This window comes from Sapajus apella, unplaced genomic scaffold, assembly GCF_009761245.1.
Source record: "Sapajus apella isolate SASKATOON/1434 unplaced genomic scaffold, GSC_monkey_1.0 scaffold44, whole genome shotgun sequence".
In the NCBI taxonomy this organism is placed as follows: Eukaryota; Metazoa; Chordata; class Mammalia; order Primates; family Cebidae; genus Sapajus; species Sapajus apella.
The window spans coordinates 2,641,547-2,783,117 of NW_022436984.1; the positions used below are offsets into that span (position 1 = coordinate 2,641,547).

General features: G+C 48.6%; 2 protein-coding genes and 1 long non-coding RNA gene across 8 annotated transcripts; 1 reads left to right on the forward strand and 2 right to left on the reverse strand.

Annotated features, from left to right (window-relative positions):
* The first annotated feature begins 2,519 nt into the window (after window positions 1-2,519).
* Window positions 2,520-78,530, forward strand: TOGARAM2 (TOG array regulator of axonemal microtubules 2). 5 transcript variants are annotated; one of them, XM_032239187.1, is made up of 20 exons: window positions 2,520-2,895; window positions 26,306-26,432; window positions 29,943-30,053; window positions 30,971-31,258; window positions 32,346-32,557; window positions 33,282-33,463; window positions 37,123-37,169; window positions 40,062-40,228; window positions 42,811-42,961; window positions 43,750-43,914; window positions 47,836-47,986; window positions 48,725-48,830; window positions 49,750-49,985; window positions 52,725-52,883; window positions 57,660-57,777; window positions 58,195-58,289; window positions 60,100-60,292; window positions 61,195-61,411; window positions 71,146-71,232; window positions 78,048-78,530. In XM_032239187.1, the coding sequence occupies exons 2-20, from the start codon at window positions 26,405-26,407 to the stop codon at window positions 78,383-78,385; spliced, it is 3,051 nt and encodes a 1,016-aa protein (XP_032095078.1). In that variant the 5' UTR covers window positions 2,520-2,895; window positions 26,306-26,404; the 3' UTR covers window positions 78,386-78,530. The 5 variants fall into 5 exon arrangements, with proteins under 5 accessions (XP_032095078.1, XP_032095082.1, XP_032095080.1 ...); XM_032239191.1 differs by lacking the exons at window positions 2,520-2,895; window positions 78,048-78,530 and adding exons at window positions 13,474-13,775; window positions 69,537-69,655; XM_032239189.1 differs by lacking the exon at window positions 2,520-2,895 and adding an exon at window positions 13,477-13,775 and having other exon boundaries at window positions 40,179-40,228.
* LOC116524104 lies at window positions 9,852-12,783 on the reverse strand. The gene is made up of 2 exons (XR_004257178.1): window positions 12,318-12,783; window positions 9,852-10,300 (listed from the first exon to the last, which is right to left on the reverse strand). It is a non-coding gene; the product is annotated as an uncharacterized LOC116524104 (long non-coding RNA).
* Window positions 78,531-87,986: 9,456 nt separating the features above from the next.
* Window positions 87,987-102,233, reverse strand: PCARE (photoreceptor cilium actin regulator). 2 transcript variants are annotated; one of them, XM_032239193.1, is made up of 3 exons: window positions 98,950-102,231; window positions 91,792-91,793; window positions 87,987-91,482 (listed from the first exon to the last, which is right to left on the reverse strand). In XM_032239193.1, the coding sequence occupies exons 1-3, from the start codon at window positions 101,875-101,877 to the stop codon at window positions 91,374-91,376; spliced, it is 3,039 nt and encodes a 1,012-aa protein (XP_032095084.1). In that variant the 5' UTR covers window positions 101,878-102,231; the 3' UTR covers window positions 87,987-91,373. The 2 variants fall into 2 exon arrangements, with proteins under 2 accessions (XP_032095084.1, XP_032095083.1); XM_032239192.1 differs by lacking the exons at window positions 87,987-91,482; window positions 91,792-91,793 and having other exon boundaries at window positions 97,795-102,233.
* Between the last annotated feature and the right edge of the window lie 39,338 nt (window positions 102,234-141,571).

A 141,571-nucleotide genomic window follows, 5' to 3' on the forward strand; every position in this document is an offset into this window, starting at 1 on the left:
ACAGGAGCATGCCACCACATCTGGCTAATTTTTGTGTTTTTAGTAGAGACAGGGTTTTGCCATGTTGGCCAGGCTGGTCTCAAACTCCTGACTTCGGGTGATCTGCCCACCTTGGCCTCTCAAAGTGTCGTGATTACCACTCTGGGCCAGTAAGACGGTCTTTAATGTGTCTGGGGATAAGCACCCTCAGGTGTTCAGTAAAAAAATATGAGCAATGTTACAAAACTAGCTTCAATAGAGTCAATAGAGCAATAGATAAAAAACCACACCTTCTTCCACTTATTCCCATTATCTTCATCTCTTTTCCAGCTAGGTCCTCTCTTTTTAATAGTTTAATTATTATTATTATTTTTATAACAGCAAATTCTACATTTGGCCACCTTGGTCTCTAGACCTCATGGGTATGTTCTGCTCTCATATTCTGTCTCTCCCCTCCTCCCTCCCTCTCTCCCTCACTCCCTGCCCTTCCTCCCTCCCCCAACAGAGGCTGCCCATTTCCTCAGTGTTTCTGTTGGTTGCAATGAGGCCATCTTGGTCCTTTATACCTTTGTCCTTTTCCTCCCACCCATATGCACCCTAGGAAAATTGTGCATGACTTTGGGAGGCTGAGGTGGGCGGATTGCCTGAGTCCTGGAGATTGAGACCAGCCTGGCAACACGGCAAAACCTCGTCTCTACTGAAAATACAGAAAATAATAGCTGAGTGTGGTGGTGCATGCCTGTGGTCCCAGCTGCTCAGGAGGCTGAGGTGGGAGGACCACTGAGCCCAGGAGGCTGAGGTGGGAGGACCACTGAGCCCAGGAGGCTGAGGTGGGAGGACCACTGAGCCCAGGAGGCTGAGGTGGGAGGACCACTGAGCCCAGGAGGTGGAGGTTGCAGTGACTGGAGATCACGTCACTGCACTCCAGCCAGGGCGACAGAGTGAGACTCTGTCTTAAAAGAAAAAGAAAAATGTGCATGTTGAACTGAATATGGTTTGGGTGAAATACTCCCCTGTGTTACCTTTAAAAGGTCCTGAAAGAGCCATTGCCTCTGCTGTGATCGTGGTCAATATTTCGGAAGCTGGCTCTCTCTGCATCTAGGATGAAAGAGGCCATTGGTGCTGGCAGGCAGTGAGTGCTGGGAAGATCAGCATGAGAGGAAGGCAGGGTATTTGCTCTTCAGTCTCACCAGAAGAATCTGCCATCCATTATTCACAGAGAGAAGGACAAAGGGCCACATGTGTTTTAGGATGGAGTGCCGTGATCCGCTGTGCAGGGGTTTCAGGAGGATGCTAGCTGGGCTTCAGGAGTGTTGCAAGGTTTGCACTGCCGGCCATCTCTGCAGGATTGAAATTTGCCATGGAGATTTTCATCCCTGGTTTTAGTCTCATTGAAATGTGAGATTATTGGGGTCTGAGAGGTAAAGGGCATTGCCTGGCAGAAGGTGGCGCAGCAGTCGTGAGTGCTACAGTGGAGTCGGAGGCAGGGGGTTTGGTCCCAGGTGGGCACCTTTCCCAAATGCAGAAGTTGGAAGCTACCCTGGCAGGGCATGTGAGGATGCCAGAAGACAAGAGGCCCAATGGGACTTGGGTCATTCGCGCCAGTGGGTCATTAACTTTTGTGCCCATGACATCTTGGAGTACAAGAAGAAAAACAAAAATGCCCAAACAAAAGTCTGTTTGGCACCAGACAGACCTCTGCTGGGATCTAGACTCCAGCCTCCTGACAAGGTCTCTGACCAGGCCTTTGACCTTGGAATGAGAGAGAAGTTTCAGAAAGTCACTTTGGAATGAGAGATAGCTCTTATGAGTAACAATGTAACTGCCCTGGCACACAGTAGATGCCTCATGAACGGTATGAACGTTTCTTTTCTTTTTCTCTTCGCTTCCTTAAATTTGGATTGTCTTCTATGTAATTCTTACAAAAGTCCCAGGACATAGGCAGGAACAATTTTTTTTCGCTCATTTTTGAGATAGGAAAATGGGGTTCAGAGAAGTTTAATGATTTGCATGAGGCCCCAGGGACAGAGCTGCGTCTGGATTCCAGCAGTCTTGACAAGAGAGTAGAGCTGCTGCAGAATTAGATAAACTGGGTTTTAATCCTTTTGTGACCACTGCTAGTTGAGCGGCCTCTCTGAGCCTCAGTTTCTTCATCTATAAAGTGGGGATAATAAGAGTACCTACCCAAAGGGTTGTTTTGAAGACAAATGAGCTAATATGTAAAGTGCTTGGACTGGCAAATAGTAAGTGGTAGCTCTGATGGTCAAATGAACCATTAGGATCCTGGCCCGCTCTCTGGGGCTTGCTTTGAAACATTTTCTTGGGGCATTCTAGGGAATGGCCTTCAGAGCAGGGGTGTCCTGCTTATTAATGTGGGGAAAGGGAGTTAATCACTATCTAGCTGTGTCAAGTTGCTTCTCCCTGGTGGCGAGTGCCACGGGGCTGCGTGTGCACCCTATTAGAAGCCCTGGGTGGGGGGCGCTGGGGGACTCCCAGGAGCCAGGCACCCTCCTGCGTCCATTGGCTGACCCTGAGCTTGCTGTCAACCTCCCTCCCCCTGCGTGGCTCTGTCTGACTGCGGCTCTGAGAGAGTGGACTCTTTCTATTCAATTCGCTACTGACAGACATCAAAAATGGATTTATAGCCATGGTAACTGTCACCCAGGGGAACCGTGAGAAACAAGAATCTTTTCTTCCATTCACATCAAACAGAGCCAGTGCCCAGAGACCTTCGGGCCTGGCTCTCACTCTGGCCGGCCCTGGCTGGTCTCCTTGAGGAGGAAGTGTATGTCCTCTCCCATCCACCTCTCCCTCCTGGGGAGCCGTGGCTGACAGCTTGACCCAGCAGGCCTGGGGGCTGCAGACTGGGACTGGACTTCTTGCTTTTGAAAGCTCCCCTGAAGGCTGACTCCTCAGGTACGGAGTGGGAATCTCTGGAAAGTTTTTGTCAATTATATTCCAGAGGGGGGTTGAAATTGCTCAAAAAGGCCTGTGTTTGGTGGGAGTTTATAGTTTCTTTTCTTTTCTTTTTTTATATGACAGTATGTCACTCTGTTGCCTAGCCGGAACGCAGTGGTATGATCAGAGCTCACTGTAGCCTCAACCTCCCAGGCTCAAGCAATCCTCTCACCTCAGCTTCCTGAGTAGCTGGGTCTGCAGGTCTGCGCCACTATGCCTGACTAATTTTTTTTTTCAATTTATTTTTAAAATTTTTGTTTAATAGAGACAGGGTTTCACCATATTGGCCAGGCTGGTCTCGAACTCCTGACCTCGTGATTCACCCACCTCGGCCTCTCAAAGTGCTGGGATTACAGGCATGAGCCACTGTGCCCAGCTCCATAATTTTGAAATTTTTTGTAGAGATGGGGTCTCCTTATGGGGTCTCCCAGACTGTTCTGGGACTCCCAGGCTCAAGAGATCCTCCTACCTCGGCCTCCCAAAGTGCTGGCATTACGAGTATGGGTCACCATACTCAGCTGTATAGTTTCTAGAGAAAGGACTGATGAGGGTGTGGGGGGATCCTCAATCAGGTTTCTTGAGGTGGGAAGACACGTTCTCTTGCTCTGACCCATGAGGCTGGTTTTGTGTCTTCTCTGAGGTATTATTTCCCAACTAGTTTTTCTTCCTTTTTCGCTTCTGACGACTTTTCTGAAGGGCAGCAATGAGGATAATCCTGTGCCATCTGTGGGGAGAGAGCCACCTTGCCTAGCTTGGACACCTTTCTTGAGATCTGACTTTTCTTGATGGTTCTGAGAAGTAAAATATTATTTAAATTGAATGATAAATGTTTAATTTGACTGTGCTCAAGTTCTGGGCTAGTTGCTTTGGAAACTTTGAAACAGATTAGAGCAGAGTTTTGCAGAGTTTTGTAATGTGTGTTCTTGAAAACTCTGATCTTAAGAGATATTTTATGAACAAACAGGTTTATATGGTCATATAGATTTGGAAATTGCTTCATATTCTACCTTTTATTGGAACATCATAATACACAGTGTATATTAAAGGCCCTGAGATGAGGGATAGGTAAGAAATGAGTTCAGTATTATTTATTTATTTATATTTCATTTTTTGAGACGAAGTCTCACTCCATTGCCCAAGCTGGAGCGCAGTGGCGTGATCTCAGCTCACTGCAACCTCTGCCTCCTAGGCTCAAGTGATTCTCCTGCCTCAGACTCCCAAGTAACTGGGATTACAGGCACATGCCACCACGCCCAGCTAATTATTTTGTATTTTAGTAGAGATGGGGTTTCACCATGTTGCCTAGAGTGATTTTGCTCTTTTGTCACCAGACTCCTGAGCTCAGGCCATCCGCCTGCCTCGGCCTCCCCAAGTGCTGGATTACAGGCGTGATCCACTGCGCCCACCAGTATTATTTATTTAGACTAGTCAAGTGCAGTGGTGAGAAGAGGGGAAAGAGTGGAACGAGGAGTTTATGTGTCACTGACTGTTATAACTGAGAGAACTCGCCACCTTCAGACCCAGCCTCAGCATTACTGAAGCCCATGTTTCCCGAACTTCCCCTACCATAGAACCTTACCATATTTCTTTTTTTTTTTTTTTTTTTTTTTTTTTTTGGGACGGGGTTTCGCTTTTTTTACCCAGGCTGGAGTGCAATGGCGTGATCTCGGCTCACTGCAACCTCCGCCTCCTGGGTTCAGGCAATTCTCCTGCCTCAGCCTCCTGAGTAGCTGGGATTACAGGCACGCGCCACCATGCCCAGCTAATGTTTTGTAGTTTTAGTAGAGACGGGGTTTCACTGTGTTGACCAGGATGGTCTTGATCTCTTGACCTCGTGATCCACCTGCCTCGGCCTCCCAAAGTGCTAGGATTACAGGCTTGAGCCACCGCGCCTGGCCCTAACCTTACCATATTTCTTTCCACAGTCTTCATTTGTTCCACAAAACACACTTGGAGAATGGCTGGGCTGGAGATTCCCACTGGCCCTGAGGGAGGTCTGGCCAAAGGCATGATTCCAGACTATAGCTGGAATAGAACATAGGCACCACCTGGCAGGCAGGGGACTGTGTCTTACATGTCCTCCGTATTCTGGGGTCCCTGAGCTAGAAAGGTTCTTGGTGGGGCTGGGAGATTGGGGTGGAAAGAGCCTGCTGTCTATGAAACGTCCTGGAAGGTTGCTGCTGTCTGGCTTTTTGAACACCTCTATGAATGGAAAGCCTTTTGTTAGAGCCACTTGTTAAGAACTCTGTCCTCCTACACTTCTGTGAATTACTATACAAGCCACAGGGCCAAGTTCAATCCCGCGTGGCTGGTTGTCCCACCACTGATGGAATGGAGCCCTCGTGCTTGCCTCTGAGTCCTCTTTATGTCTTCACTGTTGCTCACGTGATGTGGTCTAGAGTCCTGCCCCATCACGCCCTCTTTCCTCTGTATGGGCTGTGATTGGCTGACATCCCTCCCACAGGGTGACGAGGAGAACAGATTTCAACACAGATTTGGCGTTTTCCTTCTGTGCTTGGAGCAACAGCTCCCCCAGGCTCTGATCCAGATGCCCGTCCTCACCTGCTTGCCTTCTTCCTTGGATAGCCACTCTATGGTTCCCTCTTTTATCACCGCCTTTCTGTTTGAAGTACTTTCCTTAGTGTCTGTCTCTTCCCTCTCTCTCTCTCTCTCTCATTCTTTTTCTCTCTCTCTTCTTTCTTTCTTTGTCACAGTCTCACTTTGTTACCTAGGCTGCAGTACAGTGGTGTGATCATGGCTCACTGCAGCCTCAAACTCCTGGGCTCAAGCAATCCTCCTACCTCAGCCTCCCAAGTAGTTGGGACCAACAGTGTGCCTCACCACATCCAGCTAATTTAAAAAAAAAAATGTTTTTTTTTTTTTTAAGAGACCAGAGTCTTGCTATGTTTCCCAGGCTGGTCTCAAACTCCTGGCCTCAAGTTATCATCCCGCCTCAGCCTCCCCGTGCTAGGATTACAGGAATGAGCCACTACGACTAGCCTGCCCTTAGCCATTCCTTTTGGGTGGATCTGATGGTGACAGATTCTCTTAGTTTTCATTACCTAACAATGTCTTGATTTCATCTATATTTTTGAAAAATATAGAATCCTGGGTTTATAGGTTTTTTTTTTCTTTCAACATTGGAAAAATCTGCCATTCTCTTGGTTGTCCATGCCTTCTGATGAGAAATCCATTCTCACTTGTGTTATGTTTCTCTATAGGCAATGGGATGTTTAGCTGCTTTCAAGACTTTCTCTTTGCCTTTAGTTTTCTGAACTTTGATTATGATATATCTTTTTTTTTTTTTTTTTTAGAGTCTTTCTCTGTCACCCAGGCTGGAGTGCAGTGGCACAATCTCGGCTCACTGCAATCTCTGTCTCCCGGGTTCAAGCAATTCTCCTGCCTCAGCCTCCCGAGTAGCTGGGACTACAGGTGTGCACCACCACGCCCAGCTAATTTTTTTGTATTTTTAGTAGAGACAGAGTTTCACCATGTTGGTCAGGATGGTCTTGATCTCTTGACCTCGTGATCCACCCGCCTCAGCCTCCTAAAGGGCTGGGATTATAGGTGTGAGCCACCATACCCAACCTGTATTTTTTAGTTCTAAAACTTCCAGTTGTTTTCCTTTGTGCTTTGTGTATCTTTGCTGAGACTTTTTATTTTTTTCAACGTGTTTTAAGCATGTTCATAATTGCAAATTGAAGCATTTTTGTGACTGTTTAAAAATCCATGTTAGATAATCCTCCAGTCCGCAGCATCTTGGCGCTGCATCATTGATTGCCTCTTCTCATTCATTTTACCTGTTCTTGGTAGGATGAGTGGTTTTCAGTTGTCTCCCGGACATTTTGGGTATCGTGTTGGGAGATTCTAGATCCCCTTCTGTCTTCTTTTTTTATAGGGTGTTTCCCCTGTTTAGGTGTAGCACACAGATCTAGGTGGAATTAGATGTTGAGTTCACCATCGGGCCTTGCTGATGCCATCTCAGCAAAAGCAGGACGTTGCCTCAGATCCCTATGCCTGTCCTCATTGCTGATGGAGGGTAGAGAATTTCAGCTCCCCACTGGGCTCCGCTGGTGGAGGCTTTTTAGAAAAATGATAATATACATATAGGAATATGTACATATTATAAGTATGTGAGACATACGCTTGATTAATTTTTATAAACTGGAAGTGTGGGAGCATTTTACACATTGTCTTTTTTTTGTGGGGGGAGACAGAATTTCGCTTTTGTTGCCCAGGCCAGAGTGCAATGGCATGATCTCGGCTCACTGAAACCTCCGCCTCCCAGGTTCGAGTGATTCTTCTGCCTCAGCCTCTGGAGGAGCTGGGATTACAGGTGCCTGGCACTACCCCCGGCTAACTTTTTGTATTTTTAGTAGAAATGGGGTTTCACCCTGTTAGCCAAGCTGGTCTGGAACTCCTGACCTCACGTGATCCACCTGCCTCAGCCTCCCAAGTGAGCAACCACGACTGGCACATTTTCATATTTCTTATTTCTTTGCATGTTCTTATAAAAATATATCAAATTCTTTTTTGCTGTTAGCTTCCAGAGTTATTTATTCACCTGTTAACTCCTCCCCTCCCCTGGCCCTCCATCTCTCGCACTTTCCTATGGCTGTGGGGCAGTGAGCTGCTCTTCTCTGACATGACCTTTTCTGGAAAGGGGAGAAAGGAGGGAGAGGCACACCCCATGTGAGGCGAGGGGTTGGCTTCTCTTGGGAGAAGCCCTGAAGGGCAGCCGGGGCCACAAGCAGCATAACCGGAAGGACTTGTCACCCCCTGTCACACCACTGAATTCCCATGTGACTCCATCATCTGTAAGAAGAGGGGCATGACCGGGTCCTGTCTCTGATCCTGTGCTTAGGTTGCATATATTATTCTAGAGTTTCCTAGGAACTTCCCAGGGAACGCACCAGCCCAGCGGCAGGTGCTGGTCGGGAGGGGCCTGTTCAGTGTCCTTGGCAGGGTCTGAGCACCCCCACCCAGACTGTGGTACCAACAGGGCTTTCCAGGCTCTCTGGGCTGGGGCTGGCCTTGAAGAGGGTGGGGCAGTGGTATTTTGGGAGATGAGTCAGCGCAGAGTCAGTCTGGAGGCAGTGTCAGCTTGCCTCCATTGTCTGCTTCACTGCCTGGGAGCTTGTGGCCTGTGAAGGGAGGGGGGCTTCCATCCCTTCTCCTCAGCCCAAGCCAGGGCCCAGGACACAGGGCATCAGGGCTCCAAGGGACCAGGAGGTCACCCAGTGTCTGATCACAAATGACAGTTTGGAAGCCCAAGGAGGGCAGGGACTTATTGGAGGGCACACAGTAATGGTGACAAAGTCAGGACTGGAACCAACTCTCTCTCCCCTTTGCCTGGGCCTTGGCCATGCCATATGCCAACCATCCTTAGCCTGGGGACGCCTTACAAGGGGTGGGCCCCAGAGGCAGAGATGAAGTGGCGTCTAAGCATTCCACCTCCTAGGATCCCTACGAGGTTCCCTCATGCCACATGCTCCCTGGGATCTGACCTCCAGCTGGGCCTGGGATGGTCCTGGATTATAACGGGGCAACACCAGCACAGGAGGTCAGAGCTCCCCCTACCTGTTCCCAGCCATACAATGCATGGGGCTCAGACTCTGGTCTGCAGCTTGGACCTCAGGTCTGGTCCTGGGAGAAGTGGTGAACGTTGCAGGGGAGGGTTTCTTATTCTGCCCGCTGTCTCCTCTCCCACGTGCAGGCAGGTTGATGTCGTTCTCTCAACCCCTGTGTTGAATGTCTGTTATGGGCCCTGGCTGGTGCTAGAGACATAAGGCATGAATCCTGCCCCCAGGGAGTTCACAGTCCAGGTCTGTGTGTCTGACTGGTGGGCTGGGACAGAGCGAGCAGTTACAGTCAGCGGATGAGCGGTGCTGTGATGGGGAAATGCTGGCCCTAGAAAGGCAGAGGAGAGGCACCTCTTTTAGTCCTAGAGAGTCAGCAAGGGCTCCCCTAAAGGGGGTGGTAGTTGGTAAGGGAGATAGGTATAAGGATTTGTCTTTGTTTTGAGATGAAGTCTCAGGCTGGGTGAGGTGGCTCACACCTGTAATGCCAGCACTTTGGAAGGCTGAGGTGGGCAGATCACGAGGTCAGGAGCTTGAGACCATCCTGGCTAATACGGTGAAACCCTGACTCTACTAAAAATACAAAAAATTAGCCAGGCTTAGTGGCATGTGCCTGTAGTCCCAGCTACTTGGGAGGCTGATGCAGGAGAATCGCTTGAACCTGGGAGGTAGAGGTTGTGGTGAGCCAACATTGTGGCACTGCACTCCAGCCTGGTTGACAGAGCAAGACTCTGTCTCAAAATAAAAAAAAGCAAAAAGAGATGAGTTATCTCTGTCACCCAGGCTGGAGTGCAGTGGCACAATCTTGACTCATTGCAACCTCTGCCTTCTGGGCTCAAGCGATTCTCCTGCCTCAGCCTCATGAGTAGCTGAGATTCCAGCCATGCACCATCATGCCCAGCTAATTTTTGTATTTTTGGTAGAGACGGGGTTTCACTATGTTGGCCAGGCTGGTCTTGAACTCCTGACCTCAGGTAATCCGCCCACTTTGGCCTCCAAAAGTGCTGGGCTTACAGGAGTGAGCCACCATGTCCAGCCAGAGATAGGTGTAAGTAAGGGGTCGGAAGGGATATGGGAAAGGCTTTTGGGGTAGAGGGAACAGCATGCGCAAAGGCCAGGAGAGAGGAGGAGCATGACAGCTGCACCCCAGAGCAGGGGAGGAGAAGACCCCTCAGTGAAGTCCCTGCTAATAGCCCAGCTCTGTGATCGGGAGACTATCCGGACACAGGCTGTCCAGGTCATTTGCAAAGGGAGATGTGATTAGGATACCTAGTCCTTCATGGTGCTAGACATAGAAACAGGTTTGTTCACTTACAAATCAACAAGGGCCAAGAGGACTCCTGGTGACATTTTTTACTGAGGGAACAGGACCAGAATTTAGTAGTCTTCCACTAACCAAATTCATCAGCACAGAAAGTTATAGAATGTTGGTCTCTGAAATCTGGAGCGGCTTTCTGGGGTTGGTGGGGGCGATCCCCTGTGGATGTGGAGGGGGCTACTTACTTGATTCTTTCAAGAGCCCTCCTCCCGGCCTGTGAGTCTGTATCATGAGCAGGTTTAATGCATCCACATCAAGTGTTTGTTGATCAGTTCTGGGGTGGGCCAGGCCAGTGTGAGCACACCCAGGAGAGTTGGGAGATGACTGGGAGCACTGGGCACTGGAGGAGACAGGCGACACCTGGCTTCCTTCGTAGCTGTTGACCCTCTTCCAAGGGTCTGGCTGCCCTTCCTCCAGGGGTCGATCCAGGCTTTTCGAGGTTGAGGCTTAAACAATTTGGGGGCTTCTTTAAGAAAGAAAACAAAATTAAGTATGAATATATTAATTTTGTTTTCATTCTTAAAATATATATATTAAATATATATTTAATATATTCTATATAATATATACTATATATTCATATATTCTATATTATGTAAGAAATACTTAATATATAAAAACATATTATTTATATAATATACATATTTATAGACATAATATATATTTTTATATATTAAATATATATTTCTTATATATATAAAGGGGATTTTTATATATTAAATATGTATTTCTTATAAATATAAATATATATAATATATATAAGAAAACAAAATTAAGTATGAATATATAGATGAAGATATATATTTTATATATATATTTTATATATATATATATTTTTTATATATATATATATATGTATTTTTTTTTTTTAAGGTGGAGTCTTGCTCTGTCACCCAGGCTGGAGTGCAGTAGTGCGATCTTGGCTCACTGCATCCTCTGCCTCCTGGGTTCCAGTGATTCTCCTGCCTCAGCCTCCAGGGTACCTGGGATTATAGGTGCACGCCACCATACCTGGCTAACAGTTGTATTTTTAGTAGAGATGGGATTTCACCATGTTGGCCAGGTTGGTCTCGAACTCCTGACCTCAAGTGATCTGCCTGCCTCAGCCTCCCAAAGTGTTGGGATTACAGGCGTGAGCCACTGCGCCCAGCTGAAAATATTTTTCTAGAATGAGAAAAGAAGTCACAACAAATGACTGAGTCCTGGGATTCATGTCCCTTTCTAAGATCTCTTCAGTGGAGTTCCAGAGAGCTTCTAGGTGGCAGCCTGGCTCCCCTCCCCACCTGGAGCGCCCCCTATCCTTCCGGGCAGCTCCTGGCTGCCCCTGAGGCCCGGGACTCAGGTTGTGTTTGCCTCAGTGATTTCCACACATGTTGCTCACCTGGCCTGCTCCTTACCTCAGGGGTTTCATGTGGATGTCACACCTCACTGCCCCTGGGTTCACTCTCTGTCCATGGTCACAGTGAGGATGAGTGTGTGCTCTATGCCTGGGGGGCACACTGAGGGTCACTGGAGCCACCCCAGGGAGGGAGAACCAAGACAGAGAATTTGTTTCTTGCCTAAGATGTCATTGCTGGGATCAGAGTCCAGTCTGGAATCCAGGGGCTTCAGAGCTCTGCTTCTCTCTTTTTTTTTTTTTTGAGATGTAGTCTCGGTCTGTTGCCCAGGCTGGAGTGCAGTGGCAAGATCTTAGGTTACTGCAATCTCTGTCTCCTGGGTTCAAGCGATTCTCCTGCCTCAGCCTCCTGAGTAGCTGGGACTATAGGCGTGTGCCACCATACCCAGCTAATTTTTGTATTTTTAGTAGAGAGAGGGTTTCACCATGTTGTCCAGGCTGGTCTCAATCTCTTGACCTTGTGATCTGCCTGCCCCCGGCCTCCCAAAGTGCTGGGATTATAGGCGTGAGCCACTGTGCCTGGCCAGAGCCCTGGTTCTTAAGGGCTGTGCTATCAATACAGCTCTCATTGCTATCGATGCAGCCTGCCTGTGCTCCCTTATTGCAGGCAACACAGAAATGAGCAGGGCGTTACCTGCTGGGACCCCTCTCCATCACTCAGCTCCCGAGGACGGGCTGTGCTGCCTCCTGTGTCCCTAGCACTTGGCACAGAGCATGGCCGCCCCACCTCGGGAGTGTGCATTGCTTGGCCATCCAGTGGAGGCAGAGTGTGAAGAACCCAGGAGCTGAAAGAGGATGCAGTGGGGCCTGATTGGAGGGGCTTGGCGGCCATGGTGCTGAGTCTGGCCCTTACTCCAAGGACAGCAGGAGCCATGAGGGGTGTCCAGCAGGGCACGACCATTGGATCTGTGTTCTAGAAGCTCTGACTCAAGCTGTGACGTGAGGATGGCTTTTGGGGGAGCTGTGCATACACTGTCCCCCTGCAGAGCTGAGGGATACCAAAACCTGCCTTATCACGTCCCCGCCCTGGGTTCCCATAGTGACTCGCTGTCACTCACAAGCTGTGTGGCTTGGGGCCAGGGCTTACCTTGCCAGGCCTCTCTTTCCCCGCCTGTAACCTCTTGGGCATCTTCATCCCTGTCTCCTGGGGGAATCCATGCAGACACCGTTCCTGGTTTGGAAGAAGTGTGTCTCTGCTGCAGGGAGTTCAGGAGTTCCATTGACCTCTGGCTTGGGGCCAGCACCTGCCCCAGGGGGATCTTGTTCTCAGTCACAGTTGACTGGCCCTCCTTGCTCCTTCCTTGCTCCCTACTGGCCGTCTCAGGGAAGAGGAGAGAGTCCCAGGAAGAAGCTACCTCTGTACAGGCATTTCAGCGGGCCTCGAGGAGGTGTAGCTAGCCTCCCACCAGCCCTCCCTGCGTGTTGCACACACCTGCCGATTCCTCTATATGGAATATGGGGAGGAGCTGCCTGGGAAAATTCATAGTGTCTTTGGGCGAGTGGCTGTTTGCAAGCCTGCATACAAATGGTGTCCTTGGCTCCCACTCTGTGCCCCCAGATGGTGAGGGCTAGAAGGGGGTAGTGTGAGGAGTGGGACTGGCTGTCATTCCAGGGAGAGGATGCCAGCCTGGGATTTCTGCCCAAGAGTCTGGGCTCAGTGAGGAAGCACACATGGGCTGCTTGGATCCCATTTTCCAAAAGTGAAGGTGGAGAAATCTGCTTGGGAGGAAGGCCACAGGCTTCCTGCTCTGCAAGGATTTCTGGGGAAGCGATGGAGAGCCTACCAAGTGCTAGACAAAACTACAGCTGTTACATGCACCTTTGAAACCCTATCAAGTCAGTACTATTGTTGTACCCATTTTATAGATGAGGAAGCTGAGGTCAAGAAAGGTAAAGTTTTGACCAGAGCGCACAGAGCTGGAAGTAGCCAGATCAGGATTCAAACCCAGCTCTGCCTGCTGCCAAGGCCTGGATGCTCCCTCTGCCCTTCTGCCTCCAGAAGAGCTACTAAGCAGAAGCAGATTGAGCCCAGAGGCCGTAAGCAAAACCAGGGGTTCCACCGCCAGCAACATGCCTGCGCCAAGCCTGCTGTGCACTTCCTGGCTGCAGCCACTGGGCAGGGGGGCCCAGTGCGCTCTCTTTCTGTGGTGTCCATGACCCCAGAGGACAGATTGGCCACTTGGGAGTGCCTGTGCTTGGGTGAGCCACAGAGGCAATGAGACCAAGGGGAAAAGTCTCCTGGGTCTGTCTCTCCCCCACGCAGGGAGCCGTGCGCTCCTTCGGAGAGTGGTTGCTATGCAGCCTTGTTTACTCAAGGAGAACTTTGCTGAGAGCTGGAGCGCGCCAGCAGCGGGGCTCGCAGCCATCCAGCACCTGCCCGGACAGGAGGCTGCGGCCCAGGACTTAGTGGCTTGGAGGGACCAGGGTGGGCCAGCCTGGGGTGGCCCCATCCTTGCCTCCCTGGGCCCGTGAGCATCAACGTCTCTACAGAGACCAAGGACCCTGGATTCCTCCAGTGACAGGGGTTTGGCCTCTGGACAGAGAGGTGAGAGGTGATAGGTCCACTGAGCCGCCTGTTGTGGGGAGGTGAATGGGAGGGCGGATCAAGACCCCTGAAGTCCTTGGAGGGAGGGACAAGGACCCGAACTGGAGCAAGCACAAAGGTACAGTGAAAGAAAAGGCATCCTGCCGTGACATGGAGGCTGTGTGACGGTGGGAAGGTCCCTGACCTGCTCTGGGCCTTCATGTGGCGGCTCTAAGGGAGGAGGTGGGACTCACTGCTCTCTGAGCGCTGGGAGCCAAGGAAGGAGGGGGCTGGCCTGGGCTGGCCCTTCCCTGAGTCATGGCCTCTGAGTGCAGAACCCTCACAGGGCAACGGCTCCCTGGGGTGCTGCGGGCGATGGTGCTGGAAGGGGTGGGGGCATGCTGTGGGGATGGCACCATGCTTGGGGGTGCTGGGGCACCCCATGAGAGCATAGGCCTTGGAGGGACTCTGCTCTGGGTTTGAATTCTAACACCCCTCTTTCTGGCTGTGTGGACTTTCGCTCTTTGCCTCGGTGAGCCTCAGGTCTCATGTGTGAGGAGGGGTTTAAGAAAAGCCTCTCATGGTGCCGCCTGCGAGCATGGGGACAGCCAGGAGGGCAGCAGCACGTTAGCCCGTGCGCGGAAGGGAAGTTACCGCCGTTGATGCTGTTGTCATGGTGGAGACTGGCATGTTTCTTTCTGGAGCACATTTCAGTGTCCTGAAACTAAGATTTTCTAGTCACTTCTCCAGGGCAAGTGCCGGTGCTGGCAGAGGACCTCAGAGGCTGCCGTGTCCCCAGGAGTGCAGGGAGGGTAGGGACAGAGTCCCTGCTCTGTCAGAGCATCACTGAGGCTGGCCGCAGGGCATTCGTCCCTGGCCCCGGGAAGTGGTGTAAGGGGCCTGTAATCGCCTCTGTCCTGAGCCAGGCAGTTCCTCGCCCTTCGCACCAATGCCCTGCAGGAGATGGCCCTGCCATCTTCTAGCCACAGGCTGGCTGGCTCCCAGGACTGGCTCAGTTTCAGCCCACGGAGCTAGAGACTAGCAGATTATAGGAACATAGCTGGGGCAAGGGATGGGGAGAAGTTCACCTGAGCTCTGGAGAGGTCTGCTCTGAGGGCAGCACCTCCTCCGCTGACCCCGTAGCCCACTCCGAGGCACCAGACTCTGCTCACCAGCACGGACGCTGGAAGTTTATTATTGCAGACGGAAGAATGCAGAAAATGCATGCGCAGTGTGAGGGATGATTATAAGGTGAATGTCCATTTAGCTACTGCCCAGGTCAAGAAATAGTCACACTGGCTGCTTCCCAGAAACCACCCCCACGGGCCTGTCCTCGTCACAGCTGCTTCCTTTCCCTTAGGGTTAACCATGCTCTGAATTTTTCCTTGCTTTTCTTTCAAGTTTTCCATCTATGTCTGCATTTCTATTTTAATTTAATTTCCCTTCATTTTTTGAGACAGGGTTTCACCCTGTCCCCCAGGTGGGAGTGCAGTGGCGTGATCTCAGCTCACTGCAACCTCTGCCTTCTAGGCTCAAGTATTCCTTCTACCTCAGCTTCCCAAGTAGCTGGGTCTCCAGGTGTACACCACCATGCCCAGCTAACCCTTATTTATTTATTTTTTTTACACAGAGTCTCGCTCTCTTGCCCAGGCTGGAGTGCAGCGGTGTGATCTTGGCTCACTGCAACCTCTGCCTCCTGGGTTCAAGCAATTCTCTGCCTCAGCCTACCAAGTAGCTGGGATTACAGGTGCCCACCATCACTTCTGACTAATTTTTGTGTTTTTAGTAGAGATGGTGTTTCAGCATCTTGGCCAGGCTGATCTTGAATTCCTGACCTCGTGATCCACCTGCCTTGACCTCCCAAAGTGCTGGAATTATAAAAGACTACACAGAGTATGAGCCTACTTCTATAAAGTTCAAAGGAAGACAGAATTACACTGAGTGTTTAGAAATGCATACATGGGCTGGGCATGGTGGCTCACACCTGTAATTCCAGCACTTTGGGAGGCCAAGGCAGGAGGATCCCCTGAGCCTGGAATTCAAGACCTGGCTGAGCCTGGCCGGAACAGAGTAGGGTCATACTCTGTGTAGTCTTTTGGGTCTCACTTCTTTCATTAAACATTACACTGTGACATCGTCCATAGTGTTGAGTGGGGCGGTTGTTTGTTTCATTGCCCTGTAATATCCCATATTGTGGGCCATTGGGAAGGGACAGGGCTGGGGTCTGAAGTCTTCTGAGCTTCTTGCAGGGAGGTCTTTGCCAAGAGTCGTTTACTGGGTTGTGACAGACATTCAGATGCTAGAGTCATGTCAATACATCTTTTCTGAGACTTTGGACAGATGCTTTCTTGCTTCCTGGTCCCTTCAGACCCTCCACGTACATGTGTGTATTCACAGTCTACAGTTTGAAGATTCAAGCCCCAGTTACTGGGCAGGAATCCTCAACTGATCAGCCAAACTGTGCAGAAGGCATTCCTGGGGCAGTGGACCAAGCCATTTTTCATTCGAGACTCCAGGACTATGATCAAGTGCTAGGATAACTCTTACCTCAATGGCGGGGATCTCAGGGTGGGCAGAAGACTTCCAAGCCCCAGCCAATGGCTGTGTGATTTCAGGCAGGATTGATGCAGCAGCATCCAACCCCTCCAAAAACCTTAGTCCTTGGAATCACACTGCGTTTTCTCTGACCAGGCATGGCCATGGCAAGGTGACCATTTTGGGGAGGCCTGGATGGGAAGCTGGAGAAGGAAGATTTCCTCCCAGTCCAGTTGAATGCCTTGCCACCTGGCAGCCAGTGTGATGCCTACAGGGGTATGGGCCCTGGGATAGGCATTGGCTCCTGATGGCCTTGTGTATGTGTTATAGACTGAATGTATGTGACCCCACAAATGCAAACGTTAAAGCCTAAACCCTCATGTGTTGGTATTAGGAGGTGGGGCCTTCAGGAGGTAACCAGATTTAGATGAGGTCATGAGCTCTCATAATGGGATTAGTGCCCTTAGACGAAGGGACCAGAAAGCTTGCTCTCTCTCGCTGCCGGGTGAGGCCGCGTGAGGACAAAGGGAAGACAGCCACCTGCCATCCAGGAAGTGAGTCCTCACCAGGAACAGAATTAGCCGGCACGTTGACTTCCCGGCCTCCAGAACTAAATTTCTGTTTTTGTTTTTGTTTTTGTTTTTGCCGGGGGAGTTTTGCTCTTGTTGCCTAGGCTGGAGTGCAATGGCATGATCTTGGTTCACTGCAACCTCTGCCTCCTGAGTTTAAGCGATTCTCCTTCTTCAGCCTCCCGAATAGCTGGGATTACAGGCACGCACCACCATGCCTGGCTAATTTTGTATTTTTAGTAGAGATGGGTTTCTCCATTTTGATCAGGCTGGTCTTGAACTCCTGACCTCAGGTGATCTGCCTGCCTCAGCCTCCCAAAGTGCTGGGATTATAGGTGTGAGCCACTGCGCCCTGCTAAATTTTTGTTGTTGAGGCCACCTATTCTATGGTATTTTGTTCTAGCAGCCTGAGCAGGCTAAGACAGTAAGTCACACGGCCTCTGTGGGCCTCAGATTAACTCCCTATTTACAAGGAAGGAGACTAGCTGACCTCCAAGGTCTCTTCCAGCTTAAAATGTAGCGACAGGAGAAAGGCACAGGAAAGTCTGTTAAATTGCTAGCCTGAGTTCTGATTCATCTCTAATTCACGTTTGTACCACACGATACACAAAGGTGGGGGAAGGTTCAGAAGATTTTGAATTTTGTAAATTGACATATAAGTTACATATCCTTTGCTAGGACTACAGTTCATTCATATGGTTCCTTTTGTGAGTTAGAAAAAGATGTCTCTTTCTCAAGACACTTTTCTTCTATTCATCAGAAAGAGACTGTATTGAGTGTATAATTATGTACACTGATTGTCTAAAACAACATTGCCAGGACTTTGGAAAAGATGTAGTGTGAGGCCCACGCCTATAATCCCAGCACTTTGGGAGGCTGAGGTGGGTGGATCATTGAGGTCAGGAGTTCGAGGCAAGCCTGGCCAACAAGGCGAAACCCCATTTCTACTAGTAATAAAAATAATAATAATTAGCTGGACGTGGTAGCACACGCCTGTAGTCCCAGCTACTTGGGAAGCTGAGGCAGGAGAATTGCTTGAACCTGGGAGGTGGAGGTTGCGGTGAGCCAAGATCATGCCACTTCACTGTAGCCTGGCTGACAGAGTGAAACTGTGTCTCAAAAAAAAAAAAAAAAAGATGTAGTGTGAGCATGAGTGGTGTCTCCTTAATTAGGATGCCCTTGTGCAGTGCCCAACCTAGGCAAATAAACATGGCAGTCCTGCTTGTCACCTACCTAATTGTTTTTCAAAACAGCCTAAATAAAACTTTCTCTCACCCTAGGCTTTCCCATATCGTTTAGATCATTAATTGTCACATCAGAATTTCCTGGGGTTGGGAGGGGCTGTTTCAAACGCTATGGCCCACCCACCCCAACCCAAGACACCCCACTGAGCTGCTATTACAGATGGATGGCCACATTTCCTCAGCTGTATTGGGCACAAAAAGTTGGGGAGTGCTGCTTTGAGTTTCTCACCACTTCCTCTGCCCCATCCTGGGAGGTCATTAGATGCAGGTGTGAACTGCCTCCTGAACAGACTGGTCCATTAAGAAAAGTTCTTCCCAGCAAGGTGGTGCCTGACCCCTGTTCTGAGTGTCCTGCCCCAGCCTGCCCACTGCTTCCTGCTCACCCTTGACAGCTCAGGAAATGGAAAGACTGCCCATTACACAAGGTGGCACCTCCGTGTTGCTGTCCGGCCTCAGCCAGGCCTCTGTAGCTTCTTGCTCCAAAGACTTTTTTTTTTTTGGAATGGAGTTTCGGTCTCGTTGCCCAGGCTGGAGTGCAATGGCAAGATCTCAGCTCACTGCACCCTCCATCTGCGGGTTCAAGTGATTCTCCTGCCTCAGCCTCCTGAGTAGCTGGGATAACAGGCATGCATCACCATGCCCGGCTAATTTTGTATTTTGAGTAGAGACGAGGTTTCTCCATGTTGGTCAGGCTGGTCTTGAACTCCCAGCCTCAGGTGAGCTGCCCGCCTTGGCCTCCCAAAGTGCTGGGATTATAGCCGTGAGCCACCGTGCCGGCTCCAAAGACTTTCAAAATGGACATTTCCCCTCTTCCTGAACATCTGAACAGAGCAAAACAGTTACTAAACAGCCAATACTATTAATAGTCACTGTGGATTAAGCCCTTGGGCCCAATCAGTCTATTAAATGTTTCTCATATTTGGAATATTCTCAATAACCTTGGAGATAGATATTATTTCCATTTTACATTTAAATGGAGACGTTAAATGGAGACTCAGAAAACTTTAATCATCTGTCTGAGGTCACACAGCTAGTAGGTGATGGAATTGAACCCAAGTCTGTTGACTCCTGAATGCATGCCCTGAAATATTACCTTCTACCACCTCCATGAGCAGAAACCACTAGCCTCAACTCTTCCACTTAGTAGCTCTGTGGCCTCAACCTAGTTACTTAACCCCTCAGAGCCTCAGTCATCTTATCTATAAAATGAGGATGAAAAAATGTACTTTCTTTCTCTATTTCCAAAACTCAATGACATAATATTTGGAAGCATGTAGTACATTGCCTGAGTATGTAGCAAAATGGAACTAAGAAATGTTCATTCCTTCACTGAGTTTCTTCTCAACAAGACTGTCTGGAAGATATGTTTTAGTTTTGAATTCGTTCATTCAGTCACACTGCAGCTACTGTGTTATTGCCATGAGCCTGGAGCTGTTTGTCCCTTTGTCTGTGTTCTGTGGAATTGCTGGCTGGCTGCACCTCATATTGTCTGAGAACACAGTGGTTGCAGGAGTATTAGGAATAGTAGAGGAGACGCCTTCTGCAGCAGTGGCGGTAGCCCTGGAGCTGGTGTAGGCGCCCAGCTGTGGTGCCGCTGTTCTCATCTGGGAACAGCCTTCCTGCTGGCCCCCACATGCCAATCACAGCTGGAGTCAGGGGCTTGAGTAGTTGGGGGAGGACCTTGGATGCCCCCGCAGGGGGTCAGGTGGGTATGGACATCAGTCTTCCAGTTGGGGATGAAGTGGCTCTTGGGACCACCAGCTCTAGGAGTGGCCGAGTTGAGGGTTGTTGTGGAAGCCAGCCCTGCCCCAAGCTAATAAAGATGGACACGCAGGTGGAGCCATCCAAAGCTCCTCGCAGCTTGTCTGCGGCTCCAGAGAGGGAGGTCTGGGCTCCACTTGGAAGTTCCAGTCATCAGATGGCAACTGAAATCACGGGGGTAGGTGCTGCCTGTAGGAAGCCCTCCTAATAAAGATGGAGGCTTCTGGAAGAGGAAAGGAAAGGAATGGTTTGGTTCTTCTACAGGCAGAATGTGCCCCTGGGGCAGCTCAGGACTTCACACTCCCCTGAGTCCAGCTCTCACGTGCAGCAGTCTCTCCTCCCTCTTCACCGCCAATATCAAGGGCACTCTATGTGTCCTTTCCCTTTTCCTGACCTCTCCCTCTGGAGGACCCTTTGCTCTTCCTCCAGTACCCAAGGGCTGGCGCTCCCATCTGGCCCAGCCTGTGCCCTTCTCCCTCGGCTGTGAACGCTGGGCTCCTGCTCCATCAGCTCCCCTCCCTCCCTCATGTCTTCAGCCTTTTCCTTCTGGCTCTTTCTTCTCCTGTGAACATGCTCTAGAATCTCCTACCCTGAAAAATACAGAGAACAAACAAATAAACAGCACAACTTCATCCACCCTCATTGTCCTCCAGCGACTCCCCAGTCCTTGCCTTTCTCATCCCAGTTCTCCAGCATTGTTTGGACCCACTGTCTCTATTTCACCTGCCACCCATGGCTCAGACCACAGTCATTTTCTGCGACACCCTCACAGTCCCATGGGCCAGACATTGCTCTCACTAAGCTCCCGATGATTCCCTAATGGTCACATCCAGTTGGCTGAGCTGACGCTTCTAGCACTATCTGCTCATCTGGCTCTGCTGGTGCCAGCTCCCCTCGCCTCCCTGGCTGTCCTTGCTCAGACTCCCTTAGGCCTCTCCTTCTCTGCCCATCTCTGCTCAGTGCTGCTGTTCCTGGGCTGTTCCTTAGCTCCGGGAACTCCATTGTGGCCAGGTATTTTTATTTATTTATTAATTTTTTGAGCTAGAGTCTAGCTCTGTTGCCCAGGCTAGAGTGCAGTGGTGTAATCTCTTGGCTCACTGCAACCTCCGCCTCCCAGGTTCAAGAGGTTCTCCTCCCTCAGCCTCTTGAGTAGCTAGGATTATAGACATGTGGCACCACGCCCAGCTAATTTTTGTATTTTTTGGTAGAAACGGGGTTTCACCATGTTGACCAGGCTGGTCTTGAACTCCTGACCTTAAGTGACCTGCCCGCCTCGGCCTCCCAAAGTGCTGGGGTTATAGGCATGAACCACCGCACTGGGCCTGCTTTTCATATTTTATTGAATGCAATATTGAAGTGAGATAGGCATTATCCTGTTTTTATTTTTTTTGATGGGGTCTCACTCTGTCACCCAGACTGGAGTACAGTGGCACAATCTCAGCTCACTGCAGCCTTGAACTCCTGTGCTCAAGGGATCCTCCTGCCTCAGTCCCCCAAGTAACTTGGACTACAGACACATGCCACCACGCCCGACTAATTTTTGCATTTTTGTAGAGTTGAGGTTTTACTATGTTGCCTAGGCTGGTCTTGAACTTAAGCAATCTGTCACCCTTGGCCTCCCAAAGTGCCAAGATTACAGCATGATTTCCATTTTGCAGTTAAAAGAGTTGGGGCTCAGAGAGTTTAGCAATGTGCCTTCAGTCACACAGCTTGCAGATGCTGGATTTTAATCTTATTCCCCTTCATATCCTAGTACCTATGCCGTGTTTGAATGAGTGAGTGAATCTCAGATTCTCAGTGATGGCCTGAACTCTGGAGGTCAGTCTCATAAGTCAGTCACCTGACAACATCCAGAGTCCTCTCTGGAGGTCTCTGGGATGGGCTGCCTCCCCTGGGGGAGCAGAGGTGGGTGGAGGGTGAGCTGTGTGTAAGTGGTGGTGAGTGGAGGCCGGGTAGCTGTTCCTTATCCTCAGGGAGACAGTACAGGATACAGGAAGGCATGTTCCGCCTGATCTAAACCTGCATGTAATCAGTGTCAGATAATGGTTAAGTTACTAATTTCAGGTGCCTCGTGCAGAGGCTGGGCTAACATCGCTATGTTTCAGTCCTTTAATTCTGTCAGAGGCTCCCTTTCCTTAGGAAGTTCTTCTAAGGTTCCCCTCCCGGGGCCTGTGTGAAACTGCAGATCAGAGAATGCCATTCCTCTTCTTGAACAGTCTTTGGAGCGAGCCCCGACTCTCTGACAAAGCATTCTGGGTCCCCTGATGGCCCTCATCCCGCTTCCCGGGCCTGGGTCCTCTCGCCAGACCCCAGGCTCACAGGCGCATTTCCTCCATGCCTTTCCTCAGCCTGGAACGCCTCTCCTACTCCTACCCGTTAACATCCCATTTCCCACCCGTTTAGATCCCGCTCCCTGGCCAGACAGTATGGAGGGTCTCCCTAAGTGGCTGTCTGTGCAGGAGGGTTACTTCATCCTGCCTGGCGTGACAGTGACTGTCCACCCTCCCTGCCTGGCATTACGGAGAGCATTTGCTTAGGAGTGTGGGCTCACGGGCGGGAGCTGGAGGTCAAAGGCAACATTTAGTTTGAGCCTCTTATTCTATAGGCACATCTGTTTCCTCCGAATGAGAGGCACCTGTGTCACCTGGGTCTGTCTTACAGGAATGGAGGCCTGGCCTGTCGTGACTTTAAAGACAGTGTGGGCGTATGGACATGCGAGTGTGTGTGTGTGTATGTGTGTGTGTGTGTGGGGGGGGGCAGGGGTGTTGCTTTTCCCCAGGGAAGGAGAAGGAAGATTCACACCTGAGATTATGGAGCAATTCCCATATGCCGGCAATAGAACTATTATTGCCGACATTACTTTATTTATTCCTAACGAAACCCCTTCTTAGTATGTTTTTTTCTGATGAAGAAACTGAAGCTCAGAGGAATTAAATCAGCTTCCCAAGTTTATGCAAGAGGGTCCGGGGCAGGATTCTAGCCCCACTGTGTCTGAGCCCACAGCCAGCGTTCTAGGAGTTCTGAGTTGGGCACTTGTATGCATACTGGCTCGTGGGGTGTGACATGGGAGGGGGACCTAGATCTGAGGCCTCTCTTCAGAGAGTGTGTCAGTGGGGACCAAGATTTGACTCTGGAATGAGGGTTTGGAAATGCTGCCACCTTTCCCCTCAGCTGGGATCACCCCTCCTTCCTTTCTCTATCACCTTTGTGTGTTCCCACCAGCTCTGTCTGAGAAGATGAGAATTCTGGCTGGAGACCTCTCAGAGGTCCCTGAAAGCAGATGGGTGATGTCATGGCAGCAAGAGAAGCCGGGGGAGCGGCAGCCCCGGGGCTGTGCTGGGTGGGAGGAGTCTCTTCTCAGCTCCTTGGGAGCAGGGTGGACGTGGAGCTGGGCACTCCCTGTGGACTGTGCGAGGCCCCGGGCGGTTGGGTTTTTGTGCTTGGGGCTGACCTTCTTTACTGCACCAGACTTAGTCAGCTTTCGTTTGCTTTCCACTTGAAACTTGAGTCCCCTCTGTCACCTTTCTTCATTCCTGTGGTGTGGTCACCATGGAACCTCTATAGCCATAGCGATAATGGAAGGAGGGGACAACGGTCACTTATCTTGGGCCACTCCACTCCTTGGGCCGCGAAATGGAGGCTGAGAGGGGAGGAGTCAGCCAGGTGGAGCAATTCAGAGCATCAGGAGGTGAGGATAAGATGTCCCCAGAATCCACTGGCTCATTTAGCCCTTTGGGTCAGGCCTGGCTGCTCTAACAGAAGAGGAATGCCTTAGTGTCCAGCGCAGTGCCGGGTGTGATGGGGCCTCGGTGAATTGTGCCTTGGGGATCAGGTGCTCAATGGTGTCTGTGCTCTGTCCACTATTGTGCTGGACTTCCTGGCTCTGACTTTTATAGTTTGGATATAGATCACTCAGTTCCCACAGGCCCCTGGGCCAAAGTGATTTCCTGGGGTGGTGCCTCTCACTGCACCCACAGAAGTCAGGCTGTTTGTCCGTTAGCAGCTTTGGCCCCTCCTTTTGGGCAGGCACCTAGGAGAGTCTGCACTGTAGACCCTGGAATCTGAAGGGTCGAAGGTGTAGACCCTGAGAGGGTCTCAAAGGGGCTCTGCTGGAGGGGATGCCTTGGCAAGCCGTGGACTGGCTCCAGGTTTCCTCGCCATGCTGCTGGTATCTGGGGACCGGGGGAAGCTGGGCTGCCTTGGCCTGTTGACCTCTGACCACTGAGGAGGCTACGGTGGGATAACTGTCTTGTTCAGAAGGCCCATTGCAGTAGGGGTGGCTGTTGAAACTTAAGCATCCTGTACCTTCAGGCAGCTCAAGTCTTTAGTTTCCAAGAGAGTGATTGCTTTGGGGAAACTGAGGCAGCAATGACCACTCTGACAGCCTAGGGTAAGAAATAGGGTTGAGATCTTATTATAAAGTGAATCTGAACTACCGGCCAGTGGTTTTCAATCCTGTTTGAACATCAAAATCAGAAGTTAAGGCCAGGCATAGTGGCTTAACACCTGTAATTCTGGCACTTTGGGAGGCTGAGGTGGGCAGATCACTTGAGGTCAGGAGTTTCAGACCAGCCTGGCCAACATGGTGAAACCCCATCACTGCTAAAAACACAAAAATTAGCTGGGCATGGCGATACACATGCCTATAACCTCAGCTACTTGGGAGGCTGAGGCAGGTGAATGACTTAAACCCGGGAAACGGAGGTTGCAGTGAGCCGAGATCACACCACTGCATTCCAGCCTGGGTGATAATGACATTCCATCAAAAAAAAAAAAAAAAAAAAATCAGAAGTGAAAGAAAAAAAAATCCCCTTGGTCTATTTCCTAGACTTAATTCAGTAGGAGCTGGAAGCGGGGACTGGAAATCTGTAATTTTAATTGATTCCCAGGCTATTCTAATCTGCAGCCAAGGGGAACAAAGGCTTTAGCTAAATATTGCTCTTGTGCATATAATTTTCATAGAACGTGTATCCTCTGGTCAGGGGTGTGGGGAACAGGTAGGGCTTGCTGCTCTCAGAGCCCCCAGACCCCAGGACCCTAGCTTGTTTGCTGTCATTCAGCCATGGGAAGTCTGTGCCAGCCTGGCATGTTCCTTCTGGGCGTTGTCTGGAAACCATTTGCCTGGCCTCTTGAGCCTTTTCCCAGCTCAGGGGTGAAGTTTGGGGGTTGGTACCTGTGGAATAGAATCTTTCCTCACCTTGCCTGGGAGAGGTGCCATGTCTCACAGGGGTTCATGACTGCTTTTCACCACTGTGTGGCCACATCCTCTTCCAGCAGATATTAAATAGAGAGCTTTAGAGAGTTCCCCTCTCCCTGGCTGTGAGGAAAATTCTCCTCAGGCAGGGAACTCGTGTCTTGAGGTTCTAAGCGTGAGACGAGGCTGGGCCGTGCTGGGCTGGGCGCTGGGGTGGGTGCTGGGCTGGGTGCTGGGCTGGGTGCTGGGCTGGGTGCTGGGCTGGGCTGCAGCCTGTGTTTGGGTTGAAAGTTGCTAGGAGCTGCTCTGCCTTCTGGGGCCTGGGTGGAGTAGTGGCTGGCTGGCTTCCAGGTGGAAGGCAGGTTTCTCAGTTCCTGAGTTGGGATTTGTTGCTCAGAAAAGGGAGTTGGCACAGGTTCCTGCCCTGTCCCCAGATGCTTTGTGGTCGGGAGCTCCTCTCTGGGGTAGAAATTGGGAGCTGTGGACTTCACCCCTGGTTTTACCACAGATCAGCTCTGGAGGCACCTCCGTTACCTGGCAGGGGAAACCGGTCACCATGATCTCAGCAAAGGATTCATAGAATTGTGTGAAGCCACAGAGTCACAGGGGAAGAAAATGAAGTTAAGTCAAAGGCAAGAGCTGAGGGCTGACCCCAGAGGCTGAAGGGAGGGCTGGAGGGCTCCAGGCGTGGGCAGTGCAGTGGCTGAGGGGGTCACAGGTGTGGCTTGTTCAGTCAGCTGAGAATGAGTGCCAAGGACATCGTGGAGGTCGTGGCCACAAATTCTGAGAGACACTGGAGAGCCTGTGGCCTGGAGGCCCCACCAGCACCTGCGTGATGCATGGGCACAGAGGCCAGCATCGCCGTGGGCTTTCAGGGCAGCTGGTGGACTGAGGGGCATCTAAAGCAAATAGAAACTATGGAGAAACAAAGTGTCAGACATTACCTTGAAAAAAATCACCTTTCCCCATGACCCTAAATATGTCCATGTCCCAGTGACAAGGGATGGCAGGTTGATGGGTTTCGTTGACACTCTACATAATGAACTCTTCCCAAAGCCATGCGGCCTTGCTCTTGGGAACTGAAGCGTCTGTGAATCCAATGTCAGAAAAACAGTATCCTTCTTTGGTTCAGTGGCTGATTTCTTCATGACAATAATGCTTTGGCTCCTGACGGGCTTTCTGGGAAGTAGTTTAAAAGTGTTAATTTGCTTTTACTGACTTACTTCTCCTTTCTCCTCCCACCCTTAGTTCTGGATGGTGCTCTCCAGACGCCCAAGGACTGTATTCAGTGCCCAGGAATAGCTGCTGTCTCTGGGCAACCTTGAAGGCACCATCTCCACTCAGGGCATGGGCACCCGTAATGATGCCCCCGAAGGTAAGGGGCACCACGGGAGGCCTGCTGCTGGTGTTTTCCGGGATAGGGGATCTGCCTCAGACACTCCCAGGGGTCAGAAAAGGGGAGATGCGGGGACGAAGGGCTGCTGGGAGGTGCAGCCAGGTGGCCGTGCCTTTCCAGCCCTGGTCAGCTTCCACGTGCTGTGCCCAGCTGGCTGTCTGGGTGGCTCCCCGGCCTAGGGAGGGGCTTGGAATGTTCTAGGACCTTGGCCTGAGCTTTGCCTCCACTCTTTGCATCAGGGTGGCTGGTTCCTTGAGGGGCCAATTCTGTTCTGTGGTCAAGGGTATGTGGATGAGCAGTGGATGTGGGCTGGGGCTTTGGGGAGGGTGGATGGTGCCATTTCCCTAGCCAGCTGGGTTGGGGAATGGGAGTAGTGCGTGGCCACTTAGCATCAGGAGACAGGCCTCAAGGCCTGGCTCTGCTTTTGGGAGCTGGCTGGTGAGCCCTGGTTTCCTCTGGAAAGTGAGGGGATTGGTCCAGTCCCAGATGAAATGGGGGCTGGCAAGGTGTGGAGCTGCTTCATCCTTTAGGGGCTGGAGCAGGGGCCAGATGGCCATTGGAAGGAAGACAGAGAAGCATGATGGCCAGAGCAGTGGTTCAGGAGACAGCTCACGATGCACACGGCAGAACTCCCGGGGGCTTCGACATATGAATCGGAAAACACCCGCCCACTTTAGTGCTAAACCAGATCCCACCTGAATGTAGATTCCACTGGGGAAGTGGGAGGTAATGAAATCTTAGAAAGCAGAATCTCCACATCTAGAAATAGGATAAAGATGTTGTATGAACCTTTAGTGCTGTCAGCTCCTTTGCTTTACTGATGTGGGAACCGAGACTCAGAAGTTTGCTTATATCCTCAAGGTCACACAGGTGGCAAAAAGTGGGAACCCAGGCTCCCGAGTCCCAGACTAGGAGTCTTTCAGCCTTGGGTGGATGAGCTGGGTTTCCACCTGCGTGGGGGCTTCTCCAGGTGGTGGGTTAGGGCCCCATGGATGATCCTGAGGTGTGCTCGGGCAGGGCTGAGCCAGGAGGGTGTGGGACCCACGTTTGTTAAGTTCTTGCTTAGCGGCAGGTACCGTACTACAGAGATGAATAAGACACAGTGCCTGCCCCTAGGGAAGCCACAGGACAGGACCAGAGAGAGGCATGGGGAAGAGAGAGTAACATGGAGGTGTGCCTGGGGCTGTGGGAACATAGGAGAGGGAGAGCTTCTCTCTCTTAACAAAATTGACACATAATAGTTGTACATATTTTCTGGGCGCACACGTGATGTCTGGATATGGCATTCAATGCGTAGTGATCAAGTTAAGGTAATTGAGATTCCCATCACCTCAACCACTGGCCATTTCTTTCTGATGGGAACATTCCAATTCCAGCTATTTTGAATTGTACATTACTGTGAGCTATAGTCACCCTACCACACTGTCAAACAATAGATCGTTTTCCTTCTACCTCACTGGATTTTCGTACCCATTGACCAACATCTCTTCATCCCACCCACTTCTCTTCCCAGCCTCTAGTAAACCACCATTCTCTTCTCTGTCTCCGTGAGATCAACTTTTCCCATATATGAGTGAAAACAAATAGTAATTGTCTGTCTGTGCCTGGCTTACTTCACTTAAGATAAAGACCACCAGGCTAGGTGTGGTGGCTCACATCTGTAATCCTAGCACTTTGGGAGGCAGAGGAGGACAGGTTGCCTGAGCTCAGGAGTTCGAGACCATCCTGGGCAATATGGTGAAACCCTGTCTCTACAAAAATACAAAAAATTAGCTGGGTGTGGTGGTGTGTGCCTATAATCCCAGCTATGGGGAGCTGAGGCAGGAGACTCGTTTGAACCCAGGAGGTGGAGGTTGCAGTGAGCTGAGATCGCTCCACTGCATTCCAGCCTGGGTAACAGAGTGAGATTCCATCTCAGAAAAAAAAAAAAAAAAAAAGATAATGACCTCTAGTTTCATCTATATTGCTCCAAGTGACAGGATTTTATTCTTTTTTTATGGCCAAATAGTGTCCCATTGTGTATATGTGCCACATTTTCTTTCTCCATTCATCTGTTGATGGACACTTAGGTTGATTCCATATCTTCGCTATTGTGAATAATGCTGCAATAAACATGAGAGTGCAGATAGCTCTTCAAGGTACTGATTTTCTTTCTGTTGGATATTTACCCAGCAGTGACCTCAAAAGCACAGGCAAAATAGACAAATGGGATGCCATCAAGCTTAAAAGCTTCTGTACAGCCAAGGAAACAGTCGATAGAGTGAAGAATGCGAGAAAATATACACAAACTACCCATCTGACAAAGGATTAATAACCAAAATATATAAGGAACTCAAACAACTTCAGCAACAAAAAACAGAGAATTTGCTTTAAAAACCAGCAAAAGATGGGAAGGCTTTTCTTTTTTTTTTTGAGACAGAGTCTTGTTCTGTCACCTAGACTGCAGTGCCATGGTGCGATCTCAGCTCACTGCAACCTCTGCCTCCCAGATTCAAGTGATTCTCCTGCCTCAGCCTCCCAAGTAGCTGGGACTACAGGCACATGCCACCATGCCCAGCTAATTTTTTGTATTTTTAGTAGAGATGGGGTTTCACTGTGTTAGCCAGGATGGCCTTGATCTCCTGAGGGAGGGCTTCTTAAAGGAATGCACACCTTAGCTGAGCTTACCCTCCTCTTTCCTGACTCCTGCTTCCTGTATGGTCTCAGCTCAGTGGTCCCTCCCTCCGGAAAGCTTTTTCTGTCCCCATCTCTGACCAGGGCTCCCTGGCCCTACACTGTCATTGCTTGTTAATTATCGTCTTCCCTGCCAGACTTCAAATCTTGCTGAGGACTGAGTCAGCCTTGCCCACTACTGTCTCCCTACACAGAGAGAGCATTCATAAATCCCTGTGTCGGGGACAGAGGGTGCCTTTTGTTGAGCTGAAGTGGATTAGGAGAGAGAAGAGGGAAGAGCAGTGTAGGACATGCTGATGAGGTGCCTGGGGACTTCCAAGAGGGAGTTGTCAAGGTAATCAGATGCTCTGCTCTGCAACGGGTGGGATTGGTCAGGGCAGGAACTATGGGGTAGGGGGTTATCTGCAGGGGGTGGCAGTGAGGAAGTGGTCCCGGGGAGAGCAGCTAGTGGAAAGAGGCAGGGTTGGGCACTCCAGGGGTCAGTGATGTTCGGAGATGGAAACGGGGAGCCCATGAAGGAGATGAAAAGACACAGATTGGGGTTTGGAGCAACGCCAGGGTGCAAAGAGGGAGGAGGCAGCCAGGCTGAATGGCTGGAGCAGGTGGGGTTGGAGGGATTTGGTGGAGATCACAGGCACTCTCCTGGCCCCGTCAAGCTCCGGTGTTGGGGGCGGGGCCCCCACATGCCTTGGTATTTTGGGCAGGGACGCTGTGGGGATGGAGTGCCCAGGGGTATGGCCCGGGTGTTCTTGGTTTGCTCTCAGTCTTGGCCTTGGAGGACTCTTGGGTGGTGCTCTCCTGTGCTTTTGTCTCCAGCCAAGGTCCTGCCCGCCGTGGCTGTGTACTGCGGGAGCATCCCTCGGACTGGGGCTAGGCCCCGGGTGCTCCTGCCTGGAAGCATCAACTCTAGTCTGCCTCATGGAGAAGGTGAGATGGGAAGACCCGGCCTGGTCAGGGCCTCTGGCCACATCATGGAGCGGGAATGAGTGTGGCAGATGCCAGCTGGGTTCTCAAGCTACCAGCAAGTGTCGTTTTTCCTGTGGCTCCTTCTGAAAATGTCTGCTGATTTTAGTCAGGTTCTTTCAACCCTGTGCTTCAGAGGTTGGAGGTGTGTAGACGGAGACCCACAGGAATAGGGAGCAGGACCCTTGCATGCACCTGGATGCTGGGAGTGCACTCAGCACCCAGGGTGGTAATGCGGAGGGGGCCCGTCTCAAGATGCCCACTCAGCGTCTCTGCCACTTGTCCAGCATGTGTGGCCTGGGTCTCCAGAGGCGCTGGGATGTGGCTGAGCTTCTGAGAGCCCGCCTGTCTGAATGCCTTCTCTGCCCCTTTCTGCTCCAGTGCTCCCCCAGGGACCAGGTGAAGAGCACTTCTTCCTGAAGGTCTTCTAGAGTCTCTTCCCTCCTTTAAATGTGCAGAGCATTTTGTTTCTCTCCGGTCTGGTGTGTCTGCTGCGGTGGGCGTGGTTTGCTCTGAGATGCCTGGGCTCCTCCTTGCAGGCTGTGCTTGGCATAGCTCCGTGCTTGGGGATCTGATGCCTTTGTTGGACCCTGGAGATTGGTGGGTGGTGGTCCCTGGGCGGATGACCTATGTATTCATGGCCTCTCATCTGCGCTGCGATAGGACTGCAGGCTGATTCCCCCTTTTGTCCTGAGCACCTCATGGCATGGGGCTTGTGAAGGTTAGGTGCTTCAGAGGCACTGTCAAATGAATGACCCTTCCCCACACGTGACTGAAATACTGACTGGGTCTCACTGGGCAAGCAATGGCAAGGAGCCTGCTGTGCCTGGTGCCACCCTGGGTATTGCTTGCAAGGCCATTCACACCTCTGTTCCCCTCAGGTTCCCTCCAGCCTGAGCCCAGCACCCTGCTGAACAATGAGGAACCGTCACAGCTCCTGAGTGGACACAGAGAGCTGGGTGGCCTCAAGCTGGATGCCCCTTCCAAGGGCTGGCAGGCCAGGAATGGTCACCCCAGGAACGTCGGGGCCTTGTCTTTGGGGAACCAGCCCCTGGTGCTCCTCCCTTCTCTGGAGTCAGAGGCCAACAGCGTGGCCAGGGACACCACCCAGATTAAGGACAAGCTTAAGAAAAGGAGGCTCTCAGAGGGCTTGGCAGCGTCTTCCCGAGGTAAGCACTGGCCCCTCCCCACCCGCTCCCCACCCACTTCCAGGTCAGGGGGCCCAGGCCACCAGGGCTGTGAGGGTCAGCAGGCATCCAGGTGGCATGCTGGGATCCACTGGTGGTGGTCAGTGGGCACCTGCCAGGTACCCTCTCTATGGCCTCAGTGACCTCCTTGAAGCACGGCCTCCCTCCTGGGCCCTACAGCGCTTCCTGACAGGCCTCTTCATTCTTCCCTCACTCCTTCTACCCTTGCTCCAGAAGGATCCTTTTAAACAAATATTCTCATTTCCACCAAAACCAGCCAGTGGATTTTGGATGTGCTTGGACTAAGACCCCAGATGTCCCCTCTGGCCCTGGCCTCACCACTGACTGTGTCACCGTCTGCCTTTGGTCTCTGCTGTCCAGAGCTTGGGGCTTATGGGCTCTTTCCTGCCTGAGATTTAGAGCTGCTGCTCCTCCCCCATCCCTCCTCTATTTCCCACCCTGAAAATCCCCACCCAGCCTCCCTTCTTGGCTTCAAAGCCCTCCTCAGAGAGCCCTCCTTGACTCTCCAACGTGAATTTGCCCTTAGGATGCTCTCCAATAATGCCCTATCATTTTTTCCTTCAGTGCTTTTCATGGTTTACATTTATATCTTTACTTTTGTGACTATTTAAAACCTGAATCTTCTTTCAGCAGGGGCCAGAGATCCTGGCCTTCTAGAAGTGCTCTCCTTGAATCACCCCATTTCACAGAAGCGTCCATGGGGGTCAGAGAGACGGTGGCTGGCCTGAGGTCACATGGCTCCTCCCCACGGCCAGGACCTGCTGTGCTCCCTACTGTTCCAGCACTGCCTTTATTTCCCTTCCTTCCCATGCTGCCTCTGCATTCTAAACACATAACTTGGATGGGTACTTTCTGGAATGGTACAGACACTCAGAAGCAGCTGCTTGCTCAGTCTACCAGGGGGTGTGGGGCTGGGGGCAGATCCACCCTCTCTCCTTGCCATCCCAGGCCTTCCCAGGGCAGAAGGCCCTGTTGCTGGGGTCTGAATTCCCCCTCCGCCCCCTGTTCTTCTGGGACTAACTGATTTCCCATCTGCATCTCTGTACAGCCTCTCTGGATCCAGGGGAAGGCCCCCAAGGAGTTCCCCTGCGGAGCACCATGCCCCGAGCCACCTCGCAGAGGCTGCTGAGGTTACCTAGGCCGATGCCTCCCATCCAGAGCATCCCCACTACCCCCGAGGCCAGCAGAGCCAAAGAGAAGGGCCTGGACCCTCTGGGGAGCATTCAGGGTCCTTACAAGTTGCGACCCGGTGCTCAGGAGGTGAGGTGGTTTCACTGCTGTGAGTCTATCCTCAGCTTCTTGCCCTCCCTTGTGCTGCTTTTCTTTCTAGCCTCCACCAACCCCTGACTCCATGCCCTGAGCATCCCTAGAGGTATCTCGAGGTCTGCACTGAGGATAGGGGCAGCACTGGGAGAGGCTCAAGGCTCCCATTTCCCCTTCTCCCACAGCATTGCAAACGGCCATAGCTGGCCTAGGGGGTCTGGGGGACGGTGGCTGAGGCTGCATGACCTTTGTCCTAGAATTGGCGGTCCCCTAGGCCTTCTGTGGTCTGAATGTCCCAGGATTCCTCCTGCTTTCTGGCCCTCTCCATTTTAAGCAAGAGTATGACAACGAATGCTGGGCTAGGGATTCGGGCCTTGGTGTCTGCTCTGGTCCTCGCTGGCTGTGTGACCTTGGGCAAGCCACATGCCTCTTTGGGCCCCAGTTTGCACATCTATGAAAATAGAGGTTTGAAGGCCCTTCCAGCTCTGATGTTCTAGGAGTTTTCTGAAATGAGAACAGAAAAACAAATAATAATAGTCCCAAAAGGGCTTGCCAGTCTCCTCACCAGGAGTGGTAAGGAAGCAGTCAGCCTTCTGGGGGTCCCCGGGATAAATGGCTGAAAAGAGAGAGCAGGCCTCACACTGTGTGAGGTGCCTGGGAGGTGAGCATTCAGCATGGGATGTTTCCATAGCCCAGACCCCTGTGTCGCCTCTGCTCCCAGGTGCAGATCTCCGGGCAATACCTGCACTGCAGTGATGAGAAGATGCAGAAGTCCCTGGGGGATGTCGTGATCCTACCCATCCCGAAGGCCAGGACAACCCCCTCCCATGTGCCTGGCTCCCTTCCCAGCCCATTGCCTCCAGGCCAGGGTGACGTCGCAGGCCGGAGGGCCCCACGCATGCGGTAGGAGCGCTAAGTCAAGCCTTCCTTGCTGACTTCTCTCCCTCTGTCCCCCTAAGATCCACTGGGGCTCCTCACGGCCAACCCTCCGTGCTGGGGCAGGGTTCTTGGGGCACCAGGCAGGGAAAGGGCCTAGTGTTCCACCCATGAGCCACAGACCTGGGGAGGCCACAGCATGGTTGCCAGGGCGTCTCTGCCTCTCAGCTCCAGCACACTGGGTCAGTGGCATGACCCACAAGATCTCCAGCCTCTGTCTTCTCCCAGTGCCTTAGTGGATGCAGTTGCTGGAGTAATGAATAGAACATTGTTTTATTTTATGTATATGTTTTTTGAGACAGAGTCTTGCTCTGTCGCCCGGGCTGGAGTGCAGTGGCACAGTCTCGGCTCACTGCAACCAGTTTCAAGCAATTCCGCCTCCCAGGTTCAAGCAATTCTTGGCCTCCCGAGCAGCTGGGATTACAGGCATGTGCCACCATGCCCAGCTAATTTTTGTATTCTTAGTAGAAACAGGGTTTCACCATGTTGGGCAGGCTGGTCTCAAACTCCTGATCTCAGGTGATCCACCCACCTCAGCCTCCCAAAGTGCTGGGATTACAGGCATGAGCCACCATACCTAGCCTATTTTTTTTTTTGAGACAGAGTCTCACTCAGTTACCCAGGCTGGAGTGCAATGGCACGATCTCGGCTCACTGCAACCTCTGCAAGTGATTCTCCTGCCTCAGCCTCCTGAGTAGCTGGGACTACAGGCTGTCACCACCAGGCCCTGCTAATTTTTGTATTTTTAGTAGAAATGGGGTTTCTCCATGTTGGCCAGGCTGGTCTCGAACTTCTGACCTCAGGTGATCTGTCCACCTCAGTCTCCCAAAGTGCCGGGATTACAGGTGTGAGCCACTGCGCCCAACCCAGTCTATTTTATTTAAACCTCATTCTGTTCTTTAACTTGGAGCACCACAGGGCAGGGGCCGTATGTCAAAAACCTCTGTGGCTTCCATGGGGCCAGGCTTGGTACCTGGCATGGATTAGTTCCATAATAAATATCTGTCCTTTCCTGTCTGGTTGTGACATGGATTTCTCTTTGTTGACTCCGTGGGGTTCTCTAGCCAATGGAGGGGCAGAGGATCTATTACCATTTTAGTCATCCATCCGTCCATGTACTCACCTACATAGTAGCTGTTAAGCACCTACTATGTGCCAGGCGCTATGAAGACAAAGACAAATAGGCCACCATCTGTGTGGTCCAGGAGCTCACGTGAGATACGTCCCAGGAAATCATCAAGGTGAAGTCCAAAGAGGTGGGTGCATAGGCTAAGGCTGCCTATCATGTTGGTGACCCAGGGAAAGAGATCTGAATCACCAGGTGACTTCTCAGAAAAGGGTGAGGGCACACCTGCAAGATGGAGATGGAGGTGGAAGAAAGAGAGACCGGAGGAGGAGCGAGCCCCTGCATTCATGTGGGGCAGCCCGCGGGGTGGGGGTGAAGGGCCCGTGTGCCAACTGAGAAGAGGGAACTTCATCCTGCTGTGAAGAGGTGGCACCAAAGGCTTTCGGGTGTGAAAGTGGCATCTGCTCTGACTCAGAAAGGCCATGTTGGCAACCTCAGAATGGCATGGACCATGTAGATGGAGGTGGGGCTGCTGCAGAAATCAGGGGAGAAGGCCAAGGGTGCCTGAGTGGGGGAGAGGCAAGGAGTGTGTGGGGTGAGGATGCAGCGGTGGGGTGGGGCAGGGTGGGGCGGGATCACTGGCAGGGCTAAGGCACAGGCTGGATGTGGGCAGAAAATGGAGGAGCTGAGGCCATGCTGGGGTTCCTGGCTTCAGCTGCTGAACAGATAACCGGTACCCTTCCTGGAGACAGGGGATGGGGAGAAGAGGCAGGTGCTGGGGACAGTGCTGAGGCATTGGACATGCCTAGACGTTTGGCCTGGAGCAGGAAGGGGCTCTTGCTAGAAACAGGGGTTTGCTGCCCCCGCCCCGCCCACCTCCTTGAGGCCTGGGGAGGAGCCTGTGTGGTGGTGGGTTTTCTGTGGGGTTTGCAGAGGGCAGGGCTGGGCTGCCACATCCAGGAAGGCAGGAGCTCTGATGGGCGTGGTCTGTCTTGGCCTCAGCCCTTTCTGGTGAGGGGTCTCTAGAGAACGGGAGGGCAAGAGGCTTCCTCCAGTTTCACAGCTCGAGAGAAGTGAGCCAAGGTCCTCTTGAGGCCAAATCCCTTGCTCAGAGCTGGGGTCAGGGGGTGGGTTGAGGGCGTGGAGGTGGCAGGCTGCAGCTCAGAGCCCCAGGGGCAAAGCCTAGGCATGAGCAGGATGAGGCCGGGCCTGGGAAAGGGGTCGACATCAGGGTTTTTGGCCTCAGTTAGCCTGGGACCTCCATGAGCTCATAGAAGCCAAGGACAACCGTGGGGACTTTGACCCTCTGCTTCTCTTCCCCTCCCGCCGCCAATCCTGTTAGTGCTGTTGGGCAGTGGTTGGGCAGTGGTGGGTTACACTGGCAAAGGCCTAGTGGGTGGGCTCCTCAGGTCAGGGGGCCCTGGGGCATTCACTTACTATCTCCAGCCCATACAAGCCCATACAAGAGGCTGGGCCTGGCCCCAGACACAATGCTGAGTCCTGGCTGATCTAGGCCCTTATTAAAGCTCTGCTCCTCCCGGGGACCCAGGGTCCACTGATTGCCACACTCCCTAGGATCAGGGTTCCCTTGGATCAAGGCAGGCACTGGGGTGGGCTGTCCTCCCACCCCTCCTCTGGCCCAGCCTGGACTGTGATTCTCTGAGGCCAGAGCATGGGATGTTGTGTTCCTGTCCTGTTGCTGTAGCTTGTCACTCCGTCAGCCCCCAGTGGTCCTGATGTCAGCTGAGAAGGGAAAGATGTGGGATGCTGCATGGCTGGTCTCCATGGGAACCTGAGCTCCTAGAGGGCGGGGAGTGTCATGTCTTATTGACGCTCTATTCCCAGTTTCTAGAATGGTGCTTGACACATAGTAGGTCTTCAGAAAATATCTGTTGAATAAGTAAATGGTGCTTCTAACTTAAGAAATTACAATTAAAACCAGTGCCAGGGATGCCACTGTCTCTCCTTCCTGTGGGTGATTGGGATTGAGCTTCTGGTACAAAGCAGTGGTGACTTCCTGCCACAGCAAAGGGGGTCAAACCCCCAGGCCTTGGGGGATGGCAGATGGGGGGACAGGAATTATAGTCATGAGGAGGGGGACTGTTTCCGGGTCACTAAGCTCTCACGGGCTTGGGGCAGCTTGGAGAACTTGTGCTCCGTGCTGTCTGAGCTGGGAGGCCGTTCACCCTTGTCTGCTGCAGCTGCTCTCAGGTCCCACAGGCCCAAGCAGCCCAGTGGGAGGGCGGGTGCTTCCTTTAAGACAGCAGCTTCCATGGGGGCATTGGCCTCCTGGGGAATGAATGAGCTTGTTGGAAACAAGCTCATTGCGAGGAAATAGGGCTGAGCCTGGCCTGGCGGTCAGCCTGCCCTTGTGTTTGTGGAGGGAGCTGTATCTCCTGCAGCTTGAATCCTGGGCCAAACGCCTCTGCAGGGACAACAGCGCCCTCCCCCCGTCCCCCATTTCAGCTGCTGCCCCATCCTGGAGCCACCCTGGGCTCCCCCAGCAGTGTCTCTGGCTGGCCGTTCCTCATGATGCTTTTCTCTCCCCCATTCTTTTAAGATTGGCTGGGAAGAGTGGGCCTCGGGAGAAGACCCCTGCATCTCTGGGTACGTATTTTCCCTGCACGCCTCCCTTTCTTATTTGACTCTCTGCATTCTTGGACTGGGTCCTGGAAACAGAATGGGGCCAGAGGAGAGCTGAGAGCTCTCGTGTGCGGGCCCCTCATTTCACAGCAGGAAGCTGAAGTCACCGGAGTCTAACAGGAGGGTGGCAGCGGGCCCGCGCCAGGCGTGGAAGAGAAGCGACATTTATTGGCACCTGCTCTGGCACGTCAGGTGTGTTGACGTGCTCTGGCTTGTGCAGCTCGACACGGTCTCGATGAGAGACACAGTGCTGGCCCTGCGGGACAGATGGGCTGGCACACAGAGACTCCGTGGGCAGGATGTTCTCCCTGGTTGCCAAGCCCCATCAGGCTGGCAGTCAGGCTCCCATAGCTCCACAGCTGGGGTCCTGACACATCAAGCAGCTGCCCCTTGCGATGTGTTAAGCAAGTAGGGAGAGTATTCCTCACTGAGAGAATGAGAGGGTAAACCAGAGCCCGCAGACCTCAGCCAGCCGGCCCTGGAGCTCTAGCTGTCAGGGAATAGGCCAACACAGGACTGAGGCGAGGAGAGGGGACAGGGCAGAGTAGGAGGCCTTTGAAGAGGGAGGAGGGATCCTTCCTTGATTGAACTCTATGGGGAGGCAGGATGAGTGGATGGAGGCTGAGCCTCTGCTGCAGGGTTGGGGAGCAGAACACCCTGAACCCAGGCCACGGTGGGGAGGAGTTTGGAGGCAGCCACTCTGCTGCCCGGCAGGAGGGGTGGCCTCCCCAGGACCAGCTTCCTGGCAGGCCACTCTGCTGATCAGCTCAGCTGGTGGGGCGGTTGGTGAAGTGGGGAGGCTGTTGCCCAAGAGGTGCTGGGATCAAGACACAAAGCTGGACCTGGCACAGAAACCTCCGTGGCAGCTGCTTCTCCCCTGCCCCCGGGCCGGGCTGCAGCAGCGTGAGCTCAGGCAGTCTGTGGCAAAATGCAGTGGCACCCTGAGTGACCTTAAGAGCTAACCCAGAGAATGCTGGTGTGGGGGTTGGGCCAGGAGATCCCAGTCAGTAACCACTTCCTCCCTGGCTTTCCAGCTTGCTGCTTGAAGACCAGGTCACTAGGGGCCTGTGGCAGGGGCAGGCTGTTCAGACAAGGCTTTCCAGGGCGTCACTTTGAGGTGCAGGTGAAGAAGTGACATACAAAATAGCTAAGTCCTTAAAGGGCTCTCTGCTCTCTGGCTGTCAGCTGGGGCTGACACTGCCCTCTAGGAGGGACATGCTTAGCACGTGGTAGAGGCTCACAGGGTCTTGTCTGAAGCTGGGAAGTTCCCCCCACATCTGTGGCCTTCCTGCAGTCCTTGCCTTGGCCAGGTGGCACCTACCACCCGTGCCCTCTGCCCTGCCTCTTACCTCTGGGCAGACGAGGCTTCAAAGCCCCTCTTCCCACTTGGCCCTTGATCCTTTTCCCTGCACCAAGCAGAGGAATCCTTTGCAGAAGACATGGGCTAGCCAGAGGACCGGGGTGACCTGGGAGCTGCTGTAGGGGCCCCAGACATAAGATGCCTTTTCCAGCCGCAGGCAGCCTCAGGTGATGTCCCCATCTCAGCAGACCCCTGACTTCTGGGTTCACCCAAAGATGGTGAGCTCCAAACCCTGTGAGTGGCAGAAAATGAATGAACGGACCTATTTGGACCCTGCCTTCATAATGAGAAATGTACCTTTAAAATCCACTGGTGGGGAAAATATGAATGACAAAGCAATCCTGTGGATTTGATGGCACCGAGTAGAAGTGAATGGGTATTTTATCCATCCCAAGAGCATTCAAATGTTCCTGGCTATATTAGGTTCTCCAGGGGGACAGAACTAGTAGGCTGTATGTCTCTATATAGGGAGTTTATTAGGGAGAGTTGGCTCACACGATTACAAGGTGAAGTCCCGCGATAGGCCATCTGCAGGCTGGGGAGGAGAGAGGCTGGTAGTGGCTCAGTCCAAGTTCAAAAGCTTCAAACCAGGGAAGCCAACAGTATAGCCTTCAGTCTGTGACCAAAGGTTCAAGAGCCCCTGGCAAGACATTGGTGCAAGTCCCAGAGTCCAAAGGCCCAAGAACCTGGAGCCTGATGTTCCAGGGCAGGGGAAGTAGAAAGAAGCATCCAGCAGGGGAGAAGGCAGGCAGCCAGCAGCCCAGCAGCAAGCCCATCCCACCTTCTTCCACCTGCTTTTTTCTAGCTGCGATGGTAGCCAGCAGCCGACTGGACGGTACCCACCCACACTGAGGGTGGTTCCTCCTCTGCCAGGGCACTGACTCAAATGTCAGTCTCCTCTGGCAACACCTTCACAGACACACCCAGAAACAATACTTTACCAGCTCTGTAGGCATCCAGTCCAGATGACATCTGCTATTAACCATCACACCTGCTCTCAGCTTTCCTGACTGTGAAATGGGACTGGACTAGTGTTACTTCTCTGGCCCTGGCAACTCTGCCCTTTCATGCTGCGCCATGATTTCAGGCAAGCCCATGGTCATATGAAAGGGTCAGTGGGCCCATTTTGTTTTTTCTTTTCCTGCAGTACATACCTCCCAGGACAGTTACACTTACATTCTCAGGAAATGACTTACATCTCCTGGATAACACAGCTGGCCCTGTTTCCTGCCCAGCCTCCCCACCTCTGCACCTATCTTGGAATAAAGTGTGCAGTGAATGAATCAATGAATGAATGAAGAGGGACGCTGGTCCTCAGGCAGCCCGCTCTGTGCCTGCAAGTGCCGCCCTGTACAGTAAAACTAACCTGAGTCTTGCTCCATGGAGGAAGAATGGAGGGTGTGGGTCTTAGCAGTAGAGTTGAGCCAGCCAGAGGGTCAGCAAACTCAGGAGGGGCCTGGGTGTCTTTAGCTCCACCCCTTTTCTCAACCCCTCAGAGCCAAAACCTTTGGCCTCACCCAGCAGAAACAGGCCTGCCGCTGCTGAGAAGCTGGCCCTGCCTTTTTCTCAGTCTGCTCCCACGCTGACATCCTTCTCCTTTGGCCATGCCAAAGAAGCCCAGCCTCCACTGAAAGAAGAGGACCAGAAGGAGATCAGCAGCAAGGTACGCGGGGAGCAGGAGGTGGAGGGAGGGGGGTTGGAGGGGACCACAGGCTACCTGAAGTATTCAAGAGTGGGACCAGCCGCAGAGCACAGTAAGGAGAGCCCGAGGCAGCCACCCAAGGACTAAGGGCCAGAACCTGCAGACGGGGGTTAGGGTGAGGGCTGGAGAAATGAAGAGAAAGGATGGGGGTCAGAAGAGGGGTGGGGAACTAGGTGCAGGGACGACTACAAAGGATCACTGAGGGGTAGGAGGCAGGCAGGAAGGAAGGATGGGGAGGTTGCACAGGGCTCAGGCGGAAGCCGGATGTGGGGGAGAGAGCAGAAGGCCTCAGGTGAACCGGGCTGTGTGGTTTGAACTGACACCCAAGATAGCAACTGAGAGGCAGCTGACTCAGGGCTGGTCAGCCAAGGGCTGTGCTCCGCGGGCTGGCGAATACCCCAGACTTCTAGGTGACCTTGGGAGACGTGTCTCTTCCCTGGTCGGAATGAATTTAGTGACGCTTGGAGTCACTGTAGTGAGGAACCTGTGCTCATTCTTTGAAACAGAACCTTCCAGGTCCATAAGCATATCCTGAGGGCCTCCTGGGGGCATAGTGTCTGTTAGAGACTGGGATTCCATGGTGACTGTGTGAAGTCGTCACCACAGCCCTCCCACGCTAGAGAGGGCCACAGAACATGAAACAAAACAATGATTCCGTTTAGCAAAACGAGCTTGTCCTCCTCCCCACTTCTGTGTGCCACCTCCCACCCGTGGCCGCATCACAGGCCTCGGCATTCTAAAGTGTGGCCCCCACCATGGTCTCCATTCCAAGCATCCCCTCGGTCACCAGCAGCTCCTGCTGTTCCACCCAATCCTTCCAATCCTTCAGCTCCAACACTTGTTCCCTCTCTGGCATCAACAATATTCTTGAAGCGGGAGCATTGCTGTCAGCATGCTAGCTCTCTGTGACCTCTTTCATTTCAAGAAAGCAAAACAAAACCAAAACAAAATGATTGCTGCGTCTCCTCTCTCCTGAGTCCACTCCCGACAGGCATCAGTGAACACCCCCCCGCTGAAACTGCCCACATTGGGGTCACCAGTGACCTTCCCAAATGCAGCCACAGTTAGCCCTCTTCTACCTTGACCCTGTAACAGCTTTGGACATGACTTATGTCTCATCCCTGAATTCTCCAGCCAGGGATGGAGGTGAGGGGTGGCTCTTTCTTGGTCCTGCCCATGTGAAAGGCAGCTCCTTCCCAGCCCTTCTTTGCTGCCTCCTCCTCATCTCCCCAACTCTGGATGCTGGCACTCCCCCAGCGCTCAGCCCTCTGGCCTGCCGGCTATTTATACTGACCCGCCAGGTCCTCGTTCAGTCCAGGCACTCAGTACTGTCATCTCTATGCTGAGGACTCCACATCTCCCTTGCAGCCTAGACCTTCCCCTGACCTCCAGACCCACATATTTAGCTGCTACTCAATATGTCTGCTTAAATGCCTAATTATACTTCCAGCTGACTGTGTCTAAAACTGAACCCTTGAACACTCTCCTCACAAAACCTCTCTCCCCAGAGACCCACTCAACTCCAGCCTTCCAGTGGCTCAGGCCAACCGTCTGGGGCGTCCTTGGCTCCTCTCTTCCTCTCTTGCCCTGAGCCTCACATATCAGCAAAGAGAGTGAGCTGCACCTTCGAAGCATGTCCAGAATCTGCCCATCCCACCACCCCCATGGCCGCCCGGGCCCTGCCACCTCTTGCTTGGATGCTCAGCTGCCTCCTCACCACTCTTCCTGCTCCCAGTGTGAGCCAGCTCCAGACCCTTCCCCTGCGGCAGCCTGCATGAGCCTTAGAGAAACAGACGTTAGAACATTCTGTGGATGTGGAAGATATTATCATTGGGGAAGGGTGAAGGGAACACAGGAAGTCTTGGTTCTATTTTGACAACTTACGAGTTTTTCTTGCGTCTTAAACTATTTCAAAATAAAAGTTTATAAAAAACAACACGTAGAGACAGCCGCTGCCAGCGGAAGTCAGATCATGTCATTCCTCTGCTCACTGCTCTGCTCAAAACCTTAAACGGCTTCCTGTGTCCTTCAGAGGAGAAGCCCAGTCCCTTTCATGGCCCGTGTGCTATGGATCCTGCCCCCTGCCCCATCTTGTGTCCTGTCACTTCTCTGACTCAGAGAGCTTCGCCAGTGTCCCCTACACTGTCCCCAACCAGCCAAGCACACCCCGGCCTCAGAGCTTCTGCATTCACTCCCTCTGCTTCCAACACTTCTCTCTTAGAAATCTGTGGGGCAGACCTCCTCCCTTCACTTCTGTCTCCGCTTAAGCTTCACCTCCTTGGCAAGTCCCTCAGGGCCTTCGAGGCTAAAAGCCACTGTCATCTCTGTCTCCTTACTTTTCCTTCAGCACGGACTGCCTGATATCAGCAATCGGGCTGTTTATTGTGTCTCCCCCATACCACAAAGCTCTTGGGGTACAGGGAGTCGTCTGTTTTGTTCACTTCCAGGACAGCAATTGGCACACAGGAGACACATGTTCGATGATTGCATGTTGATGATTGAATGAATGGAGGTTAATACAGTTTGCCTTGACCTTGTGCCAGATCCAAGCCACCATCTCCAAGTCTGCCCGTGAGAAGATGTGGCTGAAGCAGATGAAGGAGATGGAGCTGCTCCGGAGGCCAGAGGAGCCCAGGACCGAGCGGGAGCTCACTTCCCAGGGCGTGGGCTCCCGGAGAGCCTTCACGAAGGAAGGTACTGGGTGCCTGGTGCGGGTTTTGCTCAGGCTTGGGGAGCTGAGGCCACTCTCTCATAGCCTGCTGAGGGGCCCATTTTCTTTAAAAAATTTTTTTTTTTTTTTGAGACAGAGTCTTGCTCTGTCACCAGGTGCCAGGCTGGAGTGCAGTGGCGCGATCTCGGCTCACTGCAACCTCCACCTCCCGGGTTCAAGCAATTCTCCTCCCTCAGCCTCTCAAGTAGCTGGGACTACAGGCACATGCCACCACGCCCAGCTAATTTTTGTATTTTTAGTAGAAACGGGGTTTCACCGTGTTGGCCAGGATGGTCTCAATCTCTTGACCTCATGATCTGCCCGCCTTGGCCTTCCAAAGTGCTGGGATTACAGGCGTGAGCCGCCTTGCCCAGCCTTCTTTTTTACATTTTTTGTTCATTACTTATGTATTTATTTAGAGATGGGGCCTCGCTCTGTGGCCCAGGCTAAAGGGCAATGACGTGCTCACCTCAGCCTCAAACTCTTGGGCTCAAGGGATCCTCCCGCCTCAGCCTCCCAAGTAGTGGGAACTATAGACGTGTGCTACTGTGCCTGGCTAATTTCTTTTACATTTTCTGTAGGGATGGGGGTCTCCCTATGTTGCCCAGGCTGGTCTTGAACTCCTGGCCTCAAACCTCCTACCTTGGCCTCCCAACATGTTGGGGGTACTGGTATGAACCAGCATGCCCAGACATGGCCCATTTTCAAAGGAGGACGTTGAGGCTGGGGGAAACAGGCCTGCTCAGTTCTCAGACTTCCTCTGTGTCCACAGGCCTCCTTCCCCTTCGGGGCAGCAGGACCATGTCTGTGCCCACTAGGCTGAGCAGCCCACGCAGAAACGACGTCAGCATCATCCTGAGGAAGCGGGCCAGCCGGACCTCCCTGCCCAGTATCCCTGTCAGCAAGCAGGAGCCCTGCTTTGCCCGCCATGCCTCAGGTGGGCAGGCCTGACCGGCAGGCGCATGCGTCCCTCTGCCCATGCTGCCTCGGGATGCCCTGAGGCATGCCAACGGTGACCTCGGTGGCTTTGCTTCTGCCCCTTGTCCATGTTAGACCAGGAGGCAGCCTGGGGTGGTGGTTGCCTTACCAGAGGGAGAAACTGTCGGGGACTCATAATTGTCTATGGGCTGGGCTGGGGGACCCAGGATCTCATACCTGGAGCTGTGACGTGCCCAGCCTGTGTGACATGTCCTGGAGGAGTGACCAGTGCACCAGGGCCAAAGACGCGAGGCAACAGCATGTAGGGAAGTAGCTGAGAACACCAGGAAGAGGACGGGAGGGTTAGGGAGGAACTCAGTTTCTTTCCTGATGCTTTGTAAAATGTCAGGGCTGGGCAGCGCTGGCTGCAGATATGAATCAGAGGGTCCAGCGCTCCTCGCAGGGCACCTCGGGAATCGTGCCCAGGACAAGGGGACACTCTGTCCCCATTCTACCAGAGGAGCTTCCATTTTGCCTCCCTCTTTTATATACTGGGCATTCGTGTGACATTTCATTTGGAAAGATTTTGCTACTGAAAAAACCTTAAAAACAGCTTGGATAGGAGTTTCTTTAAGTGTGGGATGTGATGGTAAATGATCGTAGACTATTCTGTGCTCTAAATAACACCAACTCACCTCCCTTTTCAATTCTCTTTCTATCCTCAAGTAGAAAGTCTGAATTTGGCGCTAGTCTTTAGCACCTCTCTTTTTATTTTTAATTTTTTATAAAGAGAAGAGGTTTAATTGGTTCATGGTTCCACAGGCTGTACAGAAACCATAGTGACTTCTGCTTCTGGGAGGCCTCAGGAGACTGACAATCACGGTAGCACCTCTAATTTTAAACAAGAAGATCCTCTTTCAGGCTCAAAGACATCAGAGGCTGGCTGTAATTTTTTAGCGAGGGTTTTTAACATTGTTTTACTTTCATTGTAAATATTTATCTTATTCTATGACAAACAATGCTAGTTTACGGTAGTGAAAGTTCCCTTTAAAATTAAATTCTTTAGGATTTGAAAGTGGTGTGATATGAAGAAAAATACAATGTAAATAAAAGGACAGGCTATTGAGAGGACGGCAGAAATCACGAAAGCGGTAATGGAATGATGTGATTGATACTGAGAACTACTGATCTGTCCAACCCAGCCCACTTTTTAAAAAATTTTATTTTTTTTAAGACAGAGTCTCACTCTGTCGCCCAGGCTGGAGTGCAATGGTATGATCTCTGCTCACTGCAACCTCTGCCTCCTGGGTAGCTGGGACTACAGGTGCACGCCACCATGGCCTGACAAATTTTTGCATTTTTAGTAGAGACAGGGTTTCACCAGGTTGGCCAGGCTGGTCTCAAACTCCTGACCTAGCCGGGCGCGGTGGCTCAAGCCTGTAATCCCAGCACTGTGGGAGGCCGAGGTGGGTGGATCACGAGGTCAAGAGATCGAGACCATCTTGGTCAACATGGTGAAACCCCGTCTCTACCAAAAATACAAAAAATTAGCTGGGCATGGTGGTGCGTGCCTGTAATCCCAGCTACTCAGGAGGCTGAGGCAGGAGAATTGCCTGAACCCAGGAGGCGGATGTTACGGTGAGCCGAGATCGTGCCATTGCACTCCAGCCTGGGTAACAAGAGCGAAACTCCGTCTCAAAAAAAAACAAAAACAAAAACAAAACAAAACAAAAAAAAACTCCTGACCTCAAGTGGTTTGCCTACCTTGGCCTCCCAAAATGCTGGGATTAGACCCAGTGATGTAAAGGCCACCCAAGGTCACTCAAGGTCGTGGTGCCCCACAGTGCCACCATCTAAAGATCACTAGACTGACACTTTGGTTAGTGACGCTTGACCCAGTCTGTTGTCCCTTTTTATTTGAACTGTTTTATGTTTGGTGGGTGAGTGGATGGGTAGAAACAAGATCTTCAAGTAGGTTAGGTTGTTGGAGTTGTTAGAAAAAAAAAGCCAACATTCTCCTCTTACTACCTCCCGGGAAGCTGCATTTGAATCCTCCTCATCTTCCTCTCTCCTCACAGTGAACAAAGAATCCCTTAACTTGCTTTATAGTTTGGGTTTTTAGTCTGGCTGGAAATGATAGTATTTCAGGATTGTAAACCTGCTGGTCCTCTTGATTCTTCTAATAAGTCCTGTGAAGGGCTGGCCTTTCTTGGGAGACTGGATTGGTTTAGGTGAGCTCAGTTCCGGATCTGTTCAATTTCTTTTGTTTTCTGTGTGAAAAATAGAAATGACTGAACCAGAAGGTGCAAATATGAACAGGACTGGAAAGCTGTCAGACGTAGGGCAAACGGGGAGGCAACGCAAGCCTCAAGACACTGGAGGCTGGAATCCCCCTGCCAGTGCCTTTCGTGGGTTTGTTTTTACATCCAGTGGATGCTAATGCCCCTGCAGCGTGCAGTAAAGGCAGGGAAGGGGGCAGAGGGGCAGGAGGATGGATTGCTTCCTCCAGAAAACCCAGCCTCTTTTAGAGAGCATCGCAGACAGCATGTCATTCTCATCCGTGCTGCCCAGGGAAGGATGGGGAGGTTGGATGTTACCTCCTGACTCTCAGAGAGTGAGTGAAAGAACTGATGAAGAGACCATTCCTCATGCCAAGGGTAGTGTTGAGAAGGAAGTCCAGGAGTGAGGGCTTTGTGACTCTGCTTTTTTTTTTTGGAGACAGAGTCTCACTCTGTTGCCCAGGCTGAAGTGCAGTGGCATGATTTTGGCTCACTGCAACCTCCGCTTCCTGACTCCAAGTGATTCTCCTGCCTCAGCCTCCCATGTAGCTGGGATTACAGGCATGCACCACCATGCCCAGCTAATTTTTGTATTTTTAGTAGAGACGGCGTTTTACCGTGTTGGGCAGACTGGTCCTGAACTCCTGACCTCGGGTGATCCACCCGCCTCAACCTCCCAAAGTGCTGGGATTACAGGCGTGAGCCACCGCACCTGGCTGTGTCTCCGCTCTCCGTAAAGGGCTTCCTCTCCACTCGGACTTGCCCAGGACCTCAGGATGTACTGTGGTGAAAATCATTTGGGTGGAGGTGAAGCTCGGGAGGAAACTCACAGGAAGAGAGCTGTGGTAGTGAGCCATCTGGACTGGGACCGGGACCATGTTGTCCTGGCCGTGCTGACGGAGGAGCTGAGGGGCTGTGGAGGGTCTCCCACCCTCTCTGAGCCTCTGAGACCTCAACTGTGTGATCAAGGCATTTGGTTAGACAGAGGCCCTGTAAGATGCCTTCCTGTCCTAGAAGGTTATGATTCTAGCATCTGTCCCCAGGGAAGGAGAGCCTAGAGAACACGACAGCCTGCCTGTTGTGGGTCCCTGCATGCACGGCTGCGTCTGGGCCATGTCAGTGCCAGTTAGCTACATTGCCTTCCTCCAGCCATCTGCTTTTGGACCACTTCCCTGCTCGTGGGCAACCCCACAAAAGGCTGGATAGCAGCAGGGAAGGAGGAGGCACCGCTCACATGGGCCTCTGGTTGGGAATGAGGTCAGACCACCACCGAAGTGAGTAGGGAGGTCATTCACTGATGGCTCAGGGGGCCCCACCTCACCACAGAGGAGGCAGGTTTGGAGGTGTCCCCCCGACTGGGGGGCTTTGTCCCATGACATCAGTTGGCTTATCACAATCTGTTTATAAGAATCTCATTGGCAAGGGCAGGAAGGGAAAAAGTCAACCAAAGGTAGAGCTGGGAGGTCCTTATGGCTCCCGGGCAGGGAAGCCCAGGCGCTAGCTTCTCAGCCTCACCAGCCAGCTCCCCCTGTACATCCTCCCTGTTAGGTGGGCTCAGGGTGGAGGCACGGCCTCCTATGTGAGCAGTGGCAGGAGCGGCCACTCAGGGCTCTTACCTGTCCTGCTGCATGAAGCCTGCTGTTTCTTTCTTGTGAATGCAGCTAACTCATTACCTGCGGTGCTCACATGGGGGTCTCCTGAATGGGAAGAGGAGGAGGAGATGGATCTTAGAGGATTTAAGGAGCTGAGGCCTTTCTCAAACCCGGAGCTGGGGCTGATGGATGCACTCCAGTGTCTCAACAGCAGTGACTGGTGAGGAGACGCCTGCCCCACGTGCTGTGGTCTGGCCAGACGCGGGGCTGTTGCACTAGCTTCTGCCCCTCAACTTTCCTCCTCTCCCACTCTGGGGTTCGAGCACCATGGAGGGAGGACTGTGTGTGTGTGCACATGCGTGTGTGCCTGAGTGTGTGGTGCTCCTGGCTTTATGTGTGTGCCCTGAGACCCTCCATGCACCTATGCATGGCTCCGTGACGTGCCAAAGCCAGGCATGGCAAGGATGCATTTGATTCCACACCATGAGCCCAAGAAAGGCCACAGCCCTTTATTTTTCTGATTGAAATGGAATCTGCTCCGAGTGCTCCTCCCACTGTGGGGATGCAGGACCATGGTCATGAGCAAAGTGATGCCTCGGGCTCCAGAACATTTGTGAGACGCCCTCCTTGCCTTCAGTCCTCCCTGTTCAAGTGCTGTCTATTGAAGGCGTTGGCTCTGTGTCAAGGATGCAGACAGGTCCTGGAGTGGGCTTCCGTGCAGCACTGTCAGAGCTGAGGGTTGGCCAGAGGCCACATAAAACTGGCTTTTACTGAGGGGTTAGGATTTCAGGCCAGGATGTTACCCCAGGAAATCCTGGTCTGAGGCCATCGAATGGCACCCTACTGTGCACTGTGAGGGTGGGCCATGATGGTGCGTGATGTGGGGCCCCTTGATTGCAGAGGGGTGGGGCTCCTCCCTCCCCACCCACCTGCAACAGGGCCTGGCCTTGCTTCTCAGGCAGATGAAGGAGAAGGGCCTGGTGAGCATCCAGCGCCTGGCAGCCTGTCACTCGGAGGTCCTCACTGGGAGGCTGCACGACGTGTGCTTGGCGGTGACTGGGGAGGTGAGGCCCCCCAGCCTGTGTGCTGTGCATCTGGCCCTGCGGTGGCTGCTCGATGCAGTCCCCTAGCAGCTGTAGAGGGGCCGTGGCTCCAGGAACATGGGCATCCTTGTTTATTTCTCAGCCTTCAGCCACTGAGGTAGGAGGCAGCCACCCATTTCTCAGATTGGAAAACTAAGGCTTAGGGTTTCCTTATTTGTAATCTTTGGGAATGGAAACAATGAGAATCCCACATGCCCATGTGTTGGCCTGCATGGTCCTCTGTACTCAAATGCCTAATGAGGGCTGGAGTGCTCTGGGCCAGATCCCCAGCTCCAGGGCAGTTGTGGTGCTTCCCAAGGCCTTTTGCTCATGGCTCTGGGGCTTGGTCTAGGCTGGGTCCAGAGAGGCAGGAAGCTGTATTCGGTCTCATGTGGAGGCCGTGTCCCACTCTTGGGAGTGGACTGCCCCAGTGGGGGTGGGTGGGGATGAATACCAAGGATGCTGTTTTGTTGACACTCAGGGGCCTGGGCGGTGTCGGGAGCATCTGCCTTCTTGCATGTGGCCTGGGGTCTCTGTTTTCTTTGCAAAGTGAGGCATCCAGAAAAAATAGTTGCTTTCTCCCAGGATAATTAGAGCCACGTCAGCACTACTGTGCTTCTCATGGCACCTACTCTCACGGAGCGGCAAAGATCAAATCAGCGCTTTAAAGACAGCGTTCACATTTCCGATGGCCATGATAATATAGATTAATAACAGATGATAACAAAATGGGACAGTTTTGCTCAGAGCAGCTGCAGGGTTTTCGTTTCCAGCATGGCAAGGCTTAGGTCAGGGGAAGGGTCGGGGAGGAGGAAGAGGGTGGAGCAGAGCCCATTCTCCGTGCGTCCCAGAGCCCTTGGCAGGGTCCAGCACCCTGGAGGGCCACTCTCCTCTCTCCAAGGTCACCAACTTGCGCTCCAAGGTGTCTCGCCTGGCCATCAGCACCTTAGGAGACCTTTTTCAGGCCTTGAAGAAGAATATGGACCAGGAGGCCAAGGAGATCGCCCGCTGCTTGCTGCAGAAGATGGGGAACACCAGCGAGTTCATCCAGAGAGCAGCCGGCCGGTCCCTGGGGGCCATGGTGGAGAACGTGACCCCTGCCCGCTCCCTGGTGGCCCTCACCTCGGCGGGCGTCTAGTACGTGGCTGCCTGTTGTCTGAGGGGTGGGGGAGGTCAGGGAGGGTAAGTCGAGGGGAGAGGCCCTGGGATGTGACAGGAGGAGGGAAGGGGGCAGGCAGGGAGGGAGGCAGGCAAGTGAGGCTGCAAGGGGTCTGTTGGGATGCTAGAGGCCAAGGTCAGAGATTCAGACTGAAGAAGGGGCCCGCCTCAGACTTCACAGCAGGTGCCTCCCATTTAGCTGGGGAAGGAAGAAGACTCCTGCTTCCCTGTGCCAAGCACCGGGCTTCTCTCCCACCTTTCATCGGCCAGGCTGGGGTAGTGCAGGGAGCTCTGGCTGGAAGAGGAGGGTGCTGTTGCATGCTGTGGCTGTGGAAGCACCCGGGAGACAGGGCTGCAGAGACAGCCTGAGCGTGGGCCCTGGATCTCCTCCATCCCCAGGAGCCGTGTTGCTTACTGATGAAATGTGGGCCAGTGAGAAGAGAAAGGTATAGAATGGAATACTTCAGCTTGCCCCGCGGGGCCTGCTCCTGCGGAGGGGAAGGTGTTGGGCTGCTGATTTGTTTTCCCTGTCATTAAAAACCCACACTAAAAGCAAAACCAAAAGCATTTCCCAAGCACCTTCTCCCACAGAGCAAAACGCCTCTCCACCCCAGAAGTGAACCATTACACTATGCATGAGGTTTCTCAGTAGTCCGGGGGCCTGTCAGACCAGCTGGGAGACCTTTAGTAATTGCACCATAGCATATTGAGATCCAGCTGGGTGAGATCCTGCCCAGCCACTTCGCCTGGGTTCACATCCTGCTTGTCACTTCACTTCTCAGCGTCTCAGCTGACTCATCTGTAAAATGGTAATAATAATGATGTCCACCTCATGAAGTTGTTATGATAAGTAGTTGAATTGACTCATGAAAGCGCACTTAGTACGGTGCCTGCCTGTGCCTGACATTCACTGAGTGCCTGCTGTGTCTATAATTCACTTGGGAGAAATTAATTGTATTTTTCTCTGGGTGCCTCCCTTTGGCTCAGCTTCCTCACCTGCAAAATGTTGATGATAATAGTAGCTAATGGGGTGGAGGTGAGATAATGGATAACAGGTGCTGGCATGGAGGGACCGGCAACGGGTCACTGTCAACGAGAACCAGGGGTCATGGCTGGTGCATCTGCGTCCCCTGTGATCTTGCTGAAATGCAGATTCTGGTTCAGATGCCAATGCTGCTGGTCCAGAGACCATGCTGAGTAGGGAGAGCTCTGACGTCCCCACTGTGTTTCTTCACTGGGGTAGGACTCTAGGGGACAAAAGGGTCAGTGCTGCCTGATGGAGTGGGGACACAGAGGCCCTTTGACAGAGGGGACCAGGCGTGGTGTCACACGCCTGTAATCCCAGCACTTTGGGAGGCCGAGGTGGGCAGATCACAAGGTCAAGAGATCGAGGACATCCCGGCCAACATGGCGAAACCCCGTCTCTACTAAAAATACAAAAATTAGCCAGGCGTGGTGGCAGGCACCTGTAGTCTCAGCTACTCCAGAGGCTGAGGCAGGAGAATCACTTGAACCTGGGAGGTAGAAGTTGCAGAGAGCCAAGATCATGCCACTGCACTTCAGCCTGGTGACAGAGTAAGACTCCGTCTCAAAAATAAATAAATAAATAAAATAAAGAGGCGCCATTCTGACAGGTTTCTCTGATGGAGCTTGGGTTCTACTTGTTGTGCCCATCATCTCACCCAGTAACCCCTCTTCTCCCTCCTGTCTCAGTTCAGTTCAGCAAATGGGCAGTAAGTTTCTGCTAAGCGCCAGGGATGTGCCAGGCACCGGCGGGACAGTGGGGTTTCAACAGAGGGGGAAACCAGGACTCCAACCAGGACACCAGTAGGGCAGGGCCAGGGGCCTGGGGGCAGAGAAAGCAACCAGCCAGCCCTGAGGGTCCTGGAGAGTGCAGCCTAGCTTCCCTGGGACCCTGCAGAAGGACAGGCAGGTGGGTGAAAGCTGTGTCCTTTTCTTTCAGCTCTTGTCCCACCCCTTCCATCAAGCCAAGTCCGCTGAGGGTCCATACGCCCGGCCTCCACCTTCTCACCTTCCATTTCCCCGCTACCCACTGAGTGTTGCTCTTGTTTCTGCCTCACCCCAGCACCGCTCTCTGTAAGACCATTCAGGCCTTTTTTTTCTGGAGGTATTTAATGATCACTCTTTTTGTTATTATGGATTCAGCAGTGAAAAAGAAAAATGAAGCCCCTGTTTTGGAGCTTACTTCCTAGTTAAGGGAGACAGATAAACTGGTCCGTGGCTACAGGGAGCTGGCAGCCTGGTGGGAGCCCTAAGGGTGCAGCTGTGCTTCCCTGGGGGACAAAGACAGCACTACCCGTGGCTGGGACATGTAATTCTGCCTGTGGGACTGGGGAAGGAAGAGGAGGCATTGGTTAGATAGGGCTTTTCTAGGTGGAAGGAAGACGGAGAAGCGTATTTAGACAGAAGGAAGGATCTGTGCTCAGGAAGCGTCCAAGAATGGTGGCATACGGTGTATTGGAGAATGTTGTGTGGCTTCATGTGGCTTTCCTTCCCTCTCCCGTTGTCGCCGTCACCCTATTAGTAGAAAATGAGTGCTCTTTCCCCAAAGATTTCCCTCAGCTTGTATGGGACAGGTATTTTGAGAACCCCTGGCTGGCATGAAGCATGGGTGTGCACTGGTAGACCCACGTCTGCAGTCTGGGGACTCCCACACCACCATCCTGAGACTGACCCCTGGCCATGATTTCCTTTCAGCCACCGGAACCCCCTGGTCCGGAAATGCACAGCTGAGCACCTCTGGGCGGTGCTGGAGCAGATCGGCGCTGAGAAGCTTCTCTCGGGCACCAGAGACAGCACAGATATGCTGGTGCACAACCTGGTGAGGCTGGCCCAGGACTCCAACCAGGACACCAGGTAGGGTTAGGGCCACGGGCCTGGGGGCAGGCAGGGGAACCAGCCGGCCCTGAGGGGCCTGGAGCACGCAGCTCAGCTTCCCTGGGACCCTGCAGAGGGACAGGCAGGTGGATGGAAGCTGTGTCTTTTCCCTTCAGCTCTTGTTCCATCCCTTCCGTCAGGCCAAGCCCGTTCAGGGAGGGGTCCCTACTTCCTGTCCTCACTTTCTCACCTTCCATTTCCCCTCTACCCAGAAAGGGTTGCTCTTGTTTCTACCTCACCCCAGCACTGTTCGCTGTGAGACCATTCAGGCCTTTTTTTCTGGAGATGTTTAATGATCACTCTTTCTGTTATTATGGATACAGCAGTGAAAAAGAAAAATGAAGCCCCTGTTGTCTTGGAGTTTACTTCCTGGGGATGTAGTGCCTGCCATTCCTCCCGTTCTTCCCTGCTGCAAACAGTGTTGCATGGCACCGCCTCTGACGTGCCCAGGGGCAGGACTGCGGGTCAGGCGCAGGACTGCGGGTCAGGCGCACGTGTGCGCTCCAGCAGCCCCGCCCTGCCTGAGGTCCGCGTCAGCCTCCTTCCTGCCCTGCCTCTCCGTGCGGCAATGTCTGGATTTCTATTTTTTATCTATCTAATGGGTGAAAATGATAGCTCATCATTGTTTTAGAGTGCCTTTCCCCTCTGCTTATTCATAATGAGTTTGAGTGTTTCTTTACATGCTTGCTAGCCTTTATGATTAAAAAAAAAAAAGCAAACCTCTCTGGCTGCTGCAGGACTGGTAGTGAGAGAGAAAGGCAGGGATGCAGGAGGAACAGCAGATGATGGCTGCCCCACAGCCCAGGCGAGAGGGGCTGGAGGCTCGGACTGGAGAGTGGGGGGCGGCTTTGGGTGTATTTTGAAGGCAGAGCCAACAGAATGCAGGTGGTAAGGGTTTCAAAGACGAATTGAAGATGCTCTTAAAGTGTTACCCTGAACAATGGCGGATAATAATGCCATTTGCTGAAATGAGGAATATCAGTGGAGAGGTAGAAGGTTTTGCTTACTTCTGCAAGAACAGCCATAATCAAAAAATCAAGAAATAATAGATGTTGGCATGGATGTGGTGAACAGGGAACACTTCTACACTGCCAGTGGGAATGTAAACTAGTACAGCCACGATGGAAAACAGTGTGGAGATTCCTTAAAGAACTAAAAGTAGAACTACCACTGGATCCTGAAAGCCCGCTACTGGTTATCTCTCCAGAGGAAAAGAAGTCATACGAAAAAGATACTTGCACACGCGTGTTTATAGCAGCACAATTCACACTTGCAAAAATGTGGAACCACCCCAAATGCCCATCAATCAATGAGTGGATAAAGAATGTGTGGTATACACACACACACACACACACACAATGAATATATACACATAATGGAATATAATGTGTGTGTGTGTGTGTGTGTGTATATATATATATATATATATAATGGAATACTACTCGGCCATAAAAAGGAATGAATTAATGGCATTTGCAGCAACCTGGACAAGATTGGAGACTATTAACTCTAAGTGAAATAACTCAGGAATGGAAAACCAAACATCATACGCTGTCACTCATAAGTGGGAGGAGTTAAGCTATGAGGTTGCAAAGGCCTAAGAATGACATAATCGACTTTGGGGACTCAGGGGAAACCAGTGGGAAGGGGGTGAGGGATGAAAGACTGCAAATAGGGTGCAGTGTATACTGCTCGGGTGATGGGTGCACCAAAATCTCACGAATCACCACTAAAGAAATTACTCTTGTAACCAACCACCACCTGTTCCTTAATATCCTATGGATATAAAAAATTAAAACAAAACATTACCTGGCCAGGTGCAGTGACTCACACCTGTAATCCCAGCACTTTGGGAGGCCAAGGCAGGTGGATCTCTTAAGCCCAGGAGTTTGAGATCAGCCTGGGCTGAAACATAGAGCTATGTAGAGACATAGCAAAATACTGTCTCTACAAAAAATACCAGAATATTAGTTGGGCATGGTGGCCTGTGCCCATGGTCCCAGCTACTTGAGAGGCTGAGGTAAGAAAATCACTTGAGGCCAGGAGACAGAGGTTACAGTGAGCTGAAATAGGGCCATTGCACTCCAGCCTGGGCAACAGAGTGAGACCCTGTCTCAACAAAAGCCAAAACAAACAAACAAAAAACACAAATCACATTGCCATTAAACTTGGGGAAAATGCTTTGAAGAGTGAGCTTTAGGGTACTGGAGGAGCGGGATGAAATGTCTAGAAACAGCCATTCTTTGTGTAGCATCTACTATGTAGTAAAGTGTCGTGTAACTCTGCCATGCAATGTGAAAAAACAAGAAGTAAAAGGCTTTGGTTTGTTTGTTGGTTTTAAATTGTTGGTGGAGGGATGGAAATCAAGGTCTAAAATCTCTCCAGATCTGATGCTCCTCTCCATTCTGACCTCTCCCTTACACTGGATGATGTTGACCACATTTCCTTTTCCCTCCTGGAACTCTGTCCTTCCTGGTTTCCATGGCACTGTACTCTGGGGATTCGCCTTGTCCCTCTGTGGCTGTTCTGCCCCTGCCTGCCACCTGAGTGTAGGTGGCTGCCAAGGTGTCTTTAGGCCTCCTCTTCCTCTTCTAGCTTTCACTTCTGGTGGCTCCAGCCACCAGCAAATTTGGGGGCTTCCCAATCTTTCCCTCCAGTCCAGACCCTTCTTTGAGCATCAGTCCCCTATTTCTAAAGCCTCCATGGGACCCACCATCCAATGTCCTACAGCCATTGCCAGTGCTGAGCGTCCCTAAATGAACCCATTGCCTCCTCTCCAAGTCTGCTTCTCTGACTGTGTTCTCTCTATCATTAAAAGTGACCATTATTTACCAAGCCACCCAAGAGGCAAAATGAGGACTCTCATACTTCATTGATTTCAAGACACACATCCTCCCTTGATTTTAGTATCTTTAAAATTGGCATGCATCTTACAAGGAGAGGCATTTCACAGTTGCTGTTGGGTTTCAGTTGGGCTAGGCAGTGATTATGACATAGGTGTTTTTGTTGTTTTTAAGAGATGGGGTCTTGCTATGTTGCCCAGGTTGGAGTGCAGTAGCTATTCACAGGTGTGATCATTGCACACAGCCTTGAACTCCTGGGCTCATGTAATCCTCCCGAGTCAGTCTCCCAAGTAGCTGGGACAACACGTGTGCACCACTGTGCCCAGCTTATGATGTCGTTATACCATCCACATCTTCACACACTTGGTCATTGTCACTATTAATTTCTGAATTAAGTTTTGCATTGTAGAAGCTACACTATGAGCATTTCTTCGTAAACTTAATTTATTTTCAGAAGTGATTTTTGGTACTCTCTGGAGAATTATTGAGTTTAATCTCTTTAAAGTTTCTTAGAAATATTACACTATTATTTTCAATTGAAATGAATCATTATTGTATATGAGAAAAGTCATGGCCACATAACAGTGACTATTCATTAGATATCAATGAAGCAAACACTGTGGAAGGAATGACCAAGTCCCACATTTTTTGCAAAGCAATCAATAAGAACTTTACCTGAACTGAGGAAGAAAAATACCGACAAGTAATGCTATCTTCCGTTTCTGAGATAGCTTGTAGAAAGATTGCCTTCACACGTGGAGCAGTGTCGTTGGAGGCTGTGGAAATCGTCAGTTTTAATTTTTCTGATTTTCCTTAGTGGAAAATAAAGTAAGGGTGCCTTTTACAATTAATGGAGCCTTAGGTTTGAGTGAAATATGATTTATGATTTTAGATGCTTCCTGCTTCACTTCCAGCCAGCTACCAAATCCTGTGGCTTCAACCTTCTCAGCAGCTCTTGGATCTGACTGTGCTTTCTCATCCTCACTGTACTGCCTCATTTCAGGCCTGCAGCATCTCTTGCTTGGACCCTTATGGTGGCCTCCTAATACGTCTCCTGGCCCCTAGCCTTGTCTCCACCGAGCCATCCTCCGCACTGCTGCTAGAGACATTTTGACTAATGTACAAATTGAGTCATTCTTCAGCTTCCTGTTGCCTGCAAGCTGAAGCCCAGCTCCTTCACATCTCCCTAAACAGGGCCCTGTGTTTTCCTCTGGCCTGTTTCCTGTGTCTAACCCCTGCTTGCTATTCTCCAACATATCCCCCCGCAGACACGTCAGACTGTGTTATAGTCCTAAATAACCCTTTTCCTCTGATGTATCCCAAATCCCACCCAACTTGTGAACTCCTACTTATCTGTTGAGTCCCAACCCAAAGGTCACCTCTTCTATGAAGCCCTCCTTGATTCCCTCACCTGCTACCACTGTTCATTGGGTAGATTGACTATGCCCTCCTATACTGTCCTACTTTACTCTTTCTCAGACTTCTAAATGTTCCATATTAGAAAAAAGTTGAGTATATTTAGGTATAGCCATTCAACAGAATATTGTGTAGCCATTAAAAAGGATGTTTATGGAGAGTTCTAAGGGACTTGGGAAGATGATTATGAATGATAAAGTGAAAAAGCTGGATACAACTTGTGTGTACATTCTGATATCAACTAGAAAGTAAATGCACAGAAAAAAGACTATAGGAAAATATGTATGAATTTACTAGTGACTTTCTCTTGGTAATGGGATTATGGGCGATGTTTATTCTTTTATTAATCCATTTGTTAACTGGGTAGTGATTGCTTTTATAATTAGAAAAAGTATTAAAAACTCTCTTTAATTAGGAAGATTATGTAAAGCTGTAAAGTAACTTTATTATGCATTTCGGAGGCTGCTTCTTTATCTTGCTCTCTCTCCTGTGGCAGATTTTATGGCCGGAAGATGGTGAATATCTTGATGGCGAACACTAAGTTTGACGCATTTCTGAAGCAGTCCCTCCCATCCCACGACTTGCAGAAGGTCATGGCAGGCATTAAACAGCAGGTGAGTTGTGGGGCATGAGTGGCTCATGGCCTTTTGGGGGTGGGGGTGTCAGTGCTGAGCCTGGCAGCCTTCGAGTGGGTCAGGGGAGTGGGGAGTGGATTTCAGAGGCATTAATTTCATCCACTGCTCCTGACAGGTGGAATAGATGTGATTTCTGTCCTCTGTGCTCACACCTGGTTCTGCCCCCACACTGCCTTTGTTCCTTGAGCCTCCCTGGGCCTCCACGCCTTCATCTGTTAACTGGGGATCTTGATCCCTGCCCCAGCTATGTTCAGGGCTCTGGAAGGCTCAACTGTGACCTCCGAAGCTTTTCTAGGTGGAAGGGGATTATTGCCGTTGTTATGTCTACACTAGAATGTCTGGCAGTTCCCTGGAGGACCACTCCTTCTGTCTCATGCTCTGTGTATATTTTTCAAGGGAACAGAAGATCATGATGAACTTCCCTCCGCCAAAGGCCACAAGGTGTCAAGGAGTCTGGTGGTGTGTGAGAATGGGCTGCCCATTGAGGAGGGGTACGGCTGCTCTTGTCTCTCTGGGCTTCACATCTAAGACTTCTGACAGAGGCGTCCTGCTTGCGCATGGCCAGGGGTGGCTCTGGGATGGACCCATGGATCTGGGGTACCGCTGAGACCTTGGTGGGTCTGCAATGCTAATAGATGAATTTGCAGGATGTGTTCCCCAACCCAAATCCCAAGGAGACCAAATCCTGGGTTTGGGAGCATCAGCCAGTAGGAGTTGGTTCCTGCAGTCCCAGCTGAGTGGGTGGGATTCCTTTAGTATCTGTGGTCAGGCTGTCTGTGAGAGCTCAGTGTTTCCCATTTGCTTGGACCAGCAGATCCTTTACCCACCAGAGTGGCCAGCCTGGGACTAGTTCAGAGGCCCACGCTTAAGTAAGGCAGATGAGAAGGCATGGACTGAGAGGCTGGGGGGAGGGTGTGTGGGGGTGCTGGGAGCAGTTAGAAACTGAGCAGGAGTCCGATGGTCACTCCTGTGCTTCAAACATAAGCCTTTCTGCAATGTCCTGGGCTGATCCCATCTGAACTCCTTAGCAGGGTACCAGGGAAGCCCCCTGCCCACTTCGTCAAAGGTAACTTCCTGCCCCCTCTCCCACTCTTCCTGTCTCAGCCAGATCAGAGCCGCACCTGGGATAAGCAAAACATGGCAGCAGCTCCTGTTCACGGTCCCTCCATGTCCTCTCTCCTGGCTGTGCCTTTGCTTATCCTAGGTGCCATCCACACCTAGAACGTGCCTGTTGGTTCTGCAAGATTCAACTCACCTGTGCCCTTCTCCAGGAAGCTCTACCACTCGGTTCCCACATCCTCAGGGTGGCAGGCTGCCCTGTTCTTTATACCTCTGTCAGCCCAGTTGACGTCTCGGTCTCCCATTGGTCTGTGCGCTCCTAAAGGCAAAGGCTGTGCTCTCATCTCACACTTCTCAGTGCACAGCACAGCTCTTGGCTCTCAGTAGACAATGAGTGTGGAATGCAGGAGTGAATCACAGGATGAGGGACAGTGGGCCCTGCTGGATGGGACCTGGGTGTAGGGCATGAGCTCAATGACCCAGGCTTGGAACTCAGGGAGGGAGACAGCAGTTCTGCACGGAGCTGCTCTCATGCTGGCTGGAACAGGCCACAGGGCTGTGATGGGCATATGATCCCAGTGTAAGAAAATGGTGCTTTTTACAATTTCCCAAGTCGCTGGGGGATGTGAGCAGAGCCTAGCCAGCCGGGGCTCAGGTACAGGAGCCAGGCAGAAGGTTGGCCATGATGACCTCCAAGGTCTTTTCTCCACTCATACATTAAATGTGCACCAGTTGGCCAGGCGTGGTGGCTCATGCCTGTAATCACAGCTCATGCCTGTAATCCTCCCCTGTCTCTACTAAACATACAAAAATTAGCTGGGTGTATGGTGGCACATGCCTGTAATCTGAGCTACTTGGGAGGCTGAGGCAGGAGAATCGCTTGAACCCGGGATGTCGAGGTTGAAGTGAGCTGGGATCATGCCATTGCACTCCAGCCTGGGCAACAAGAGGGAGATTCTGTCCCCCCCCCCAAAAAAAATGTGTACAGTCATTTTTTTATGGTTAGCTACTCCCTCACTCTGACTCCCCCACTGCTTAAATATCTTCTGAAAAGAGAAAAAAATGGTGGGAGGAGAGAACCCTGACCCCTGACCCCTTAGGGCCCTGGGCAACAAGCTGTAGGTGGGGAGAAGCTGGGGGTGGTCTCTGCCCCATCTGCCTGTAGAAGGTGGCATGGGACTGGAAGTGGGTTCATTCTGCGGGGCTCGTCCCTGGGGGTCAGACACTCTGCTCCTTACCTAGGCTCAGCTCCAATGGCCCGAGGCTGGTGGGGCTGCGCTCCTCGCTGCGGGGCGGCTGGGAGATGGTGGAGCAGCTGCGGGAGCTGACGCGGCTGCTGGAGGCCAAGGACTTCCGGTCCCGGATGGAAGGCGTGGGGCGGCTCCTGGAGCTCTGCCAGGCCAAGCCGGAGCTCGTGGCTGCCCACCTGGTCCAGGTCAGCACTGCCGGCTTCTCCCTCCAAGCTGTCTCTTCTCTGTGGGTGCAACTTGAATTTGGACAACCCTGAATGGGGCCGGACATTGGGTCAGACCCCTCAGGGCATAAGGAGCACTTGCTGTGCAGTTGGCCTTTGTAAGGCGACTACCTGGGAGTGGCTGAGTGAGGGCACCACCTCCTGCTGGCACCTTAGAAATGCTCAGCGATGTCTCTTGTCTTTCTAGCAGATTTACAGCGAGGCGGGTAGGAGGCAGAGGTGGCGGGCACTGGGATGAGGCCTTGGGTTGCTTCTGGGGAGTTAGGTACATAATGTTTGGGGCAGAGCATGCGGCTGGACAGGTGACGGGGCCGTGGTTGCTGAACAGGTGTGTTAGGAGTAGGTACAAGCCCTTCACAGGCTGAACACTACGGTGGGTGCCTGCTTCTTCATGGAGTGACGATGCTGACAGTCAGTTACAAAGCTGAACAAAGACACAGGCTCAGAGTCGGCAGACCTGGGTTTCCGTCCAAGTTTCTTACCAGCTGTGTGATCTCAGGCAAATCGTTGAGCGTCTTGCAGCCCCAGCTGTTGCTGTTGTTTATGGGAAAGTGAGGGCGATAACACGTGTTCCCTGGGTTGTTAAGATCAGTCAGTGGAAAGGAGAGTGCAGAGCAACTAACAAGATGTCCTGGACACTTGTCACGCGATGAGTGCTCAATACCTGCGAGTTCCTCCCCTCGTGACCACCCTTTTGAGGGGGTGAGCTCTTCGTTTTTGGGAGTGCTCTGGCATAGGTCAGGGATGCAGGAGGAGTCCCTGCGAACGGCGCTCAGTTGGGCTGGGGGGGCTCCAAGCTGCCTGCACGGTGCGAGTCCCGCCAGCCTGGATTCTCATGCACTCTTGGTTTGTTTCCTCAATAGGTCTTTGATGCTTTCACCCCAAGGCTTCAGGATTCCAACAAGAAAGTGAACCAGTGGGCGCTGGAGTCCCTCGCCAAGATGATCCCCCTCCTCAAAGAGAGCTTACACCCCATGCTGCTCTCCATCATCATCGCTGTTGCAGACAACCTCAACTCCAAGAACTCAGGGATTTATGTGGCTGCGGTGGATGTGCTGGATGCAATGGTTGAGAGCCTGGGTGAGTGTCCCACCTGGGCCTGTGTGGCTGTGGTTGCCATGCCTGCCTTCCTGCTTGGAAATCTGCAAGGTGGATATGACCTTGGTTGGTTCCCGGGCCACCAAATGTTTCGCCAGAAGCTGTGTAGGGCAGAGGTGGGTCCCAGGGCCTCCAAAGGTCTTGGCTGGTGGGCCTTCCCATGCCACGTCCCCCCACACCTCCGGGTGGTTGGAAGTGGAGGTGACGTGGGGATGATCCAGTCCAGCCTCCTCATAGACACATGAGGGAAATGACCCCCCCGGGCCACGAGGCACCACAGTGGATGAGTCAGGAGTTCTGGGAAGGCTTAAGCTTGGGGTGATGGGCATGGAGGGGAAGTGGAGGGAGGGGATAGAGGATAGAAAGGAAAAAAGTTGGGAGTTATGGAAGAGACATCAGGGAAGGTGAGAGCTTCTTGGTATGACATTTTGCTTCTGGGATGTTACAGGGAATGTTGGTGCATCTGCTCGTATTTTCTTATTCCTGTCATGGGAGATATAAGGTGATGTTTGGTGTACTCAGTACATGGACCAAAGTGCAAATTCCCAACTTCATGTGTGTGGAGAAAGTAGCACATGAGCAGACTTATGTCCAGCCCAGCAGAAGGACCAGTTTTCCCAAACAAGCCTTGCTTCAGTGCGAGGAAGTCATAGTCTGCAAACCGCCTGTTAGCCTTGTTGCTGTGTGTCCCGATGAGCATAGAGCAACATCTTGCCTTTAGCATCTGAAGACCATCCTTTAGTGGGGCTGGACACACCTACTGACATACTGGCTTACCCCCAACCCGCTTCCTGGCCTGAGCCCAGCTCCCTGGGGCTGGGACAGCCGCCATGCCCTTGGCTGGAGGCTCCAGGAAAAGTTTCAGTTACAAATCAAAGGCCTGGTCAGGTCCCTCGCTGCCTCTTGAGTTCATAAATATTGTCAATTTCTGCTCTTCATCTCAGAGGAAATTTATGATTTGCTGAGTTTGTTGCTGTAGAACAAACAATATAAATCCAGCTCTGAATTACGGCTTGTTCTCAGCGCTGCTCTGGGTAAGTGAGATTGCTGTTGCCAATAACCAAGGCTCTTGGTAAATCACTATGGGCCTTGGATTTATTGGGAAAACCTGTACCAAGCAAAATGGGCTTTAGCTATTTGAAGAGGATAAGCATCCTTGTCTAGGGAGAGAAATTTTTAACTCTTTCCCTACCAGGTGTTTTAGTTTCCACTTGTTGCCATCAAGGCCAGCCTCCTTGAGCTTGCTGGAACTGTGGCGCTTCGGGCAACAGAATCTAGTGTCTCACATTGTCACAAGACTCAGGTCCCTCTTATTTGGGGCCCTGCTGTACCCCTACTAGACTGGACCTCCTGGAAAGGAGAGCCTGGGGATGGCCTGCTTTTGTGATCTGAACTCACCTGATGGCAGGATTGTAGCTACCAGGAAGACGCCTAACTCCATCCTTCCAGGACAGGGCCTCTTTGGGTATGGCTGACAATGTACCCTCTGGTTCATCAGCCAGAGGCTTTGGTGCAACGGGAAGCGTTGCTGCCTTCCTCTCTAATCCATAGGTCAGTGCTCAGGCTGGATTGGAGTGCTGTGGGCCTCAAAGGGATGAATGCAGTCCAGTAAATCCCTGGCAAAAGGCTCTGGTGGAGCCCAACGGGTAAAATACTGTTTTTTTGTTTTTGAGATGGAAATTTCACTCTTGTTGCCCAGGCTGGAGTGCAATGGCACAGTCTCAGCTCACTGCAACCTCCACCTCACGGGTTCAATTGATTCTCCTGCCCCAGCCTCTTGAGTAGCTGGGATTACAGGTGCGTGCGCCACCATACCTGGCTAATCTTTTGTATTTTTGGTAGAGATGGGGTTTCACCATGTTGGCCAGGCTGGTCTCGAACTCCTGACCTCAGGCGATCCACCCACCTCGGCCTCTCAAATTGCTGGGATTACAGGTGTGAGCCACTGAGCCCAGCCAAATATACTGTTTTAGATCCAAGTAATTTTTGAGCAGGTGAGGCATGGGCTATCTGGACCCAGTGGCTTTGCTGTAAGCCACACCCTCTCAGCCCAGCCAGCAAAACGGGTTTTGAAAGTGTTCCTAACTTTGAAGTGCCAAGCTGGTTTCCACATCCACGTAGGTCAGAACTGGAGGGAGTTAGGTCATCCACAAGGAGAACTCATCATTGCCCGGGAGTACCTAGGGTAGACTCTGTCTCTGGGAATGGTTCTTATCTGCCTGTAATGGTCTGAGCCTGGGCTGCAGATGGAAGTAGCTAAATTTCTTCGGTGTCCCAGGGAATTGAGTGGTAGCGGCAAAGAGTGCATCAAGTTGGACGGAAGAGAAGGGGTATAAAGTCCTCCCAGATCACCCAAGCTGAGCCTGGTGTTTCTAGTGGTTTCTTGGGGGATCCTTACCACCAGAGGCCCCTCCTGGAAGTGGCTTGAATTGGATATGATCCAGTTTCTCTGATGGCAGGAGTGTTCCTCCAACCCTCCTTTTTCATGCTGCATAAGGGATTCTGGGCTCCAGGCTGGAGATGAACTGTTCAATGCTGGGAAATATTTAAATGTGGAAAGTAACAAAGCAACAGCTCAGCAGATTACTGTTTATTTCCTGCTACCCTGGAGATCAAGAGGATCAAGCAAGAATAATGCCAAGCTAAGATGTCTTCTGGCATAAAGTCCAGATGGCACAGCCAGGTTGGGAGGATGACCTTCTTAGGGACCTACTAAAACTCACGAAATTTTAAAATTCAGTGATAAAGAAGCCAACATCATCTCTTCTGAGCCCTTGTTTTCCCCAAGGTGGGTGGGGTTGAATGGAGTATTGATGGAGCAGGTGGGGATTTCTGCCCATGCCCTTTTCTTGGGAAGTAGTAAGGAATGAGACATGTTGCAGCTTGCTTCTTGACCTCTGCCATCTGTCACTGCCAGCCTTGAGGCCTCTCTGGGATTGAGGCTCAAGTTGCATTCTTTCTACTTAGCAGTAAGACCTTCTGATTTCAGGGGAATTATTCCGGGATCAAGGAAGTTCCTGAGTAGAACTGGCTGGCTCTGTCTTTGGGCTCTGTTACTGAGTTAGTTACGGAGGAAACGTCACTAATTAAAACATCAGGCTGCTGACAGCTCATCCCCTCCTGGTCAGACCTCAGCATTCAGGCTTCTCAGTGCCAAAAGGAACTCTCGTAATTTAGTCCAGCCCCTGGTCAGTACTGGAGAGAGCAGATAAGCTTGGAATGGGTTGGCTTCAGGTCTACTTTTGCTATTTTGCTCTCTGACTTTAAATTTATTACCTTATATAAATCCTATGAACATTATATTGTTAATGGAATTTAAAAATGCATCCATGATGCTTCTCCAGTATGCCAACTGCTTAAAAATATCTCCGTCTTCTATTTTTGTATCTCTATATACAAATTTCCCTGGTTAAAAATCATAATGTAAATACAGTTTTGATCTTGCTTCTTTCATTTAACACTACCCAGTTCCCCATTAGGCAGTCTCTCTAGTTAATTAAAAAATCTAAAGTTCGCTTCTACCACTGTAAAGAAATCATACTTCTTATTGAGAAAATGAAAATACAAAGCATTTGAAAGGCAAAAAAATCCCTCACTCATAGTCCCAACTTTTAAAAGAAACCGTTACTAACATTTGGTATTTTTTGAGTTTTTTCCTGTGTACATTTGTGTGCATGGGTGTTGTAGGGTAAACACACCTGATAGCAATAATTTAAGCATCCCCTTAGAATGACTTTGAATGGCAGACACACCTGAACGTGTGTCCCGAGCAAGGGAACCTGGGAATGGCCAACTCTGAGATTTGTTGCTTGTTTTTGAGGCACATCTGAGCCCCCGACCTGTTCCTTGGAACATGAGCCACACAGGGGGTTGAGGCCCCGAGTTTTGGGGGGTAAATGAAGGTTGCCAGGTGAATATGCTGTATAAATTGCATGCTGTTTGCAGATGATTGTGATTTTCCTGCCCAGCCCTCCCACACTGGGCCATGAGGTTCTCCCATTCAGCCCGCAGTCACTGGAGTCTCTCCCCTGTAGGTAAGGCCCTAATAAAACCCCATGTCTCGTTTGTTGGCTCTGGGTCTCTTGAGCCAGATACCCTTCCTGTTAATAGGGGATAATAGGGGCTCAGTGCAACAATTGTGATGTTATACATTTGAATTTGCATCCTGCTTTTAAAAAATCAGCATACGCATTTGCAGAAGATTATACTCTTGAGTCACTTTTTTTTCCTTGAATTAGAGTCTGGCTCTGTCACCCAGGCTGGAGTGCAGTGGTGCAGTCGGGGCTCATTGGAACCTCCACCTCCTAGGTTCAAGCGATCTTTCTGCCTCAGCCTCCCAAGTAGCTGGGATTGCAGGTGTGTGCCACCACACCTGGCTAATTTTTGTCTTTTAGTAGAGATGGGTTCACCATGTTGGCCAGGCTGGTCTCGAACTCCTGACCTCAGGTGATATGCCCATCTCAGCTTCCCAAAGTGCTGGGATTATAAGCGTGAGCCACTGTGCCTGGCCTTGAGTCACTTTTAACAGCTCCATCATGTGGCTGCACCGTAGCTTGCATGTTTCTGTGCAAGTGAATCAGTCTCAGTTTTTTCTTATTCTTTTTTTTTTTTTTTTTGAGATGGAGTTTCACTTTTGTTGCCCAGGCTGGAGTGCAGTGGTGCAATCTCGGTTCACTGCAACCTCTGCCTCCCGGATTCAAGCAATTCTCCTATCTCAGCCTCCCCAGAAGGTGGAATTACAGGCATGCGCCACCATGCCCAGCTACTTTTTTGAATTTTTAGTAGAGACGGGGTTTCACCATGTTGGCCAGGCTGGTCTCAAACTCCTGACCTCAGGTGATCCACCTGCCTCGGTCTCCCAAAGTGCTGGGATTACAGGTGTGAGCCACCGCATCTGGCCCAGTCTCAGTTTTTTCTTTAGATGAACATACTTAGTGTTGGCAGCCATGGTGAGTGTGGTATGTCATAACTTACCAACTCTTGTGGTTATTTGAGGGACTCCAGTCTGACCCAGTCTGGCTTATTTCCTTGCTGCCACTGTCCTTGTTTTCTACTATGTTTTCTACACTTTCGTAAAAGCTCTTATCTGGCTTCCCAGTAGCTGGAGGATGATGTGACCTGGTGGCCTCAGGGCTTGGCTGAATGGGACAGGTGTAAGGCCCCTTAGACCTCCACCCCATTGTAGAGAGGGGAGTCTGAGCCTAGGAAGGACAGCGTCTCTGGGCTGAGGTTGGTGGTGGTTTTCTCTCCATTGCAAGGTCAGTCTTTGCTTCCTTGTGATGCAGAAAAGCAGCCGAGGAAAGCCCCAGGCTAGACTAGTGGAGTGTAGATTTTCAGCTTTTAAAAAGTAGATTTTAGCCTCTTCATTGGTCTCTCTACCATGTTGGTTGCTGGGCTCTCAGAGAGTTTTAAGGTAATAATAGTAGCAATAGTAGCTGATACTTGCATAGTAATTATATGCTCTAGGCACTATCCTCAGCATTGTTTGTTCATTGAACCCTTATAGCAACTTTATGAGAAAGTTATTAGTATCATCCCCATTTTATAGATGGGTAAACTGAGGCAGAGAGCAGCTAAGTGGTTTGTCCACTGTTCCACAGTAAAACGTGAAAGAGCTGGGATTCAAACCCAGGCAGCCTGTATTCAGAGCTCTTATAACTGCTATGCTTCAGTGTGTCTTAGTGAACCTGGAGGTAACCTGAAAGGTGAGCCTTCACTCTAAAAGTGGCCAGAGGAAAGACAGGCCACCTGCCTGGGCATAGTGCTCTGGGGCTCATAGACCAGCTCAGGCACACTGTGTTCTGTCTTGACATTGCCCTGCATGCTACAAGCATTTATTCAACACCTGCCATGTGCTGTGCACCATGGGAGCACGGTCTGGCACAGGTCTCTCCTGGATATGCATTTTGTTTTTCTGAGACAGAGTTTCGCTCTTCTTGCCCAAGCTGGAGTGCAATGGCATGATCTTGGCTCACTGCAACCTCTGCCCCTCCAAGTACAAGCAATTCTCCTGTCTCAGCCTCCCATATGGCTTGGATTACAGGCATGCACTAACACACCTGGCTATTTTTTTTTTTTTTTTGTATTTCATAGAGGTGGGGTTTCACCATGTTAGTCAGGGTGGTTGCAAACTCCTGACCTCAGGTGATCCCCCTGCCTCAGCCTCCCAAGATGCTGGGATTATAGACGCGTGCCACCATGCCTGGCCTGGATACGTATTTTTAAGTGTTCCCCAAGTTCACTTCTTTCTGGCTCTGGGGAGGGAGGATGTTTGGGGCCAGAAGTGGGGACCCCCAACTGTGTCTAGATGTCAGGTTCACGATAAGCCAATTGTCACACCCAGGGTCAGGTTCGAGTTCGTGCTGAGGTAGGAAGGGAGTGGGTGGATGCGCAGAAAGAACACTTGGGCGCCGTAGGCAGGTGAAAGATGATTTTATTCAGCAGCAGCTCTCATCAGCAGCTTGCTCTCACACCATCTCCTCGGCCTCAGCTGCTTAGTCCGGCGGCTCCCACACGCAGCTGCGCCGGTTCTCCCTTGTCTTCAGGGTCAGCAGCTTAACTCTTTTCCTCTGGGCACAGCCATTTCCTGGCTCTATGTCTATCTGCCAGACGGTCATTCTTTCTTACAGGGGGCAGTAGCTTCACCCTCTGGGCACACACAAGCCTGTACAGTGTCAGCAGGGCAATTATACCTTTTACAGACAATGGTGGCTTAGGGCCAAGGCATGGCCTTCCCATGTTATGGTTACATGGCTGTGATAACAAGTGGAGTTATACGCCTGTGCTCTAAACTTGCTGAGTCACTCTGGATGTTTATCTTGGCCTATCCTTGACCAAAGCACAGCCATGTTCCTTAGAGAATGTTCTAGACTGAGTATTGTGGGAGATGACCAAGGAGGAAGAAGTCCTTTTCTTCAAATCTGAGTCCAGGTAAATGATGGGGGCGGGACAGATAGAAACACCTGGAAGCAATGAAAGAGGTGCCATTCATATAAAAACCTATTCTTATGCAATTAACAGCTTTACCAATGCACCCCGAGACCTTGTCTTACTAATTGCAATATTCTAGAAGCTGGCGTCTCATTTATCTCCCAGGACAAATTATTTTAAAGCCTCTTGCCTTGTGGATGGAGCGTTTGCAAACAGCAGAGATGTACCGGGGTACATTTTCTCCTCTGTGTCCCTCAGGAGGAGAGCAAGGGGAGCAGGGATGAACTCTGAGCTAAACTTGTGCCTGATGAGAAAAGCAAAGCTTTGAGTTCACCTCTACAGGGGCTGTGTGCTGAGGTCTTGAAGGAACTTGGGAAAGGTCAGACTGGACAGACTTCCTTGTACAGAGTTCTAAAAACTCTGTCCCCTGCAAAGAGAAGTCTGCCCTTGAGATGTCAGCTCCTGGGACCCAGGACACGAAAGTTGGGGCTGCTGTGGTAACATCACACAGGCCACCTGCCCTCCCCTCCCTGACAGGTGCAGGAAAGCCCCAGAGCCACATCTCTGAAAAGTGCATTGTGTTACTTGCCCCACCTCCTGCTGAATTAAGCTGTGACTAGTGTGGTTGCAAAATGCTGGGAGCTTGGCAGTTCCTCTGCAGTCCACAGGGAGAAGGTTCTGATGCTGATGTGTAGTTCTGAGCTTAGCCACCTTTCTAGGACAGGGCCACTTTTCTCACCTTGTGTCTTTGTGAGACATGCAGCTCTTCGAGTTTAATAGCTGGAGAAACCAGGAGGTGTCAGCTAGAATGGGGAGAAATGAGCAGCTTCTAAATTCAGTAGTTACGGGCTCCCACTGCAGTCAACGTCGAACATGAAGGAGCCAGAGCCTCTTTATCCTGGAAACTCCCCACCCCATTTGCTTGTGATTTCACCATTAGAGGCTCATCTCGGTAATGAACACTCATACTATTTCAGTTTTTTCAAGATACAAATGGAGAGGTGCTCAGTCCCCGGAGCTTTACCTGTGGGCGTGGCTGGGCAGCCGGGAAGCTGTGCCTATCCAGCTGGGTGTGGCTGGATAGTTGGTGGAGCTGGGATTGGGGGTGGGGGTGGGGACACTGGGACAATTTTTTAAAAAGGGTTTAAAATCCCTCTTTCTCCAAACCTCCTGAAAGGCGTATTGGGGCATAGAGACGATAAATTTAGCCGTCTTTGCAAGTACATTCATGCTGCATCTGGGATTCAGACCACCTGGAGTTTACAAGCATGAAGAAAATCAGGCCCAGGCAGTGAGGTCATACATAAACCACTGATGATAATACGTGCTCCTCAACCCACAAACTCCCTCCTCTGACCCTGCCAGGGCTGCTTAGTCTGGCGGCTCCCACACGGAGCCATGCTTCTGCTCTGCATAGAATGACTGGGAAGTAGAAAAATTCCTTTTTACAGTTTCCTTTCTTGTTAAAGAATAAGTTATAAGTGTGCTAATAACTTTGTTAAGCCCTATCCTATGTAGCTGTTAGACATGCCATGCTTACAGTCACGTAGTACATTTTATGTCCTTATACTTGAACCAAGATATCTGTGCTGGATGAGCTCATAGGCATGTCCCAGCTCTCCATTGCTTTTATCTGTTTAGAAAAGTTTTAAGTTATTAGCCAATTGGGTTTTGGTTTAGATTGTGAGGTCTGACTCCAGCCAGCGGAGATCTGCCACAGCAGTACGGACAACCCCAAGTGCGTAAGGGATAAATCTGTTTTCCTTTGTTCATTGTACACTTGTGGTGCAATGGTTAGCGAGAGTACCCTTCCTGCAGTCCAGGAAGCAAAAAATTGTGTTGCTGAAAGATCCGTTGTCTCAGTGCTGATTTCTCTTTGCAGCACTGAGCATCTATTTCCAACAATGACCAGGCATCCTGGGTTCCTGGGACTTGGGACTGACAGTGCTGAAGTGTGGAGAGCCCAGGCCCACCAGGACCAGAGGTCACCCTGGCTTCAGACCTGCAGGCTCTTGGTTACAAGAGCACAGGGCTTCCCATCCTGTGTTAGGGTTCATGTGTGAGCCTCTGTCTGCTCGTCAGAGGAGCCTCTTGAGGGGGACGGGAGGACTGGGTTTTACTTGGCTCCTAGCCCCATGCCTGTTACATAGATGATATCAGTATGTATTCAGTGTGGAAATAAACCACCACTGGCTGTGGGTACATCTTGGTAGTTAGAGCACAAATTCAGGCTTTGAGAAGAGCTATAATTTCTAAATTCTGATCCTAACCCTTTACTGACCTGTGTGTAACTCAGTTTCCCCTAAAAGAATATCTGTATATCCATCCATTCATCTCTATTTTCTATCTATCTATCTTCCATCATCTTATCTCCATCATCTATTCATCCATTCATCCATCCATCCATGTATCCATCCATCTTCTATCTATCTATCTATCTATCTATCTATCTATCTATCTATCTACCTACCTATCCATATATCTACTCTGTTTTGCCCCAAAACTATGGCAATTTTGAGAAGCACAGACAATATGAACCAGATCTGTGGGAATAAATGAAGCCTGTTTGGGAGCCAGTTTAACTATTTGAGGCCACTCATTCTTTCCCAAACACGCTACATACATTCACTTTAAGTGGCCCCTTTGTGACCTGGAAAAATTAATTCAGCTCCCCTGAAGGCCTCACCCCCATGCAGGCATTGTGGGTATGTGGCCCTGCAAACTCCTCATGCTGTCATCACTCAGCCCCCAACGGCATGGCCACTGACATCCCCCTTCTCTTTCAGACGACCTTTGCCTTCTTCCAGCATTTGCTGGGCGGGTGCGTTTCCTGAGTGGCCGTGCAGTGCTGGATGTCACGGATCGCCTGGCAGGTGAGCAACCCCAGCCCTGCCCCACCCAGCCTCCTGGTAGATTCTCTCCTGGCCTGTGGTTGAATCATTCACCCTGTTATCTTAGACCTGAAATAAACCCCATCAATCATTTAAAATTTTGATAATCTGGTTTTCTGTGTGTGTGACAATCTCCACATTGCCAGAAGACAGTCTTTGTTTTTGATCAAAATGAGGTATGTTTGTACAAAAGCAAAAGAGGTTTTAAGAAACTGTTACAGGGTGAATCTCCCTAATTGGAAAATTGGAAATGCTCTAAAATCTGAAACTTTTTGAGCGCCGACATGACATTCAAAGAAAATGCACATTGGGGCATTTCTGATTTCAGATTTTGGGATTAGGGATGCAGAACTGATGAGTATCATGGAAATATTCCCAAATCAGATACATACCTGAAATATTGCTGGTACGAAACACTTTAGATAAGGGACACTCAACCTGGGTGCCTTTCCTCCTCCTGGTAGACACGGATGCTTCTAGCCTAGAGAGTACCTTTGTGTGAATCAGAAGAAGCCTCCCTTTCCAGATAGACACTGCCTGGTGGGTGCATATGGCTTGGTCAATTGATAGCACCATGAAGAGAATTAGAAAAGGTTGCCATGTGCAACTTTGGTGTGTGCAGCCTGGCACGCAGGCGCAGGCTGGGCTTTAACCCCACAGGACCCCTTGGCTGGTGCTGGGACTGTGTTATGTGGAGACGGGGACTCGGCATGAATCTGCTCAGCCTTGCTCAAGCTTCAGCTGACGAAAGGTTGCTCCAATCCTGTTTCTGCTTTGAGTCTATAGGAGAAGTCCAAGTGAATTCATTCTGGGGCTGAAATTGGTTCTTGTGTCCCTTGAGGTGGCAACACAGAAAGGACACAGGCTTTGGGGTCCACAGACCCATCTACCACCAGCAGCCCTGAGCTTGGGCAGGTTACTTAGCTTGGTTTCATGATCATTTTTGCTTGCACAAAGCCTCCTCCCTTATCTTGGGAAGGTCCCATCTAGGGAGAGGGGCAGGGAGACTCTGTTCCCTCAACTCCTGATGGTCCCCCTGAAACGCAGACAGATCATGCACCAGCCCAACTTCCATCTTTGTGAGGCTCCTGGGCTGTCTTCAGGATGGTGTCAAGGCCCCCTGGAGTGGCTCACAGCTGTCACTGCTGCTCTAGGCTGTGCCCCCTTCTCCTGCCCCCAGCTCTATGCACTGGATCACTGAATCCTCATCACCAGCCCACAGGAGGATGTAGATTCCACTTGGTGGAGAAAAGGAGAATGGAGCTCAGAAAAGTGACATGCACAAGGTCCCTTGGTGAGGAATGCAGCACATGTCCTGGGAGGCTGGCTGCAGAGCCAAGCACCCAGGTCTGTGCTGTGCTGCTTCCCCTGACACTCTGTCTCCTGGGTGCCTGCATGCACCGTCCACGCAGTGGCCGGTCTCTCAACCTCTTGCTCTGCCCACACATGGCTGCCTGCCTGGAAAGCCTTCTCCATTCTTTTTACCCTACCTGGGGGATACCTGCTTGGCTCTGGCATTACCTTCTCCCCAAGTACTTCTCAAGGCTGCGTCCCACATGGTATCACTGGTCTTCTGCTGCCCTCCCCTCCTAGCCCGGCTGTGAGCATTCAGAGAGGGGCCCGGCACATGCTGTATGGCAGAGGACCTTGATGCCAGCTGCCCTTTCAGCTCTTCCCCTGCCCTATCTCTTGCTCCTGGCTTTGCCTCTGCATGGTTCTGTCCTTGTAGCATTCCTGGAGTGGCCTCTTTCCTTACGGGAAGGCAGGTTAGAGGTCTTCCCGGAGGCGAGTGAGGCAGCGCTGGCTGCGGGTGCGCTGGGGCAGAACAGGGTATATAACTAAGACAGCCCTAGGCACCAGACAAGGAACCCTTTGCCATTGCTCAAAATCAGCATTTTCTGCATGAAAGGTTTACCTGTCCTTGTCTGGGTAATTTATGGGGCCCAGAGGTAGGCTAGTATCTTCACCATATCCACTTACTGTCATTTTTTTCTTATTTCCAAGAGACCTCAAAAGCAAGAGCTTCTCCATAGCTCTTCTGTTAACTCTGTGTCCACCAGGAAGAGAAAAGAAAATTTTTATTGACACAGACGATGTCTAATAATAGCATGGCTTAATAGGAGTAAATCTGCTAATTACTTCAGCTGCTTCTAAGCTGGAGTTTAGTCCCTCAGGCTGGCCCCCAGAAGGGCCTCACCATCTCTGCCAGCTTCAGAGTCAACCCCTGCTACCCAGGTGACCACCACATCCTTGCACCTGGGGCATGTGGCTCTGAAGTAGCCCGAATTCTATTAGCCAAGATGTGAATGGAGAAGGTGGAGTTGGCTGTGGAACTGAGTTCAGGTGGGGACTGCTACTCTTCCTGTGGAGTGAGCTTCCTGGGGGCTGAAGTGTAAACGCACCTGACTCTGGAAGAGAATGCAAGGAGCAGGAGCGGAGAAAATGTAGCAGGATGGGGAAGGGGGCTCTTTGGGGCACAGGTGGAGACCCCCAGCCTTTGGTGGGTGTCGGGGTGGAGGATGCGTGCCTGGGCCTGGTTCTTGAGATAGTTCTGACTTTTCCTTGCTGTATTAGTCTGTTCTCACACTACTGACAAAGACATACCCGAGACTGAGTAATTAATAAAGAAAAAGAGGTTTAATGGACGAACAGTTCCACATGGCTGGGGAGGCCTCACAATCATGCCACTCATCCTACATGGTGGCAAGGAAGACAGAATTTGTGCAGGGAAATTCCTCCTTATAACCTTATAAAACCGTCAGGTCTCCTGAGACTTACTATTATGAGAACTGCACTGGAAAGACTCCACCGTTTCCCTCCCATGACACGTGGGAATTGTGGGAACTACAATGCAAGATGAGATTTGGGTGGGGACACAGTCAAGCCACATTACCCCCTGTTAAAAATATTGTGTTAAAATGCACAACATAAAATTTGCCACCTTAACCATTTTTGGGTGTACAGTTCAGTGGGTACTAAGTGTCCATGAAGTTTTACAGTCATCTGCAGAACTCTTCACATCTTGGAAAACAGAAACCATGTCCCCGTTAGGCACCAACTCCCCATTCCTCCCTTCACCAGACCCTGGTAACCACCATTCTACTTTCTGTCTCTATGATTTTGGCTATCTCGGTATGTCATATAAATGGAATGATACAGTTTTTGTCATTTTATGTCTGGCTTAATTCACACAGCAGAATATCCTCAGGATTTATCTATTATCCATGTTGTAGCAGGTGTCAGAATTTCCTTCCCTTTTTTTTTTTTTTTTTTTTTTTTTTTGAGACAGAGTCTCAGTTGCCCAGGCTAGAGTGCAGTGGCACGATCTCGGCTCACTGCAACCTCTGCCTCCTGGGTCAAGCCATTCTCCTGCCTCGGCCTCCTGAGTAGCTGGGATTACAGGTGCCTGCCACCATGCCTGGCTAATTTTTTTTTTTGTATTTTTATTAGAGATGGGGTTTCACCATGTTCGCCAGGCTGGTCTTGAACTCCTGACCTCAAGTGATCCACCCACCTTGGCCTCCCAAAGTGTTGAGATTACAGGCGTGAGCCACCGCACCTGGTCCCCCCAACATTTTTTGTGGGGAGAGATTCTCATCCTGTCACCTAGGCTGGAGTGTAGTGACGAGATCTCAGCTCACTGCAAACTGTCTCCCAGGTTCAAACCATTCTCATGCTTCAGGCTCCCGAGTAGCTGGGATTACAGGCACCCGCCACAACGCCCAGTTAGTTTTTGCATTTTCAGTAGAGACAGGGTTTTGCCGTGTTGGCCAGGATGGACTTGAACTCCTGACCTCAAGTAATTCACCCACCTAGGCCTCTCAAAGTGCTTGGATTACAGGCGTGAGCCACAGCACCTGGCCAGAATTCCTTTCCTTTTGAAGACTGAATAACATTCCATTGTGTGTACATGCCACATTTTGTTTATCTATTCCTCAGTGGACACTGGGCTGCTTCTGCCTTTTGGCAATTGTGAAAAAGGTTGGTATAAACATGGGTATACAAATATGTCTTTGCGTTTTCACTTATTTTTGCAGGTGAGATTCCATGGAGATTCAGAACACCTCTGAGTTATCGTTATTCAGTATAGGTCAGGGTCATCCATTTTCTTTTCTTTTCTTTTCTTTTTTTTTAAGACGAAGACTCACTCTGTTATTCAGGCTGGAGTGTAATAGTGCCATATCAGCTCACTGCAATGTCCACCTCCTGGGTTCAAGCAATTCTCCTGCCTCATCTCCTGAGTAGCTGGGATTACAGGCACGAGCCACCACGCCCAGCCGGGTTATTCATTTTCTTTTGGTTCCCTCTCACTGAACCCCTTCTAGTTTCCCCTCATCTCCCGCCCTGGGGCTGACAGGGACTGCTTTCCTGTCACCTGTTCTCTTCCGACTCAGCCTGTTTCAAGCACAGGGAACAGAACTCTCAACTCTTTCCAATCAGTGTACCTCTTCGCTTCACTTTAGAAAGCTCCTCCAAGCCCTTTCCTCCAGGATCCTTTCCTGGGGAATGCTGGGGTGACCCACAGGGTGCAGTCCTGCCCTTCCAGTTATCAGGGCCACCTTCACCTCTGAGGTTCCCTGCAAGAGCCCCGAGGGTGTGGCCTCAAAGACAACATTCCTTGAGAAATGTCACCGAGAGAGTGTCAGGCTGACCAGAAGTGGCCCAAGTCATCTTCCCTGGTTCCTCATTGTTCAAGGCTGGCTTTGAAATCAGAGGGACCCACGGGGCTCTCAGGGAAAGACATCCTAAGGGATTGGATGATGTGGAGCTGATGAGGGAAGGACAATTTGCAGTTTCATTAAAAATAAAACATGGCGGCTCACACCGATAATCCTAGCATTTTGGGAGGCCAAGGTAGGCAGATTGCTTGAGGAGTTCAAGACCAGTCTGCGTAACATAATGAGACCCCATCTTTACAAAAAATTTTTAAAAGATTAACTGAGCATGGTGGCCCATGCCTGTGGTCCCCAACTACTGAGGCTGAGGCAGGAGAATTACTTGAGCTCGGGAGGTCGAGACTGCAGTGAACCATGATTGTGCCACTCCACTCCAGCCTGGGTGACAGAGCAAGACCCTGTCCCAGTAAATGAATGAATGAATGAATGAATGAAACTCCAGATCAGTCTCTGAAATATGGAATCCCTAGAAATTTGGGGATAGCTGGGGATAGAAAGAGCGTGGACTTTGGAGTCCAGGCAGATTTGGCCTCGGTCCTCTGCTTTGCGTTTTGCCTTGATTTGAGTCTTTGCTTTCCTCCTCTGGAAAGTGAACAGACATCCTGCCTTGAGGGTGCTGTGAGCATGAAATGGAGCTTTGCCGCAAAGCTCTGAGCCCTGGTTTCAGGCAGGTTCCAGGATATGGAAACTGTTTTCCGCAGAATTCCCGGCCCGCAGAATCTTCCAGTTTCTTTGCCCCCAGAATCAATAAAGCACTGCTATGAGTGTTGTTTGCCTGCCCCAGCAATTATCCTTTGGCAGGATGACAGGCAGAGTGTGTGAGTCGCAAAGCCAGCTTCGTTAGTGCTAATGCATTTAGGGTAATGTGGCCACAGTTGAAGGTCCCCTCTGGGGACCCAGGAGAGCTCTTGATGCAGTTTTGATGCGGCCACAGCTCTGGCATTTGCTCCGGTGATGGAGGTTGGTTGGCAGATTCAGCTGGCTTCTGGGTTCTCTGGGGTTTAGAGAGGGTTGGGTGCCTTGAGCAACCAGATTTGAGGGATTCATCAATGGAATGGTCTGTGCAGAGCTTGGTGGTTCACAAGCATGTTCGTGCCTCTGCAGCTGGTCTCGTCCAGAGGTTTGGCATCCGGGCGCCGGGGAGGCTGTGCTAGCCGTCTTCCCTGCCAGCTGTCTTGTCTGCCGTCATGCTTCATGTGAGAAGGTCTCAATTTCCCTCCCCGTAGTTTTTCTCTGTATTTGCGTGGACTTCCATAGGTGGTGATGTGGATAAATGCAATACCAATATAGTTACTATTTGTCGTCTGCCTGCCTACAGGTAGGGACCTTATGTATATTTATGATCGAATTTCTAACAATCTTGAGAGGTTAGTTAAGCATTTTTTTTTTTTTTTTTGAGACGAAGTCTCGCTCTGTCACCCAGGCTGGAGTACAGTGGCACGATCTGGGCTCACTGCAACCTCCGCCTACTGGGTTCAAGTGATTCTCCTGCCTCAGCCTCCTGAGTAGCTGGGATTACAGGCATGCACCACCATGCCCAGCTAATTTTTTGTATTTTTAGTAGAGACGAGGTTTCACCATGTTGGTCAGGCTGGTCTCAAACTCCTGACCTCGTGATCCACCTGCCTTGACCTCCCAAAGTGCTGGGATTACGGGCGTGAGCCACTGTGCCTGGCCTTAGTTCAGCATTTTTTCCCCTACTTTATGGATTTGGAAAAAGCTCAGAAAGGTCAGGTGACACAGCTGGTGGGGTAGGATTGTGGCCAGCTGTGCCTGCCTGTTTCCTGTTCCCTGGGCTGGAAGAACCATTATGATTGTCAGAGACTCTGCATACTTCTGCCTTTGCATGCCCCTTTCTCCATTAAAAATATTCAAAAATTATAGTTTTTGAATGGTTGGTGTAAGTATAGATATAAACCAGGTTGGATATGTTCATATATTTTCTACTAATGTTAAAAGAAGCTAACACATTTTCATGGGCCCCTAAATGTGTCATGATCCTTAGGCACTGCGTCTGCTGGGCTGCTAGCCCTTTGGGGAACAAAGTTGGTGTCCCAAGAGAGGGAAGTGGGAGAGGGAGAGAGTGACTGGCTCAAGTGACTTTCTTTTTCTGCCTGACAGTGCTGGTGGCCTCAGTTTACCCCCGGAAGCCTCAGGCGGTAGAGCGGCATGTCCTTCCTGTCCTCTGGCACTTCCTGAACACCACCCCCTGGAACGGCATCCTGCCCGTGCCCAGTGGGAACGTCCGTGCGGTGGTGTGCCGGCTGTCCCGGAGCCTCCAGGAGCACATGGGCTCCCGCCTGCTGGACTTTGCCGCCAGCCAGCCAAAGCATGTCCTCAAGACGCTCCAGGACCTCTTAGACTCAGAATCCTTGGGAGGCAGCCACAAGGCCACCGACAGAGGGGTGACCCCTGACAGCAAGACAACTGGCAGCTCACACCCTCTCCAGCTAGATTAAAGACGGATCTGAAATGGGCAATTATTATTTTTTATCTTGTTTCATTTTTATGGTGGAATACTCTCCTGGTTACTTTACCCCTTAGAGTTCCAGATGTACATGGTGTATTTTGAAGTAGAAATAAAAGAATTACTTATTTTTCTAAGGCTTTATTATCTTGCACTTTTTTAATTGCAGAGAATGTTTTAGTAACTAGGTTTGTGACGAATGAGACGAAATGTGACAGCAGCAAAACCAGTTGCGGACAATGTTGAGACAAAGGAGAAGGAAAAGGGTAGCACGGACCTGTAAGTTGCAGCCCGTTTGAGACAATAGTTCCCCATCTGTGACCTGCTGGGCAAGCCCCGCGGAACCCGCAGCTCCTGGCTTGGTCATCGAATCCAGTCCATTTATTATGGGCCTGAGTGGAGGTGAGTGTAACAAATGTGTTCAGGGATGTCGTGCATCCCCCTGCGAAAGCTGCAGTGCGTCTGTTGGTCCCGTGGGAGCCTTCTGATGGGATCTGCCCAGCTTATCAAAAGACAAGGGGAATTTGACATTTGCATCACTAAAAGCCTTCTCTAGAAGGTGGCATTCTGGCTAGTCCTGGAGAGGACTAGATGATGTTTTCCTCGTGAAGCACTCAAAATGGAGATTCATGTGGAGCATAACGTGCTATCGGTATGCAGTTGCTGCCGGGTCTGAAATTGCACGGGCTGCAATTGTGGGCTGCATCACCAGGCTGGAGATGTGTGTGGGCACAGCACAGGCCACGACTTATGCAAGCAGAGAAGGTGTTGGCCCCCCTGGGGGAGCAGCCAGTGAAATGAGGTCCTGGCAGTTGGAGAGGGAAGTCTGGGGCTCAGGATCTAGACACACTAGAGGTGGCTCTGCCTTGGCTGGGACCAGTGGCAGATTAACAACTGTATGACCAGAAAGAGAGCTCAGGCCATGATCTTAAATGCATGGGCAGGCAGGGCTGGTACAGAGAAGGCTGAAGGGGCAGCATCCTAGCTCTCACAGGGAGCCCACCCTGCAGTCACATGCTAGGGCAGATCCAGACGACCTTAGCCCTGAGGGCCCAGCCTCCAGCCAGCAAGTTTTCTGACAGATACCCCCTTCCCCAAACCTTCCCCAGTGGAACCTCTTTCCACTGTCATCTGCCCCCTAGGCATAGCATCTGTTCCACATCCCTATTCTGAACCTCTCCCGGGGAGTCTGGCTCTGGAAAGCCCCCAATCTACTCACTGATGTATTTCCAAACCCCGCCAGGCTGAGGAAGCCACTTTCCCATCTTGCCCTGTGGCAGCTGTAGCTAGGCCGGCCCCTCCGTATGCCCTGGGGTGAGGTTGGGCCCTGCAAGTCATCCCCGGCCGTGGGCTTTTCATAGGCGGCTTAAGAGTGACTTTGGGTAATTCTAGCCCAGTGAGCTGCTACTCACCTGATTGTGACCCCACCAGGGGCTTCCCTGGGACCATCTAGCTCTTTGTTGATTCTTACTGACCCAGGTTAAAGGCCTAAAAGACAGGCAGCCATCCAAAAACGCCCAAGAGGCTGACAGTCAGTGTTTTAAAAGTGTCACACAATGTAATTAATTGTGTTTGCCTGTCATCTGAGCAAATGTTTTTGGTTTGGTGAGTAGACTCGCATTTTCTGCTTTTATCCTAGAATGTATCAGAATATTTCAGGATTTTTTAGATCCCTAGGAGTCCAGGGATGTAGAGTCTGGGAGGGATTCTGAAGGCTGAAGTGAAGCTCAGCAGTACTGTCCTGTGTTCCTGCCTTCCATGCCTGTTCTCACACAGGAAACTTCCCATCCCATGGGTCCCCCTCCCACTCAGGGGTGGAGTCATCGAAAACGATTGAAAACAGGGGAAAAGTGCAGAATACATCTTTGCACTGTTCTCTTTTCCCTCATTATTTCATGTTTTAATCACACCTGTGGTGTGAAGCTGCTGGGATGCCCTGGGTAGCTCCGGGTACCTTGGGAAATTTTCTTCTCAAAAGATTTCCCCAGGCCATTACTTTTAAAACAAAGGGAAGACTGCATGTTGGTGACCTGGCCCTGGGCCTGTTGGGAATACCTGTGGGAATCTAATGGGAAGGCCTGTCGTGGGAAATGAAGATTGTCCTCAGAGCCGGGGCTGGGGCTGAGCCCACACATCCTTTGCTTGGTTCTGTGTGGCCAGGAGTGCCACTTACATGAGATGCCCTTGGGCGTGGGAATGCAGCCTCTAATCATGGAAGATTCTCTCTCAATCGCTCTCTTTGTGTAACAGAAATGCAGGTTCAGCCACTCATCGCTTGTAGACTCCGATGAACAAATGGGAGGTCTGGAACAAGGAAAGTGACTTTTTAGTCCAAAGCTAGTTTAGGGGAAGAAGCTGCCTTGAGGGGTACCGCTTCATTTATGGACCAGAAAATGGGCACTTTTAAAGTGTGTGTGTGTGTGTGTGTGCTGGCACGAATGTCCTGCAGGAGAGGAAGCGGGCAGGTGGGGGAGCCCACATACTTGCTTTGATGACTTATCTACTGGGTGGTTGAGCTGGCATCTCTGTGGGAAAACTTGAGGTTGTAAAGGTGGCTGAAGCTCTCCAGGTGAGGGAGAGTTTCGTAGTAGGCACACTTTGGGTTATTAATTAATTGACTTGTCTCTGTAGGCAGTTTTCTAGTGGATGCAAGTTCTGCTCTGAAGCTTCTAAGCACACAGTGAGATGAACTTACCCTGTAGGAGTGTCTGGTGAAGGGGAGTTAGAAGGTTATAGTTGAATTTCTAAAGAGCTAAGAAGGAAGTGGGGAACAAGGAGAAATAGGGAAAAGAGAAGAGAAATATATATATATATGTTTTAGACAGAGTCTTGCTCTGTTGCCCTGGCTGTAGTGAAGTGGCACAATCTCAGCTCACAACCTCTGCCTCCCAAGTTCAAGTGATTCTCCTGACTCAGCCTCCTGAGTAGCTGGGACTACAGGCACGTGCCACCATGCCTGGCTAATTTTTGTATTTTTAGTAGAGACAAGGTTTCACTATGTTGGCCAGGCTGGTCTCGAACTCTTGACCTCGTGATCCACCTGCCTCAGCCTCCCAAAGTGTTGGGATTACAGGCATGAGCCACTGCACCCAGCAGACAAATAATTTTAAGAACTTTTTCTTTCTTAGAAAAATGGGTGTACTCGGTTCAGAGTGAGACTCACAGACTGGAGACCTGTCTGAGAACTGTAAGTGCCAGGACTTCCTTTTACATCAAGTAGAATTTTTTGAGATCTTAGGGAACTTTTCCTCTAGGTCCATTGTGGCAGGTCAGGTCTTGCTAACGCAGGCCTCCATAACAACTGTTTCAATAGTGACTGAGTGGTTAAGTTAAACATTAAAAGCTGAGAGAGTCAGTAGCCTTACACGAAGGCTGGAATGTAATAAAAGCCCAAGAATTTTGCCTAGGCCTTTCCTGAGCCTTAAAGCATGACAAGATAATGAAGGAATTCTTAGTGGGATCCTTTTAGGATTAAACCAGTTTTATTGGGGTCTGAAGGAACTCCCCAACCCTCCATGATTTAGCAGGAGACAAGATAAGGGTAATCACCCGAGCACCTGGAACCATCTAGATTAACTAAATATGCTGAGGCTCCAGAGGAAGGTCTTCAGGACTTAGATCTTAGTTATAGATTAGAAGAAGTTAATCATGTATGTCTTTGGATGAAGACACACTTACACATAGTCATGTAGCTTAGAAGGCATGTAAGCTCTGGAAAACTGTAATTTTGAGTTGGTCTGGTGGTATTTTCCAGGCCTTCTCCCTGTGACCGGTTATAGAAATAAACTCTCTTCCTCTCCAGTTCATTTGCATCTTGTTATTGGGCCAGGAGAAATAGCCCGACCCTCAGCTTGGTCTGGGAACAAAATCTCTCGTCTTGTTTTCTCCTCTCTCTATCATCTCCTACCTTCAGAGATAATGAATGTTTCCCCCCTTTCACTGTGCTTCAGAATCATCTGGCAAGACTTAAAAAATACTGAGTTCTACCCCCACCCCCTACCCTACAGTGTTTTGATTCAATTGGTCTGAGGTCAGGCCTAGGCAGCTGTATATTTTTCTTCTTTTAACTCCAGGTGATTCTAATGGCTGGGCAAAATTTAAAAACACAATAAAGAATCTGATAAAAAAGGAACCTGCCCATGGCTTAGTCCCTGTGGGCTTCTGGCCTGCCAGCTCCCTTACCTCACAGCCCTAGAGCGTCCTGGGGTTAACGGCAGAAACTCAGTCCATGCCCTGGAGTTAGGCCTGTGGCTGCTGGCATGGGGCTTGGGACCTATTTGTCAACCTCTCTGATCTTCACTTTCCTTATTAATCTAGTGTGTGGATGACATCAATACCCACTTTCACCTCGCTGTGGTGAAGATGAATGAGAACATTCTTCTTTTTTAAGATGGAGTCTCGCTCTGTTGCCAGGCTGGAGTGCAGTGTTGTAATCTTGGCTAACTGCAAACTTCACCTCCCCAGTTCAAGCGACTCTCCTGCCTCAGCCTCCTGAGTAGCTGAGATTACAGCCATGCACCACCACGCCTGGCTAATTTTTGTATTTTTAGTAGAAATGGGGTTTCGCCATGTTGGCCAGGATGGTCTCAATCTCTTGACTTCGTGATTTGCCCACCTGAACCTCCCAAAGTGCTGGGATTATAGGCATGAGTCACCGTGCCCAGATGAGAACATTCATATAAAGTACTTAGCATAAGGCCATGAAAACTGGGAGCTGTTCTGTTTGGGACCTGTCATTTCTCCAGCTGCCTTCCCCTTTCCCCATGTGCTTTGACAACCACCCGCTCAATACACACAGAGAAGAAAACCCAGAAGCTCTTCTCTCCTTGTGGCTGCTCCCTCCCTTTTACTCCTCTGACCTTTGAGGCTGGAGTGGGGATGATTTACAGGGGAGCAGAATGCTTTCTTGCCTAAAGCATTTCCCTTTTATTACAACTTAGTTCTGCCATTAGGAAAAGAAAGGGAGAAATGACCATAAATCTTCTGTTCTTGTAATGGAGGGAGGAAGACGGGGCCCAGAAAGGGAAGCCGAGAGAAAGAGCCAACCTTCTCATTCAATGTCTGCGGTGTTCCAGGTCTGCCATTTTTCTTGACATCTTATAAGGAAGATATTATTTCTCCCATTTCCTGATGAGGAAACTGGGCCTCAGTGATGCTTAATGAACAGCCTCAGTCAGTGCACAGGAATCTCCTGGGAATCTTGGGAAAGTGCGGATTCTGCTTCGGCAGGCTTGGGTGGGGTCTGAGATTCTGTATTGTCTAATTTTTAGGTGATGTCAATCCTGTGAGTCTGGCAGGGGCCACACTTTGCGGGGTCAGGCCCTAAGACAGCAAGAAAGTGGTTGAAACCTGGGTATGTGTCCAGTCCTGTTTGACTCCAAAGCCCCTGACTTTCTGTTCCAGGATGCTTTATGGCTCAAAGACATTTACCTTTCCTTGGGTCAGTTTGAGCCCTTTGAGAGGATCCACTGAAATCCCATGGATTTCTGGAGTTAGTCTGGTCCCAGAGTTTTGCCTGCAAAAGCTTCAGGGCAGAGAGGGTCTGCTTGGTCAGCTCTGATCATTAGGATATGCTGTGAACCTCTGGTGCGGTTAGGATTTGTGAACACAAATGAAGACATGAGAAAAGCGTAATCTATTCAGAGCTTGCTATAGCAAGGGAGCCTGCCATGATGACCCGAGTTTTGGCAAAGACTCATATGCAAGCAGAGGAATGCTGGAATAGTGGAATAGGGAAGGCTTCAGGTATGCCTTGATTGGAGGCTGTTGGCCTGGCGATGATGTAGGCAGTAAGTGTGGACGGCAGCCTGCTTGTTGCAATCTCACCCACAGTGCTTGTTAAAGTACAGATCCCTGGGTTGTACTCCAGTGCTACTGAATCAGAGCTTCAGTCACTCACTTTCCAGGTTGAGAACCTCCGTCACAATCTCAAAGCTTTCAGTGGTTATTATTCAGGCTAGCCCACACCTGGGAGCCTTTACCCTAAACCAGTCTTTACCAAATGTGGTTGATGAAAAGAATTGCTTGTGGGGGAGACGGAGAGACAGGAACAAGTGCTCTTTAAAAACGCAGGCTCTTAGTCTTGGCTGTAGATCTGTTTCTGGGGGGGAAGGGCTGGAAATCTGCAAATTATCAAGCAGCTGACTCTGAAGATCAGGCAGGCTGGGAAGCAGCGTCCTAACTGCCTGCTCCCAGCCCGGTTCCAGACAGCACGGCAGCATCACTGTGCGCGGGTGCTCCCTAGTGGGTGCGTGTTTCTGAGTCAGGGACCACTTGGGGGCTTCTCTTTGGTCCTTATCTTTACTGGGGTTTATTCAGGGGGTGTGCTGGTTTCACTATAGCCTATCCCCTGGTGTTTCAGTGAAGCCGGCTATAACATTTGAAGGCTTTGCTTTGTTTTAATCACATCTTTATAATTACCTCTCTGCAGGTTGACAGCTGTTATTAGCATCACCTTGGGTTCTCCTTGAGAATTTTTACATCCTTAAAGTGATCTAGCACCTCCGCAGCTGATGTCGGAAGCTGCTAACTAAACAATCACTTTAAAAAGTCACCAGGTTTTGTAAACACAGCCAATCCTCTCCCCTTCCAAAGGGGGGAAAAAAAAATAGCTAGATAAATAATTTTCATGAAGGCAATTTGTTTCCCAGGGTCTATCTTCCTTTCTGTCTCATCTACCGGTTTTTACCGCTGTGAGGCAGTGGCAATAAAGAGCTGTCTCCAGAAGTAGGCTGCGTCTGCTCCTGCCAGCTTTCATCTGGAAGCCCACTTCAGGGTTCAGGCAATGAGAAGCAAATATTTTTCGGAAAAGACTTTTCTTTTTTTCTTAATGTTAGCAGCAGTTGTGTATGTGTGTATGGGTCGGGGGTGGAGGTGGAAAAGGATGGGAGTGGATGAGATTCGTAGAGGGATTTATTATATTTTTAAAATTCTTGGCTGGGCGGGGTGGCTCATGCCTGTAATCCCAGCACTTTTGGAGGCCGAGGCGGGTGAATCACCTGAGGTCAAGAGTTTGAGACCAGCCTGACCAATATGGTGAAACCCCATCTCTACTAAGAATACAAAAATTAGCCGGGCTTGGTGGCGTGTGCCTGTAGTCCCAGCTACTCAGAAGGCTGAGGAGGAGAATTGCTTGAACCCGGGATGCGAGGTTGCAGTGAGCCGAGATCGTGCCATTCGCCATTGCACTCCAGCCTGGGTGATACAGCTACACTGTCTCAAAAAAAAATGGAACCCTTGTTTTGAGTTTCCATCCAAACTAGTTTGAGGAATGGCTAGAATTATAGCTGAATTTTGGTTGGAGATGAAAAATAATTTCCTGGGCTAAGTGTGGCAGCTCACACCTGTAATCTCAGCACTTTGGGAGGCTGAGGTGGGAGGACTGCTTGAGTCTAAGAGTTTGAGACCAGCCTGGGCAACATAGCAAGACCCCATCTCTACAGAAAATAAAAAATCATAGCTGGGCATAGGTGGTACATGCCTATAGTCCCACTTAATGCAGAGACTGAGGTGGGAGGATCACTTGAGCTTAGTAGTTCGAGGCTGCAGTGAGCTATGATCATGTCACTTCACTCCAGCCTGGGCGACAAAGTGAGACTGTATATCTTTAAAAAGAAAAATAATTTCCTATTTGTAAATGTTGGAGAAAATGGAGAATTTCTTCCATAGAAAGGTATGCTATCTCCTTCCGGTACGCTTCTCTGGAATAATCTAGATCCTGCTGAAAGCAGTATCAGGAGGAAGACTGGCCAGGGTGGGTAAGAGGCCTGCTCTGCCCTCACTGGCAGTGTATCTTTGGAGTGAGATCTTTTTTTCATGTGTAAAAGGTATTGAAAAGACACTTGCTTTGTCCATCTCACAGAGTCTTTTTTCTCCCAAAGATTTAATGAAACGTTGTAGATAATCGCATTTTGAAAAATAGAGCGTTACATACAAAGAAAGGTAGAATTATTATTAACAGGAGCCTCATCCCACACTGCGTGCAAAGCCCGCTGTTTAGGAGTGTTCAGAGTAATTGCAGGCTTTCTGTCCTGACTGCCTGACAGCCTCATGACTCAACACAGGAAAGACGGGAGATTCAGAAGCTTAATTTGTTTTTTTCCATGTGGCATATTTGACATATGTACTTGCGATTGCAAGCAAATGTTGTCAAGTCTTTTCTCTCCACTTTGAAAGACATGAAAACCTTCAAAGAAGGAAGTCAATTCTTGCAGAGTTTGACAGCTGTTTTTAACTGTCTCCAAAGATCAAAGCGCAGCTCAGGAATGAGGGGGAAAAGATATTGGCTTCTTTTCTTAATCAGGATCTTACAGTGTGGAGGCAGCAGAGATGAACATTAAAGACCAAAATGGCCAGGATTATGAGTTCCGTTCCCCAAGATGGCTCAAAAAGATGGCTTAGAAAAGACAGGTTTGCCTCTGTCGTGCAGATGGCAGGATAAGTAGGCTAACGTTATCATCACCGCTTTGCAGATGAAGACACAGGCCCAGAGATGCCAGGTCACAGAGCCAGGGAAGGGAGGTGTCAGGACTCAGGCTCTGGTGTTCTAATTCCAACCCTCAGGAGCGTGATACCCTCTGGCTTCCGAGGGTGAGTGTTCTATTTACTGTGGTCCTTTCTTTCCCATCCTGTTCTCTTCTTCCTCCAATTTAGGTTGGTCACCTTTATCTATGGGCATTAGCTGAGCCGTGCCAGTGCTATCACTCCACGCAAAACCGATTGCCGCCTCGTGTGCTAGACTTTAAGGGTGTCTGGAATGACAGCATTCAAAAGTGGGTGACCAGGTCAGTGGAATTCCAGAGCCACCTGATGCGGGCCCCACAGACTACTCTCGAAGTTACTTTCTGAAGTCCGGGAGTACAATCAAGCCTGCGGCGTCCAGGGTCCTCCATAAAATTGAATTAGAGTGCCGAGTGAATTAACTGTTTGCTCCTCTTCTTGTGTGATGCATTTTTAATTACATTTCATAAAAATGTCTGGCTGGATTGATGGAACTTTATTTAAACTTCAGGTTGGCACGGGGAATAGACGATGGTGCAGTATAATATGTTCTGTTAGTATAGGCTCAGAACATGTGTACTTTATGGCAGTTCCACTGAATCTTTGATGTGGCGCTACTTAAAAATATATTACCTTTGAAAAGATTTCCTTTGAAAGATAGAGTGGGTGCTTTAGCAGCCTGAAGCCGTCAAGCAGATGATCAATTGACAAACACATCAGCACTTATAATTCACTGCACCGGCTCCCCTGATACATGCAAAACACGGGTTTATTTCAGAAATAGAATATATATCTCCAAATCCCTTTCATTCACATTGCACGGTTTATGAGGCAAGTTTTGTCAAGCCTAGGCCCTTCACAAAAAAAGAAGAGTCTCTTTGGTCTGTCTGCCCCGCCTTTCCTATCAACATGGGTTATTTCAGGCTCTGAACTGGGCATACGACGTGAAGAAGGAAAATAGATGCTCCTTAGAGTACACAGCAGCCCAGACCCCAGCCGCGGAGGGAGGTTATATTTCCTCTTGAAGATTGTATTTATACTTGCAAAAAGCTATCACTGTTCTGCCAGAATATGTTTTCTTTTTTTTTTTTTTCCTCCATGAATCCTTTTGATGGAAACAGAAAATTGTGTTTTTTTTCCCTGGAGTGGAACTGTTTACAGTGTCCCTAAAGTGCTGGGTAAAGGGCTGGGCTCAGTACCTCCCTCTTCACAGCTCTGGGGCCTCCACGGTCAGGAGGATGAAGGTTGTGCTCCTCCAGAGTGGAGCTGGCTGAGGAAGAAGATGGGTGTGATATGCGCCCCTTAGCTTGATCTGCGGTGGGTTCCTCCTTGTGTGTATCCCCAACGGTCCTTGGTTTCTAACTCTATGAAGAAAAAGTGCAGACTCATGGGTCTTCAATGAGTTGGGTCCATTGGCTTAATAAGAATTTTTTTTTAAAACCCCAAAACAAAAGGCAGAACAAAGAAAAACTGTCCTCCCTTCTCCCTTGGGCAAAGGAAGTGGATTTGGCGTAGCAAGGATACCCTTCTTGGGTGGCAGGGAGAGGGCGGGCGTGAGCAGCACATCTGAGACTGTGCAGCTGGGTTTGCCCCCTTCTGCCACCAGCAATGTGTGCTCCAAGGCAGACTCAAGTTTGTGGAAGGCCTGGTCTCTAGGAGGGGCAAAACTGAGCAGATGCCACGAAACCGTTCCGTTGTGGATTTAATTTCTTTTGTACAAAGTCTAATGTGTAATTTGAGCTAAGTCTGGTAGTTGGTATGGTAGCCAAAAACACATCTTTGACCCACCTGCTCCTATGCCGGCTTGGCACTGCTTCGCCTTTGACCTCATTGACCCCCAGCCCCCAGCCCCTTGGCAACCCCTCCCTGTCTTCCCTGGAGTGGGGGAAGCTGACTTGGAATTCCAGTAGTCTTGGGTCACTGGGTAACACAATGGTGTCACCAGCTCACTGTCCCTGCTGCCTAGGTCTGGTGGCAGCTGGGGGCTCTTATGACATGACATGTGGGGTCCTATGGCAGGAGCTTCACCCTGTCCTGACACATGTTGGCACCAAGCAAATGTGGAGGTCTTCCAGAGGGACAAGGAGGCATCATGGGCATCTCCCCAGCTGATGGCAGGAACCAAGGTGCCCTGAACCCCTCATCTGCCACCCGTAACATGATGGGGGGCACTTCTTGCTGCTTACCAGCCTAGCCTGTTCAGGGGCAACCTCCAGTCTCAGCCTTCTGCCATGCACGCTCATGGAAAGCATCAGTCATTCATTCTGGACCGTCCTGTGTGATCTCCGTGACACTGACCCCTTCTGTGGTGTAGTCCTCTGGCTGGCTCCCTGCTTTCCCTGCTAGCCTGCATGGCCACAGCGGCGGGCATTCGGCCACCCTTTCCACTTTCTACCCAGCCCTGGACTTCTAAGATGAGGCCCTTTACAGAAGGAGGCCTGGGCTGGAGACTCAGCCTTGCTTCCCCTCACCGCTGGTCTGGCTCTGCTTCATATCCTGGTTCCAGTAACTAAAATTTTTATGATTCCTGTGGTCACACCCCCTTATGGCACCCCAGTTTCACCCACTGTATCCCACTCCAGTCTCCCTGCAGCTGGGGAACAGCTTGGTTTCCTTGGAGCTCCAGGAATCCTGCCCCTAAATCCTAGTCCAGGCAGGGTCTGGTTTCTGAGCAGTCCCACCTGAAGCCACTTACCTGTGAGCTAGACCTCAAAGGCTGCCCACATTGTGTTTCTCCTGCTTACTCAGCTCAGTGCCCAGCCTACCTAAGGCTCACCCCATGGTAACCCAATGGTTGCCTGCCCAATCGTTTAGGGAGAATGCCCAGATCTTTATCGGGCAAGATACCTGAACCTGGTTCATTCTCATGTGCTTATCTCAGCCCCTGCCCTGCCGGGATGGCTGGACTTCCCAGCATTGCCTGCAGCCCAGGCAGCTCTCAAGTGTCCACCCAGAGGTGGGTGTGGCTTGGCTTTAGCATCAGCCAGCCCGGGCACTGCCTGAGCACTGCTCTGAGATGGAGGTGGCAACAGGAGCACACGTGAGCAGATAGCTGGGTATGTGCGTTTCCAGCAGAGGGATGGGCTGTGGCCCCTCTTGGTAGTTTCATCAGCTGTTCTTTGAGTGCCTTTGAATAATAACTGGACAAGTTGAGGTGGGATTCATTTACTCAGAGTCATAGCCTCTCTCTAGGGGAGGGCGCTGTAGTCCCTAGGGACTCAGTTTAACAAGTTTTTGAGCCCACAATCTATTTTAGAAAGAATGGGTTTGAGGTCTATAATTTCCCCAAACTTAAAAAAATCAGCTTTGCAGCAGATCTGGAGGATCGTCCCTTAGCTGTACCCCAGTGGGTAAGAATCCTTGTCTTTTGCCAACCCACTGAGCGGGCATTGAATCACTCAATTACTGCAAAATCTTTTCTAAATAGAACGCATGCCACAGCCTCCAGTGGAAACATTCCAAGATCTGCCGCAAATATCTAGCTCATTGGCAGAAGCAGGTTTTTGGCATGAACAACTGTTTTTCACTTTGATTTTGACTCCAGCAGAAGTTCTGCAAGATGACCTGGGAAGAAAGTTGGCCAAGAAGCCTCCGAGGGGGGATTGGCATGTAAGTGTATTTGCCTTACCTACGCTGTCTTCTGAGCTCCAGCACGCAAGGCATGTGGAGAATGGGGTGCCTGTTTGTGAGGTTTGGTTCACCCTACTCAGTCGAGAAGCACGTAACACGTAGGGCCGTGAGAACATTTGAAACGCGCTTAGGCCGAGAGTCAGTGTGGCTGGTATTGTGAGCTGTCAGCTTTAAGTTTATGACATTGAAACTCAGCTTGGGAAGGAGGAGAGGACAGAGGGCGGGTGGGGCTGTATGTTTTAATCCCAGCTCACTCAGCCTTCTCATTTTGGGAGCCATGCACGTCCAAACAAAGCTCTCAGTGGAGACTTCAGTGCTGTGGCACTACTTAATCTTAAAACAAAAAAGCTTTCCGATCATTTGTGCACCCATGTCTGCTTTAGGCAGCTGGAGTGACACACTACCTATGGGCAATGGAACGTAATAAAAAGAGCAGAGAGATTCTAGCACCAGACTCATCTGTGCAAAATTTCACTCTATTATCTTCTTAGCTCTATGACCTTCAGCAAGACACTTGAGAGGGGCCTCCTCTCCACATCTTCGGTTTTCATATGCGCAAAACTAGAGGATGCTGTCTGCTTCATTCCCTGTTGTGAGGCTTAAGTGATCTCATGGAACGAACCCAGTTAAAACCCCATCAAGCATGCAACAAATTAAGGCCAGCACTTGAAGGATTAAATACTGTCATTGTGGGTTCTAAAGTTCTGGTGAACCTTTGAACTCCAAGGCAGAGCAGGATCTGGGACTGAAACCGGTGACTGTTTAAAAGTCAGCAGACCCGCTGGGCAGTGGCCCTTCCAAGCCTTTCCAGGACGCCTCAGTAGGAGTTTGGTTTGCCCACCATCTCTGGGTCAGGCTGGACACTTGGCTGTCACACTTGGCCTTCTGGGCTGACTGCATGAGTGTGGCCCCCTCGTCAGCCTGTCAGGACACCTCCTCCTGTTGGGGCTGCGCCTCTGGCTGCGATTTGTCCTGGATATGGCTGTTGCGGGGCTCCGGTTGAAGCCCGTGGCCCAGCACACAGAACTCTGGGGGAGATGCCTGCCTGCCGCTGCCCTGTAATTCAGGGGCACAGGGGCTGCTTCCTGGCTCTGCATCCTTCTTAGGGCTCTCTTCGCTGCTGCTGCTGCGGAGAGAAAGGACAAGGGCAGGTCAGACACTCCTCCTCTGCGGCTCTTTCCCACCCCATCCCCTTTCTCCATTCTCCCTTTCTGTCCCTCCCCAGCTCTCTCCCACAGGCCCGTGCACCCTGGAGGCCAGGCCTCTGACGTCTGTACCAGGCTTGTGGGGCTGGTGCTGCCGTTGCCATGTGTCTGTAGGGGTGGGTGCTGCGGGCACTGGGGTGACAGGCTGAGTCCTGTTCTTTCCCCTGAAGCCCTGGATCCTGCTGCTCTGAACAAAGCAACTCTCTCAGAAGCTCTGGGAGCTGGGCCTTTGTTTTGTTTTCGTTTTTAAAGCACTTTGTTTAATAAGGGCTAAGCTTAGCCAGTTGAATTAAAGACAACAACAACAACAAGGAAAAAAACCAGCTTCTCGCAGCTGCCACCCTCTCCCTGAATAGAGAAAAATGCAAGCCGCTTGGCCCAGCCAGGCCCCGAATTTGGCTAGAACAGAGCTTCCCAGCTGCGGAGTGACACAGCTAGGAGGGGCTTTGCATGGGGAGGGGACCTCCAAAGGATTTGGCATGCATGGGAGTGCAGAATGGAGGGTGGCCCCCAGGGGGGAGCAGGCTGAGGCTAGCAGGGGACCAGCCCAGGAAGCCACCCTGGCCATCTGCTGGCAAGACAGCCTGAGGCTCCCTGCGGGAAATTAGAGGCTACCTGCCTGGGTTCAAGTCCTGACTCTCTGGCTTACTGGCTGGGTCCCCTGTGGCATGTTAGTTCATTCCTCTGCGTGTTAGCTTCCTTCCTTATAAAATGGAAGTAATAATAGTGGCCATCTCATCAGGCACTCATAGGTATCAATACTGGGTGAAGCATGGATGACCTTTGGCATACTATTGTATTAATAGCATAAGTGCTCCATGGGGGGTGGTGATACTGTGGTGCCACATTGTTGAATGAATAGGAAGTGACACTAGGAAAGGGCTCTAGTGACCACACTATTATCCCACAGAGACTCTGGGGTCTTGGTCCGAACTCTCAATCTGTCGCCTCAGGGCCAGGACAGGACCCTGGGTCCCCACATGCACAGGCAAGAAGGCCTTCTCTCTGCCCATGACCGCACATTCTTGCCCGATCTGTGAGCTTTGTTGTGCAGTGTGCTCAGCTCTGTGAGGTTAGACTTACGTGGGATGCCAAACCAGTGGAGAATACGTTTGCATTTGGACCTGAACAAAATCAAGGTGGGTGGTGGGAGTGGCGGGTAAGTGAGGTGGGCGCCAGGACAGCACACAACTACGATTGTCACACAGGAAGGACCCCAGCTCACTGTGCCATGGAGACAGTCTCATCGGAGTTGGCCTCTGGCCCCATCACAGGTGCCTACAGGTGTTCAGGGCCCAGGGCCCACTGGGCAGCGTGATCCAGGTGGCTGAGTAAAGGCGGCAGAGTGCACATGCCTGAGCAGTCCGGTCAGGCAAGGACTGAAAGCATAGCATTGAGGGGAGAAAGTCTGGAGCCTTCTCGAATGCACATAGTGCCCCAACATCCTGAGACCTAGAGGCTGGCACCCCCGCTAGGGGATTTGGCACATAAGTAGCAGTAGACGCTCAGTAATTGAGCTTCCTGGGTAAGCCTCCAAGGCCTGTTCCCAATCCCCAGGGCCCCGAGATCAGGAGATAGAAACATCATCCATTTTTCTACAAAGGGGGCTCCTGCCTAGCATGGGGTGTCTGGAAGGGCAGGCTGGTTCAGTCTGCAGCCTACCTCCACTGCAAGATATCGTGGCTGTGCCTGTGTCCCTGCATGTGCATGTCCCTGCCTGGGGAAACAGCCCGTTCTCAGTCTCTAGCTCTCTGGCACTGGCTTGTTGCATGATCTCGGGGGAAATCATGTGCCCAGTTCCTGGTGTTGTTTCCCCAGATGCAGGATGGCAGAAAAAAATGCTTGCCATCCATAGGGTGGCAAAGGCTTGGTGTGTTTACAGCACGTGCGTTTCTGCTCCCAGATGCCAGCTTTATGCCTGGAGACAGGGTTGCTGGGGAATGAGCACTTTCCCATCACAGTGTGGAAAGGCTTAGAGCTGTGTGGTGGTATAAGAGGCAGGGGAATGGTTGTGAGTTATTATATAAACTTCCACATGACCCTGGGGAGCCTCCTGTTTATGAACTCTCCTCTCTCTCTCTTTCTTTCTTCTTGAGATGGAGTCTCGTTCTGTCACTCAGGCTGCAGTGCAAGGGTACAATCTTGGCTCACCGTAACCGCCGCCTCCCAGGTTCAAGTGATTCTTGTGCCTCAGCCTCCTGAGTAGCTGGGACTATAGGCGTGTGCCACCATGCCCGGCTAATTTTTGTACTTTTAGTAGAGATGGGGTTCCACCATACTGGCCAGGCTCCTCTCAAATTCCTGACCTCAGGTAATCAACCCACCTTGGCCTCCCAAAGTGCTGGGATTACACGTGTTAGTCACTGTGCCTGGCTGTCCTTCATCTTTCAAGCCACTGTCTCCTCCCCACCACCTCTGCCCCAATTATTGAGATTCAGGACATAAAACAACCTTTGGGCTGCCCTATTCTGAGGAGAAGCCTGGGAGAAGGGCATTATTTTCTTCTTGAACAATTTTATGTTACTTTATTATTGTTCCTGCTGTTTTAAAATGTTAGTGTTTTTACTTAATGTCATTTTATTGTGCCTGTTCTCTCAAGCTCTTCCCCTGAAGGGCACAGTTTTTGAAATCTAATAACTGAATAAGTGGCTGGAGTGAGGAATAATGCATTAACATTTACAGAGCTTCTTAGATGAAAACCACTGTACTGTAGGAAGCTCATTTTAGATTTAAGAAAAGAGCAATGTTACATTAAGATTCTTGCAAAAATAATCAATATTTCATTTCTTTCAAGTGGCTGGGGAAGTTTATCTAACTGTAATAGTGCACAACTTTCCCGAGATAATATCTTTATTTAAAATTGACTGCCGAGGACTTTGTAAAAAATTACCATTTGTGCCTGGACAGATCGTGAAGTCTGCAACACATATCACTGGCAGAAATTTAACTGCTGATTTGCACAGTCGTAGGCTCTACACAGATAGCAAGGACGGATGGTAGCTGAGCTTTGTCTGATCTGATATCAAGACGCATTGATAAGAGTTCTTCTCTAATAGACTTCAGGTATTTTTTTGTTTCTACATCATAGTTTGAGAAAAGGTACATTTCTCCATGTATTCTGTAAAATAACCACTGGAGCATCCGAGTTCTTGCAGTCCTCATGCGATGGCCGTACTTTGACTCGTGCCCCATTGCGGCTGCATGTCTGGGACTGTCAGCAAGGCTGGGCCAAGGGCGTGCACATCTGTTCCCTGATGAGAAAGGCACACTTGGAACTCAGCCTGCCCCGGGGGAGGTAGCAGCTCCCTCCCTGGATTCTCGTACTCGGCACTCATGAATACTCTTGTCCTCACTATATGAACTTTTGAAGTTAGAGGAGAAGTGGAGCCAGGTCCTCGGGTTACAGGAAGCCACACATTTATATTCCATGCCTCCAGGACTAGCCGTTCTCAAAGTGTGGTCTGGGGACCCGTGGTTATTCCCGATACACTAATAGGTCAAAACTATTTATTTGACCCATGAGGTCAAAACTATTTTCATCATGATACTAAGATGTCACTTCTCCTTCTCACTCATTCTCTTGTGAATGTAGGGTAGAGATCCCAGAGTCTGCTACATGACGTGTGAGATCCCAACAGACTGACTATGGAAACAGAGCTGAGAATCCAGTTATCTCTTCATGTTAAGCCAGATGCTAAAGAGATTTGAAAAATGTAAGACAGTGCTACTCTTTTCCCTAAATTTTTTGTTGTAGAAAATACTCTTTTTGTAAAGACATATGCATGTGAAAAGACCTAATCTACGTTTGATAGGTGTATCTGAATGTGACGAAGAGAATCAATCCAAGCTGGAAAATACGCTTCAGGATATTATTCAGGAAAACTTTCCTAACCTAGCAAGGCAGGACAATATTCAACTCCAGGAAATACAGAGAACACCACAAAAATATTCCTCAGAAGACCAACCTCAAGGCACATAATCTCCAGATTCACCAGGGTTGAAACGAAAGAGAAAATACTGAGGGCAGCCAGAGAGAAAGGTCAGGTTACCCATAAAGGGAAGCCCATCAGACTCACAGCAGATCTCTCAGCAGAAACCCTACAAGCCAGAAGAGAGTGGGGGCCAATATTCAACATCCTTAAAGAAAAGAACTTTCAACCCAGAATTTTACATCCAGCCAAACTAAGCTTCATAAGCGAAGGAAAAATAAAATCTTTTGTGAACAAGCAAGCACTCAGAGATTTCATCACCACCAGGCCTGCTTTACAAGAGCTTCTGAAAGAACCACTACAAATAGAAAGGAACAACCAGTATCAGCCTTTCTAAAAAATATCAAAAAATAAAGAACATCAACATAATTAAGAAATTGCATCAACTAATGGGCAAAACAGCCAGCTAACATTAAATGACAGTATCAAACACACATATATTGTTATTAATTCTAAATTTAAATCGACTAAATCCCCCAATCCAAAGACACAGACAGGCAAAAAAAGCCAAGACCCATTGGTATGCTACATCCAGATCCATCTCACATGCAAGGATACATAAAGACTCAAAACAAAGGGATGGTGAAAAATTTACCAACCAAATGGAGAGCTAAAATAAATAAATAGAAAGCAGGAGTTGCAATTTTTGCTGATAAAATAGATTTCAAAGCAACAAAGATCAAAAGAAGCAAAGAAGGATATTACATAAAGATAAAAGGATCAATGTAACAAGAAGAGCTAAAGATCCTAAACATATATGCACCAATACAGAAATACCCAGATATGTAAGACTTATAAAGAGACTTGGACTCCCACACAATAATAGTGGGAGACTTCAACATCAATATTAGATAGATCAATGAGACAGAATGTTAACATCGATATCCAGGATTTGAACTCAGATCTGGAACAAGTAGACTTAATTAACATTCATAGAACTCTCTACTTTAATGCACAAAATATACACTCTCATCAGTACTACATCACGCGTATTTACAGGTTTAAGTGAAATATTGGTTAGCTGCTTGTTAATTATTTTCTTCCCTCATTTTTTTTTTTTATGTCTCTATTATTAAACACAAAATACAGGCATACCCAGTTTTAGACTGCATTCTAGCCCAGGCAATAAAGCAACACCCCTGTTCTCTCTCCCTCTTCCTCTTCCTCTTTCTTCCTTTCCTTTATTCTTTTTTTTTTAATTCTTTTTCTTTCTCTCGTTCTTCAAAAAAAAAAAAAAAAGACATATGCATGTGGATGTACACTGCAGCACTGTTCACAATAGCAAAGACGTGGAATCAACCCAAATGCCCCATCAGTGACAGACTGGATAAAGAAAATGCAATACATATACACCATGGAGTACTATGCAGCCACAACAAAGAACAAGATCATGACTTTTCAGGAACATGGTTGGAGTTAGAGGCCATTAATTATCCTTAGCAGGGGCCTACTTGAGGGTGGAGGGTGGGAGGAGGAAGAGGAGCCAAAAAAAAAATGACTATTGGGTCGTGATCACCTGGATGATGAAATAATCTGTACAATAAACCACGGTAACACAAGTTTACCCATAGGACAAACCTATATATGTACCCATGAACCTAACATAAAAGCTTTAAAAAAAAGTAGACAAAAGAAAAGAAAATGTACACTTTTTCTAAGAGCATATTACTTGTGTTAACATGTAATGTTTCTTTAAAAAATAATAAATATTTTACATATTTCTCAGTTTTAACTTCCACTACAGCAAACATTGATAGGTACAGCCTCCACACGTAAAGGCTCTTTTGGGCTCCTAATAATTTTAAAGGTTTAAAGGTGTGCTGGGACCAAATCGTTTGAGAACCTTCCAACTAGATGCTGGTTTCCTGCAGTGAGTCAGAAACAGGGAGGCCGAGAGCCAGCCCCAGGGGCAGGCCTTTTCATCTGAGTTTACCCCACTGTAAAACATGAGATATGCGGGGCTGAACTAACTGGAATGTTTTGAACTTTATTATTTTATTTTTTGATATATTTCTTTTTTTTTTTACTTTAAGTTCTGGGATACATGTGCAGAACGTACACGTTTGTTACGTAGGTATATATGTTTCATGGTGGTTTGCTGCACCTATCAAGCGTCATCTAGGTCTGAAGCCCCGCACGCATTTGCTATTTGTCCTAAGGCTCTCTCTCCCCTCGCCCCCCACCCCCGGCAGGCCCAGGTGTGTGCCCTTCCTGTGTCCAGGTGTTCTCATTTGAATTTTACTTTTTAACACAGCGGGGCCTCTTTTCAATTAAAATCTTTCACAGGAAACTGGAATGCATAACAGATTACAGTAAACTCAAGCTTGGAGAGTGGGGGAGCTGGAACTGCCCCCCACACCTCTTTTTCGCAACTGCCTCTTGGAGCGCAGTCTGAAAACCACGGACCCAGAAGATCCCGAGGCCCATTCGCTCCGTTCCTCTCTATTCCAAGCCGCTGAAGGTTGGTGAGCCCAGGACACTCCTTACCTGCTTTGGCCGAGCTGGGATTCACAGGAGGTGCTGGTGGGGTCGGGAGGCTGCAGGCGGGCACCCGGCTGGCGGTCAGAAGCTGTCCTCCTGAGGAAAGGCAGAGGGTTGAGGGCACACAGAGCTGCTCTCCGCTGTGAGTCTGCTCTCAGCCAAGGCCCTGAGCTGCTCCTCCAGCACCCTGCTGGGTTCCCAAAAGGGCCCCCAGCCTCTGCCGGGGTCAGTGGGTGGGCTGTTGAGAGTGGTGATTTAGCTTCAAACAGAGAGGAGGTGGCTGGGCAGAATATGGAATGTGTGTTCCCAGACACTTTGGCTATGACTGCTTGGCTGTCTTCAGAGTCTCTTGTTTCCTTGTGCCCCTGAGACAGGGACATTGCGGGTGATGGAGAGGGAACTGAGGAAAGGCCGCTTGCTTCTGGGCGTTGGGTCGGAGGGCTGGAGACCCTGCACTGAGCGGGTGGGCTCTCCGGGGGAGGGCTTGGCAGCTTGGGCTGGCACGGTGGGGACGTTCGCCGCTTTGCGTTTGGTGGGCTTAGCACCCTGGGGCTCACCAGTGGGCTGGGAGCTCCAGGGCAGAGTGGTGGGCTGGGGGGTGTCTGCATAGCAGAGGGGCCTGGCTGGGCAGGTCTGTAAGAGGAGGGCAGGCTCCGGCGCCTCTTCTCTGCTTGGGGCACCCAGTGTGTCCTCGTGGGAGAGGCCTTTCTGCCCATCGGGGGGCTTCTCTCTCGGCTCTGCCTCAGTCTGACCAGGCTGGACTCTGAGGTCCTGTTCTGTCCAGATGGAGGGCTGGAGTGGTGCCAGGCAATTGCCTTCCGGGGCTGCCTGTAGAGGCTGGTGGCTTTCTCTGTCTGACTCGAAGTCCCACCCTTCACCTCTGGGCTGCGGCTGGTGGCTGGTGGGTGGCTCAGGTCCAGGGCTGGCTTCCTGGGCTGGCAGCTGCTCTTGCTACTCCCTGGTTCTGTGCTGCGAGGCTTGGTGGGGCTGGCGGTGCTCTTGCTGGGCAGCAAGTCCGGGGGGCTCACAGAGGCCCTCAGCTTTGGGGAAGCCCATGTTCTCCTGGTGGGGCCTGCCTCAACCGGCCCTGGTTCCTGGGTTTCCTCGGGAGAGCTCTCTGTGGACTTGCTGATTTCTTGGGACTCCAGAGAAGTAAACGATTTGTCCATCAGGACTTCCAGGGGTGGTGGAGGGAGGTGCTCAGGGTTCCCCTCCACTTCACAGCTGAGTTCCTCACTCTTGGCTGCTTCTGCTTTAGGCAGAGGGGGAAAGATAGGTGCTAAGGGCTTCCAGCCTATGCCCATTTTGAGAGATTCTCTGCCTGAGGCTGGAGAAATTTGGGGCTTTGGATACAAAGGGGCAAGCCCCCTGGACATGGGAAATCTGGGGGGCATGATGCTATTCCTGAGGTAGGGACTTTCCTCAGAGTCCTTGGAGTCCCCCAGCATCCTCAGACTCTCTGTGGGACTGAAAGTTTCAATGAGCTTCTTGACGGATGTTCTGGTGGGACAGGCCCTGACATTCCAGTCCTTGGCCCCGGCAGCCTCACTGACCTCTCCCGATAGGGTGGCATCTGGAAGCTTCTCAGTTGTGCCCTGTTTGTCCTCAGGATGGGGACTACATTTCTGCAAGATGCTCTTGTCCTGACTAGGCAAAATACTGAAGTTCTTGGTGAGGGATGCCTTGAGCCTGCTGGTGGTGTTGCTTGGACCGACCCTGCAGGTGCCATTGGGCCACCCGGCTGCTGCTCTGGGCTGCGGAATCTGCTCCTGGCTCTGCCCCTGCCCTTTAGTGCCCAGGGCATAAAATGCCTCCAGCTTCTGACTGAGGTCCCTCTGGACCCTTTGCAGCTCCTGAAGGGTGGGGTCCTCCACGTGACTCTGGAGACACGGCTCTGACTGGGACCTCCCCTGCCTTTCGGGGGCCCTCCTGCTGCCACTGACCGTGCTAGGTCTTGGGGGGACCGCTGTTCTCCCCTCCTCCTCCTCCGACCAGTCCTGGTGCCCAGAGGGCACAGGAACAAACTTGATCCTTTCGCTGATTGCTTTCTTCATCTTCAGAATCATTTCCTGGGCCTGGGGGCTCCTAAGCCTCCTGGAGTGGGACTGAAATGGGCTTTCCCGGTCAGCAGGTGAAGATCGCGGCCTCGAATCCGGAGATTTTACTTGCCATGCACACACACTCATGCTGCTCATTTCTTCTTCCTCTTCCTCTGAGCTGCTGTCCTCGCTGTCACTAAGAGATGGAGCATCCATCAGTCTGGAGGTTTTGGAAAGATGTGCTTCCACAGGGACCCCAATCCCAAATGAATCACTTGGGGTGCTTGTCCCCAGCTCCAAAGGCAGGAAGGTGATATTTTCTGGGCTTGTACTGGAGAGGCAAGGGCTCTTTGCTTTGTCCTGTGCTTGTGGCTGAACCTTTGCCATAGGAACCCCTGAGAACAGGCAGTCCTGGGGTCGGTCTGAACCCATACAGAATGAACTTTGTTGCCAGGCGTGTCCTGACTGCCTGGCCTCTGTGTGGGGCAAAGTCACTGACTTCCATTCTTTGGGATCTGGTGCAAGGTCCCAGCTGGTTTGCTTGCCCAGCTTGTCCACCGACTGCACGGACTCATTGTCAGCACCAATGCCACTGTCCTCCGAGCATAAGGGGAGACCCTGCACTCCAGGGTCGCCACAGCCACTCGCCAGGCTCTCTAGCTGCCCTAGAGCCCTCAGGACGTGTTCATCCACATTCTTTTTTGTGCTCAGCTTATTTTCCAAGTGGGTTGCGGTGGAGTGGAGGTAGCTGCTGGAGCCCTCCAGGAAGCTGCTGGTGAGCGAGGCCACCATGCCATTGAGCCCCTGCAGCTTGCTGACTGTGTACTGCAGCAGCTGTTGCAGGAGGTCTGGCTGCTCCTGGGGCTCCCTTTTCTTCAAAGGCCAAGCCAGATCCTCCCTAACTTCCTGCAGGAGCACTTCTCCATCCTTGGAGATCTCCCTCAACAGCTGGCTGATCTCCTCAAAGCACAGCAGCAGGAAGCTGACCATGGGCTGCAGCAGCTCCCGGGTCTGGGTGGCCTGATGGATGATGCGCAGAATTGCTTCATATTTGGAGAGGCTGGAGTGTAGATAGGCATAAGTGTGCTGGTGCGCCTTTACCAGCGGCTCTGGGAAGTCCACTTTGCCTTCAGACCCATGAGCAGGGTGGATGGTTTGGCGGCAGTGGCTCTGTGTGCTTGACATGTGGCATTGTGGTGTCCTTTTCCATTTGGAAGCATCTTGGGTACTACTTTCCTCACTCTCATCTCCAGAAAGTTCTGCCCCTTGAGATCCATGGGAACCCTGTTTCTTGAACAGAATGTCTTTAGCCATGTGGCTTTGTGATTTGTTGGGCTGGGATGAAGAGGTTTTGGTTCCTGGGATTAGTCCTTCCATATCTTTCCTTTTGCCTGAAGTAGGATCTCTCATGAGCTGACAAAGACCTTTAGCTGTGGTTTGGTTCCTCCTGGAACTTGGCTGCTCCTCTGCCAGGCCCTCCCCAGTGTCATAGCAGGTGGAGTTTTTAACCAGCAGAGGGATGGAACCCTTTTCATTGCCACCTGGACATCCTGGCCGAATGGCTTTGGGTTTTTTCAAGAACTGAATGCCACTCTTTGCAACGCTGTTTACAATGTCACTGTGTGAAGGTGTACAGCCCATGATTTCAGCTTGTAGTCATCTTCCACCCACAGCCTTCACAATTTTCCAAGAATCATCTTTGAAATAGACACAAAAGGCAATCTTACTAGTCCTTCCGGGCAATTTTCAGGCCAGAATCCTTTGAAGTCCATGGTACAATATCCTAAACTTGGAACCAGCTTTCTGTATTTTCTTGGCCCAAACGTGAAGAGGGAGTGGTACCTGTCATCCTGTTGTTGTTCTAAGTTTGGAATCCTCTGCTGTTAGTGAGCAGCGGGACAATTCTGAAGGCCCCCAGTCTGGTGGATTACAGGCCTGTGTTTTGCTCCCATCCTGACAGATGTGGATGGCAAGTGGAGCTTAAGCCTATTAGGTTAATCATGCCCTAGCCAGTCAGCACTCACAGTGTGTTCTAATATAGAACTTCTCAGCATTTACTATCTTGGGAAGCGGATTATTTTTGCACGTGCTCATGCTTTTAATTCTGTTCAGACGCCTGCCACATGAAACCTAGAGAAATGAGCCATAATTGCAAAAGGCTCTGGAAGAGATGCGTTTGTGGGAGAGAAGAGAGGGCTCGCTGATTACAGTCCCTGGAAGAGAAGTGACCTTCACGGTTTAATAAGGGCAAACCAGCCAAATGTGCTTCAATCTGCTGTTATCAAGAAGACCCCAAAACATGTCATAGAGAATAATTGAAGCAATGCATTGTTGTTTGTGTGGCTTATAAAAACCCCAGGACTCTAGTGATGGGGAAGCATCTCTAGATAGGGAGTGAAGAAGGCAGGGTTGCTTTCCTTTGCCTTAGAAAATTGAGTTCGGTAGCAGGAAAGCCATCACCCCAATTTGGATGGGGACGGCAGGAAAAGTCACTGCCATGTAAAGCTCGAGGCTGGTCGCTACGCTCAGGAAGGCGGTGCTTTCATGGGAAGAGGGTTTTATGCAACCTTTTTCCTAGGAAAACAAGCTAAAATTGGGCAGTGGAGAGCCATTTCGTTATTAAGAGGGGAACTCGAGGGGAAGCCCATCTCTCTGCTCAAGCTGAGTATGGGGATCCTGCCTGTGGCTAAGGGTAGCAGCTGCCCATTTAAAAACTCCTTTTCAACTTTATTTGCTGTCAGTAAAGTCTAGAACAAGGGCTTGGCCTAGAACGACTGGATTTTGAATCTTGACTCTTTCTCCTGTTGGGGGAACTTCTGAAAGTTTTTTTTTTAACTTCCCTGAGGCAGAGCTCATCTTTGAAATGAGGAGCATGGCACTTGCTTCACAGAGCTATTGTGGGGATTAAGTCAATTGATACTTGGTGAGTGCCTGATCCAGCGCTTGACCCACAGTAGCTACTCAAAAAACATGCAGTTTCAGCCAGGTGCAGTGACTCATGCTTATAAATCTCAGCACTTTGGAAAGTTGAGGCAGGCTGATCGTTTGAGCTCAGGAGTTCGAGACCAGCCTGGGCAACATGGTGAGACTCTGTCTCTACTAAAAATACAAAAATTAGCTGGGGATATTGGCACACACCTGTAATACCAGCTACTCAGGAGGCTGAGATGGGAGAATCACCTGAGCTCAGGAAGTTGAGGCTGCAGTGAGCTGTCATAGTGCCACTGCAAGCCAGCCTGGACTTTGGAAGTGAGACCCTGTCTTAAAAAAAAAGGAGTTTCTTACTCCTTTCCTTCTGGAAGCTAGGGCACTTACTAACAATGAAAATCATAAGAATTTCATTGGTTTGCATTGCTTTATTCCTGAGTGATCTGGAAATAATTGCCCATGATGTGCTTAGAGCCCTCTGAATCTGGTGCTCCCCCCACCCTACCTCTACCCTGTGCTCAGTCCACCGCTGCCTCAGGATTTTTCTAAGGCCTCATTGTATAATCTCTCTGCTCTCAAACACAATGATCCCTATTGTCTGCAGGAGGAAGAGGGGCTTTTATTTAACCATTTCCTATTTTGGGGCATGTAGGTTGTTGCCAGTTTTGAAATTTTCCAAATAGGAAAACATTGCATTGAGCATCTCTGAGCGTCCCCCTGAAGTTGCTGAGATTGGAGTTGCTATTCTGGCTTTCCAGTCTTCCTTTCTTCCTCCTTAACTCCGTTACAACCAACGAAAGCATCACCGTGGGTATCAGGGTGTCTCGGAAACAGGCAGGACTTAGAGCTGCCTCCTGTGAAGGCTGCAGACTGGCCACTGGGGCTGAGTGCAGCCTGCTGCCTATCACGGCCTGATGCCCCAGAGTGCATCATTAATAAACTTCCCTGATCTGTTTATTTGAAGCAGAACTCAGGGGAAACACAAAGCCAAATCAGAGCCTGCAGGCGAGCTGCGTTAGGTGTCAAGACGTCGCTTCATTTGTCACAGCTCTGGGCTGGCCCGGTAAACAAGGGTGCCACGTGGGAAGGCTTCCTTTCCCCTTCGGGTCATCGATTTTAACAGAGTGAAAACCTCATCTGGAGGACGCTTTATGTAAATTCTTCTCCTCTTGGGATTTGGGCCGCTGCTTGACTCATCTTTGTGAAAAACTTTGATCTAAGTGGCTAAAATTATTTCCAAACCAATGATCAAAATCAAAGTATTTGCCTGGAGGATTTGCTGTCAGATAGCTCTGTACCTTGCACATGAGTTTTCTTGACTATTCCAAATAATTCAGGAAGCTCTTTATTCATTGTCATTTATTTTTCATTAAGACCAACTTTTGTTTTTCTTTCTTTTTAAACTGGAGTTGCTTTAAATAATAATTTAAAAAAAGAATTATTTTGAGTGGGCATATTAAAAGAGTACAACTATTTTGGAAAACTGATATTTAAAAATATTCTCTGTGACCAGTCAATTCCACTCCTAAGAATTTACCCAAGAATATTGAACATAAAGGTCTGCAAAGAGACTGGTGTAAGAAAATTTATATTTCTACTCATAATAGCCTCAAATTGGAAATAACACAAATGTTTATCAATAGGGAAATAGGTAAATTCAACATAATTGTACAATGGAATACTACCTAGCAATGAAAGGAACAAACTAATGAACCATGTAACAACAGGATAGATTTTAAATTCATTATGATGAGTGAAAGAAACTAGATGTTAAGGAGTACAGGTTGAAACATTCTATTTATATGGAGTTTGGGAACAGGCAAGTAATCCATAGTTATATTAAATAGTTAGAAAAGTAGAGATTGGCAGGGTGTGGTGGCTCACACCTATAATCCCAGCCCTTTGGGAGGCCGAGGTGGGTGAACCACAAGGTCAGGAGTTCAAGACCAGCCTGGCCAACATGGTGAAACCCTATCTCTACTAAAAATACAAAAAAATTAGCAGAGTGTGGTGGTGCTTGCCTGTAATACCAGCTACTCAGCAGGCTGAGGCTGGAGAATCACTTGAACCTGGGAACCTGGGAGGTGGAGATTGCAGTGAGCTGACATCATGCCATTGCATTCCAGCCTAGGTGATAAGAACAAGACTCTGTCGCAAAAAAAAAAAAAAAAAGGAAAAGAAAAGTGGTGATCCCTGGGAAGAGCTCTCGGCTGGTTGTGGACACGAAGGAATTTCTTGTAAATGTTTCACATCTTAACGTAGGTGGTAGTTATATGGGTATATACTCTATAGGCAAAAATTCCTTGAGTTGCACAATGAAGTTGTACACTTTATGTATGTTGCACTTGCACACACACACACAGACACACACCCCTCTCTAACTAAAATGCAGTATTGTATGCTTTGTTTTGTGCGTAAGAGGGTCCTAGCTCTAAAGCTGTTGGTCTTGGAAAAGGGTCCCTCCATTAATTGTCTGTTTTTATATAACAAACTACTCCAAAAATTAGCAGCTTAAGATAACAAACATTGTCTCACAGTTTGTGTGGGTCAGGAATTTGGGGGCAACTCAAAACGATCTCTCATGAGTTTGCAGTCAAGATGTCAGCCAGGATTGCGGTCATCTGAAGGCTTGACTGGGGTTGGATGATTCTGTTCAAGATAGTTCATCTACATGGCTGTGATCTCTCACTCACATGAAGGCCTCAGTTCCCTGTCTGTTTGTGCGGGGCCTCAGTTACATGTCATAGCAACCCCTCTGCGGGGCTGCTTGATCGTTTTTACAGCAGAGCAGCTGACTTGCCCCAGAGCAAGTCCTGATCTCAAAGCTCACCTTCACGTCCTCCGTATTCCATTCTTTAGAAGCCAGTCACTGTGTAGAGTCTACATTCAAGGAAAGAAAAATTAGGCCCACCTTCAAAAGGTCACTTGAAATAAAAAAAGATCAGGTGATATCATAGCTCAAACCACAGCATCTAAAACGTCACTGTGTATACTAAACATTAGCTTGTAAGGTACTAGTCTTTCCTCTTTAGCATGTTAAATAAATTCCATGCCATTTTGTTTGATGTGGCCCTGAACTAACTGATCAGCAAAAGATGGTTCTAGTGTGACATCCATTTTGAGCCAAGACTGAAAGTCATTGAAACAATCTGAGAAATGTTTTACCTCTCAAATTCTATCAGCTTCACCAATGGGCTCTCCTGGACCTCAAAAGCTAAGAAAAATTTTCCACTAGTCAAGGCCTACCTAGGACATACCTGGTCCTCCATATCTGAAGGGATCCTTTTTGCAACACAGTTCCCTGGTCTAGGCGTGAGATGAGCAGGTAACCGAGAGATAAGCATGCAGCTATTGTGGTGAGCTGGCAGGGAAAGGTCATGTTTGTGTTCCAAGCACTTCATTAGGAGCTCACTTTACATTTGTCTTTTCAGAAGCTGGCCTTCCTTGCTTTGCTTTGGAGGATGATTAACCATCGTTTAAAAAAATCAGTCTGGCTAGTGTTATATACCTTAGAGCAATCCATCCAGAGGTGCTCGTGTGATATGTAATTCTATCAGAAACCAACATGTGACATCCAGGTGTCTGCCCTAAGTAGCTTCTGATTTGGTGATCACAGTAGAAACATGTGCCTGTTTCTCTTGAATCTTAGTGTGCACAGCTTATGGTCTGAATCAGTCATCACGCAGGCATGTTGTGCCTTTGGAGGTTGACTGCTTAACCCTTTAAGGTGCCTCTAAGGATTCTCCAAAGCAAATTTTATGTACACTAGTTAATGTATCTGTAGAATCAAAGTATCCTAAATGTACCACAAGCTTGAAAAACATTTATCTAGTTTTTTTGTATGATAATAAGAGAAAATGTTTTATTGAAATAGATTCAATTCTTACATATATATTAGGGTTTTTTTTTTTTTTAAAGGGCAGGCTAACTTCTGTAACTAACAATCCCCAACTTTCAGTGACTTAGCACAGTAAGAGTTATTACTGTTCACACAATGCCAGTGTAGACGTTGGGACATTCTCTTAAACAGCCCTCCTCCACATGGTGACTCAGGGATTTAAGCCCTTCCATTTTGCAACATTGACATCTTCAGTACATGACTTATAGGGAAGAAAGGGAAGAGAGTATGGGGAACGTAGGCCAGATCCTTGACTGTCTTTGCCCAGAGTTGACAAACCATCATTTCTGCTTACATTCTGATGGCCAGGACTTATCACATGGCCCCACTTATATGCAAAAAGGGCTGGGGAATGTAGTCAAGAAGCAAGCTGTTTACCAGCAACATTTCTATACCATGGAAGAAGAGTCCCAATTTGGGGGGACAAATAGTCTCCTAAACCATACGTGTGTTTCCAGATGAGGAAACTGAGGCTGAAAAAGTTTACATAGCTTTCTCAAGTCATATAACTGGCATGTAGCTGATCTGAGATTTGACCCCTGGTCTCTCTGATTCCTAAGTCTGTGTTATTCCTACTACATTTTAAAAATGAGATATCTATACAGGCCTTGATCGACTTATGACCTATGCAACTTACGACTATTCGACTTTACTACCACAATCGCTAGCCACGACTGCTCCGCGTCTGGCAGCGCAAATGTTGCCCAGCTGGGCGTACGACAGTGCGGACCAGCTTCCGGCAGCACTACCATCTCTGCGTGCATATAGCCTACTCAACTTACGACCAAATCGTGTTACGACCAGTCTGTCGGAACCAATTGTGGTCGTAAGTCGAGCACTAGCTCTATTTCAAACTTTACTTGGGCTTGGAAGTTCAACCACATTGAACTTTTCAGATTCTGAAAATCTTACCAGACTCTGGCCTTGACAGAAGGAAGGCAACAAGAGTCTATGGTGGCTGGGCACGGTGGCACACGCCTGTAATCCCAGCACTTTGGAAGGCTGAGGCAGGTGGATCATGAGGTCAAGAGATTGAGACCATCTTGTCCAAGATGGTAAAACCCTCTCTCTACTAAAAATACAAAAATTAGCTGGGCATGGTGGCACACTCCTGTAGTTCCAGCTTCTTGGGAGGCTGAGGCAGGAGAACCATTTGAACCTGGGAGGCAGAGATTGCAGTGAGCCAAGATTATACCACTCCACTCCAGCCTGGGCGACAGAGTGAGACTCCATCTCAAAAAAAAAAAAAAAAAAAAGTCTATGACAACCAACTTCAGATTTGCTTTACAGCCCAAAGAAGTCCTCCAGGTTGTTTTCCAAACCTTCTTTGTCCCTGACAAGTCACTTTGGATTGATGGCTTTGCTGGATAGTCACTGTTTTTTAATTTTGTTCCTGGATGGGGACTTGCGGATAACCTCAGCTCTGAGTTGTAGATCCCAGAAGGAGTCCCATGCTCGGCCACCTCTCTCCTCAGCCCAATTTCCTGGTCTCTAGCCCTCAGCCAGCCCACCTCCCAGCAAAGTTCTGGGATTACAGGCATGAGCCACCATGCCTTGCCACCATGCCTTGCCACCATGCCAGAGAGGTGGTGTGGCTGGGACCAGGGAATTAGATTTGTAAAGTGGCTTCCTACTAACTACTGATTAAAGTCTCTATTACAAGAAAATAATTTCTATTCCCAGACATATTTTAAAGTAAGAAATGTTGATTTTTGCTAAAATGTTTGTTTCATTAAAATATTTGAATTTTACAAGCATTATCATTTTTAGTTTTGCTTATTCCAGTCTTTTATTTTACTTGTATATGTACAACATAGTTGCTAATCATAATGTATGTATCATTGCATTATTCTTGTTCATTTAACACATCACAAACACTTTCCATGTTAAATTGTTTCATAGTACTTAAGAAAAAGAGCACGACATGTATAATCAAGGCAACAATCTCTCACTTTAGCAAAAAGATTAACAGCAAAGCATTTATAGGTGTAGATTGAAGTGTAGTATGTGATTTTGCTAACTTTTCTTCCCCATGCAGATATTTCTCAGGGAGAAGTCATTCACAGAATTTCATATAGACATCACCATATACACCTACCCTGTGGCATCGGTGGATGCCTGGGACTACAGGCATGTGCCACTATGCCTGGCTAATTTTTATTTTTATTTTTGGTAGAAATGGAGTCTTTCCATGTTGTCCAGGCTGGTCTCAAACTCCTGGGCGCATGTAATCCTCCTGCCTGAATCTCCCAAAGTGCTGGAATTACAGGAATAAGCCACTGCACCAGGCCCTCCACTTTTGTCTGTTTCATAATTTGGGCTTTCCTGTAAAATATCTTCCAAGAGATTTAGCAGGAATCTATTGGGGCCTACTCTGGGCTTTCACAATCCCTGTGTCTATTAATAGATGACTCCCAAGGTCCCTTCTGCCACTAACATTCACGTAGTTAAAAATGTAGTCCTGCAATAGTTTGGCCTTTCAGAGCAGCGGTGTAAAAGTGTGGTGTCCTAAGGTCTGACTGCCATCTCTACCTTGCTAATGATTATTAAAGGAACCCAAATCTCAAACCCTGTAACAAACGTAGAATTATTTTTTTCTCCCACTTATTGGTACAGATTTATTGATCTGGTTTCAAATAAAATAATATAGATGCTAATCATGGAAACAATCCCTTTCCACTCTTCCAGTTTTCTTAATGCAGCTTAATACAGTTTTTCATCATAATATTTTTAAAATTTAAAAAATGTTTACTATCGTTCCTCAATGTAAAGATCATTCATGCATATCAGAAGGTCAGAACATTTTTTAAAAAGTAAAATGTGAATAATCTCATTGACTCAGAGGTGATGATGATGTTGATGTTCACATTTATTGAAGGTGCCAGGCTGTGTTGTAAATATATGTCTTATTTAATTACACTACATGTAGCCCATTGCTGCATGATGAGCAGGCTGTGAAATTGAATACCCACAAATGGAATTTAGCATTACTAGACAAGATCCCACACTAGGAGGAAAGGAAAGGTTAAATTCAGCTGAGTTTTCCTGGGAGCTGGTTGCTGAGGTGGTTGTAAGGAAGACTCTGGCCTGAAAAGCTCAAGTCCACAGGTTGAATGGAGGCCCTTTCTTCATTCCTGCCTTTTCTTCTGCTCCCCAAGCCTGTGAAACATCCTCAGGTCTTTGGCTTTGTCCCCTAGGTATGAGTCTCTCCACCTGTAACAGAGAATTGTCCCTGTCCTCTGAAACTCAGCTCTGGTATGAAGACAAGATAGCTCGGGGAAAGAAATGCTGGGCTTTGAGTCAGAACACAGCATACAAGGAAGGAATTAATTGAGAATTCTTCCCAAACTGTAAGATCACTGCTCAGCCATGTTATCAGAAGAACCTTCGGGAAAACTGTGTCAGTGTCCTTATGAACTGTGGGATGGTTTGCTAATTCCCTGTAAGGAAATAACAGCAGATTTGAATTTCTTGTCTTTTGACTGGTTGTTTATTTGTGTATCTACTTTCACATGTATGTACTGTCATGGGATCCTTAGGGTGTCACTTTGCCAGCTGGAAACTTCTGTAGCTAGCAGTGCCTCTGCTTGGGTTTTGCCCATGCCTGCTGGGCTCCTTCTGTCCACTCAGCCTGACAGGCTGCACTTGGCTCCTCCTTCCATCCTGGATCCCACACCTGCAAGGGTGTATGAGCGAGTGAGTGTGGGGTCCAGCCCCAGCGCACAGCTAGGTGTGCTGGCTGTGGTGGGGCAGGCAGCAGACGCCGGTGCAGATGAGGCTGCAGCTGGATCAGACTTACTGCAAGCAGTTTCTGCTGTGGGCATCAGCATGTGTACAAGGGGAATGCAATAGCACCAGAAAGCTCGGGGACTCCAGGAACCACAGAGCCCCAAGGAGGGAGTTATCCCATGTCACAGCCATGGCTCGGGGATCCCTGAGGTCTGGGTCCCAGAAGGGCTGTGACTCTTCTCTCCTTCTCATCACCCACAATGTGGCAAGTGGGGGACATGTTTCAGGCCTGCTTGTATTACAGGTCTGTCAGTCCCACCATTCAATGGGTCCTGAGTTCTTGTCCCATGTCCAGGAAGAATGAGGTGCATCGACAACTGGAGAGTAAGCAAGATGGAGAGGGGCTTCACTGAGTGACAGAACAGCTCCAAGGAGACCGAAAGTGAGTAGCTCCTTTCCACAGGCAGGTGGTCCTGATGAGTGGATGAGCTCTTAGTGGAGAGGAGACCCATAGTGGGCAGCCCTTTTTCACAGGTAGGTCAGCCTGACAAGTATGCAGGTGTGGCTGAATCCACGGTTTTTATGGGCTCAGAAGGGAGGAACTGCGTGCTGATTGGTCCTGCTTGTATTACGCGTTACAAATTACAGTTTCTGCCCACAGCAGAAACTGCTTGCAGTAAGTCTGATCCAGCTGCAGCCTCATCTGCACTGGCGTCTGCTGCCTGTCCTACCACAGCCAGCACAACTAGCTGTGCGCTGGGGCTGGACCCCACACTCACTCGCTCATACGCCCTTGCAGGTGTGGGATCCGGGGTGGCCATGGGCACACCTGGAAAAAAGCACCATAAGTTCTCACTCTGGGTCACGGACTCCACTCGGAACTGGCAGATTCACCCCCAGGCTTCAGGCTGTCCCAGTTTGAAGGTGGGGCTTCACTGGGGACCCACTCCTTCCCTCCTAAGAACCTGTCTGCCTCCTGCCACCATCAGGATGCTGTCCATGGCGCCCCGGTTGTTCACACCAAAGGGCGCCTGCAGGACTGCACCGAGCCTCCCTCAGCCCTCCTGGCCTCCCTTCCTGAGCTCGCTGGTGCTCAAAGTTTCAGAGTGGCCAAGACAGGGGTGGATGTCTGGCATGCCAGTGCTGCCCGAAGCGTGTACCCACCTAGCCGGGCCCTGACAGCACCGAGGCTCGCCTTCAACTTTGCCCTGAAATTGGAGCGGGCTCCGGGAGTGCGGAGAGGCCAGGGAGCGGGAGCAGGCACCGGGCCTGCGGGGGCAGGGGGATTCCCATGCCCCTGAGAGTGTAGGGGTACCTAGGTCTGGAGCTGCGTCCATGTGGCTGCAGCTGGAGTGAGGGATTCTTGCCCAGCCGACTCCATATGGGGCTGGAGTCCCGCCTATCCCCGCCCTCTGTGGCGCACATAGCCCCAGCTCCACCTCCCCCACTGCAGCTGGCGTCCCCACAGCGGCTGCTCCGAGTGAGCCACTGCCACCATCAGTACCCTGAGCTTTGGAAAGATAATGGCTGACAGTGGTACCAACTTCTCAAAAGAGACTCTTCACTCTTGTTATTGTTTATGAATTTGTGCGTGTGCATTTGCGTGTGTGGCTATTTTGGTGAAAGACATTGGGTGATATGAATTCAGGGTGGAACATAAGTCAGAACTGAGTTTCACAATTTCCCAGGGTTATGCAACAAGAGGGAGACTGGCTCAGAGTCTTTGAAATATTGTAGACAACTCAAATATTGTGTGCATTTTACTCAGAAAACGTTACAATATTTAAACACTGTATTTAAATCGTTATTTAATTGTATTGTAACTTAGTCCAGCCCACGCGCAGTGGCTCATGCCTGTAATCCCAGCACTTTGGGGGACCGAAGCTGGTGAATCACGAGGTCTGGAGATTGAGACCATCCTGGCCAACATGGGAAATCGTATCTCTACCAAAAATACAAAAATTAGCTGAGTGTGGTGGCACGTGCCTGTAGTCCCAGCTACTCCAGAGGCTGAGCATGGAGAATTGCTTGATCCCGGGAGGCAGAGGTTGCAGTGAGTGGAGATCACGCCACCGCACTCCAGCCTGGTGACAGAGCAAGACTCCGTCTGAAAAGAACAAAAACAAAACAAAAAAACTTAGTCCAAAATTGCTTTTGGACTGAAGAGCAGATAGCAGATTCAGCTCCCCTTTATGTTTATGCATAAGGATGGTTTGTCTGTGCGGAGTGGGGGAATGGCACATCAACTATTACTTATAACCCTACTTATAACTTTATAACCTTATTGCTGGAAAATTTCACTCCTGCTTGCTCATCACTTAAAAAAAATACATCCCATTTATACATTTAGAACTACCATGACAAAAATAGACCCCCTCCCCTAAAAAGAACCCCTGTATTTATAATAATATTTAAGGGAGATAAATTACCCAACACTGGCTCTGAAGAATAATCCAGGGAGGTGGTGTGATTAAAAGACTTTGGCCTTGTGAAAGGAGCATATCTTTGGACCAGATTAATTTCCTTTTGGCATTTATGCTGAACAGGCGTCGATCTCTGTAGATTCTAATTTACAATGTCAACATTTAAAATAGACGACCTACTAATAAAGACACCAAGAGCAAACATGCCTCTAAGCTGGTGTACGTCAAATAACCCTTCATTTGTTTGTTTATTATTTTGACATTAAATGCGAATAAATAGAAAAAGGGGACCAATATTAGGAACACATTTAAACTATGTTTAATAATAATTGTATGAGCAGCTCACATCATTAGCTTTTTTATTAGCTTTTTTATTTTTCAGGTAGAACTGACACATGTCTTTAAAATACACAGTTTGATGAGTTTATACACACATATGCATCCATGAACTGTTGCAGAACTTTTACTTAGTTCAGCTAAAGACTGGGTTCTTTGTCCTATGACCACAAAAATTTAGGCTTGCAGACCATTGAGTAAGACAGGGTTTTATTGGGTAAAAAGGGAGAAAAGGGGGCAACAGAGACTCTCACTGGGCCAGAGTTCCTGCCGGAGTGCTTCCTGCCCACCGTTGGAATCCTAGGTTCCACACAGGAAGAGAGGGATCGGCTCCTCCCACTGCAAAGGGTGCCAACTTCCGGAGGCTCCAGCTCAGTGGGCAGACTAGTTGGAATTTCTCCAGGGACCCCCACCCACCTGGCTATGTCAAAACCATCACCACAATCAAGATAATAAACATATCCATCAGCCTCAAAAGTTTCCCCTCTGCCCTTTGTAATTCCTCCCTATACACCCCTTCTCATTCCATCTAGGCAATTGTTGATCTTTCTGTCACTGTGGACTAGTTGGCATTGTTTGGGATTTTAAAATTTATTATTTTATTTTTTGTAGAGAAAGGGTCTCACTTTGTCACCAAGGCTGGCTTGCAGTGGTACCATCACAACTCACTGCAGTGTTGACTGACTGGGCTCAAGTGACCCTCCCACCTCAGCTTCCTGAGTAGCTGGCACCACAGGCATGCGTCACCTGGCTAATTTTTAATTTTTTTTGTAGAGACAGAGTCTTACTATGTTGTTCAGGCTGGTCTCAAACTCCTGGCCTCTAGTGATCGCCCCACCTTGGTCTCCCAAAGTGTTGAGAATACAGGCATATAGGCATGAGCCACTGCGCTCAGCCTGGAATTTCATATAGATTTATTTTTTTGGGTTTAGTTTCTTTTTCTTGGCATAGTTATACTGAGGGTCATTCATGTTGCTGTATGCATCATTAGTTCATACCTTTTCATTGCTGACCAGGATTCCCACATGATTAGCGTTTTTTTTTTTTTTTTTTTTTTTGAGACAGGGCCTCACTCTCTTACCCAGACTGGATTGCAGTGGTCCATTCTCTGCTCAACACAACCTCTGCCTTCCGGGCTCAAGCAATTCTCCTGCTTCAGCCTCCCAAGTAGCTGGGATTACAGGTGTGCACAGCTACTGCTCAGCTAATTTTTGTATTTTTAGTAGAGACAGGATCTCACCATGTTGGCCAGGCTGGTCTCAAACTCCTTACCTCAGCCTCCCAAAGTGCTGGGATTACAGGTGTGAGTCACTGCCCCTGACCCCACATGATTAACTTTTGATAGCTTTATCTCTGAACCAGGAAACAGTGGACACATTTCAAGATGGGTAACTATAAATTATGGCCTCTCTTAAGGATTTCTGAAGCTGGTTTTAATGTCTCTAAGAATCTCAAAATGGGCTGAGAGCAGAGGGTCAAGTGTGTAATCCCAGCACTTTGGGTGGCTGAGGTGGGAGATTGCCTGAGCCTAGGAGTTCGAGACCAGCCTAGGAAACATGGCAAAACCCTATCTCTACAAAAATTTTAAAAATTAGCTGAATATGGTGGTGCACACCTGTGGTCCCAGCTACTTAAAAGGCTGACGTGGGAGGATCACATGAGGCTGGTAGGTGGAGGCTGCAGTGAGCCATGATTGTACTCTAGCCTGGGTGACAGAGTGAGACCCTGTCTCAAAAAAAAAAATAGGTGTGATTGTTAAATAAAAAGACTAATTTTCTCATAATCTGCATTTTACTAGTGATGCCATAACAAAGTTCCACAAATTGGGTAGCTTATGCAACAGAAATTCATTTCTTCCCAGTTCTGGAAGCTGGAAGTCCAAGGTATCAGCAGGAATAATTTCTTCTGGGGGCTTTTTTTTTTTTTTTTTTTTTGAGGTGGAATTACGCTCTTGTTGCCTAGGCTGAAGTTCAGTGGCATGATCTTGGCTCACTGCAAACTCCACCTCCTGGGTTCAAGTGATTCTTCTGTCTCAGCGTCTTAAGTATTTGGGATTACAGTGCATGCCACCACACCCGGCTAATTTTTGTATTTTTAGTAGAGACGAGGTTTCATCATATTGGTTAGGCTGGTCTTGAACTCCTGATTTCAGGTTATCGACTCGCTTTGGCCTCCCGAAGTGCTGGGATTACAGGCATGAGCTACCACACCCAGCCCTTTTTCTTTTTTTTTTGCTGGGGGGTGGGGTAGGGGACAGAGTCTTACTCTGTCACCCAGGCTGGAGTGCAGTGGCTTGATCTTGGCTCAATGCAACCTCCACCTCCTTGGTTCAAGCAATTCTTCAGCGTCAGCCTCCTGACTAGCTGGGATTACAGGCACCTGACACCACACCAGGCTAATTTTTTGTATTTTTAGCAGAGATGAGTTTTCACCACCTCGGCCAGGCTGGTCTCTAACTCCTGACCTCAAGTGATCTGTCCCCCTTGGTCTCCCAAAGTGCTGGGATTATAGGCATGAGTCACCATGCCCGGCCTAATATCATCTTGATATGGCAAAGAAAGACTGGTGTTCAGACACAAGAGGACTAGAGACTGCTGTTCATAGGTCTTAAGTGGCACAGAAGGGCACCCACAGTGTCCCAAAGCCTTCCTTGTTGAATGCGATTCAGCAGAGAAAGAGAGAGCAGCTGGGAACCCAGGATTAGGTGAGAACTGGGTGAGGACTGAGCTGCACTCTCAACAGAGGGAAGAAATGGGAGCCCCTTTGTATTTTATGGACCACTCAGGTTCTCTTTCAAGGAAGCGCCTGCCCTCTGTGATGCCCAGAGGCAAACAGGACCCATTAAGGTCAAGAAGTAGACTTTTTGGATAAGCCCTTGAGAGCTTAAATTCAATTCCAGAGTGGAGGGAGAGAGGGGGAAGAAACGGGAGAGAAAGAGAATTTTAAACTGAATTGTGACTGCATTATTAACTAGAATTGACTAAGAAATGACTGAACTTGAATGAATTTATCTGAAATTGACTAGATTAAATTTTCTTTGCTTTGAGGCAGAATGGAGGCTCAAGGCAGAAATTACACTCAATTATAAGAGAATAGAGAAAATTACATTTTTGCACACTCAAGTCAGTGACTGTGAAATTTATATTGGCTCCAATAATTACAGGTGGCCAGGTGTCAGTAAAATCTCAAGAATAGACCAAGGAGTCATTATGTGCTGTTCTTCCAAGTTATTACCTCATCTGTGGCTGTGCCTCAAAAGGTCAACACAATATCTTCTCATCAGAAATCATGATGAAGCCCCTTCACATTTCTGTTCACAATGTTCTCTTGCTGTCAGAAAGCAGAGCCAAGCCTTGTGAAGTGGAAAAGTACATTTTTTCAGAGTTCTGGGGAAGTCTAGGGCTAGATTATAAACCTGTGACCAAAAGGCGGAAAGTAAGAAATTGCAGGTGGTGCTGGGTATCTTCTGCCTGGCCCTGCAGACCACTGTCCACACCTCCCCACACTTCTTCTGGGAGGCAGACCCCTGTTCATGGCATCCCTGGGGCTCCTGCCCCTGAGAGGCATTGGCAAGAAATCAGAGGAAGAAAGAGAGTGAGTTTGTTGGAAGTGGAAGGAATCCCAGTTACGAGCAGCAAATCTGTATGGGTCTGCAGCAACCTCAGTTCTTGCCTCCTCAGAAGAAAGAATTTGATGGATAAGGCATAAGGTAGAAAAAGAGATCAAGGCAAGTTTTAGGGCAGGAGTGAAAGTTTGTTAAAAAGCTTTAGAGCAGGAATGAAAAGAAAGTAAAGTATTCTGGGAGGAGGGCCAAGCGAGCATCTTGGAGGACAGTGTCGTCTTTGACCTTGGACTTAGGGTTTTATGTGTTGGCATACTTCCAGCATCTTGCTTCCCTTTTCTCTTGATTATTCCCTGGGGGAGAGCTACCCGTATGCGTGGTGTCCTGCTAGCACATGGGAAATGGCAGCGGGTGCAGTGTGTTTATCGGAGTTGTATGCATGCTGACCTGAAGCATTCTTCCCTCTACCTGCGGGATGTCCCTGGAAGGTCTTATACCAGTTAAAGGCTGCCCTTTTGCCTCTTAGTGTACATGCTTGAGCGCACTTTCCCAAGATCTTATCAGGAAGCAGCTCATCACAAGCTTCAGGTTTTATCTATCCATAGGGAGACTTCCTTTCCCTGGTGCTGGCTGTGACCAACTATTATTTTAGACAGACAGTTAATAACCACCTGACCATCACCTGATAGTTGCCTGACATTCTCGGTCAGGTAGAGGCCTCTCCTTCCCTGCTCATGCCTGACCAGCTACCTGCTGCAACAAGTGGGGATATTGATTCCTCTGTCCTCCCTGTCAGTCCCCACAGGTTGGCTGCAGCCCTCTCCAGAAGACTACAGCACTTATCAGGCATCCCCATTCCATGCAGTCACCTTCTCTGGGCTCCAAAAATCTCTCTCCTTGCTTTTTAGGCTAAGGTAGTAACATACTTTTAGTACTTCTCCAAAGTACTGCCTTTTTCTGAGGGTTTCCGTAAACTTTGCCCATACCCTTGAAAATCATGCCTTTAATTAACACTTTCCAATTAACTGGTGCATCTCCTATGATGTTCTTGGCTGATGCTTTGGAGATGGTTATATGCTATATAGCAAAGCTCCATGCTATCTACATGAACATAAGGAGTGGACCATGTGAACATGTGTACTCCAAACAGCATGTTTTCTTCGCACAGTTGAGTCAAGAGCCCTGAGTGGGCTGGGCGTGGTGGCCCAAGCCTGCAATCCCAGAACTTTGGGAGGCCGAGGTGGGCGGATCATGTGGTCAAGAGCTCGAGACCATCCTGGTTAACATGGTGAAACCCTGTGTCTACTAAAAATACAAAAAAAAAAAAAAAAAAAAATTAGCTGGGTGTGGTGGCATGCGCCTGTAGTCCCAGCTACCGGGGAGGCTGAGGCAGGAGAATTGCTTGAACCCAGGAGGTGGAGGTTGCAGTGAGCCGAGATTGCGCCACTGCACTCCAGCCTGGTGCCTGGAGACAGAGCAAGACTCTGTCTCAAAAAAAAAAAGAAAAAAGCCCTGAGTGAGCGAGACTATCGATTTCTCAGGTGACATGCTTTCTTCCCATAGTACAGGTTCCAGAGTCTTTTGTGTATGATTCTGGTTGAACGCCAAGATCTTTCAGCTCCTTAGGATCTTCAGTACAAATAGTAATTATTGCAATAGATGTGAAAAACAATGATAACTTATAGAAAATTCTGGGTGCTAAGGGGTTGGCTATTCCTTTTAAAGCCAGGAGCGAACCTGCCTAGGTTAAGGATTTCTATTAGGAAGACAATGGCTGAGAATTCATGTGCATATTAAAAGAGGGCAGGGAGAAGTCACTCGTCATAGGCAGCTTCTATTCTGTCAGCAGTGGCATTTCAATAGAGACTGCGATTGCCCCAGCTCCTAGACAATGGTTTCTTGTTTGAAGAAAGTCCCAGAGGCTCCAAGCCTCCCCTCACCTCATTATGAACCACAGTGATACCTCCTCAAGTTCTTCAATGTTCTTTATGGCAATAACACAATACTTTTTAGTTTTAAACAGAGAGATTATCTGTCAGGAGTTTGAGACCAGCCTGGCCAACATGGTGAAACTCCGTCTATACTAAAAATACAAAAAATTAGCCAGGCATGGTGGCATACACCTGTAGTCCAGCTACTTGGGAGGCTAAGGCAGGAGAATCACTTAAACCAGGGGCAGAGATTGCAGTGAGCTGAGATCATGCCACTGCATTCCAGCCTGGGTGACGGAGTGAGACTCCATCTCAAAAGAAAGATAAACAGACATATGACCCTGATAACTGGAATTTTTTTTTTATTTTTTTTTTCTCTTTTTTTTTTTTTTAGTGGGAGCACCTTCCTCCTAGAAATTGCTCAGTAATGGTTTGGCCAAAAAGGTTTGGAATTTATTAAGAGCTAGAGTCATGTGCCATGTTTTGTGTGTTGAACTCACCATTTTAGTATGGAGACCAGAAAAATGTCACCGCATAGTACTTTCAGCTAAAATGAATGAAGTTAGATTTTGTCTTTCCAAAGACTTGCCACAAGCCAAGAAGCTCTGGGCCTGGCATTGGACAGCAGTTCTTTCCTTGTGTGTGAAGTGATGGCTGATCTGTTTGCAGAAGAGAAAATCAGCAAAGACCAGCAATTTTTACAGCCCTACTCTGTTCCTCAGAGCATGTTAGAGAGCACAATTTCCAAACACACTGGGGCCACAGGTCTCTCAATAGTCAGAGAAACCCCTGCAGCCTTGTCCTGGGTGCTGTGGCAATTTGGGCAAAGATGGGAAGTGTTTTGCCCTCCTAAGCTGAGCCTCTGGTAGTGAACACTCCCAGCACCAAAGCTGCTTAGTGACCTCTTACGGGCGGCATGCTCCCTCCCCTGTTCTTACCATTCCAGATTCCATGATAAGAGATTAAAGTTTGTGTGTCATAGACTCCACGACATCAGTGAAGCTTGCGTCTTATAGATGCAATATCCAATTCTGGAAATAGCCTTTTCTTGACTCACTTCAAGAAGGTGGACTAAACTTCAGAGAAACTGATATGCAAGGAGCCCCACATGGGGATGCAGGGTGACCCAGGTCCTTAATGACTTGACAGTGACTTTGGGAGAGTCTTTTCAAACTTCCTGTGCTACTTTGCTGTGAAGTGCAAGTCGAGGCCCCATTCATGTTTCTCCTGCCTCTGCCGTTGCTGTTGGCAGCCTATGAGGTAGGTGAAGGGTCATAATAGCGTCTGGCCCTTTAAGTCTGGTCTCCGTAGCACCTCCACAATGCCATTATTGTGTATGTGCTGCCTGTGGGGTCGCTGGCTGGTGCTTTCAAAGGAGGACTCCGCCTAAGGGAGGCCTGCCGGAGCCTGCCACCACCACCAGGCTTTCTGTAATTGGATCTGCATAGGGGCCTCAGGGAGTGTAGGATGAAAACATCTATTTCCACATTCTCCCAACCGACACGCTGAACAATCTGTACTCGTGCTGAGAAAGACCCATGAAGGACTGAAAATTCTTTTTCTAGGTGACACTGAGAAGACAGTCACATGATTTAGGTAAGTCTCACTAGAAAACCTCTTGTCTACACAGCCCTCTGAGGAAACTCATTTCTACTAAGGCAGAGGTGAGTATCCTGAACACAGTGTAGCATTATTTGAGACAGATGCGTATGAGTTTCAGTAACTGGATATCTATTTCGAGGCAACTTTGACATATTTTACAGGAATGCAAACTTTTATACATAATAGCATGATGAGAAAGTTAGTTCAGCGCTCCAAACCTAAAAAGAGTATTAAAAATGCTTCACGGCCAGGCGCAGTGGTTCATGCCTGTAACCCTAGCACTTTGGGAGCCCCAGGCAGGTGAATCGCAAGGTGAGGAGTTCAAGACCAGCCTGGCCAACATGGTGAAACCCCACCTCTACTAAAAATGCAAAAATTAGCTGGACGTTGTGGTGGGTGCCAGTAATCCCAGCTACTTGGGAGGCTCAGGCAGAAAATTGCTTGAATGTGGGAGGCAGGGGTTGCAGTGAGCTGAGATCACGCTACTACACTCCAGCCTGGGCGACAGAGTGAGACTCCGTCTCAAAATAAATAAATAAATAAATAAATAAATAAAAAGCTTCACAACTGACTTTTTTTCCTTTTTCCTTCTTGTAATCAATGAATAGATATTGCTACATTATTATGAACTAAAGCCCATAGTTTACATTACGATTTCCTTTTTGTATTTTACATTCATTGGGTTTTGGCAAATGCATAATGTCATGTGTTCACACTTACAGTATCATCTGAATAGTTTCACTGTGTTTAAAAGTCTCTTGTGGGGGCCGGGCGTGGTGGCACATGCCTGCAATTCCAGCACTTTGGGAGGCCAAGGCAGGCGGATCACCTGAGGTCAAAAGTTCGAGACTAGCCTGGCCAACATGGTGAAACCCCCATTTAAAAAAACAAAGTCTCTTGTGCTCCACCTGGTCATCCTTCCTGCCCTATTTCCCAGCCCTGACAACCACTGATGCTTTTAAGGTCTCTAGAATTTCACCCAGCTTTTTCAGACTGGCTTCTTTACTTAGCAATATGCACTTAAGTTTTCTCCCTGTTTGTTTGTGGCCTGATAGTGCATTACTTTTTGTCACTGAATAATATTCCCCTGTATAGAGGTACTATGGTTTGTTTATCCATCTACCTATTGAAAAATGTCTTGGTTGTTAACAATTTTGGGAATCATGAATAAAGCTGCTACTAACATTCATGTACAGGTTCTCGTTTGGACATAAATTTTCGGATCACTTGGGTAAATGCCTAGAAGCATGATTGTTAGATCATAGTAAGACTATGCTTAGCTTTGTAAGAACTACCAAGCAATGTTTGAAAGTGGCCTCACCGTTTTGCATTTCCACCAGCAATGAATGAGAGTTTCTGTTGCTCCACATCCTCACCAGCATTTGGTGTTGTTGGTGTTTAGGATTTTAGCCATTCTGATATGTGTGTAGTGGTATCTCATGGTTGTTTTGATCTGCAATTCCCTAATGACATATGATGTTAGCCTTTTTTCATATGCCTATTTACTCACTGTATATCTTCTTTGGTGAGGTGTCTGTTCAGAGTTTTTGCCCATTTAAAAAATTGAATTTTCTTTTTGTTAAATTTTAAGACTTCCTTCTATATTATGGATAGCAGTCTTTACCAGTATGTGTTTTGCAAAGATTTTCTCCTAGTCTGTGGCTTGTCTTTTCACTGTCTTAACAGGATCTTTCACAGAACAGAATTTTAAAAATATAATGAAGTTCATTTTGTCAATTTTTTCTTTTATGAATTATGCCTTTGGTGTTGTATCTAAAAAGTCATTGGCAAACCCAAGGTCATTTAGATTTTCTCCTATGTTATCTTCTAAACATTTTATAGTTTTGAATTTTACATTTATGTCTGTGATCCATTTTGAGTTAATTTTTGTAAAAATTGTAAGATCTGTGTCTGGATTCATTTTTTTTTTTTTTTTTTTTTTTTTTGAGACGGAGTTTCACTCTTGTTACCCAGGCTGGAGTGCAATGGTGCGATCTTGGCTCACCGCAACCTCCGCCTTCTGGGTTCAGGCAATTCTCCTGCCTCAGCCTCCTGAGTAGCTGGGATTACAGGCACGCACCACCATGCCCAGCTAATTTTTTGTATTTTTAGTAGAGATGGGGTTTCACCATGTTGACCAGGATGGTCTCAGTCTCTTTACCTCATGATCCACCCGCCTCAGCTTCCCAAAGTGCTGGGATTACAGGCCTGAGCCACCGCGCCCGGCCCTGGATTCATTTATTTGCATGTGGTTGTCCAGTTGTTCTAGGACCGTTTATTTAAAAGATTATCCTTTTTTTCCATTGGATTGTCTTTGCTCCTGTGTCAATGATGAGTGGACTATATTTGAGTGAGTATATTTCTGGGCTCTCTTGTAGATTCCATTGATTTATTTGTGTATTCTTCTGCCAATGCCACAATCTTGGTGACTGTAGCTTTGTAGTATATCTTTTTTATTTTATTGTTTTATTGCTTTAGGTTTTGGGGTACATGTGAAGAATATGCAAGATTGTTATATAGGTACACACATGGCAGTGTGATTTGCTGCCTTCCTCCCCATCACCTATATCTGGCATTTCTCCCATGCTATCTCTCCCCAACTCCCCACCTCCCGCTGTCCCTCCCCTATTTCTCCCCGACACACCCCAGTGTGTTATGCTCCCCTCCCTGTGTCCATGTGTTCTCATTGTTCAACACCCGCCTATGAGTGAGAACATTCGGTGTTTGATTTTCTGTTTTGTGTCAGTTTGCTGAGAATGATGGTTAGTGTCAATCCTTGAACTTTGTTCTTTAAGATTGTGTTAGCTGTTTTGGGTCTTTTGCCTTTCCATGGAAACTTCAGAATCATTTTGTCAACGTCTACAAAATCATATGCTGGAATTTTGATTGAGATTGTACTGAATCTACAGATCATGCTAGGAAGAACTGTCATTTTAACATTATTGAGTCTTCCTATCCACAAACATGAAATATCTCTCCATTTATTTAGATTTTATTTGATTTACTTTATCAGAATTTTATAGCTTTCCTTATATATATCTTGTACAAATTTATTAGATTTATATATAACTCTTTCTCTCTCTCTTTTTGATGCTAATGCAAATGGTATTGTGTTTTAAATTTCAAATTCCCATTGTTAACTGTTGGTATATAGGAGAGCAATTGACTTAAATTTTTCTTCTATTTTATTTTAAATTTTAATCTATTTATTTGTTTTGAGACTAGGTTATGAGACTGGCTAACTTTTGTATTTTTTGTAGAGACAAGGTTTTGCCATGTGGCCCAGTATGGTCTCAAACTCCTGGGCTAAAGTGATCCACTCACCTTGGCCTCCCAAAATTCTGGGATTACAGGCATGAGCCACCATGCCGGATCACAATCGACTTTTGTATATCAGTCTACCTTTTAAATCTCCTCTTTGCTTTTTTTTGTCATTGATTTCTTCTGTCTCTTGAAAGAGAAAATACTCAGGGTTTGGAGAAAAATCTTGAATATTTATAAAATTAATAGACTTTATTTTTAAGTTTATAGAAAATGGAGCCGACAGTACGGAGAATCCCTATGAGCCCCCCAACACTTTCCCTTACTGTTAATATCTTCTGTTAGTGTGACACATTTGTTGCAAATTTAAAATTTAAGTTTAATGCAGCATGTAGGTATTGAGTGCTTTTAGACATGCACAAGAAATGTTCCCTGCCCCCCATAAAGCTCACAATCTCACTGAGAAGGCAGGAAAGAAATGCTTTCATATGAGCCACTAATACAAAATAGTCCACAATTTGGTTTTAAGGTGTGCCCTCCTCAGCAAAGGGGAGAAGTCAGTGCAGAAGTAGTTAGGGAGCTACTGATGGAGTAGGTGAGAGATAGGAAGGCTCTGGAAGTGAGGCAGGAATGGGATAGGTGCAGGTAGATTACAGGCAAAGTCCAAGCAGAAGGAAAGGCATGCGCAAGGTTACCGAGGCAGGAATGTTAGAGGGAGGGGCTTGATCACATATCACATTAGGCAGAGGTGGAAAGTGACCTTGAAGACACAGAGTCTTTGTCTTAGTCAAACAGGACAGGATCATTGTATTAGTCAGGTTTCTCTAGAGGGACAGAACTAATAGGATAGATGTATAAATGAAGGGGAGTTTATTAGGAGAATTGACTCATACGATCACAATAGACCATCTGCAAGCTGAGGAGCAAGGAAGCCAGTCTGGGTCCCGAAACCTCAAAATTAGGGAAGCTGGCTGGGTGCAGTGGTTCACACCTGTAATTACAGCACTTTTGGAGGCCGAGGGGGGTAGATCACCTGAGGTCAGGAGTTTGAGACCAGCCTGGCCAACATGGTATAACCCTGTCTTTACTAAAAATACAAAAATTAGCCATGTGTGGTGGTGTGCGCCTATAATCCCAGCTACTTGTGAGGCTGAGGCAGGAGAATCACTAGAACGCTGGAGGCAGAGATTGCAGTGAGCTGAGATCACACCACTGCACTCCAGCTTGGGTGACAGAGTGAGACTCCATCTCAAAAAAAAAAAAAAAAAAAGTGGGGAAACCAATAGTACAACCTTCGGTCTGTAGCAGAAGGCCCAAGAGCCCCTGGCAAATCACTGCTGTAAGTCTAAGAGTCCAAAAGCTGACGAGCCTGGAGTCTAATATTCAAGAGCAGGAAGCATCCAGCATGGGAGAAAGATGGAGCCCAGAAAACTTAGCCAGTCTAGCCTTTCCATGTTCTTCTGCTTGCTTTTATTCTGGCCGAGCTGGCAGCTGATTAGATGGTGCCCACTGGGATTGAGGGTGGGTCTACCTCTCCCAGCACTGGCTCAAATGTGAATCTCCTTTGACAACACCCTCACAGACACACCCAGGAGCAATACTTTGCATCCTTCAATCCAGTCAAATTGACACTCAGTATTAACCATCACAATCCTGCATGTTGCTGTGAGGAATCAGAACTTGATAAGGGGCTTAGAGTGGAGTTTGTGAGCACATCTGTAGGATCTGGTTCTTCCAGGATCGTTGGTTTTTGGCTTCACATATATCTCAAGGCAGATACTCTGCACCATTTGCTTCTTTGAATCAAAGCTAAAGGCTCATGCCAAGGAGAAGCATTGTGCTTCTGGGGGAAAGCTACCAGATGGGGCCGCGGCTTCTCCATTTGCCACAAGCGTAGAATTTTGTGTGTGCACATGAGGAAGAAAGAAAACAGCTTAGGCGGTCAAAAATTGCAACATGGACCCTCTAGGAAAATTGCCCTGAGTTCTCCAGGCCCCTTTCCTGCATTGAACTCACTCTCCTTGAAGGCCTTTTGTCATTTCTGGTGGTCAGGAAAACCCTGTGGGTTCTCTAAGAAGGGAGGAGAGTGATGAGGAAACTGAATGAACCCCATTGCTTTAATCTCTTCTCACTACTAGGGGAAGAGCAAGCAGAGTATCCAATGCCCTCTTTTTCTTTCTTAGTTAACTTAGCTCAACAGGCCTCTTTAGATTTGCATGGAATTGCTTATTCAGGTCATCAATGAGGCTGCAGGGACACAAGAACGTTTTGTTAGTAAAAGGACATACGCGTAATTTTGGTCACACCTGCCCCACAGACATCACCTGCCTTCATAATCTCTCTAGGCATCTGCCCCTTCCTGTTTTTTTTGCCCCCACTCCTGCTGCCCCCTGAGTTCAGGCCGCCCACCTAACTGCAAGAGCACAAAAGCAGCCACAGACTCCCTGGCTCCCGTCCCTCTCACAGTCACTGCGTTCAAAACATCAGAGGCAGCTTCGATCAATTCTTTTCCCACATAAACTGTCTCATTCCTTCTCTGAAGCACCACTTCCTTTTTTTTTTTTTTTTTAAATTGCTGTGGAGTCTTGCTCTGTCACCCAGGCTGGAGTGCAGTGGCTCACTGCAACCTCTGCCTCCCCGGTTCAAGAGATTCTCTTGCCTCAGCCTCCTGAGTAGCTGGGATTACAGGTGCCCACCACCACACCTGGCTAATTTTTATATTTTCAGTAGAGACAGGGTTTCGTTATGTTGGCCAGTCTGATCATGAACTCCTAACCTCAAGTGATCTGCCTGCCTTGGCCTCCCAAAGTGTTGGGATGACAGGCGTGAGCCACGGTGTCCAGCCCGCCGCTTCCTTTTGATTCCCACCCTGCCCCAGGACCTCAGCACCTTACCTAAAACTCCCGCATATATTCTGCAACAAGTCTGAACTCTTGGGCCTGGATTTCAAGGTGTTCCCTCTCAAAAGCTGCCAGACTGTCCCATGCCTTAGTTCACAATTGCTCTCTTTATCCCTGGACCTGGCACTTTTTCCTCTTTCTCCCTCCAAAGAACCATTTAAGTTCTACCGTCTCTATGCAGGGTTGCCACTTTGAGCATATAAAGTATCAGATAATTTGTTACATTTTAATTTCAGATAGATAAAAAATTACTTATTTATATAAAATATAAACTTAATTGGAAAACCTACATTTTACCTGTCAACCCTGTGTCTACAAAGCCTCTTCTTAATGACCCAGATTTCTTTGATCTCCTTTTTTTAGTTCCCAAAACACCCAATTTAGTCTTTAATTCAGTATTTCATTCTATGCTAACTTGTGCTTATTAATTATATATACAATCTTAACACTTATTGAGCAATTAATATCAGGCACTGTGCTAAATTCTTTTCATACCATAACTTACATTATTACAAGATTCATGACAAAGTAGGTACCACTAGAATACCCATTTTATAAATGAGAGAGTTGAGTCTTTGGGAGATTATTTTATTTATTTAAGGTTCCAAAGCTGATTAAGAACTTGAATTTTCATCTGTCTGCTGGGTGACCAGCTTGTTTCAGTTTTTGTGGCACTATTCCCGTCCTGTTTTTTGTTTTTTAAACGGAGTTTCACTCTTGTTGTCCAGGCTATAGTGCAATGGTGTGATCTCGGCTCACTGCAACCTCCGCCTCCCAAGTTCAAGCAATTCTCTTGCCTCTGCCTCCTGAGTATCTGGGATTACAGGTGCCTGCCACCACGTCCAACTTTTTTTTTTTTTGTATTTTTAGTAGAGATGGGTTTCACTATGTTGGCCAGGCTGGTCTCAAACTCCTGACCTCAGGTGATCCGCCCTCCTCAGCCTCCCAAAGTGCTGGGATTACAGGCGTGAGCCGCTGTGCCCAGCCAGTACTGCTCTGTTTTTAAACTGAGTCCCACATCCCAGGAACCCCCTCAGTCCGGGCAAGCCCTAAATATCTGACTTTAGCACTGGGATTCTGTCTTCTCATTTCTGTGTGGTTGAATTGTGTTCTCTCAGCTAGACTATGGACTCCCTAAGGAAAGAGACACATCTTATGGTATTTACTCATACTAAGAATTACTTAGTAAGTGCTTGACAAATCAGGAGTAAGAAGTTCCCTCAGACCGAATCTCTTTTCCAGGTCTTCTTTGTTTGTTCTGTTTGGTTTTGTTTTTGTTTTCAGACAGGGTCTCACCCAGGCTGGAGTGCAGTGGTGAGATCTTGGCTCACAGCAACCTCCACCTCCTAGGCTCAAGCAATCCTCCAGACTCAACCTCCTGAGTAGCTGGGACCACATACACATGCCACCATGCCTAGCTAATTTTTTTTTTTTTTAATATTTTTTTGTAGAGACAGAGTTTTGCCATGTTGCCCAGGCTGGTCTGGAACCCCTGTGCTCAAGTGATCTGCCTGCCTTGGCCACTCAAAGTGCTGTGATTACAGGCGTGAGCCACCGCGCCCAGTCTCTGGGGTCTCTTGGGATTGTAGGAGTTGAGGACTGTGTGGAGCAGCACACTTGGGAGTGGCCAGTCTCAGATGCAGCTGAGACCTGAGTGTGACTGGAGGCCTTTGCAATAGAGGCACACAGTTTTCATGATGCCACTAGATCCTGCTTGCAAAGATGCTAGGTAATTGCTCAGAGCAACAATGCCTCTAAATTGCTGAAAATACAGCTTCCTGGTAGGTAGGCGTGTGGTGTATCACTTGGCAAGCACAGCCTTGAGAGGCATCCTGCTGTGAAGTCTGAGATAGGGTATGGGTGAGGCTGGAGAAATAGAACCCCGGGTGCTAGGAGGAGTGGGGTGCTAGTGAGCAGCAAGCCAGTCAGCACCTTGCTGGATGGGACAGCACCCTAGGAAGCTGTGTGGCTGCTGTTTCTTTGCTGGGACTCTGCTTTCATCCAATGATCACATATCCAAAACATGACATATTATTACATGATTATGTAATAACCAAGTGGTTAAAATGATGATACGTAGGTGCTATTGTTAGGCTGAAATGTATTTAATGAGGTGAGATAGGAAAGGCAGAAATGATAGATTTCCATCCCAAAAGGGTGTCTGGCTAACTTGTCTCAACTTCATTTTAAGAGCAGGTTGGTATTGAGGACACATTAAATATAAGAACTAAACTGTATGTGGAGACATCGTTTGTAAAAAACATTTGCCATTTTAAAGAACTCGAAGTTAAATTGGTAAAAGAATCTCAATTCAATGTTCAGGTTTTTTCTTTAAGAGAATGTAGCAGACATGGGGCACAAAGGTTAGGCAGGAGTTTTCATTTGGAACCATGCTGACAGACTCCTCCATCTTTCTCTCTTTAGAAACCATGCTGGCTTTTCCTTGTCCCCAGAGGACAGCCTCTCCAGCTCAGTGTGACATTCAAGGCCATTCCTAGCCTAGCCTGACTCCAAGCTTTCCAGCTCATCTCCTGCCAGCATCTTACCATGGGTCTGCTCCAGCTACACTGCTAGGGACTAAATGTTCGTGTACCCACAAATCATGTTGAAACCTAGTCCCCACTGTGAGGGGTTTTTGGAGGTGGGGCCTTTGGAATTAAGTGTCTTTATAAAAGAGGCCTCAGAGAGCTCCTTTCTCCTTACCTCATCTGAGGCTGCACTGAGAAATGGCTGTCCATGAACCAGGAAGAGGGCCCTTGCCAGCCACTGCGTCTGCCAGTGCCTTGATCTTGGGCTTCCCAGAGTTTAGAACCATAAGAAAGTAATCTCTGTTGTTTATAAGCCACTTGGTCTATGGTATTCCATGACAGCAGCCTGGTTGGGCCGACATAGACAGACTCTTCAATTACCATCATCTAAATACACACAACTTTTCTGCCTCTTCAGACTCTTCTCTTGCAAGGTATTGCAGTTCAGCATTTAATCTTTGGATCTAGACTGCATGGGCTAAAATCTTCGTTCTTCTATTTACTATATGATCTTGAATAAATTACCTAACTGCTCTATGACCTGATTTCTCCAACTGGAAAAAGTGAAACTAAAATGATATTTATCTTATAGCAGTCAAAGAATGAAAGTACTTAGAACAATGCACATTACATAGTAAGTACTCAGTAAATGCTAGCTCCTCATTTCCATAACTAGATCTCATTACCCTCTTTACTTAGCTCAAAATATGTCTTTTCCTCGAAGACTTTCCTGACCACCCCATCCTGCAATGTGCTTCTTGTCTTGAGAAATCCCAAGTCCCAGCACTGTTCTTTGGTGGGTGGTTGGTTTCTGTTCTCATGCTTGTGTCTTATGATCACAGCTGTTCACTGAGCACTCACTTTGAGTCAGGCTTGTATGACACTTGGGAGGCAGGTATTCTTTGTTTAAATTTTTATTTACTTATTTATTTATTGTACTTTAGATTCTGGGGTACATGCGCAGATCATGCAAAATTGTTGCATAGGCACATTCATGGCGAGGTGGTTTGTTGCCATTATCCCCCCATCACCTATACCTGACATTTCTACCCACGTTATCTCTCCCCCACCCTCCCTCCCACTATCCCTCCTGTAGCCCCCCAACAACAGACCCCAGTGTGTGATGCTCCCCTCTTTGTGTCCAGGAGTTCTCATTGTTCAGCACCGCCTATGAGTGAGAACTTGCGGTGTTTGATCTTCTGCCCTTCTGTCAGTTTGCTGAGAATAATGGTTTCCAGGTTCATCCATGTCCCTACAAAGGACACAAACTTATCGTTTATGATGGCTGCATAATATTCCATGGTGTATATGTGCCACATTTTCCCCGTCCAGTCTATCATCGATGGGCATTTGGGTTGGTTCCAGGTCTTTGGTATTGTAAACAGTACTGCAATGAACATTCGTGTGCACGTGTCCTTATAGTAGAACGATTTATAATCCTTTGGATATATACCCAGTAATGGGATTGCTGGGTCAAATGGAATTTCTATTTCTAGGTCCTTGAGGAATCGCCACACTGTCTTCCACAATGGTGGAACTAATTTACACTCCCACCAACAGTGTAAAAGTGTTCCTATTTCTCCACATCCTCTCCAGCATCTGTTGTCTCTAGATTTTTTAATGATTGCCATTCTAACTGGCTTGAGATGGTATCTCAATGTAGTTTTGATTGGCATTTCTCTAATGACCAGTGATGATGAGCATTTTTTTCATATGTTTGTTGGCCTCATATATATCTTCTTTTGTAAAATGTCTGTTCATATCCTTCACCCACTTTTGAACTGGCTTGTTTGTTTTTTTCTTGTAAATCTGTTTTAGTTCTTTGTAGATTCTGGATATTAGCCCTTTGTCAGATGGGTAGACTGGAAAAACTTTTTCCCATTCTGTTGGTTGCTGGTTCATTCTAATGATTGTTTCTTTTACTGTGCAGAAGCTGTGGAGTTTGATTAGGTCCCATTTGTCTATTTTGGCTTTTGTTGCCAATGCTTTTGGTGTTTTGGTCATGAAGTCCTTGCCTGTGCCTATGTCCTGGATGGTTTTGCCTAGGTTTTCTTCTAGGGTTTTTATGGTGTTAGGTCTTATGTTTAAGTCCTTAGTCCATCTGGAGTTAATTTTGATGTAAGGTGTCAGGAAGGGTTCCAGTTTCTGCTTTCTGCACGTTGTTAGCCAATTTTCCCAACACCATTTATTAAGCAGGGGATCCTTTCAGGTTTGTCAAAGATCAGATGGCTGTAGATGTGTGGTGTTGCTCCAGAGGCCTCTGTTCTGTTCCATTGGTCTATGTCTCTGTTTTGATACCAGTACCATGCTGTTTTGTTTACTGTTGCCTTGTAGTATAGCTTGAAGTCCTTAGACTCCCCACACAATAATAGTGGGAGACTTTAACACTCCACTGTTAACATTAGACAGATCAACGAGACAGAAAATCAGCAGGGGTATACAGGACTTGAATGCAGAAGTGGAACAAGTGGATCTAATAGACATCTACAGAACTCTCCACCCCACAGCCACAGAATACACATTCTTCTCAGCACCACATCACACTTACTCTAAAATTGACCACAAAATTGGAAGTAAATCACTCCTCAGCAAATGCAGAAAAAAAAAAAAGGAAATCATAACAAATAATCTCTCAGTCCACAGTGCAATGAAATTAGATCTCAGGATTAAGAAACTAACCCAAAACTGCACAAATTCATGGAAACTGAACAGCTGGCTCCTGAATGTTGACTGGATAAACAATGAAATGAAGGCAGAAATAAAGGTGTTCTTCGAAACCAATGAGAACAACGGCAGGTATTCTTTATCTCACTTCACAGAGGAACCAACTGAGGCTCAGGGAGGTTAAGTGACTTGCTAGGGTAGCAGAGAGAGGTGATTCTGGGGTTCCAATTCAGATTATCCATGCTTGCAACCATGACACTCTATTTTACTAGGAAACAAGGAGAGAATCTTGCACTTGATTCCAGCTTCCATTCTACTGTTCAAGTAGAAGGCACGCAACATATTCCTGATGATTTGATGGGTCCGTATGCAAACTGTTGCCTTTCTAAGTGCCATCCAGTGCCTTCTGATTGTGATGACATTGATGATGATAAAGATATGGCATGATATATTTTGATGGGCCTTAAAAAGTTAAATGATAGCTTATTCTTCTTGTGTTGAACTCCATGTGAATTAAAAAAGCAGTTCTCATTTATTTTTTACCTTCACTGTCCCCTGCTGTTTCAAATATGGTTAGATGAGAAATGTCAGAAACAACCTTATTATGAATGCTGCTTTTGTCACAAAGGAGACTTTCTCATGACTCAGTACCGGCTAATTAGTCTGTCTGTGGCTTTCTCTGGCAAGGTGAGTCATTTGATCCATTGTTGACAAGGTGCAAGCTGCTTTCTGCCTACTCTGTGGCAGCTCCAGTGGGTCTGACATTTTCTCAACCCCTAATCAAGATGTTATTAAAGCTTCTGATGGTTTACAGCCAACTGGGATGAGAGTGAATTGGTTTCATAAGCAGCTGCTGGAAAGACAACTCACTGGTACTTTAGTGATATGTAAACGACTCAGATTTTCCAGTGTGTGCGTGTGATACAAAGGCAGCTTCTGTGATTTCTAAATTCCTGGGACATGATAGTCTATCTTTACTGAGACTGACATTTTTTGTTTTCCCAAGACAGAGTCTTGCTCTGTCACCCAGGCTAGAGTGCAGTGGCACGATCTTGGCTCACTGCAACCTCCGCCTCCTGGGTTTGAGCAATTCTCCTGCCTCAGCCTCCTGAGTAGCTGGCATTACATGCATGGACCACCACGCCTAAATAATTTTTGTTATTTTTTAGTAGAGACGGGGTTTCACCATATTGGCCAGGCTGGTCTCGAACTCCTGACCTTGTCATCTGCCCGCCTCAGCCTCCCTAAATGCTGGAATTACACACGTGAGCTACCATGCCTGGCTGAGACTGAAAATTTTTTGGAGGTGGGGTCTCACTATGCTGTCCAGGCTGGAGTGCAGTGGCTATTCATAAGCACAATCAAAGCTCACTGCATCCTCTATCTCCTGGGCTCAAACAGTCCTCCTGCCTCAGCCCCCTGAGTAGCTGAGACTACAAGCACATGTTGCTGCACCTAACTCTGAGACTGAAATCTTGAAAAGCCCTGGCCCATTTAATCAACACACATTTATTGAGTTAGTACTATGTGCCAGATATTATTCTAGGTACCCAGGATATAGCAGTGACAGAAATAGACTACAATTCCTGCACTCTTGGAGTTTTTTTAAAAAAAGTTTTCTATTATGGAAAAAATTTCAAATTCCTGTAAAAAAAAGAAAGAATAATATATAGTAATCACCCACCCCCTTATCCACAGGGAATATGTTCTAAGATTCCCAGTGGATGCCTGAACCAAACCCTATATGTATTATGTTTTTTCCTAAACTTGCATATCTATGATAAAGTTTAATTTGTAAATTAGTCACAGTAAGAGATTAATAATAGCAACTAATGATGAAATATAACAATTATACCAGCGTCACTACTTTTGTGCTTTGTGGGCATCATTAAGCAAAACAAGGGTTACTTGAACACAATCACTGTGATGGCTTGACAGTCAATCTGATCACTGGGCTGGCTACTAAGTGACTAATGGACAAGGAGCATTTACAGCGTGGAAGCCCTGGACAAAAGGATGAGTCATAACGCAGGCGGGAGGGAGCAGGATGGCATGAGATTTCATCATGCTACTCAGAAGGGTGTGCAATTTAAAACTTATGAACTGTTTACTTCTGAAATTTTCCACTTAATATTTTCAGACCCTGGTTGATGGCAGGTAACTAAAACCACAGAAAGTGAAACTCAATAAGAGAAGACTACCATACCCACAATTGAACAATTATCAATATTTTATTATTTTAATAATTATCAATATTTTATCAATATTATAAATATTTAATAATCATCAATATTTTATAATTTTTATAAATTATTAATCATTTGAATAATTTTAATAATCATTTAAATAATTATCAATATTTAACAATTATCAATATTTTATTCTTTTTACATCTATCCCTCCACCACACACATTTTTTTTTCCATTTATTTTTTATTGCATTTTAGGTTTTGGGGTACATGTGAAGAACATGGAAGATTGTTGCATAGGTAAACACGTGGCGGTGTGATTTGCTGCCTTCCTCCCCATCACCTACATCTGGCATATCTCCCCTTGCTTTCTCTCCCCAACTCCCTACCCCCCACCATCCCTCCCCTATTTCCCCCCAACAGACCCCAGTGTGTAGTCCTCCCCTCCCTGTGTCCATGTGTTCTCATTGCTCAACACCCGCCTATGAGTGAGAACATGCGGTGTTTGATCTGCTCTTCTGTCAGTTTGCTGAGAATGATGGTTTCCAGGTTCATCCATGTCCCTACAAAGGACACAAACTTATCGTTTATGATGGCTGCATAATATTCCGTGGTGTATATGTGCCACATTTTCCCTGTCCAGTCTATCATCGATGGGCATTTGGGTTGGTTCCAGGTCTTTGCTATTGTAAACAGTGCTGCAATGAACATTCGTGTGCACGTGTCCTTATAGTAGAACGATTTATAATCCTTTGGATATATACCCAGTAATGGGATTGCTGGGTCAAATGGAATTTCTATTTCTAGGTCCTTGAGGAATCGCCACACTGTCTTCCACAATGGTTGAACTAATTTACACTCCCACCAACAGTGTAAAAATGTTCCTATTTCTCCACATCCTCTCCAGCATCTGTTGTCTCTAGATTTTTTAATGATTGCCATTCTAACTGGCGTGAGATGGTATCTCAATGTAGTTTTGATTTGCATTTCTCTGATGACCAGTGATGATGAGCATTTTTTCATGTGTTTATTGGCCTCATGTATGTCTTCTTTTGTAAAGTATCTGTTCATATCCTTTGCCCACTTTTGAACTGGCTTGTTTTTTTCTTGTAAATCTGTTTTAGTTCTTTGTAAATTCTGGGTATCAGCCCTTTGTCAGATGGGTAAACTGCAAAAATTTTTTCCCATTCTGTTGGTTGCCGATTCACTCTAATGACTGTTTCTTTTGCTGTGCAGAAGCTGTGGAGTTTGATTAGGTCCCATTTGTCTATTTTGGCTTTTGTTGTCAATGCTGTTGGTGTTTTGGTCATGAATTCCTTGCCTACGCCTATGTTCTGAATGGTTTTGCCTAGATTTTCTTCCAGGGTTTTTATGGTGTTAGGTCTTATGTTTAAGTCTTTAATCCATCTGGAGTGAATTTTAGTGTAAGGTGTCAGGAAGGGGTCCAGTTTCTGCTTTCTGTACATGGGTAGCCAGTTTTCCCAACACAATTTATTAAACAGGGAATCCTTTCCCCATTGCTTGTTTTTGTCTGGTTTGTCAAAGATCAGATGGTTGTAGATATGTTGTGTTGCCTCTGAGACCTCTGTTCTGTTCCATTGGTCTATATCTCTGTTTTGGTACCAGTACTATGCTGTTTTGATTACTGTAGCCTTGTAGTATAGTTTGAAGTCTGATAGTGTGATGCCTCCCGCTTTGTTCTTTTTGCTTAGAATTGACTTGGCTATGTGGGCTCTCTTTTGGTTCCATACGAAGTTTAAGGTGTTATTTTCCAGTTCTGTGAAGAAGGTCATTGGTAGCTTGATGGGGATAGCGTTGAATCTGTATATTACTTTGGGCAGTATGGCCATTTTCATGATATTGATTCTTCCTACCCACGAACATGGAATGTTTCTCCATCTGTTTGTGTCCTATTTCGTTGAGCAGTGGCTTGTAGTTCTCCTTGAAGAGGTCCTTTACATTCCTTGTTAGTTGTCATCCTAGGTATTTTATTCTCTTTGTGTCAATTGTGAATGGCAGTTCATTCTTGATTTGGCTCTCTTTAAGTCTGTTATTGGTGTATAGGAATGCATGTGATTTTTGCACATTGATTTTGTATCCTGAGACTTTGCTGAAGTTGCTTATCAGTTTCAGGAGATTTTGGGCTGAGACGATGGGGTCCTATAGATATACAATCATGTCGTCTGCAAATAGAGACAATTTGACTTCCTCCTTTCCTATTTGAATGCCCTTTATTTCTTTTTCTTGCCTAATTGCTCTGGCTAGAACTTCCAGTATTATATTGAATAGGAGTGGTGAGAGTGGGCATCCTTGTCTAGTGCCAGATTTCAAGGGGAATGCTTCCAGTTTTTGCCCATTCAGTATGATATTGGCTGTTGGTTTGTCATAAATAGCTTTTATTATTTTGAGATATGTTCCGTCAATACCTAGCTTATTGAGGGTTTTTAGCATAAAGAGCTGTTGAATTTTGTCAAAGGCCTTCTCTGCATCAATTGAGATAATCATGTGTTTTTTGTCTTTGGTTCTGTGTATGTGGTGAATTACGTTTATAGACTTGCGTATGTTGAACCAGTCTTGCATCCCTGGGATGAAGCCTACTTGATCATGGTGGATAAGCTTTTTGATGTGCTGTTGCAATTGGGTTGCCAGTATTTTGTTGAAGATTTTTGCGTCTATGTTCATCATGGATATTGGCCTGAAGTTTTCTTTTCTTGTTGAGTCTCTGACAGGTTTTGGAATCAGGATGATGTTGGTCTCATAAAATGATTTGTGAAGAATTCTCTCTTTTTGTATTGTTTGGAATAGTTTCAGAAGGAATGGTACCAGCTCCTCTTTGTATGTCTGGTAGAATTCGACTGTGAACCCGTCTGGACCTGGGCTTTTTTTGGGTGGTAAGCTCTTAATTGCTGCCTCAACTTCAGACCTTGTTATGGGTCTGTTCAGGGTTTCGGCTTCTGGTCTGTTCAGGGTTTAGGCTTGGGAGGAGGCAAGTGTCCAGGAATTTATCCATTTCTTCCAGGTTTACTAGTTTATGTGCATAGAGTTGTTTGTAATAATATCTGATGATGATTTGAATTTCTGTGGAATATGTGGTGATATCCCCTTTATCGTTTTTTATTGCATCAATTTGGTTATTCTCTCTTTTTTATTAATCTGGCCAGTGGTCTGTCTATTTTGTTGATCTTTTCAAAAAACCAGCTCCTGGATTTATTGATTTTTTGAAGGGTTTTTTGTGTCTCTATCTCCTTCAGTTCTGCTCTGATCTTAGCTATTTCTTGTCTTCTGCTAGACTTTGAGTTTTTTTTGACCTTGCTCCTCCAGTTCTTTCAGTTTTGATAATAGGGTGTCAATTTTTGACCTCTCCTTATTTCTCATGTGGGCACTTATTGATATATATTTTCCTCTAGAGACTGCTTTAAATGTGTCCCAGAGATTCTGGTATGTTGTGTCTTCATTCTCGTTGGTTTCAAAGAACATCTTTATTTCTGCCTTCATTTCATTGTTTATCCAGTCAGCATTCAAGAGCAAGTTGTTCAGTTTCCATGAAGCTGTGCGGTTCTGGGTTAGTTTTTGAATTCTGAGTCTAAGTTGATTGCACTGTGGTCTGAGAGACTGTTTGCTATGATTTCTGTTCTTTTGCATTTGCTGAGGAGTGATTTACTCCCAATTATGTGGTCAGTTTTAGAGTAGGTGTGATGTGGTGCTGAGAAGAATGTATATTCTGTGGATTTGGGGTGGAGAGTTCTGTAAATGTCTATTAGGTTAGCTTGATCCAGGTCTGAGTTCAAGTCCTGGATATGCTTGTTAATTTTCTGTCTGGTTGATCTGTCTAATATTGACAATGGGGTGTTAAAGTCTCCCACTATTATTGTGTGGGAGTCTAAGTCTCTTTGTAAGTCATTAAGAACTTGCCTTATGTATCTGGGTGCTCCTGTATTGGGTGCGTATATATTTAGGATCGTTAGCTCTTCTTGTTGCATTGATCCTTTTACCATTATGTAATGTCCTTCTTTGTCTCTTTTGATCTTTGTTGCTTTAACGTCTAACTTATCAGAGATGAGAATTGCAACTCCTGCTTTTTTTTGCTCTCCATTTGCTTGGTAAATCTTCCTCCATCACTTCATTTTGAGCCTTTGTGTATCCTTGCATGTGAGATGGGTTTCCTGAATACAGCACACCGATGGGTTTTGGCTTTTTATCCAATTGCCAGTCTGTGTCTTTTGATTGGGGCATTTATTCCTTTTACATGTAGGGTTAATATTGTTATGTGTGAATTTGATACTGCCATTTTGGTGCTAGCTGGCTGTTTTGCCCATTAGTTGATGCAGATTCTTCATTGTGTTGATTCTTTTTACCATTTGGCGTATTTTTGGAGTGGCTGGTACTGATTCTTCCTTTATATGTGTAGAGCCTCTTTCAGGAGCTCTTGTAAAGCAGGCCTGGTGGTGACGAAATCTCTGAGTACTTGCATGTTCACAAAGGATTTTATTTTTCCTTCACTTATGAAGCTTAGTTTGGCTGGATAGGAGATTCTGGGTTGAAAGTTCTTTTCTTTAAGGATGCTGAATATTGGCCCCCACTCTCTTCTGGCTTGTAGGGTTTCTGCTGAGAGATCTGCTGTGAGTCTGATGGACTTCCTTTTGTGGGTAACCTGACCTTTCTCTCTGTCTGCCCTTAGTATTTTCTCCTTCATTTCAACCCTGGTGAATCTGATGATTATGTGCCTTGGGGTTGCTCTTCTTGAGGAATATCTTTGTGGTGTTCTCTGTATTTCCTGGACTTGAATATTGGCTTGCCTTGCTAGGTTGGGGAAGTTTTCCTGGATAATACCCTGAAGGGTATTTTCCAGCTTGGATTCATTCTCTTCATTGCATTTAGGTACACCTATCAAATGTAGATTAGGTCTTTTCACATAGTCCCACATTTCTTGGAGACTCTGTGCATTTCTTTTTACCCTTTTTTCTCTATTCTTGCCTTCCCATTTTATTTCATTGAGTTGATCTTCGACCTCTGATATCCTTTCTTCTGCTTGGTCAATTCGGCTATTGAAACTTGTGCATGCTTCGCGAAGTTCTCATGTTGTGTTTTTCAGCTCCATCAATTCACTTATATTCCTTTCTATTTTTGCCCATTCTCGTTAGTGTTTCGTCAAATCTTTTTTCAGGCTTCTTAGTTTCTTTGCATTGGGTTAGAACATGTTCTTTTAGTTCACAGAAGTTTCTTACTACCCACCTTCTGAAGTCTGATTCTGTCATTTCATCACTCTTGTTCTCCATCCAACCTTGTTCCCTTGCTGGTGAGGAGTTGTGATCCCTTTTAGGAGGAGAGGTGTTCTGGTTTCGGGTGTTTTCATCCTTTTTGCACTGGTTTCTTCCCATCTTTATGGATTTATCCACCTGTCATCTTTGTAGTTGCTGGTTTTCAAATTGGTTCTCTGAGTGGGCATTCTGTTTGTTGATGATGAGGTTATTTTTTTTCTTGGTTTTCCTTCTGACAGTCTGGCCCCTCTGCTGTAGGTCTGCTGAGGTCCACTCCAGGCCCTGCTTGGCTGGGGATCACCTGCAGCAGCTGCAGAACAGTAAGCGTTGCTACCAGTTTTCTTCTTCTGCTATCTTTGTCCCAGGAGGATACCCGCCAAGTGTCAGTCTGATCTCTCCTTTATGAGACGGCTCTTTAGATATACAGGGGTCAGGGAGCTGCTTGAGGAGACAGTCTGTTCTTTATAGGAGCTCAAATGCTGAGCTGTGAGCTCCATTGTTCATTCAGAGCTACTGGGCAGGTATGTTTAGGTCTGCTGCAGCAGAACTCATAAACCGCTTTTTGTTTCCAGGTGCTCTGTCCCAGGGATTTAGGGCTTTATTTATGAGTTTCCATTGTGCTGCTGCCTTCTTTTTTTTCTCTCCTTCAGAGCTGCCCTGCCCAGCAAGGAGGCAGTGTAGTCACTGTCTGCCTGTAGAGGCTTTGCTGAGCTGCTGTGGGCTCTGCCCAGCTGCCAAGTGAAGGTCCCTGCAGTCCTGTTTATATGCGTGTAGTTAGAACTGCCTTGGCAATGGTGGCCAGCCTCTGTTATGGTGGACTCTCTCTGTAGTGGTGGGTTGCCTTGGCAACAGCGGGCTGCCTCAGCATAGGCTGACTACCTCCTTAGTTTTGGAGTGCCTCAGTAATGGCGGACGCCCCTCCCCCACAGAGCTGGACTGTCCCGGGTTCAGCTGCGCTTGCTGTGAAACTCTCAATCCAGAGAGTTCCTGATTGCTGTTCTTCTGTGGGGGTGGGACCAGCCGAGCCTGATGGCCTGGCTCCCTGCCTCAGAGCCTTTTTTTTTTTTTTTTTTTAAGTTGGTGTTCTAGTCGCCTGTTGAAGAGGTGCTGGGATCTGTGTGTTTTCCCGTGCGGCAACTCACTGCGCTGGCTTAAACAGCGGCACTGAGATTCATGGCGCTTTTTTTTGCCCTGGAATCTACTGTCCTAGTTCCCTGTTCAGTCCTCTTTTTAAACAGATGAATGGGTGGCTTCCCGTGGCTCCAATTGCCAGCCAAAAGGGCACCCAGACCAGTGTATTTTGTACGGAGAACTGCTGCACCGGGGCGCTGACAAAGCAGCCACGTGGGGCAAAGCAGCCGGGCCGGCCGACACAGCTGCGCTGGCCGAAACAGCCGTGCTGGCGACCTGTGGGGCTCCTCCGCCTGGGAATTTCCTAGTCTGTGGGCAATAAAAAAGCGGCGTCCACTCACCCTCTGCACTTTCACTGGAAGCTGCAATCCTGAGCTGTTCCTAAACGGCCATCCTGGATCGTAATCCCACACACATTTTTAAGGGAGCACTTTAAAGTAAATCCCAGACCGCAAATATTTTTCACACATACTTCAGTATGGATGTCTAACAGATTAGAATTTTTAGTCGAAACACGACCATCATGTCATGAACATATACCCTCCAAAATTAACACAATTGTAAAATGTAATTTATTTATTTATTTATTTTTTTTTTTGAGACTGAGTTTCACTCTTGTTACCCAGGCTGGAGTGCAATGGCGCAATCTCGGCTCACTGCAACCTCCGCGTCCTGGGTTCAGGCAATTCTCCTGCCTCAGCCTCCTGAGTAGCTGGGATTACAGGCATGCGCCACCATGCCCAGCTGACTTTTTTGTATTTTTAGTAGAAACGGGGTTTCACCATGTTGACCAGGATGGTCTCGATCTCTTGACCTCGTGATGCACCCGCCTTGGCCTCCCAAAGTACTGGGATTACAGGCGTGAGCCACCGCGCCCGGCCGTAAAATGTAATTTAATATCCAGTCCAGGTTACATTTCCCCCAATTGTCTCAGGAATATTTTTACATTTGTTTGTCTGAATCCAGATCTAAGGAAAGTCTGGACGTTGCAGGCT

What these genes read in the sequence shown, in the direction of transcription:
- PCARE (XM_032239192.1), bottom strand. Translation starts at nt 101,877, where the DNA reads ATGGGCTGTACACCTTCACACAGTGACATTGTAAACAGCGTTGCAAAG.
- TOGARAM2 (XM_032239187.1), top strand. Translation starts at nt 26,405, where the DNA reads ATGGGCACCCGTAATGATGCCCCCGAAG. An exon ending in TAGTCTGCCTCATGGAGAAG is followed by an intron (nt 30,054 to 30,970) that starts GTGAGATGGGAA and finishes TGTTCCCCTCAG; the next exon opens with GTTCCCTCCAGCCTGAGCCC. An exon ending in GAAGACCCCTGCATCTCTGG is followed by an intron (nt 37,170 to 40,061) that starts GTACGTATTTTC and finishes TCAACCCCTCAG; the next exon opens with AGCCAAAACCTTTGGCCTCA.